At 31.8% G+C, this 144,179-nt stretch overlaps 2 protein-coding genes across 6 annotated transcripts in view; one reads left to right on the top strand and one right to left on the bottom strand.

The window, feature by feature from the left end:
• LOC147070097 (uncharacterized) overlaps positions 1–1,415 on the top strand; it is a 3,215-nt gene extending 1,800 nt beyond the window's left edge. For both annotated transcript variants that reach the window (XM_085949607.1, XM_085949606.1), the window contains one exon: positions 1–1,415. This exon is cut by the window's left edge and continues 1,193 nt beyond it. In XM_085949607.1, coding sequence (XP_085805733.1) covers positions 1–747 — 747 coding nt within the window. In that variant the 3' untranslated portion in view covers positions 748–1,415.
• An 84,352-nt stretch (positions 1,416–85,767) lies between these two features.
• Positions 85,768–141,107, bottom strand: LOC147070096 (ketimine reductase mu-crystallin). Of its 4 annotated transcripts, XM_085949318.1 has the most exons (6): positions 137,399–137,640; positions 131,678–132,073; positions 119,099–119,293; positions 117,553–117,751; positions 98,501–98,689; positions 85,827–86,129 (listed from the first exon to the last, which is right to left on the bottom strand). In XM_085949318.1, exons 2-6 carry the CDS (start codon positions 132,053–132,055, stop codon positions 86,047–86,049), a joined length of 1,044 nt encoding a protein of 347 aa, XP_085805444.1. In that variant the 5' UTR covers positions 132,056–132,073; positions 137,399–137,640; the 3' UTR covers positions 85,827–86,046. The 4 variants fall into 4 exon arrangements, with proteins under 4 accessions (XP_085805445.1, XP_085805444.1, XP_085805442.1 ...); XM_085949319.1 differs by lacking the exon at positions 131,678–132,073 and having other exon boundaries at positions 85,768–86,129; XM_085949316.1 differs by lacking the exons at positions 131,678–132,073; positions 137,399–137,640 and adding an exon at positions 141,039–141,107 and having other exon boundaries at positions 85,831–86,129.
• Between the last annotated feature and the right edge of the window lie 3,072 nt (positions 141,108–144,179).

Below are 144,179 nucleotides of genomic sequence, written 5' to 3'. Positions count from 1 at the left end.
CATGAAGGTGCAGGTACAAAGGGTGCTTCGGAGGTCGCCACGTGCCTGTGGAAGCTCTTGGTTTCAGTAGGCCCCAAAAAAGAAGTAACTCTGTATTCGGATACAGCTTCAGGTCAAAATCGCAACTCAGTTGTATCTACAATGTTATTACGTGCCGTGGAACAGCTGCCCATCAACACAATAAACCAAAAATTTATGGAATCAGGGCACTCCGAAATGGAGTGCGATTCTGTGCACTCCACAATAGAGGCCCGAGGAAGGAAAGTGGACGTATTCACACCAGAAGGATGGTATATGGTCGCCCGTACCGCGAAAACTAGTAACCCCTACCATAAGGTTGTGGAAATGGAATATTCCGACTTCTTCGATTACAAGAAATATTGCAGTCAAGTGATGACCAATAAAACTCTGTCGGAAAATGGAGACAAAATGAAGTGGCTAAAGGTAAAGTGGTTCCAATATCGCAAAGGTGAACCCACGACTATCTTTTATAAATACCAATTGAGCCAGAATAACTTTGAGTCACTACAAATCCAGCGAAGACGGCATCGAAACGTACCTACCCTAGAAGTACCAAGGCTGTACAGTTCCAAACCTAGAATTGACCAAGGTAAACTAAAAGATCTGTCAAAACTATGCCAAAAAGGTAGCATTCCGTCAACCTATCACGACTTCTATAAAAATTTGGAGCCTGAAGATCGTCCAACTCAGAAAAACAGCAGCTCAGAGAGCGATGGAGATGATTAAAATGTGTGTCTAGTTTTATTGTAACTTAATTGTAATTATATATTTTTTTCTTTTATTTTGTTAACTGTCAATTCATGGTGTAACTGCATTGTATTGTTGTTTTAATTTAATAAAACGCAATTTTTTTGTAGTACTTATTCCACTTTTAATCAATAAATTAGGACCGGTTTCGTCCGCCTCATAGGGACATTTTCAACTGAAATGAACAAGTTGAAAATGTCCCTCTGAGGCGGATGAAACCGGTCCTAATTTATTGATTAAAAATGGAATAAGTACTACAAAAAAAGCGTTTGATTAAATTAAAACAACAATGTAATTATATTTTTGAAAAGCTAACTTTTTGTTTAGAGACGACTATGTTCACATACTGAATGAAATCAGGTAGATTCTAGGTTAAGGTGGGCACCATAAAAGGTCAATAATAGACTTTTCTTTAGAGTATATCCACAAAATGTTAGTGCTTTGTCCACAAATTCTCAGTGTTCAACAGGCATAAGAGGCCTAACTCTTTTGACTACCGCACAAGTATGCCAACTGTACATGTCAATATTCAGTGGTCAAGAGATATAACACACATTACTTTTAAAATACAATTTTTTTTAGTTATTCATTCAAAATAATAAAAAGATAATATCACAAAGTATCTACGTTCAAAGTTTCACAATTCTATCTTTAAAAATAAAAAAGTTACAACAAAAACTGTTCCTTTTTTTGTCACACAAAATCTTTGCGCGCCGATTTCTCAGCATTATGATTTTGTGGACTGGCTCCCTTGACATCTACGGCGACGATTTAAGGTAAAGTCTAAAATACGATCGATATGAATTAGATATATTTTAAATAAAGAAACTGTTATATATATTGGCATATTGTTTAAAGGAATATACAATCATTTTGTCTGGTATTAATGTGATTATTTATATTAATTAACTATTTTTTTTATTCAATGAATAATTCACAAGATTTTACAAACGTACCATTCTAATTATTAAACATACATAATTTTGAAAAAAACAATAGAAAAAAAAAGTAAAACACCCGGCAGGAATCAAACCTGCGTCTTTTGGGTATCGCGCCCTGAGGGAAATTTTTCTATTGGCTATATTTTCTCATGAGTGTTTTCAGAATTATGCATGTTCGATTATTCATATATTAATTTGATTGTTATCTTCATTACGTATGCTTCTCCAGTCATTTAAAATTATGTTATGATTATAAACAATAAGTGTGTATGTACAATAATTATAAATAATTGTTTTATTAAAAATAAAATATAAACTATAAAACGTATTTTAATACTGAAAGATCTTTAATAGTCGTGAAACCATTTCAGTATACAATATTCAATAGTGACATTAAACTACTTAAAGTGAAAATAACAGTCTCAATATCTAAAGCTGTTTCTATTATTTCTTAAATGTTACATTTCTCCATTTTCCGTACCTAAGATGGACACATTTTCTTGGTGAAAAAATGTTTTTCCGATACTTTTTCACTATCATTACGGGTAAGATTGATGATATGTCAACGAAACGTATCTATTTACCGAACAAATGTAATTTTCTTATGGTCGTGTTTATTATGACAACAGGATATATTTGAAATTCAATTTATTAAGCATAGGACTTCTAGATAAAAATATATCTACAAAGTCTAGACACTGTTTTCGTTTTTCAATATGTAAGATTTTTCTTTATATATATATAATTATCTCGTTTCGGTTGATCCCTCGTGCCTGACAACCACAATCACTCCTCGTATTCGAAATCCTTTCTGGATTGTAGAAAAAAAACTGCTTCAGACTAAAGACGACCAGAAAGATGCCTGATGACGTAACTGGTAAGCATTGAGAATGAATAACTTCCTTCTAATAATTGCAAATCTCCTATACGAGCTTACTATCTTAAATCTTCTATGCAAATATATCGTATTTCAACCGACTCTAGTGTGGGTATTCCAAATGTGCATAAACCGGGTCTGAAAAAATCTCCAGTAGGATAATATTCAGTCCACATAGCACATTATGGAGTCTTGTAATTTATACATATGCCTTCTGTTTGGCTAATTCTTTGGTTTTGTTTTTATCCATTTTTTATCTTGCTATCGCCATTTGATTATGCAGTCATTTTCTAATTGATCAAGACTCTCTATCTCTCATGGTTCTCAATTTTTAAGATAAAGTAAAAGCTGTCCCGTGTGAGTTTTTTCACTTGGTTATTCTAGAGTATCAATAATCTTCCTTTGATTGATTGACTTTGACTAAAGGCTTATCAGACTCTTTGGTCCGAAATCTAAAATAATATGTCCAAAACAACCGAAAAGTGTGTTCTAAAGAAATAATGTGGGCCATTATTCTTTTATTTCCGTTCTATGTTCTGTGAAAGTAATTCGAATCATTCAGTGCCAGCACAATTTATTTAAAAGCTTTCAATTATAGCATTATATTATTTTGCGGGTGAGGCCCATCGCATTACGCATGCATTAGTCTACCAGTTTAAATCTGCACATTAACGGAACAACCATCGATAGAATTAGCGAGACCAGCGAAAGCATAGGATTTCCCTAACCATTCACATCACAATTGAGGATATTTTAAAACGAAACAATTAGCAATGAAAATTTATGAATACCATCAAACGCAAAATAGTCCGTGTACTTTTGTCGTATTTTCTGCGAATTGAATATTACTTTCGCAACCTCATACTGCAAAAAATGTGGAGAGCAATTAATTAATAGAGAAATAGACAGAAAGGGGGCCTCTCAGGCATTAGTTACACAACTTCCGTATAAGTGACTCAATTTTGTTATAAGATAAGTATATGTACTAACTGTAATTTGGTTAAGATAATAGGATTTTTTTAATTTTTATTATCTTTAATAAAACAAAAAACCGATTTTATCCGTTAAAATATTTTCAATTTATCAATTGACAATATTATTTTAGCTTTCTCAATTAATTCCCTCAGTATGGAAAAACAAAATGAAGTTACAATATATTAGATGATTCGTTTTCAGACCTACATCAGGTGATATAATATTCAAATCAAAACACGTTCTCTTTGCACAATAAGAATAAGTAAATGAATATTCTTCGTAATATAGCTTCAATTATTTTTAATTAAATTAACAGATTTTTTTTCAGTTTTAATATTACAAACTTTTAAATGGGGTTTGCAATATCGGAATTAAAAATTTTGAAATGCCGGGATTAAGTTTTATAGTTTGACAAAAAAAAATACATAATGTAAAGCTAAAAAAGTTTCAACAAAAGAAATTATGTACCGCCTATTTTGTTGAACATACAAAAATATTAGAAAGAAACATAAATATAATATTTGAATGTCATAAAATTTACGAAACTACAGATTCCGTAGTATTATATTATGGTATAAGTATACTAACATATTTTATTATCGAGCTAATTTTCCAGAACTGGCAACTTCCAAAAATTAATACCTACAATAAGTTTTAAGTAATGAACGTTTAATCATTATCTGACTAGGAATTGATTTTTTTCAAAGCAATTTTTTCTCGTGTAAAGCAAGAACATTTTTTTTTTTGAAAACTGATTATTTATATTGGTTACCAAGACTACTTTTTCCCTAAAATTTAATACAAATAGCACGCTTTTTTCTAAAGTGAATCGTTTTGTTCTAGAATGTTTGTTTTTTTTTTAAGTTAACTGTTTCCATGTTTATGAAATATTCATTGTAAAAAAATAACATTGGTGCATTTTTAATTTGGTGAATGACACCCCCTAGTAATCAAGACTATTATTATTTTATGGAAAATAGTCGTGTAGTTAAATCATAAATGCAATTGCAAGATAAAAAGAACTTTTTATATACAACGTTTTTAAATTTTCTGTTGAATCATATAAACTTGACTTGACTAGTGACATGACCCGGCTCACGGCTAGCTCAATAATGCTACCGGGCCGTCACTGAGGAGACTAGTGATGAATTAGGAGAGGTGGATCTCCTTTGTAGTATCACAACTTTTGAATTCCCGAATAAAACTCTCAGCTGGTGTGGTGCCGAATTTATTCAGGTACTAGAGTTCACGGTCACACAATAAGGTTAACTGTCATTGTTCCCGTAATTAAATCTCATTAAAGTATCAGTAAACTATTTATTTGTTCACTATAGGATCTCTGTGAAATCTTTCACAAATTCCCAAAAAAGTCACACCTAATTCGGAGAATGTATACGCAGATATTCTTTGGATATTTTTAATTCATGAAATATTTTCCCATAAGAAAGAAAATATAAATTATTCTTTGGTCACACAGTATTAGGTTTATAAAAGAATAGAATTATTTTATTGTTGTTTATAAAGTTTATTTATGTTCACAGTGTATTTACAAATATTTATTTGTGTTTACAGACTTGTTTACAAAAGGTTTGCTTAATGTTTACAAATTTATTTACTAAAATTTGTTTACTAAAATTTATTTTATAATTATGTTTACTTAATAAAGTTTCAAAAATTTATTTTATAATTATGTTTACTTAATAAAGTTTCAAAAATTTATTTTATAATCCCGAAAAGATTTGTAAAATTTATTATTATAGACTGAGTTTATTAATTTGTTTTTATAAAACAAATTCGATCGCGTAATTTATCTCGATTACGTCACCTCGTATGATGAGTAATGAAAAATAAAATTAATCCGCGGCGCGTCACTATCGACAGATACGTAGTATTCGTGCTACGTTTTGGCGGCCGACGTCACTACCGACAGATACGAGTTATTCGCGCTACGTTTTGCCCGTCGAAGGGGACTTACTGGTACGTATGAATCGCGAATGTACTGAGAACCGTGTCCCACAAGCTCGCAGAGAGGTCTGCTGCTTACTGAAGATCGCCGGTGAGAAGTGTAGAAACTAATAATTTTACGGAAAAAGGATGTCACCTTTTATACCCTCGGGATGGAGGTTTAACAGGAAACAGTCCGTAAGGGATAGCAGATGTATATCTTTCTCTCACGGGATAAATTTACGTATATCTCCCGTTCCTGGTAACTTTCTAATAGAGATATCTTCTAATTAAATCGGGTTAAATTTACTCTACTTTATTTCCGCAAAATTAAGACTTAATAGGGGTGTTTTAAGCACCCTCTAGAACATGTCCCTTAAATACGCCGTAGCGGTGACGTAAGCAAAATAGTTGGTTTTATACGTTTTTTTGTGTTCGAACGAAGGGGAAAGTTTCTAGCTTTCCATCGAGGTATCGGAATAAGTATTCGGGTACTAAATAAGGGAATGGCAGTCTTTAAACTTAAAATGTCAAAACGAAAGGTCGACACCCACGTACTAGTCCTTTCCACCACTCTTGGCCTTTTTAAGCCAATAGAATTTTACTAAGTTTTAATAAAACTATTTGGAGCCGCAGAAAACGTTTCATTCGATATTTACCTTTCGGACGAACATTATTACGTGAAAACACTATAATATTATACTTAATATTTCAACCTAAATATATAAATGCTTAATCCTAACAAGATGTTATTTACAAGCGACTACAAATTTATTTCGTCCTTAATAGTGGCTTTTCCATAGTAATCTAAACGTAACCTTGAATCTATTTTTATCTGGCAACTCAACACAGCCGGGCCGTAAATTCTAGTCGAACAGAATTCAGTTAAGGTTCAAGGTCACGCGCCAGTTTGTGTTTTTTAGTCGCAGTATTTGATTCTTTTATTACTTAGGAGGCAATTAAGATTTATTATTGTTTATGGGTAGAAACCCATCTATACCAGAATCTCAAGTTTTTCCAATTGTTACTTTTACAATATTCATTATAGTCAGCAAGTTATAGCATTAACAAAATCTATAATTATAATTACGCGTCTATAGATATAGATACGCGTTTACAATATTTTTATAACGGTAGTTAACTCCTATCTTGTATTGATAAAATTAGTATTAAAATTCTTTATTTACAATTATACAGTATATAAATTTATAAATATTCAATTTTCTTTTCCAATTTTCATACACTTCCATTATAGCTATAAAAGTTATTGAAGCATGTACCTGCTTAATTTTACGTAAACAATCTCTCCCATAACTTATTTTCTAAGTTTAATGGAGATTTCCCGGAAATTATTTCCGAAATAGATCGATTTGAAATTTCATGGCGTGTCATTTCGAGGTCTGCGGTCACAGCGTTCCAATTACACTTGAACAGTCTCGATTCTCCGAGGCGAAATTTTTTTCGTAAAATTTTATTACATTTTACAAAGAAAAGGTTAACAACATACATTTTACTTCCTAATACTAAACGATTACGCTACTGGTTACCTGTTCATGGTCTTTTTCGACCATTTCTTCTCTGCTTCTTCCATAGTTTAGGACCATGGGACTTATATATTCTGTTTGTACCTCGTCGTGAGGTTGTCGCACGGCTATTTGAGAAGTAGAATTGACTACAAGGCTAGATTTGTATAGTTATGTCGTTAAACCATATTCTGCCATAAACACTAACTGAAGGTCGGCGTTTTTGTTCGTGTCACTAGCTTAAACGATCAAAAAAAATTGTATTTGATAGAAATAATACTAAAATGTCATTTTGACACTCATATTGATTTCCATAATAACGCACGTATATATTAATAATTTCCTAGCAACTAATAATAGTGGATTGGATTACGGATTTCTTCCGAATTAACTTTTCATACAAAACAAAATTAACTGAAAATGAATTTAATTCTACTTAAAGATAGCTAAAAGTATTATAAAAATGCATTGGCATCGTGTTTTGATATATTCTAAAAGTTTCAAATGTCTAGCTAGTCGGAAAGTTAATTAAAAATTGATTGCAAGATTTGTACCGGACAAACAACCACCGGACAAGTAAGAATACGACCTAATAAAAACGTTATAAAATAACAAAATTGTATGAAGCATACAACTTTATAATATCATTATATTTCCTAGAATGAATATAATAAAATATTATAGTGTATTAAAGGTCAAATAATATTCTCCTCAAAAATTCTTTAAAATAGTATTCTGTAATTTACAATCAATTTATTTAATAGACTGGTCATTTTTTAAAGATATTTAATATGTTACTCTACCTATAACAAATTATTATATTTTGAAATACGGTTAATTTTGGTAATAACTTAATCAAAAAAGTATAAAACTAATAAAAACAAAATTTCAAAATTTGTGTGGGCTCCTGATTTTTTTTCATATTACGTATAATTTTGCTTGCTTCTAATTCCGTATTGTAAGGATCGCAATCCCACTTAACAAATAATATAATTCCTACTGCAACATGTACAACCATTATCGCAAATCCGTTCTGACTGCACCGAGTATACAAAATGCAGTCTATTAAAGGATCCGCTGAACAGTTAACTTGCACCCACTCAACAAATTGTATCGCTCGTGTTGCAATTCAATTAAACTAACTTTCCACAGAAATAAAAAAAAAAATCTCATGAATTTTGTTCGTGGAAAATGTTTATTAATAAACTTTATACTAGCTTCACTTAGAGAGTTTCATAACTTGTATGTACACCATCATTTCAGTATTCAGATACTCAACCCACTGCTAGATAAAAGACTCTGCTTGATATCTCCATTTTCTTGGTCCTTCGGTTGCCAAATAAATCCGCTAGACTTGATTATCAAATCGACCCAATTTCATGTTTGGTGACACTGAGAAAAGTGAAATCCTCATCTTTGACGACGTATATTATCATTGTTGTACATTAAACTAATATATATATATATATTAGTGTCTGCGCTTTTCTGTGGACTGTATGAAGGGGGTTGGTGATTTGGATTTTGGTGAGGGACAGCAGAAGTAGTAGTTTGTCCAGGCACTAACGTTTGATGTTAAGCTGGTCCAGACTGCTGACTCTTGGGGTGCTTTTCTGACTCCCGGCTCCTACACTCACATAATTGTTGCTGAATGTCCTTTATAGCACTCTCAATTTCACGTGAATCAACTGGAACTTTTCGGTTCTTTATATGGATTGTGACACTTTGTGGGTAATGAATTTATGATTAGGTGAATTACGGTAATTGACGCAGCGGTTGAACCGTAACTTGTGACTGAATAGGCGGCCACAGACGTACAGTTTTCGTAGCAGGTTGAACATGGCACAGACAATAACTGTTCAATAACTGTACGTTAGTGGACACACCACAGATCAGTTTAACTACCCATTAAAATCTGTCGAACTGTCAACAGACGTGCCCATATACGTACAGCTATTTTCTGTGGCAGAGCAAGTGTCAAAAACTATGGAGATTAGGTTCGCGGAGATATTACACAGGGATATTGTTTCAATTAGTTTTAGGTAGAGTATACTTGAACGATATTGATACACGAATAATTTTACTTTGAATTTTTTATGGTTATAATTGCTTTTATTTGAAACAAATACACATCAAATACACACCTAAGACGTTGGTAAAATAAATCATTATTTCGCTAGTGGATTGTGTATTTTATCGATTCACCGAAACAACATTATACACATTCGTGTAAATATAAAATATAATCTTTTCTTTTGAATAAATTATTCCCTTTAATGGGCAGTATTAATTAAGTAAGAAAACGGTAATATTTATAAAGGTATTGATTTTATATACAATAAATTTAAACATGCCACAAAATTATATTTACACCAATCATCAGTATAATAATTAATTACTATGATATTATTAAAATATAAACTTAAATTTTATTTAGATTTAGCGACATTGTCATTCACAATTAGGTATATTAATTTATGTTTTATAAGTCTTAAATTAATTATTATATTGTATAAAATAATATGTTTACATAAATAACTATTACTTTGTTTTACTCTCGTAAAAATAAATAAAATATAATATTTGCGATCTCCGCGTACATAATATTATTACATTTTTAATAATAAATGAATTTTTATTTTATAACAAGCAACACCAGCCGCAGTTGTATCGCGCGGTATATTCTACTTTACGTTACCAACATCTAACGTCACCCGAAAACTTTCGGCTAGTTGAAATTCCATTTTACAGAAATACAGTTTTACAAAAACACGAGAGTAGGGAGTCGCTGGCAGTTTGAACCTGGCACACATCTGGCAGGTCAAAAAGTGTCCGTCTATGGGCGCAGCAGATTATATACCAAAGATAACTGTATGGCCGCCATTACGTATTAACTGGCATGTTCAACCTGTTACGAAGACTGTACGTATATGGCCAGCAATAGATTGCTGTGGTGACGCGTGGCGGTCTTTATGCAACAAAGTTGAGCTGTCACTTATGAGTCACCCTGTATGCGTTTACGATTAATTCACAAGAGCCGGTATCACGGCTTGCAAGGTGCTCAATCGATGGAGTTCGCAATAAGACTCGCGAATCGAATTACTGCGTTTACGACGATTAAACTATATCAAGTCTAGACTCGCTCGTCGACTTACTGTAACTAATTCTTTATCAATGACGGTCGAGTGTTGACTCCGTAATTGAGTTGAGCGCCTGGAAAGCGACAATAATATAGATTAGAGGTAGAAGTGAAATAGTGTAATGAGAGCGACCATAATTGGCCCAACCAACTAGTTTTAATTTAATTTCTTTTGTAATAGTAATCGTACCTATCGTCTCCATTTCCATACCGATGTATGTAGTATAGGGCAGTAGTCCTCAATCTCCGGTCCGTGGACCAAATGGTACCGGACCGCCCAAGGTACATTAAATTATTTCCATTTTATTTACTCTGGTATATTTCTCACGGGTTTGTGCGACTTTCCATGGACGAGAGGTTGCATGCATTCATATTGCACCAAATAGATTGTAGTATGTTTGTAAGCCTTTTCATATTTTAATAATACACAATCCTTTCAAATATATATGATTTAAATAATTGACCACAACAAACCCACGAACTGGTAAGGAATGGATCCGCGACCCATTTGTCAATAAACAAGGTGAATCTAGTATGTCTGTGCAAGAAGAAGATCAACTGCTGGAGATTTCAAATGACGGCGGCCTTAAAACTACGTTCGAGACAACAACTCTGCCGGTGTTCTGGATTAAGGTCATGGCGGAATACCTTGAGATTTCCACCACATCACTTAAATCCCTATTGCCATTTCCGACATCCTATGTATGAGGCGGGGTTTTCTGCAACGACAGCAATCAAAACAAAACAACGGAATAAACTGGACATAAGCAACACACTTCGGGTGTAATTGTCTCCTATTACCCCCAGATAGAACCGTCTCGTTGCAAAGAAACAAGCTCAGGGTTCCATTGATTTAGCGCTCTAGTGAGTTAAAATATTAATTCACTTTATATTCAATTTTTGGTGAAACTGTATTTTATTTTGACGGCATGTTTAAATACAATTAAATAAAAACAATCTAAAATACAAACAATCAACGTCACCCCCTCAGCGGGCCACGGTAAAATTATCAAACGTTGACCGGTCCGCGGCGATAAAAAGGTTGGGGACCACTGGTGTAGGGGATAGCAGCCTGCAGATATGTACGTCAAAGAGCGGAGAAATTTATAGTTCCACAGATCGCCGCTAAGAATAGTTGCAGCGTGTCGACGCAGATAATACTTGTTTCAAAATGTATCCAAAGTTTTTTTTATCCAACTTGAAATTCAAATTGGAATCAAATAAATCCTGCGTCAACGTTTAGCAACTGCAGTGTATATATCTTAGCCCTAAAACGTACTCTGCAGATTTCTATTTCCTGAATAACGCTTAATAAAAAATGAATTGCATTAAAAATATCACCGTATTGTAGGCTTTATTTAGGGTGAATTGTGTGTGCCATTTTTATGATTTCAATTTTTAATAGCATCTAAAAATCCGCATGTTTAACTGAATCTTATTTTGAAGCGTTTTGAAGTACCTGTACGTTGAGTAACGCTTAAGGAGGCAAATCGAATAATTAATGCAAAATATATTTTACCTAAGGTTACGTAAGTCATAATAATCTGAAATATGACAAATTTTGTTATTAATTTAATAAATCTGATAAATGTGTCGCTAGAATTCAAAATCAGCTAAGTCCATAATGGATGAATAGGAGAAAAACAGCTTTTTGTTTTCTCAAATACATAGTCACAAGGGTAAAAGTTTATATTATTTCGAGTATAGAATATTTAAAATTAATAAATTCCACATTTTCATAATGCAGAAATGTTATAAACCAGTAATTCTTCAGCAATTCACAAAAAAAGTCAAAAATACCTAAAGGTGGACTTGGCTGATTTTGAAATGTTAAGACACAAATATCTTAACGCTATACACTCTCCTACTTAGGTTAATCGCATTATTTAAGTACGAGTATATGAGCTTTTAACTAAGTCGCATGCAACTAAAATAGTTTCACCTGACACTAAGTATTCTTATACTAATCACTTTGACGTTGCTGTGGAAACAAAGCATTAGTCTACCGCTAAAATTTGCTTTTGCGTTCAGTTTACTAAGCATGTGGAAACACGTTTCCCATCATATTAAAATATACTACATTTTATTATTAACGGAAGCCTTGCCGAATGAAAGCCTTATGTAGGTATCTACTAATTTATACAGACATTTATATTCCATGTTAATTATATTAATAAACGGTTCTATTATTACGCTGGAAAATTTTGAAGAACGTACACATTACATTCGTCAAATTTAATTTTCTTGATTTCCCTAATAAGTAATTTGATTTATTTATTCACAGATACTCCGGATTATAACATCACATAAAGAAAAATACAACTAAATAATATAATGAGACTTTTCCACAATATTTTATAGGTCTGTCAAAAAACATATTGAAGGCGTTTACGATATTTCATGACATCATAACAAGCCCACAAAAAAAAAAAAAAAAAAGCATTACGTATTTTAACACTCGTTACAATGGCATACTTTGTCCACACCATGTGACGTCCTGAGAGATATCAACTTCTGCATTTTATAAGTGAAGGGAAGATTTTTGGTAATCAAGGCACTGGTAGAAGAAGAACGTCCTGGCTCAAGAACTTTAGAGACTGGTTTGAGCTCAACACTCCTTAATTATTTAGAGCAGCAGAGTAGGGAGATAATGCTCGAACTCATTATTGACTTCCGATAACGGGTATGGTATAGAAAGAATAAACAAAGATTTTACTCCAAGATATAAATGTGTTTAACTCGAAGTTATTTTTATTTATATTCAATTGAGTTTCCATAAGTCTTTCTGTGACTAAATAGAAGAAGTCTTATCGCTTTACGCTTTAAAAAATTAAACGCAGTTCGATTTTCGAATCCAACGATTACACTAATAATTATTGTGTTTGTATTGGTAACGAATTAATTATTATTTTCTTCTTTTAGCGGCAGCCCCTTAAACAAAATGGTGGCTCGCGTTCTGTTTTGAAGTCTATTTATTTGTTGATATAACGTTCTTAGATGTTTCTCAGTGTTTTATGTGATTATTCATTACATAAAATTGATGAGGAAGTATATAACTAAATATTATATTTGAATATCTGCTTTGATATGGCAATATATGAGATGTATAAAACATCCAATTGAATACAAATTTAATTATACACTATTCAATAGGTACTAATAATAATTTAAGTTTTCTAGGCGTAGTTTGGCAATATTTACATAATATAGAGTCATGTAGATACATATAACTAACTAATGTGTAATAAAATAAATAATGCACCGAAACCATTTAATCGTTTATAATTCGGTTTATAACATTTTTGTTGGATTGGAAATTGTATTTAATTGTATGCTAGACGGAATTAAGACTACCTAATTATTTATTTTTTCAACGAAAAATTCACATGATTCAAGAATGTAACATTGTTTATTGAACATGTATATTTTTTGAAATTGGTACCTTGATTAATATTACAAAAACCGATTGCTAAAAATTTACGCAATTTGCAAAGCATTTCAGATGTATGAATATTAGTTGATTTCATCGTATATATGCTATCAGATACTAGTATACATTATATTATATATCTGAAGTATTTTCAAAAATAGTTTATGCCATATTAATTTTATGTATATTAAACTGTACTTTTGTTGTAATATAATATGTGTTCTTTTCCAAATAATAATATACTCGCAGAAAAATAATTGAATTACGCCTTGCAGGTATTATGTATATTTAGGACTTATATCTAGGTTTTTGATCTTTCATCTGTTAATATAATGAGATTTTACGTCACATCTGCAACATTCCACTTTCATGTATGCGAGATCAAATTAATACATGCAAATTAGATTTCCCTTGTAATATAAATAATTAATCTTTGAGCAAATCGCATTAAATTTCCCTCAGTATAACGTTCTATTGTGGATAAAGTAGGAATTCTAACAAAAATAGACCGAAGCACAATAATGACAATTCCCTAACGTCGTTTCTAAGAAATTTAATGTTTCTCTATATCAAGGAGAAAACATTTAATCCAATTTGCAACAGCGCAGTAAAGAATTTGTTATCCCTTGGTATTTCTACCACACACAATACAATACAACAAAGAAATCAGAAATTATAGATAAACTAGAACTTGCAATATTTTAATGTCCCGAAGACAATTCGGCATACAAGTGATAATGCGATGACAATACATTCGATTAAAATTTGGTAATAGATCTGAAACCTTCATTAATAGATTCATCATGAATGGGTTCTAGATATAAAATGATGTAAAACAATATGAGTATTGTTGATCAAGTTTTCAAAATATTACTACTTATACGTTGCAATTAGGGAATCCAATCCCGAGCCAAAATTCTCATCCCGGGATTTTGGGATTACAATTTGACAATCCCGGGATTGGCATTTTTTTCCATTGTTAACATAAAATTTTTATATTTACAAATAACATTGATAAAATAGGTCAAAAATAAATCTAGTATAATTTATACTATTTAAGACATTTATTGTTAATATTGTATACGTTCAATCTTGGAAATACACAAGTTTAATGGAGTATAAATAATATTGTAATATAAATAATAATGTGAATTTAATATGAGATTGCTGTTTCTGATAGTAAAGACATAAGGAATGGATTAGCGAGATTTAAAATAGTAAAGCAAATAATCATGGCGTACTTATGGCCTTTCCGCATCATTAATCTAATTAGTCAGCCAAATATGAAACTGCCGTAAAACGTATGATATCATGGTAGAATTACTTTGTTAAAAGTGCGAAGCATTGTTTTTTTCCAATCTTTCTCATTTTTAATAATTCATGTGAAAAAATTAAATGAATCGGCAACCTAGACATGGGTATAAATCAAACTTCATTCAAACTCAGTTTATTCATACTTAGTTATTTTTTATTAAAAGTATTTTTTCTGTTTTATTTTCGCATTTATTATATTTTCCATCAAAATTCCGAACCGAAATACCGAAATCCCGGGATTATGTTTATCAATCCCGGGATTCATAGGTATCGAAAATAGCTCGGGATCCCGGGATTGGAATCCCTAGTTGCAATAATATATCATCGAGGCACGCGAGGAGATTTATTATAGTATGTATTGTTATCGGGAATAGTCTAACCAAATTATTATGTTTATATTTTATTTGTGAATTTATTTCGTTCCTCGTTATTTATAGCACCATTTTTGAAAAGTCGACGTTCTCTATTAGATCAGTATTTTCTTTTCAAAATTATCAATGGTTTTGTTGACTCGCCGAACTTACTCCAATGGGTAGGTTTCTATTCTCCATCAAGATTTACACGAAGCCAAGCATTGTACCATATCAGTCGTAGTGATTCTAATTTTACACGAGACCCTTTGATTAGGCGCTATTGTTTAAAATATGATAGTTCATTCAATAATTTACCTGTGAGTCTATTTTATACACAACTCAGCTATCGACTGTAGTTTATCATATTTATGTATTGAGATATTATAATTGTTACAATAATTTAGCCGTTCAAACTCTCAAAACTGTCTATCTCGTTCTAAAAGCTAACGCAGACAAAAGAGGGGATGTTAGAACATAGCATTTTTTTTGACAGTTTAGACGGTTGTCTTATTGTAACAATTAATCGTCACAATACAAAAATATGATAAACTGCCATTGATATACGCCGATAGCCGCCATGTGTATAAAATAGATCCACTGGTTCATTTAAACACATTATTAACATCTCCAAAATTTCGTATAATCGACACTAATAATTTAAACCCATGTGTAGATCTTCTTTCCTCTTCTTTTTTCTTCTCTCTTTTCTCTTTCCTTATAATTTTATTTTTACAACGTTTTTCTTAGCTCATATTCTTATTTGTCCGGTGGTTCTTTGTCCAGTACAAATCTTGCAATCGATTTTTAACTAACTTAACAACTAGCTAGACATTTGAAACTTTTAGAATATATCAGAACACGATGCCAATGCATTTTTTAAATACTTTTAGGCATCTTTAAGTAGAATTGAATTCATTTTCAGTTAATTCTGTTTTGCATGAAAAGTTATTTCAACACGATTATTGGTTGCTAGGGGTCTGGGATCCTAGCAACTAAATTATTGATATATACATGCGTTACTATGGAAATCAATATGACATGTCAAGTACATTTTTTTTGATCGTTTAAGCTAGTCAAGTCAAGTTTATATGGTTCAACAAAATTTAAAAACGTTTATATAAAAAAGTTCTTTTTATCTTGTAATTGTTATTCTTTCTTTTCTCTCTTACATAATAATATGTATACATTTCAATAATACTTAACACATTTAAGTTTATATAAATATATTATAATGTTAATAAAAATGTTACCTTCTCGTTTATAATTATTATTCAATATTCTTTTTCAATTTATCTTCTCTAATTTCTTTCTATTTTATCATTATTGTAATGTAACGTATGCGCCACAATCTATCTTCATTTCTGGCTTCACACATCACTCGCAAGATCTTTCGTTTGAAAATCAGGAGAAAGTTTTCAGACTTGTTGCCGATGAACAAAATTCCGATCCATATAAGAAAACCGTAAGTAAGAGGTTTTTCTCAGTCTGTCTCAGCAGTGTTTTTTATTTATATCTTTATTCCGAGACAGTACTTTGGATATTAGATGTTTATGGATTCCAAAGTAACATATTGTTAAATATTCCATAGCTAATTAAAAAAATAATATTGGGACTACGTTTTTAATACACCATACCTCCCACATTGAGATCTTACTTCATGGCTCTGCCTATCTAAAAGAAGATAAAGAAAAGTTACATGAGTATTATATCCGTACAAATAAAAATCTTATATTCAAAAATAACTTTCATTAAAATGCACATTAAGATGCTTTTATTTTGAACATACCTAAAGCGTGAATTGGGCCTGGCCGATATGATAATTGAAATTAAAAATCTGTAGTTGACTATTTTTTTCAAAATTGTACTTAAGACTCTCTGGCTCTGAGGTTTGCATATTATTATGGCTGTGACCAATGACATTAATATGGACGAATCATCTGGGAAAGAAAATGACACTCACTTTATTATCGGGTCTGCCGAATGGCATAATCTGTTCTAACGCCTGTTCTAATGCCGAATGGTTTGGTTCGAACGGGTTCGCTCAAATGAACATTGACATTAGAAACACTGCTCTAACGCCATTACAATAAAGGTCATATTGCTATAAATTCCCGATGCGTGATATCGCATAATGGAAATTGCGTGTCGTCTACCTATACATGCGAATGTGCGAATTTACTTGCTAGCTACTGTATTGAGTGCGTCATCCATTAATATGTCATTGGCTGTGACATACTGTGTACATCCCGATTTATTATCAAAAGTCACATTTTTATATATCAACCCGACATCGATATAGAAAGTAGATGACTAGTCATCTTTCTCATGCTTTTTTGTGAAAGTTTTCACTCTTTACTTAAGATTTCTCAATTTCAGAATTGAAATCAGATTGAAATTTGCATTTGACAATTTTTTTCTTTGAATCATTTGAATGCAATCGTGCATTCTAATACGTTTGAAACTAACGTATATTCTTTCAAAGGTTTTGAAGAACTTTTTTTCTAGAACAGAAGTCGTCAACCATTTCAGGCGTATGGGTTGCATAGAATTATAAATTTAAAGAATAGTGTTTCAATAGAAGATATAAGTGTAAAACAAATATGTATCTTACTTACTTAAGCTGACACTACAGACCATTTAGGTCGACGGCCAACTGCATAACTATTCTCATGGAATTCCGGGCTCTTTCTCAATACAGTTGGTAACAACCCAATCTCTATGCATCCACCTCTCCTCCAAAGGTTGAATACACACCGGGGTTCTTTTATAAACCATATAAAGAGCTCTAGAACCATCACATTTAATCACGTAACCGGCCCATCTTAGTCTTCGTATCCTCAAGGCATTAACTATATACTCGAAGAGCTCAAAGTTTGTACAGATATGCCACCTTTAGTTATCTTTAACTGCTCCAAGTTTTCTTCTGAACTTATTTTAGAATACTAGTTTCCTATGTTTATCCGTTAAATTCCGGGTTTTATACCTATACTGAATGATTGATCACACGGTCAAGTTGTATATTTAGAATTTTTTCTTTTGAACATTTATAGTTTAGACCAAAATAGACCCCACAGTGCAATGTATAGTGCAATTGTATTTTCGTTGATGTATTAATTTGTATTATTTCAATATTTAATAATTACTAGATAAAAAGAGCTTTTTATATACAATTTCTGTTGAATTATTAATCTCAATATACTCAAACTTGTACTTGATATGAAGTAAATAAAAAACAAACAAATAATATAGAATGCTGAAATGTCATTTCGACATTTCATTTTGATTTTCATAGTAACGCATGTATAATATTAATAATTTAGTTGCTAGGACCACCCCCTTAGCAACCAATAATAGTCTTTTACTTTTTTACGGATTTTTCTGAAATAACTTTCCATGCAAAACAGAATTACTGAAAAATGAATTCAATTCTGCTTAAAGATGGCTAAAAGTATTAAAAGAATGCATTGGCATCGTGTTCTAATATATTCTAAAAGCTTTAAATATCTAGCTAGTCGGGAAGTTAGTTAAAATCGATTGCAAGATTTGTACTGGAGAAACAACCACCGGACAAACAAGATTACGAGATAATAAAAACGTTGTAAAGATAAACATAATTTACAAAAACGAATCCAAGGAAAAATATTATTGAATGAAAACAAAAATAACGGATTTAAAAAAGCTATACATTACTATCTGTGAACCTTCTAAATATAACTTTAAAACCTGGGATATATTATTTAAATTTAAAAAAAAACATGTCAAAGAGTAGATATTTTATAATTTTATTGTATTTTATTATAAAGAAATATTAATTACAAAATTATTATATTAGAGCACGACCATCTTTAGTTTCTTGTTTATTCCATTTTATACAAAATATGATGGAGTTTCAAGTGGACAGTATTTCTTAATCATATTTCACTATTTTAAATCACCAACATTAATCTATTTTATAATAAAAATTTGTTGTTATTGGTTTATACTCTTAGTATGTTAGATAATATATTATTTTGTCATAAACGTAAAATATGATACGAATGTATTCTCGTCACGTAATTTATTTGTGTTTCATACAATTTTATATGTTCTGCAAATAGAACTGGTTATATTTTCAAGATAAGGTTGATTTTTTTCTTCGTTTTCTGAAGGAAATTAGAAATGGAGATTACGTTTGCCATTTCCATTTTACTCCAATATCTAATACAAATAATATACACTCAGCAAAAATACTTTTTAAAAGGAGAAAATAACAAATTGTAAACACTAAACTCGAAAACCAAACAGCCAAGAACGAAATTAACGGGTCAATATCATTATACAAAATTTTAGTGCATTTTTTACAAAATAAAAACTGTGATTAATCCTTGTAAGAATTAACAGTTTTTAAAAGTTTTTTTTAAATAGACCGCCCCTTTTAATACATTAAATTTACTGTGCCAACATTTTTTTACGGCGGGTTCCAGCTCTGTTATCAAATTCGTGGACTTCATATTTAAAACAATAATTGATTCTAAATAATGCATTAATTATACTTTTACGTGGACTTTTATCAAATTTAAATAATCAAAAATAAATTATGATGATTGTAGGATGAAGTATGACGGTTTGAATCTTTGGAGCTAATTATATCAAAACTTTTTCAGTGTTAGATGAAACCATGTTATTCTCAAGGGTCGAGTAGTAGATTCCATGCTCAGTGGAGAGTCACTGCCAAACATTTATTCTGTATGTTAATGCACTCTGCATCGCCACTAACACCAAAAACCCATCAAAGCCTCGGAAATTCATCTATTCTTCAGCCTTTAAGGCTTTTACAAAATACCTATTTGTGATGTTCGCCGTTATTATTGCTCTGCACATATCCTGTTTAGCAAAACTATCCAACCGAGATATGAATTATAGTATTCTTAATTTTCTAGTAATTATAATTCATTACTTTGACATCTAATATTATGTTTTTTTGCTTTCAAGCACTCAAAGCCGCATTAAAGAACTGTCAGAACTAGTATTCTTTATTTCCTATTTTCCTCTGGACGGCAATTCCTGAATGAAGCAGTGCAAAACTCGTCACCGAACTGCTTCAATTGAAGCTCGTAAATTTTTTAGTTTTACAGGAGATATTGGGTGCACAGAGCTTCGCGTGAAACGGGTAAACGGCATATAAGTGCGAGTGAGAAAGCATTCAACATGCTTATACCTCATGTCCATGCGTTAGAGTAAGATAGAAAGTAAACATGTCAAACGGCACTATTGTCAAATTAAATAACATTTTTATCCATTTTGGTAATGACTTCATATTTAATCAGTACTTATCGTTAACGTTGCATGATTAAATCATTCATTGTTGAAGTACGTAACCAATTAATCTTTAAACACGCTAGTTACGTCTCCAATATAACAATATTACAACAAGATTACAACACGGAATTTCCATTGTATTTTGCAAACAAACATGTGTGTTTCTGTATTACAAAATTACAATAAATAGATCCTTAAATGAGAATTGAAACACGAAATAATAATTTTAGCGGTAATATGTGGTAATAAGTGGTACGTACTGGTACTGGTAAGATTACGTACGATACGAAATCTGACGTTTATTATGTCAAACGGAGAGTTGCGAGCGCCCTTACCGTGAAAGCATGTGTACTACCAAAACCTGGCCTAGTGACACCCAGCGGTTGACTTTAAATATGCTACAGTTGAAGCAAGCTGTGTAAAGTTTGCGCAACTGGTCACTTGTGCTTCAGTCGTGAATTGACCTCCTGGGCCGCCTAAATAACTATTGTACGGATGTTTGACTAGCTATGTATTTGTATGAGAATACTTTTTCAGTTGTCAGTACAGTCGCTCTTCGCAGTCACTTCTAAACTGAAAGTTTTTATTTTGAAAAATATTTTTCGTATTTTCTTCGGTCCGCAGGTATAAAAAGGTTTGAAAATACTAGTCTGAGGTGACTCCAAAGAATAAAGATGATATTTTTTTATCTGTGGCACATCTAAAATTCTTTTACGAGTCGAGGAAGTATTAATAGTTCTTACTCCTTATTCCGGATGTCCATGGTTTGTAATAACTTAACTTTTATCGTAACTGCTGTCGTTAAAACTTTAAATTACAGTTTTAATAAACCATTGGCGCCATCCAAGTGGTGGTTTAATGTTATTTAATTAAATACAATTAGCCTTGGGATGAAATTACCCTCTGGTGACTCTGTGAGCTGTAAACTAGAAAAGGGAGGAAGTTATCACTAACTATACAAAAAAAAGAAATTACTCGCAATGTAATATAACATCTATTAATAACATTTTAGGTAAACCCTTGTAAATAATCACGATAGTCGAGCAACTTCCGCCTCGCCTTATAATGTCGTCGGTTCCAGGTTTGAATCCTGGGTCTGGCAAATATATTTTGTTTTTCAATTTGTGTTTGAAGTCAGAGTATGGACCTAATATTTTGAGCAAGTGGCCAACATTCAAGTCTCGTAATAAAAATCTGTTAATGCAAACCTCAAATTTGTGAAGGTCTAGTGATCCTATTAGGATGTCACCATGCTCAAAAGAAAGAAAAAAAGAATCAATAAGAACAGCGTTTTAAAGTATTATTGAACAACATAAAATTTAAGAATGTAATATTTTTATTGACTTAGAACAGCTTCAGTGACATGCAAATTAGAAAAAAAATCTTAAAAAGAGCTTTCGTGACAGAAACGTGATTGGTATAAATTTAAATCCTCAAGACTTATCCAGTAATAATATCATAATATTATCTTTTTAAATGTAATTACATCCAATGGCGAGAAGATAAAACTGCACAATTTAAATAAAATATTATTTTGAAAACCATATGAAATACTCATTCAAACTCACATAATTCACTTTCCAGGTGATTGCTTTCGCCTCTAAGCCACCAATCCTTTTATTAATCATGCCACCTTTTTATATGATTTTTTTCTAATAGGTATGTTTCTGAGGACAATGAAATAAAAAATAATAACCTCGGGTATATTCGGTATTGAATTAAAAAATAATAAACTATCTCGAACATAAATTATATTCACTATTGAAATGTTAATAAAATATTACTCACAAAGTTCAAAGTTATTTGGTTGATGTTTGCGTAAATAATCGGCAATCTTGCTTTGTCAGAAACAATATACTCGTAAAATATTATATCTTATTAATTATTAATTAATATTATATGTTTTTAGGTACTGTGTAATTATTTGATAGCGGTTGTCAAATGTATTAATAATAACGTTATGCATTAGTAGTGTATTTCTAAATTCCCATTATTTATCTGAAAATTGGATTTACTGGTCATAAACCGACATATTCGAATAAGAATTACTATGCATATGGCCCGAACATTTATCATCCGTATTATTTCCTAAAATAATAGTTCATTTTTTAGTATTCTATTCAGCAATTCTAAACATTGCACGCATGCCTCGTAGGGTAGTAATATTGTATGTGACGTGTTTCAAGTAAACTACAAGCTCAAGTTTGCGGTAAATTCATTCGCTTACTTTAGTATAATTTTGTCGTGCTTCTTGCCCAAGTACAACCGACCCTTAAAAGTTTGTTTGAGTCTTGTTCGAAAGTTACTTTGCAACCTCCAAATTTCGATCCCCTTTCTAAACTTCCTTTATTCGAACTATTCAAAGAATTTCATTACAGCTTACTTTAAAAAATGACAATCTTATTAAACTTTTTCAAAAGCGTGTTTATAATAATTTTCAAAGAGTCACATTGTTATATGTTACAACATTTACTCTTTTTTACATACGAATGAGGGTGGAAGAAGATTCCGCAGACAACGTGCAACGTGTCAATAGCATTTAAGTCATAGTTAAAAAACCTAGAAATATGTACATCATATTATAACTAATCTTAAAGTGTATTTCAAACCAAAATTTACAGCAATATAATTTTTACGATCAGTAAACTCGATCGTGCAAACCGACGCATTTACATTTCCCGCAGCCCGAAGGAATGTTTACGTGTCAAATTTCATCTGTTGTATTACAAGAATCTACAAGTAAATGATGCATTTCTGCTACATTGTAGTGAGAAATCCATTATTTAATTGATAATATTTGTGTCATAGTCAAATTTCGCAGACAAATTTCTAAGAAATAATCCACAGTGTGGGAACTTACAACGGTCAGTCAACCCACGCCAATTCTGATATTCCTTTGTCTACATTTGCTATAAGAACAAATGTCGCAATACAACAGTAACTAGTACCTTCAAATCATTCAAACTAACTACACGCTTCTCGCTTCGACGTTAAATAATTTTCATTGCAAATACAATTCTTTGTAAATATTATTTGTAAACTTCTCGTTGTACGAACTGTAATTGAACTTGTATGTTTGTTTGTTAAGGGATAATAAATTTGGGCTACTTTATCATGCAATAAATCCTTCTGTTCATTCGTAACCTACCATCATCACACTCCCTTACAACAAGTATTACATTGCCAATATTATAACAGTCATCGGATTGAGTCAAGCTTTATTCAGTGAAGATCAAATAGATATTCTAGTTTTATAGGAAAACAACTCAAAATATCATGGTTTTGAGTTAATAAAGCCATTCGACGTGTTATACTTTAAAAATATCAAAAATTTCTTCAAAAGGGTCATAAAAACGAAAAAACTTTTCTGGGATTAATCATTACTTCAATTATAAACGGCAATATCCCAGTTGATTATTTGTCAAACTGTAAAATTTTAATGTGCATTTGTAATGTGCATGTGCATTAAATAAAAAAATAAACACATTTACTTTAAAAAAATCATGGCAAAGAATTTTTGCAAAATTTTCAAACATCATTACCATAGATTTTAGAATAAGGAATTTTGAGTAAGTATATAACTATAGAACCTATAGAACATATGAAACTAATGTATCAAAATGTCGTTTGTTATGCTACATTTGTTCATGTATAGCTGTGAGACATGGATTCTTACCAGTCTCCAAATATCTCGACTTTTGAGGTTTAAGAATCGATGTCTACACTAAATCCTATGAGTAAATTTATTATGACTTCGTGAGTGAACATTTCAGGCTTTTGTGAATGAAGTAGTCACGAAGAGATGCTTTACTTGGCTGAGACATGAGTAGCGGAAGCCGCCAGAGAGTGTTATGTAGCACTCCGTACCTTTTATATTTGTACATAATCAAGGATTCCATCACCACCGCCATTGAGAAAGAATTGGGTATCATAATGACATAAATACATTTTCTACATCGTTTACAAAAAAATTGACTTCAATCCTTATAAACTTCAATAAATCTTTCATTTACGATCAATTTTTAAATTAACATTTTCGCTTTTATGCTGAGTATATTATGACAGGTAATAATGATGTTCGTTTCTAGGAGATATTATTTTTACTTTTTAGCCTAACCTATTTTGGTCATTGCTGTGGATGAAACATACATGTAATTTTTACGTTAAATGTTGATTCGAACCGTAATACGTACAGTTTAATAAACAGGGATTTTACCATTGGACACAATTTTATCGAACTTACCCCTTAATAAAAACTACAGGAAGTACCTCTCTTTACGAGAACTTTGTGATAAAGAGAGAAAAAAGGTGTATTAAAAGCTTTTTAGTTTGGAGCTGGCTGATTGTTGAATTCCTTTATTCTCGGCGATCTGGGACTTCACTTTAATTCTATTTTCTTTAGTCGAGAGTTTGATTGTATTATCGGAATCACAGCTGAGAGACTTGGAACAAAGAACAGAGAGAAACCGTTCATGGTTACATTTTTAATAAATTGTTGAAATAATTTTTCACATTAGTCTACGTAATATTTGGCATTATTTATCTTATTAATAATATCTTATTATTAATGATAAGTATAATATTAATTTACCAGAATTTGAAGGATGCTAGTCCGAGTACTGTCCAGTACCACATTGTTTTAATTTTTTTTAATTGTTATATTTATGACGTGTTTCCGAATTATGTAAATTTAATAAATAATATTACATTTGTAATTTTTTTTAATTATTATTGTTTGAATAAAAAAAATAGTTTATTAAACTGTTTGCGAGTGTAAGTACACCAAGACTACAATTTGGAGAGATCCTGACAATGTCTAGGAATTAAGGTAAGTACCTATTATGGTATCTTAATTTAGACCACAAAGGCCAGTCGCCAATATTAGCAAAATCATAAAAACGCTCTAGTTTTGTAATTAGGTAGGATTTACAATTACTAAATTTAAAAAGTACATTAGCCGGAATCCGATACATGCGGGTTCAAGTCCTGTCCGGCATCATATTTTTATCTAGTTTATTTCTGATGAAAAAAATAGGTAGGAATTTACGATTTATGTATGTTGAATAAAGAATGTTACATTCTTAAATCTTTCTTTATACCATGTTTGATCCTAAGAAGATTATATGAAACTCATCCATATAGTGAAGGTTGTAGCAATAGACTTTTGTTTTTTTTACGAGAAATGGGTATCAGCTACATACTCAACCCATTAGGTTTATACTCTAAGTCAAACATACATTGAAAAACGACATTTGAATTTTTGCCAGACCCAGGATTCCTACCTTAGATCCTACGACATTATAGCTTGACACTTAACATTCGTGAACCAATAATTAATAATTCATACATCATAATAATAAGCATACATAATCAAAATTGAATGTAAAATACTTTCGTAAGTATAATATATTTTGAAATATTATTTAATATAATGCTATGCTACAAGTATATTTTATATGGTTATACCAAAACTCTGTCTATTTGCCAAAAAGTAATAAAATTTTATAAAAGAAGCATTTGGATCAGAGTTTAATAGGGTACCTACCTAATTGATTCAGTCTATTTGCCTCACTCTTAACAAATATAGAGGTTTCTCTCGTAAAGGAATATTGGTTTTACCGATTATATATAATAGATTCTCCTACAATACCAAAGCAGACCCCTTAGGAAAACCGAAGTATCTAAGTTTGACCAGGGAAAATAAACAGCGGAGATCGTACGGTAGAGACAAACACGCGAAACCCACAAGAAAGTTAGCGGAAAAAATAGAGTGTGAGAAGGGGAGGGGAAAGGCCACTATGGTTTTCCAGAAAACGAATTCCAAGACGTGAAAATTTCTCGGAAAGGCTCTTCTCACCTTGGTAAGTTTTAACTTTTTATTAACACGTATTTAAAGGGCGGGTTTATTGAATGATGAGCTTTGTTTGCTTTATTCAGAAAGTTTGTTTTAAGAAAGGGTTTATTTCCACAACGCGTCTAGTTGGGTAGCTTTTTTAGTGTACTTAAATACTAGTTTACGTAGTCATACAGCTATTATTATTTATACCTTCCTTTGGGTGCAACTGGAATGCTGAAACATAACAAATAATATTTGTTATGTTTCACTATTATAAAAGAATATTATTCTTTTGATGGTGATAAATGATATTACATTATATAATATGTATTAATATGTAGAGTAAGCACTACTATAATAAAAAATATTGTGTTTTATTTCAACTAAGAAATTCAATTCTATTATATAAAAAATTGAGGGATTTAGTTGAAAAACTGGATAACCCAAAAATGTGTTGGAGATAATCGACATAATAGTTTAAAAAAATTGTCGATATACTGAGTGAAATTTTGCTGAAATCGAAAATGTATAGTACTCGTATTTTCATATAAATAATACATATTCTATAAAATTTTTGTACATTTTTATTATAAATTATTACAGTTTTTAATGTGGCTTATCTAGTTTTTTAAATATGATGTAAGGGAAGTATGGGATGAGGTAGGTAGGTTCCAATGAGTAGAAAGATTTTTGCGTGATAAAGTAGTCCTAGTTTATTTCCCTTAACCACAAAAAGATATAATCGTTAATACAGATTCGTACAATGAGATTAATGAATTTTATAATCATTAATAATTACGTGTGTTGCGAGAAAATTACCAATCGTGAGATCGTGGATGCGACTGTAGGTTAGAACGACGTTACTACTTGTGTTATTTTGATCATTCGTCCCCTTGGTTTCTATAGTGAATCGAGAAAAAGGAAACGCCAAGTTGGCTTGGGACGAATGACCGGTGAGTGCATGTCATTGTTTATCGCATGACTGATGCTCTGTAAACAATTTCGTAGAATTCTGTCTCTGTTTGCATTATGAACACGTTATCAATTAATTTAATAATGTATTTCTTGATACAAAATTGCGTTATTGCATTTTGTAGAATCATTTTAGTAATTCTCTTGCAATAATAATTGACTTTTTGATGCGTTTGCATTGCATAAATTCTTATAAATAGCGAATTTAGCAAGAAATATTATTTAAATGTTTTTGTTAGGCGATTTGCTCAACCGGGTTCACTGACCGCAGAATATATCGATGACAATTGGTTTGAGATTGATTTGAAAGACAACGTAACGTTTACAACGTACTCGTAACATAGCTTTAGGGTATTAAAACAAACTTAAGATGCTTACTTAAAGGTACACTCTGTCTGAAGATCCGTGAAGCACCTACAAATATATTAAAATGTATGGAATTATGTTACATGGTAGTTTTGTTTAATTTATTCATGCTCAGTTATAGTTTCTAACTACGAGTATTATAACATTCCTAATATTCCTTCTAATATTTTATTTTTAATGTTTTGGTTTTTAAAAATCCCCATTAAAAATTAAGCAAACATCGATGGTCCCTACGTGAACATGGACATCTACATCTAGCATTTTTTACTTTTTTTCTGCCAAAACACTTAAAGAAATAAAATTAAAGAAAGAAAAATCTCACTTTATTTCGAAAACAAATGTGATTAATCGTAGAAAAATAGCTTTTTCATTTCTTCGTGTAGGTACAGTCACAAAGATGATTGATTATAGCATTCCAAATATTATAACAAATTATGTAACCTTAATAAGTAATTATTTGCATAGAAATATAGGCCATTTTTTATAATAATGGTCAATTATTGGGTTAAATGGACCTAGTTGAGTGTGTGATGAGAAGTTGGATGGAAGTGGCTGAAAAAAATGCCAAACTTTGACCTTGATTTACTTGTTATAGAATAAGATTTGGACAATTTCGAAAATGAAAAAAGTGTCTGAAAACAGTCAAAAAATCTAAAATGTGGATTTGGCTGAATTTTAAATCTAACGACACAAATACTCTAATCTTATTAAATGAACCGCGGATATGTTAATATGTCCATCTTTACGTTGGGCAACAGGCAGTCGCATAAAGAGATAAAATGCCAGTTGCCTTTATGTACTCCGTGCAAGTAGCCATTAGCAAACGTTAGAGATGTAAGTATATTATTTTGGAAGATTATATTTTTCTAAACAGTTTGAATTATGATGATTTCAATAGTAATAAATAAAATTGCTAATAATTGATATTATGATTTTTTTCTACGTAAAGTGAGATATGATATAGTAGTTGTGTGTGTTTGGTATCTAAAAGAAAAATACTAATTGACTTTAAATATTATTATAACTTTGGTTGTTTTCCTTGTACTCAAATATTATTATTTGACTTACGGAAAGTGGTATATGAAAACAGCGAAGATATCTGACGTTAATGACTCTGCGACCTAATTTCAGACACTTTGATACACAAAACTTACCACCAGGCAGGAAGGTAGCTGAACCCTCTTAAAAAGGTCAGAGACTGAATTAAAATATGCCTCCTTTCTGATAGAGTAGAAAGTAATCACCTGCCATTATCGTGGCATAATAAATAATCGCGCCAAATTTGACTTCATTATTTAAGGCTTGGTTATTTTTGGCCGCGAAATATACTATCATAATACTATAAGTATTTGGTAAAGGCCGTTTAATAAGCGATTACTATTTATTTTTTACATTCAAAACTATTTAAACACGTATAGTTTTATTAAAGCAAATAATAGTTGAGTGCCACATATTGTGCAAATTGATTGTACATTATAATATATTAATATTTTTTCAATTCTTTTCATTTTTGATGAATTATCTCTAAAGTTTATCAAAAAAAAGTGAAAAGTCGGTTTTATTAAAAAAAAAGTTAATTGTTAGAGATTAATTCTTATTTCAAATAGCTCTCTTCTATAATTACGTTTTTACAGATGTCCGAGTTTACTAAGGGACCGTCGATATAATAGTGATAAACTTTAAAACCTACATAAAATATAAGTTGAAGGAACTACTTGCTTCATCAGTGAATTTATCCAATAGGACATTATTTTCATCTTGATTAACAATTTAAACAAAAACTTGAAGTTCACCAGATTGCATTGTCTCAATTTCCTCTACGAAAATCACCTAAATTTCTTCAATATTGAAGTTTGAATTCTTGTAATGCTCTCAATAATCTATAACGGCGACCATCTTGTTGTGGCTTGTCTTGTTTTTCAATGTGAAAGTATTATTGCCATCTACTAATAAATAATATGTTTTAACTACGATTATTGTAGTTTTTAAAGAAAAATCTTCTTTAGACGATAAATAAGTTAACTTAAAATATCACGTGATGTGGGTTATCCTATTTATGTTAAAAAATATATATTTTACCTAAAATAATTTACGAACAATACAAATAGTGATAATATATTGTCATATTTTGAAATTATAATTTACTTTGTCATAATAATATAATATGATGAAATCACTACTTATACCAGATGACATAATACTTTAATATTTATCCGCTGGCTGGAATCATAATTTTTCATTTACGATTTTTTTCCGACCATGTCCGATCCTAATAGGATCATATGGGCCTCCACAAAGTAGAGGTTTGTATTAACAGATTTTGTTTTTTACGAGAAATGGATGTCAGCTACTTGCTCAACATATTAGGTCCATACCTTAACTCACACACAAAACAATATGTGTACTTGCCAGACCCAGGATTCGAACTTGAGACTTACGGCGTGAAAGTCCAACGCTTAAGCCGCGCGGCCAGGGGTTAGGGATTAATTGCCTTTAATTATTATGTGGGCACTAATTATATAAATTTAATCCACGTAATTATTTTGACGAAACGTATCCAGGTCCATTTCATCTTTTTAAGAACTTATTAAACTATATATATCTGCTTTAATTTTTAATAAGCAATAAAGCTTTTTAATGTTTTCAGACGTGTATTAATTTTGTAAAATGAAAGCTATAACTTATAATAAACATACCACATAAGTATGAAGTTCAATAGTTTAAGATCAGTCGGAAATAATAATGGTGTCAATAATTAAAATGTTTCCTAAGTAATTCGTGGGCATTAAAAGAAATCGCAAACTGCCTAATTTATATTGCTAAAATCGATACTCTCACATTATTATAATTAAACTAAAAATGTACCTGTAGCAGAAATTCTGTATAAAATTCCCGTTGAATTATTTCGATAACGCGTTTTTGTAATCGTAGCGGAAAATGTGTTAATTAGTAGAATCCAGCGTGACGTGCGTCATACCGTAAAATTCATAATTAAAACTTTTCCACATGATAACGTTGTGCCCAGCTAAAACCTTTATAACAGACAGCTCGTCAGAACTGCCTTTGTGATAGAAATAGGTGATTGTTACTAACGGTACGAGATTATTAATACACCATTGTTATTAATTATTAATACAAAATTGGAACGTATTTTATCAGCTATTTTTCATACAACAGTTTTAACTTATGACTGACTACTGGTTCACGAAATGATCTTTAATACGACGCAAATTGACGATAATAAGAATTTAACCTATGAATATGAAATTTAAATAATATTTTGATTGTAGTACCTATATTAAAATAAACATACTTTAAATTGTCACTTTCATACTAAGTCAACTAACTATTGATAGTTATGATTTTTTTTATCTTTTATTGTGTTAACTGTCAATTTATTCATGGTGGAAATGCATTGTATTATTAATTTAATTTAATAAAATACAAGTTTTTTAAAGTACTTTTTCCATTTTTAATAAATAAATCTGGACCGGTTTCGTCCGCCGCAGAGGGACATTTTCATTTTTTTTTCATTTTTTCAAAAGAGTAAATATTGCGGCAATTTTTTATATATATTATTATTTTAATAATATTATTATTATTATCTCAGCGACTTATAAGCCATCTATAGACTGTAACCGTGTGTGGTTTTGTACCTTACGCCATACATACTGATACCAAATATCATAATGCCTAAATCCCCCATCAAAAATCCTCCAATCGATAATGTTGGGAATATAATGATATTATTGTAACTGTAAATGTGTCAAGGCTAGACCAGGATTCACAGCGAAACAAACAAAAAGAAAGTTACCGTTATCTGTTTCTGGGCGGACGAAGGATCGAGTGTAAGTACGGGCAGTCGGTAATCTACCCTTGAGCCTTGAACGTCGCCTTTTAATACGATTTGCCACCTTTTTGCGCCAAAGCGTGCGTTTACAAATTTTATTAATAATTAAAAATTGGAAAAGTGTAAATCAACACCCTACGTAAACTATGATGTATGTTGGATGTTGTATGTTGGATGTTGTTTGATGTATGTTGGATGTTGTATGATGTATGTTGTATGTTGGACGATATATATTAGATGTTGGATGTTGTATAATGTCTGTTGCATGTTGGATGTTGTATGTTGGATGTTGGATGTAGTATGTCAGATTTTGGGTGTAGGATTTTATATGTTGTATGATATATATTAGATGCTGGATGTTGTATAATGTCTGTTGTATGTTGGATGTTATATGTTGGATGTTGTATGTAGTATGTCGGATGTTGGATGTAGGATGTTATATGTTGTATGTTGTATGATGTATGTTTGTATTGTATGATGTATGTTTGATGTTGGATGTTGGATGTTGTAAGATGTATGTTGGATGTTGGATGTTAGATTTGGATGTTGGATGTTGGATATTAGATGTTGGATGTTAGATGTTGGATGTTGTATGTTGTATGTTGTATGTTGTATGGTGTATGGTGTATGTTGTATGATGTATGTTGTATGTTGTAAGATGTATGTTGGATGTTTGATGTTGGATGTTGTATGTTGTCTGTTGTCTGTTGTATGATATATGTTGGATGTTGTATGTTGTATGTTGTATGTTGTATGTTGTATGTTGTATGTTGTATGTTGTATGTTGTATGTTGTATGTTGTATGTTGTATGTTGTATGTTGTATGTTGTATGTTGGATGTTGGATGTTGTATGTTGTATGTTGGATGTTGGATGTTGGATGTTGGATGTTGGATGTTGGATGTTTGATGTTGGATGTTAGATGTTGGATGTTGAATGTTAGATGTTGGATATTAGATGTCGGATGTCGGATGTAGGATGTAGGATGTAGGATGTCGGATGTTGGATGTTGGATGATGGATATTGAATGTTGGTTGTTGTGTGTTGGATGATATATTTTGGATGTTGTATATTGTATGGCGTATGTTGTATGATGTATGTTTTATGTTGTTTGTTGAATGTTGGATGTTTTAAGATATATGTTGGATTTTGTATGTTAGATGTTGAATATTGGATGTTGGATGTTGCATATTGTATGATGTATGTTGGATGTTTGATGTTGTATGTTAGATGTTGGATGTTGTATGTTGTAAGATGTATGTTGTATCTTGTATGTTGGATGTTGGATGTTGTATGTAGTATGATGTATGTTGTATAATGTATGTTGGATGTTGGATGTTGGATGTTGGATGTTGGATGTTGGATGTTGGATGTTGGATGTTGTATGATAGATGTTGGATGATATATGTTGTATGTTGTATGTTAATATATGTTGGATATTGTACGTTGTATGCTGTATGTTGTATGTTGTTTGTTGGATGTTGGATGTTGTTTGTTGGATGTTGGATGTTGTTTGTTGGATGATGCATGTTGGATGTTGTATGTTGATATATGTTGGATATTATACGTTTTTTGTTGTATATTAGATGATATATGTTGGATGTTGGATGTTTAACGTTGGATGTTGGATGTTGGATATTGTACGTTATATGTTGTACGTTGGATGTTAGATGTTGGATGTTGGATGTTGGATGTTGGATATTGGATGTTGGATGTTGGATGTTGGATATTGGATGTTGGATGTTGTATGTTTTATGTTGGATGTTGGATTATATATGTTGGATGTTGGATGTCTGATGTTAGATGATGTATGTTGTATGTTGGATGCTGGATTTTGGATGTTGGATGTAGGATGTTGGATGTTGGATGTTAAATATTGGATGTTGGATTATAGATGCTAGATATTGGATGTTAGTTGTCAGATATTAGATGTTATATGTTGAATGTTGGATGATGGATGATGGATGTTGGATGTTGGATGTTGGATGTTGAATGTTGGATGTTGGATGTTGGATGTTGGATGTCGGATGTTGAAGTTGTGAGATGTTATATGTTATATGATATATGTTATAATATGGTACAATATCACATGCGGTTTCATACTATGGATGGCCTCCTAATTTAACAATAACTAAAAACTACAACACGACAGAGTGAGTAAATAAAAACATATAAAACCATATGATATCGCTTTTATTTCGTCAATATTTTGATGTGAAATATAATATTATATTGATAGATCTTTCAAAAGATTCATAGTTTTTTTTATTCATTTCACATTATGCGTGTAATGTGCAAGTGTTTAATAGCCCTTTTTTGCGTTTCACTGAAGTTTCCAGGAAAACTGTTGATAACTAAATAATTTAACCACAAATAACATCAATTACTTCGGTAATGTGAGACTAATATTTCTTCTGTCAATTATTTTTATTTCTTGGAAGGACACCGATACATTTGAATATTCCGAATTACTGGATAAAATAGAAACCATTACTAAATTCAATTGCATTGAAATGTGATATTATTGAAGACAATGATATATAATATTGATCAAATTATACGCACTGTCGATGGAAAATATTTTCAAAACCCCACACTTGGATACTATAAAAAAAGACTTTATCGAACTGCAAATAATATAGGAAGATACTATACATTCCAGTGGTGGAGATGTATTGTTAGTAATAATGATTATAACATGAAAATATGTAAGTACCTACAACAAATAAATCAAATGAATCATTTGTATTATAATAGTATGTATTTATATACAATCCTTTTGGTTCTTTTTATCATTATTTATTGGAATATTCTCAGGGGGTAATTGTATATGAAAAATTATAACTCCAGCTAGCGGATAAATATCAAAGCATTATGTCATTTGATATATGTAGTGATTTCATCGTTTTATATTACTATGAGTATATTATATGATAAAGTAAATTATATTTGAAAATATGACATAAATTATCACTATTTGTATTGTTCGTAAATTATATTAGGTAAATTAATCATTTGTCACACAAAAATATGTAATATTTAATTAGTAATAATTAAATTTTTCTTCAAATTATAACATATTTAAAAAAAATACATACCTACTTAGATCAGTATGTAAATGATTTAAATATTTGTCACTACATTTTACATAGTCAATGAATGGCCTGTCGAACGAACACTCATGTTAGAATCACATTACAACAACATAACAATCTGAACAATAAAAATACTGACAACCCACAAAAATATTATGTCATTAACCCATCATTTGCAGCTAAAGGGAACACAAAATTAATGGGAATTTGCTTACCCTACAGGGTGTGGTATAATAGGCTCAATATCATGACTGTGGAATATGGCATACATTCTCAATAGTTAACAATATGTATTTTACTTTGTCACGTTACTGTAACGTGCTTTCAATCTTTGGGAACAGTTGACGGTGTTTTTTTTACTTGGGTTTTATGGCGGTCAGGCCATAAACCACTCTGCATCAGAACTTTAGTCCATGTTGATGGTTCTTACATTTCCATTTATTAAACTGTTCTGTATCCAGCTTCCTTTAAAACTACTGCATTATAAAAAAATACCTCCATGAAGAATGTGTAAACTTGCAGAAAATGAAAATCTTTTCGTATTCTTGATTTGATCGATTCAGTATGTTGATGTTCTTCCATAATATTCACCTGTACCATTTACACTGGCTTCACTCTCCCTCAGAACTGATGAGGCCATCTTAAACAGTTAGTTGAAAGTTGTTTTTTAGGAACATAAAAAATATTATAAGTATTTTTGAAGTAAAAAATATTTTTTGGCTTTATTTGTTTTGTAGGTATATAATCGGCTATCTCATGCTTGCTCATCAAAACACCTCGTAGCCATAAGATACTGCGATCAGCAGTGGATGCAGTGGAGTACCTGGATCAACAATGATTTGGTATGATTTATTAACCTAGGCAAACAGTGACTTTTGTAGTGTATTGATTTCATTTATATAAATAACGAATTACTATTGGTAAGACTCAATCTCACTTTTCAAGTTTCACTCTTTACACCTGACTCAACCTTCGATCATAGTCACCTGACCACCGTCACTCCGTCATTCGTTCTCAGTATTATCATTAATAGTAGATTGGTAGTCGTCTCAACCAGATTGCGGCTCGGTCTAACTTCAAGTTCACCGTGTTTCCTCTACAGTCTACACTGCTTTCATTCTACTTTAAGCTTTCATTCTACCGTTGTAAACCATTGTAACTCTTCATTATGATAATAAATACTACATCCGTATCCACTACTGATGCCTTTATCTACCCTCATCACCTGCTCCTCACATATCCCTAAATATTATTCCATTGATTAGTATTCATTCTAACTTACAATCAGCGGCGGCTGATCTAACATCATACAAGTGCACTGCACTGCTTGCATTGCTATGAAACATCGTTCAGCATCGTAAATCATTTTTTTTCTTCATGGGTTTTTAATATTATCGCTCACTTATTGGAATACAATTCATAAACCGATATGCCCAAATAGTCAATAGGCGATAATACAGTCACTATGCACCATATACGTCATCCTCACTGAAATCATTTTCACCCGGGCAATATATTTAGTTTACTTAAAATGAACCCAAAGCTTAGTATGAATTAAAGCCATTATAAAACAACTTAAAGCGTGCTAATCGTTTTCGCCATGCGTAAATTCCAGAATATCGTGCGCCGACTGGGTAAAATGACATCATATTGGTCTGAGTAGAGAGCAATTACAGATTTGAATTATGGTTTGTTATTATAGACGCCGTAGCTTACTGTTCACGGTCAAATTATGTTTAGTATCATATTTAGAAATCTCGTATGTAAAATGCCTGTAAAACTAAAAACAATAGAATTCATTATTTTATAAATTTAAAATTATTTCATTATCCTGTGTGTTGACTAAACGCGAAATGATGTCGGTTATTTATAATATAGAAAATTATTAATTCATGAATTCTAGTGATGAGCTAATATCTCTTAATACTATTACACAAAGTGCAGTTTCATAATAATCATTATTCAAACAGTGTACAAATTGCTAAAGATACATAATGTACTAATATAGAATAAGATGGTTTCCATTTAAATTAAGAGGTATTTATCTACTATAAGAGATAAAATCGTTTCTTAAAACTAATCCAATAAAGATTTAAGTAATTCGCATCATGTTTTATTAAAAATATAAAATATACAGGTAATTTCCCAAATGTCAATAACCTTTTGTCAAATCAAAAACAACGTCAAATTGATTTCATTTTTCAATAAGGTAAGTTTCCAGCGCACCCTCAAAAATTACAATCCAAAAAATCACCGGCCGCCACTGCTTACAACAAGTGTCACGTGTTTACAGTGATTAAAGAACTATTCAAAATATTATTTATCAGATTTTTAAAACCCATGGATCCTCTTCAATTTACTGAAAAAAAAGATTCGGTGAACCTAGACTATGTAGAAAAAGAAACAATCTCTAAGCCTACAACTGAACCTATACCTACACCTATACATGAACAAATTAAAGATCTACGTTTGGAAATGTATCCATGTTGGACGGGAAATTTAAATGTTTCATGTGTATAACGGAGACAGTCCAAACTAAATTTTAGTTGATAGTGATATTCTGTGAATAAATAGTGGCATCATTTCTATCTCATTGCATACTTTTGCCTACTTTCTTATCTAATTATTTCTTTAGTAGTATTGCCGCCTTATGTCTAACATGCACCTTCCCATGCCACATTGCACTACCTGCAGAGTTCATATTTTACACGCATGCATAACTAGTAGCCAGCATGGCCAATTTAGCATTTTTCTTACCAGATCTACCATTTTTCGATAGGCATTTAACTTGCGAAAAACGCATCTGGCTTGTGGCGTTATTATTAACATTTTTTAATGCCTCCAACAGCTTTAACTCATTCGCTGCTGACTAGACAATGATTTTTTTAATTACCACCTTTAAAATGCACGTTAATTACACTGATCGGCCACCTCGTCATTACGCGCCAGGTGCGTCTTCAGCGTCCAAAGTATTAAATGTGTTGTAAAAACACGAGGTATTTAATTTATTTATATTCATGCACATCAAATGTTTGACTATCAGATACTTAATGCAGGTAGATCAGTATTTATTTTAGTTAGAAATAAAACATGATGACACAATATCATGCATTATTTAATGTTTTTGTATATTACTTCGAATTCTCTGAGTATATAAAATAATAATTTAACAATAATAATTAATAATTTAAAATGTATGTTATTTAATTATCTATGTCTGTCCAACCAGAAAGAAGCTCTCGTCTTCAAACATGAAGCAAAACTTGAACGCCGTTGACACAATATACGTATTTTTTGTCAATTTTGAAATTATTTCTCTTAAAATGTATGGTTTTTACACGTATCGACATTTTTCGAGTTTTGTACTTTTTCTATAAACAAAAGCAAAGGTTTTGACTTCGTTCTTGGTGGAATAAATTTACTTGCAATTTTATTTTCACAAAATCTGCCAAATAGCTTATTTTGATGCCTCGTCTGGCATGTTTTTGTCAACGACAGTTGGCAACACTGCTAGTAGCACACATTGACTACTTTCCAACTTACGCTTAAGATATAATAGGTGGTCACTTTGACACACAATAAATTCATATGACATAATATATTATTCGTATTTGGTTGGGCCACTGAAATAACTTTATCGTAAATCTGTTCAAATAGAATATATTATACCAAATAAGCAGCTATAACTTGCCCTCAAACATCGTGTCGGCTTGGTTAAATTTATTAGTTTGTTCGCCAAACTCGATTGTGGCTTAGTCCAGATAGTCAGCTTCACCTGTAGGTGCCATTTAAACTATACAAAGGGTAGATAAACGAACACCCAGGGTATAAAAGCAAGGAGGTCTAGCCGTTCGTAATGGTTATTTTCAATGTTGTTGTTTTTCATTAAAATACCTTTATAGCGATTACACCGTAATACATAATCTAGTTATAAAATCAGTTTTATACTAAATGAATACAGTGTACATAATTTAAGTACCTTCTAATGTGTATGTTTTGGCTAAAGGTCGTGTGAATAATTATCTAAATAAAATGTTGTATACCTATTTACTGGAACTTTTATACCACAGTTGGTAATTGACGTTAAGTATACGGTATAATAATATTATGATATAAATTATATTGCCGCCGAGTTGTTAAAATCTCAGTTGTGATTACATTTTACGAGAAAAAAAAATATTTTTTTCTATAATCTATAAGCACAAGCATGCTAGTAGAATTGTGTTATTTAGTAAGTCTGTTAATAACTTAATAATTATATCAGGTAATAAAAGGGCTTATTATCTTAGAGTGATTGTTGTAGCTACGATGTAAATACTTCGTGAATTATAAGTATTAAAGGTAGACTCAGAGGCGGCTCTACCTAAGAGTTCGTAGGGACCAGTGGCGGCCGGTGATTTTTTGGATTGTAATGTTTGAGGGTGCGCTGGAAACTTACCTTATTGAAAAATGAAATCAATTTGGCGTTGTTTTTGATTTGACAAAAGATTATTGACATTTGGGAAATTACCTGTATATTTTATATTTTTAATAAAACATGATGCGAGTTACTTAAATCTTTATTGGAATAGTTTTAAGAAACGATTGTATCTCTTATAGTAGATAAATACTTCTTACTTTTAACGGAAGCCATCTTATTCTATATAAGTACATTAGGTATCTTTAGCAATTTGTACACTGTTTAAATAATGATTATTATGAAACTGCACTTTGTGTAATAGTATTAAGAGATATTAGCTCATCACTAGAATTCATGAATTAATAATTTTCTATATTATAAATAACCGACATCATTTTGCGTTTAGTCAACACACAGGATAATGAAATAATTTTAAATTTATAAAATAATGAATTTTATTGTTTTTAGTTTTACAGGCATTTTACATACGAGATTTCTAAATATGATACTAAACATAATTTGACCGTGAACAGTAAGCTACGGCGTCTATAATAACAAACCATAATTCAAATCTGTAATTGCTCTCTACTCAGACCAATATGATGTCATTTTACCCGGTCGGCGCACGATATTCTGGAATTTACGCATGGCGAAAACGATTAGCACGCTTTAAGTTGTTTTATAATGGCTTTAATTCATACTAAGCTTTGGGTTCATTTTAAGTAAACTAAATATATTGCCCGGGCGCAAATTATTTCAGTGAGGATGACGTATATGGTGCATAGTGACTGTATTATTGCCTATTGACAATTTGGGCACATCGGTTTATGGTTTGCATTCCAATAAGTGAGCGATAATATTAAAAACCTATGAAGAAAAAATATGATTTACGATGTTGAACGATGTTTCATAGCAATGCAAGCAGTGCAGTGCACTTGTATGCTGTTAGATCAGCCGCCGCTGATAGGGACCATCCCCATATCGATATCATATCAAAAATACACGTCCGATATTTTTATCATTGTCATAACATAATATACCTGCTTAATTATTTGATTTAAATGAACTATTTAATTTATTTTATCCATCTAAACGATAATATACTTTTATTATTATTATTATTAAACAAATAAATAAGGCAATGATTGTAAAATTATGTAATGACATAATGATGATTTAGTACGCCGTTTTAGTATGTGGAACATAGAATATTAAGGGGTGCGGTGTACATCTTGTTTCTTGTGTCTCTTAAAGACGTTCGCGATTTTCACATGCCACACTACTTTCTGGTCTAACATACGTATCTCGCACACGGACAAAGACGCATTCCACTCAACTACCGACCCAAATACGAGCCTGGCAGATATTAACTAATAACTACGCTGTCTAAGGTTTTTTTTTTAATTCCATCAACAATGACTACCATTTTTATAATTTATATCAAGTTAATTATATTGTCATCTTCGTTGACTTCATGCGTATAGCAGCATAGGTACCTAATTATTCCTAGTAAAATATCTGCTAACAGAACCTCCACTTTTGGATCCTGGGACTGGCAAATACATAATATTGTTTTTCAATTTGTGTTTGGAGTCATAGTATAGAATAGACCTACTAGGTTGAGTAAATGGCTAACATCAAATTCTTGTAAACACAAAAATCTGTTAATACAAAACTTACACTCTGTGGAGGCATATAATATGATCCTTAGGATCATTAGGATCGGACATGGTCAAAAGAAAAAGTATTGAACATTGTAATTTACTTTTCATACGTTTGGATTATTCCAGGTTTTAATTATTACGTCTCGCTAACACGAATTCAATATTTTTAAAGCTTCATTTTTTAATAAAAGTTGCAGCTATCTTTGTAGCGGCCAACGACCTCGGGGCCCTTGTCAGCATTATTTCGGCAACGTAAGAATTAACGCCAATTAACTATCGCATAACCGGTCCATCTACAGTCAGCATATTCTACACGCGTGGTATTCTTCGATATTGTTTGACTGCCTTGGACTAGGTCATCAAAATGATTGAAGTTGAAATAATGCAGAGGCCAGCAGATTTCTTAATTGAAAACTACATCACATACAAAACTACAATTTGCCGAATATCCATGTATATAAATAGCGAGTCATAGCTGATGGGTTAGTCTAAGTATCAATCTTAATGTCAGACCGATCAGTAATCTTCAGTCAGATCTCAGTTGCAGTATTGCTCCGGAAACCATCTCTTCTACCGAGTCTCGGACCAGTAGCATAACTCTTGTACCGCCATAAACACTCGCTATTTCATTCATCGGAGCAACCAGCAATCTGACTTTCATCTTTACTCCTTGAGATGAGATCGCCTTAATATTAATTAAACTTAAAATTTATTAACAGTTCAATAATTATTAATATTAAATTTATACTCTTGCTGAAATAGTATTTTAATTTTGTAAGTAGTCCTTCTACAAGCATTATTTTATATCAAGATTGATTCAAATCTTTGCAACCGATCTAAGATATAATATATTAAAATATGGTGATTCATATTATTGTATTCTATGATAAGATGAAAGATATCGAATTACAAATAAACTCTTATTATTTCGTGATATTGCTTTCCGATGAAACGAAAAGCAGAAAAGTCAAATAGATACAAAGGCTCTTTCTTCGCCAAGTTAATAATGCCTGATCCATTTAGATCTTAGGCAGCCATTCCTTTTGTTCGGGACCTATTGTGCTAGAATTCAAATGTCTTTCATCCATGGGAGGTAGATGGGCATTATAGATCTGTGTGACAATGATGCATTGTTTAGCACCACTAACAACAGGAAGGAGTAAATAACGGAACCGGTGTCACTTTCACGCTGCTTTCATGACGCGTGTAAGTATTTTCCGCGTGAAAACTGTTTTAAATAGACTTTCTAGGATAGTTTGAAATGTTTATTATTTTTTTATAAAACAGCGCCACAATTAAAAAAAAAAATGTCGGCAAGCATTCTTTTTCAAACGATTTCTGTCAAAATTTTAATCATTGACGTTAATGGTCCCACCAAACCATACCCGTCCCGCACTGCATCCGGTCTTAATTCGTCATTTCGATGTGAAGCATCTTTTTTATGACTGGGAACATCTCAGGAACGGTTACCCAATACTAGGGTCACCATACACTCAAACAAGCTTTGACTGAATTTACGTGAATTTAAGAGTACCCATGGGAGAGAGGAGCACGTAAAGGCAAAATTAAAAATTATAGTAAGTAGTAAGTAAAAAAAATAGTCAGATCCGATACATAGTAAACATTTGACAGCTATCTGAATCATACATTTTTGCATTTTCCGCAACAATAAATAAAAATTACTTCTATCCTGTCCATGCCATGACAAAGGCCGAGCGGTAACGTGTCGTCTTATAATGTCGTAACTCCGGGCTCGAATCCTGAGTTTGGCAATTTCATTTTTTTATTCAATTTGTGCTTGATTGCACTGTATATATATTATTCTTTTTATCACAACAGAAACATTAAACAATATCAGTGAAACAATCACAAATGTTTGGCTTTAAGAAAATCAAGTAAATGTATTGTGATTTCACGGTCATTAAATCCGAAGCCCTAGGATGAAAGGCTAGTATGGACCAAATAGATAAAATCCACTTGTCCTATAAACAAAAATCTGCAAATATAACCTTTGTGGAGGCCCATATTATAGTATAATACTTTTATAGTAGAATATGCTAAAAAAAATGCCATTTGAAATATTTAACAGTCACGTAAGTCAAATCAACTCGGATGAAGTTAATAATTATTCTGCATCGATGTTTAATTCTGTGTAAAACACTTTTATATATTTGGGGTGAAGTGCATTTTGGTGAGCAAGGTGTGTGTGTAGAAAAGAGATTTGGTGATGAAGTCATGGGTGATGCGAATAGCAAAGTATAAAGATCGGTAGTTTCACTTAAGCGCTTATGGTACTTTAAGATGAATAGCAAAAAAGTCGACATGATATAAATTTTAGTGTGCAATGGAAAGTAAGTGATAAGTAATTGAAAATAGGTACTTAATTCACAGTCAAATCCGACCAAAAACATGTATTTCGATATTTTTTAACACATTCTATAAACCACGTATTATATAATATATAAATTATTAATTATAGACGACTATGGAACTAATTTTTACTATATCGAAGGCCATTACAACACGCCACCTTGCCTTAGAAAAAAAACAAGTCTGTAGAAATGATATTTTGAATCGGCTGCTCGCTATCTCGATTGAGGCACAATTAGTTCTCTATGAAGTATTTAGAATGCAAAAGCAACAAAATTAAATTTGGCTATGCTATAACGATTACAATAATATATCACTTTAGACGTCTTACCGATGTATTCTTACAATGTTAACAGTACTAAACTTATAGATTATTATCTTATCTATAAAACTATTTTTCTCTGTATTCATATTTTTCGCTAACAATGAAACATCTTTTTTCCAATCAAAAACTCGTCTCGTTAAGCCCGGCTACATAAATATTCCACGACTCATTGTACCGTTTTTATTTCTAAGTCCACGATAAATCTTCAGTCACCTAACCACTTTCAGTAAAGAAAAGTGTGTATCTAGGGGAAAATAATGCGACCTTGTTAGTGCCAAGTATCTCATTATTTTGTATTATTTTACAACTCGCACAGCGGAAAAACCTCCGTTTTCTTACTGCAGTTAGGCAGTTATAGAATATAGTAAAATAAACTTATAATAAACTAATTTATGTATATAATATGCGGCAATTAGTTTATATTTTTTTTAATGACTGCATATTAAGCATTGTAATATTTAAATAAAATATTAAAACAAAATATGCTAAAATTACATCCAGATGTTTGTCAATAAATGTGATGAATTAAATTAACCAAAATTAATAGATAAGCTTTTTTAAAACAGCCTCAAAAACAAATATATATGGAAAACATGGGTATGTATAATTATATAACTTATGTGTTTATTTAAATGAATCTTTTTACGCAGTGTACCTACATGTAAATTTTCGAGTAAACTTTACTGATCTGTGATGAAAAACTGTCATGACTTACTGTCGAACAAGATATTCTTGATAACGCGTTAAAACTGTGAACTAATAAGCCCTCCTGTTTTTAACCGCACTTCTACTGCAACGTCTTCCGATTATCGACGAGTTTTCCACGTGTTACAACTGTGAATAAACAAGCCCATCCTATTAAGTCAATCACACTTCGACTCCAGAGACTTCCATTTATTGCTTAGATCTTCTTATCGGACAGCAGTTGACAAACAAAATAAAAAATAAACGGTATAGGGATCGGAGCTATTCGGATAGACTTTCCATTTACAATCGTGCAAGCTGCAGGTTGGATTATTTTGGCTATCATATGAATTTTTTACCTGTATAGGAAAGAAAACTATTATTTTAGACGCAAACCAAAAAAGTACACATTTTTAAACGTATTCGTTTGTGATAGTATTAACAGATGGCAATATAAAATTGTAATAATATGCCAATCAAAAATTTTATTCGAGAAACGAATAAAGTCGAAAAATCACAAGCTCTATGCGCTTTTCCATTCTGTTCGCTATTCCATGAAAAATACTCTCATTCGATCAAGCTACAAACAGAAGAAAATATTCAATCAAACCTCTGATAGATATGATTATATTGACTGATGACACCAATATATAAGACAACAACTTTCACAGAATATCGTTCTCAAATGCGTCAGTAGATATTTGGAATAATTGTCCATTAAGATGTAGGTGGATACTTAATAATAAATATACTTAAAAGGGGCGAAACGCAATAGGTACTTAATTCAGGGACGTGTTTGAAGTCCGCATATCGTATGACGGCTCATTCCTCATTCTTTTCGAAAGATAAACATTTCACTTTCCCACACTCACTAAATATAAAGCAGAAGCATCAAAGTCAAGCCAGGGTGAGTTTATTGCCTGAGCAATCTCGTCATGTTTACTGCTTTAAGTCAATACCGCGGCCTAATAATGAGGGTTTCTTTATATATCTCAAAAAACTAGATAATTCCGTTGATCCTAAAAAATACCTTAAATTGTAATACTAATAAATCTAATATAGAACAAGTTGATCCCGATTAATCTAATATATAAAAATCAATATTTGTTTGTTTGTTGGTTTGTTTGTTTGTTTGTTTGTTCGTATTTTATTCGCTGCCATACCGTTCATCCGATTGCGATAAAACTTTGTCAACTTATTGCTTGCACTTGCGCAAAGAGTATAGGCTATATCTTATATATAAAAATGAATGTCTGTCTGTCTGTCCCGTATGCGTTCCTATACCATTCATCCGATTGCGATCAAATTTTGGTAAGTGGTTTTATGCACACCCGCAAAGGTTTTTGAATTAGAAAAACCATCTTCTTCTTCTTTTATTCGTATGCATTCCTATACCATTAATCTGATTGTAATGAAACTTTGGTGAGTTGTTGTGCGCATGCCCACGAAAATTTCTGAACTAGAAAATCATCTTCTTCTTCTATTCGTATGCGTTCCTATACTATTCATCCGATTGCGATGAAACTTTTGTCAGTTGTTGTGCGCACACCTGCAAAGGTTTCTGAATTAGAATTATATAAAATACAAAGTTTGTTGTTTGTTTGTTCCATCCAAATTTTGATTTTTTTTTACTACATATTAATAACATTAATAAAGTTTTCATATTTTGGATCCGATTTTAATTTAGTGTTCTTTTGTTTGACCTTTACTCCTATTAGAATTATTTTCATATTGCCATATTGTATTACACAGATATTTTAATATTAAAAAAATAATTACCTCTTATTATTTTTTAAATATCTAAGATAAATATAACCACGAAGCGACCCTGTGCGAAGCCGGGTACTTCAGCTAGTGATTTATAAAAACATTTCTGTAATAATGTTTTATTTGAAAAATATGCCCTAAGAATAAAATAAAGGTATATTGGCATAACAGTTATTTTCCAATGCCCTAATATGCCCTATAATGCCCTTATACAAAACTATAAACAGTACCTATGAAATGTTAATATTCATGAAGCCTTCCTTACAAGGCGAATTAGTGAGTATTTTGGTTAATGGGAAACCTATTAACATTATATGGTATATAGCCGATGACATAGTACTGATTGCTGATTGGTTAAAGAGTTTGCATCAACTGGTAGAAATGGTTAATGAGGTCAGTAATTCTTATTAACCTCGTGAAAACAAAACTGTTACTAGTATCAAAAATAGCAACACCAAACACCAATTTGTCATCAACAGCAAACCAACTGAACGTGTCACCCATTATAAATATTTAGGTACATGGGTCAATGAGAAATGGGACCAGTCTCATTAAATAAAAACTAGAATTGAGATCGCAAGGAGTGCCTTTCTTAAAATGGGACGCTTCTTTAGCAATCGAGACCTTAACCTAGGTCTGAGACTGCATATGGTAGGTACGTTGTTATGTTCTCTCAATTCTTTTCTATGGTATAGAAGTATGGACGCTAAACCAAGAGATTTCATAGAGAATTGAAGCTTTCGAGATGTGGATATATAGACACATCATCAAAGTTCTTTAGACTGACTGGGTGACAAATGTTAAAGTTCTCCATCTAATGGGAAAGGACCGAGAAGTTCTGCATAGTATCAAAACCAAGAAACTACAGTATCTCGGCCACATTATGAGAGGACATAAGTACAGCATTCCCCAACTTGTCGTTCAAGGAATGATCAATAGTAAGCGTAGCAGAGGAAGACGCCACATTTTGTGGCTTAAAAACCTCCGTGATTGGTATGGGTGCAGGTTTACTGAACTGTTCCGGGTAACAAATGATAAAGATCGTCTTGAGGATGGCCAACCTCCGCTAGGGGGTGGCACAATAAGAAAAAGAATGAAATGAATAAAAATACATACTTAATTAAAGAATTATTAATAATAATAGAAAGTATGTTTTTTTAAGTAAATATTAAAACTAAATAATAAAATCAATTATAAATTGAGTACCTTGTTATCAAAGTGGGACAAACGCCACCTCCCACTAAATTCATGTTTTAATTGATTATGGTAGTGCAAGTGATGTTCTTTTCAAAAAATCCACCAAAAGTATCAAAAACGGTAGTTTTCATAGAGATTTTTGAGTTTAAAGTTGGTATGTTATATGAAACCCGGTCACTTTTCACACACTGTGAGTCTCCTGTAAAATTTTGTAAATGGCTTATGTCCCACTTTGATACCAAGGTACTCAATTGAACTTATTTAAAACATCCACAACTATTATAATATATAGTTATAAAAAATCAACTTGTATGGTGATATCAAATAATAGACTAATCGCCTGATACACAACATCATCTCATCATCTAATCACACTAATAATTTTGCGTGTTCAAAAACGACGTAAACTAAAACATAAAAATACTTCTATTGCATGTGTTTGCCGCGCATACTCATTTTTATTAATACTTATTAAAAAAGATTTTTGTTTTAGGTTTTCTTGTCATTTATATAGGTAGTGATAACGAATGTAATCATTATTTTGTCCTAAATAAATGTTAAGTATTTGTTCAAATTCATAATATGTATTATCTCTACAAAATTGACTTCGAATACAAAAATATATCTATGATGAAAGTAAAGTGAGCCAACGATAAATCAATAAAAAAAATATTGTGTTGTGACTCATATTACTTCAGTGATTTGGCTCTCCTTCCGCCGTATGCCCAAAGTCGTCGAACTCTATTGGATATCTTGAAGGGCTGAGAAAATAAAGAAATTGGATTTATTCCCAGGGGATGATTGGTTTCGGATAGATTTCATCAAGAATAACACTTCAAGAAATCCCGTTTTTCTTCGCATGGAATATCTATCATAAACGTAAAAATTCTCTTCAATTTATCAATGTACTCACTCATATTATTTTTATATTGGCTTCGATATTGCTTTTTGTATCTTTGAAAATAATTTCTACTCAACAGAAGTAAATTACATCTGGACAAATATAATATATAATAATTCTAATAACTTGTAAATAAATCGTAGTAGATGTTAATTTATTGTTCATTTAAATCACTTTTATATTTATTTATTTATTTAAGATAACAAAACATTGTGGACATTACAAATTTAAATTCAAGACGTTCACAGCACGAAATTTACATTATAACAAAAATTACCGTCACAAAAGAGAAGAAGCAAATATAATATATAAAAAAACATACAATTTTATACAGAAAAATAAAATTTCGACAACTAAATACAAAACACGTCACTGAAAATGTCTATGTCTTTGAGCGCATTGCCTAGTCTTGTACCCCTCGGTAATGGTGCCTGATAGGCTTTACACGAGAAAACGGTTCCGACCCAGAATAGATCATGGCTGCGAGCACGTTTTCCTCTGGGTATACTAATGCAATATTATAAAATTGGATTCGACGGGCACATAATATGAGATTAACTATTATTATAAATCGACCAAACGTCACGTACGATTTAAAAGTGTGTGTGAAAAGAGGGTATATCAATTTCTGAATATGATCAACTCAGAGTTCTTTAAAACAACCTAAATTATGTACTATTTACATAAATAAATGTATACAGCATAATTTAGTAGAACTGTTGATGAAAAGAGTGTGATATAAATTTTAATTATAAATAACTTGAAAATGCTGTTTCAAAAAAACACTTTGGTAAAATATTTCAAATCTGAGTTAGAATTAATAGTTCAGCATTCAGTTGACGGATGGTTCTGAGGTATATATGCTAATAAACATTTAATAAATAAGAAATAATACATTCCGAAATATTTTGAATTATCAGTTGAATAAAAAAATGTTAATTAAATTCTTAGCAAGTGCGTTGTCTAAAATTTAACAAAATACAAAAAAGTTGGCGTGTAATTAGGGTAAGTACGTATTATTCGTACCTTGATTCAAGCCACAAAATCCAGCCCATTAACTGCCACGAGTGAGTTTATTAGCTCAAATTTGTATGTAGGTACCGTCTGGCCATCAGCGGGTTAACTCGCGGAATCTTGTCGACGTCGTAGCAAGTTTATGTATATTTTAAAAACAATATTTTTTATTTTTGCGTGAAAATACAAAACGTACGTAAAAATAAATACGTATTTCATATTTTTACGTGATTTATTTTATTCCAAAAATAGGTGACCTAGAGGTACCTATCCACTACCAGTAAAATTTAATTGGCGGTGAAAAAGGTAACGACATTTGAGAAACGTTAATTTCGTCGTAATTAGGTAGGGTGTGTCTAAATTGGTAAAGTACATAGCCGTAATCTGATGGATGCGAGTTCAAGTCCCGTCAGGCATCCTTTATATAATATTTATATACTTAAATATTTGTTTGCGTATTAATTGTACTACACATATATCACTCGATTTGTCATAGTTGTCATTATCAATTTTCGTAGCATAAAGTCAAACAGAATCCACTAAAAACCGTCAAATCACTTGCCACAAAACTGTGTGATTGCTGAAGTTTTTTTAACAAAATAAAAAATAAAGTTATTCTGTTTTTCCAGTCTCGGCGAGACAAATTGCAAAACCAAACTTTGACGAAGAATCCTGATTAATCACAATTGAGCTCAGGTCTAAAACAAAAACTAATTTCGTCTGGGAAAAAAACGTGCACAGGCAAAACAAACAGTTCTATAGACGTCTAAATAATTTGTAAATGCCACAATAAAGCTGGCAGACTCTATACTAGTGACTAGACAAAGAAGACATTGACATGCTATCGATTTGGCACAGTTTTTCTAATGTATTATTATTAATGGAGTATTGAGCACTATTAAGAGCTACGCATTTTTACAGTAACAAAATCTTGATCTGTGACATAATACAATAAAAGAAACTTGCGGCAAACAAAGTGGAGTAGAAACTTTGTTCAAATGGCGCGATTTGACTCGTTCGCATTTGTGGTGCATATAACTCAATGAACCGTCCACATATACTCGTGGCATGTCATTGGTCGCGCGACAAGCGTAAGCACTCGCTAGATTCTCTAGTAAGCGCGTATTACGTGTGAGTCGATGTACTATAGGCGACAATAATTGCCTATATTTGCAACAATTTTTTAATTATTGTTACGTCTCATCTAGTATAATTCTGCCCCCATAAGGAAAAAAGCAGCTTTTCGACAAAAATTACAAATTGAGTTAGTATACAGATAATGTTCTACGTGAAATTCTGAACCATTTGACATAAAGTCAAAAGCGGTATAAAATTTATTTCATTATAATAATCGCCATATTGTTTTTCGTTTTTTTTCCACAAAAACGGTAGTTATTCTAGTCAAAAAGACATTACAACGAGTTTCATAAGCAAAAACACAGCATCGATTGAAAATATACTAGTTTTTTTCTTATACCATATATCAAATGATTCAACCACATTATTTAAAAATTTATTAAGAAAAGTTGAAAAATCGTTAGTCTTATTATTTCAAAATGTGACTTTGGCAAATAGCTGCCTTTTTGCTTATGGGGGGCAGAATAGTAAACACTTATGAAACGCGTTATATGGACGCAGCACACATTTGGTACCAGCGCGTAAAGTGCGGTGAGATACGCGCCACCTGGACAAGGCCTTACGCTTGGTCCTAGCACAGATTATATTTGTCATAAAAAAAATAATAATAAATAACAAATAGAAAAACCGTCTTGACTGGATATAGGTCACAATAAGTCAAAACAGTATTTATAGTGCCTATACACATGCATAGATTTACTGCCACCAATAGTGTGTAAATTAGATTATCACGACCATAACTATTTACACGCAAAAGTGCTGACTATCTCAAGCATGAGCGAGACGCATTGTTATCGTCATGTTGTGCTATGTGGCAGTTTGTGAAAATCGGTAAACGTCAAAATACTCACAGGTTCGCTTCTATTTGGGGGTATCGGGTGAAAATCCGGTAACCGCAAGACTTTTTTGATCCATACATGCAATCTTGCAACTTGTAAGATAATACGTGCTTATATTTTAATTGTATTGCTATAGCCATGGCAATATATACTGCCAACAGTGAATCCATGAACGTATAAACGAGCTATTAGACTACGTAAATTTTCTTGGTTACTATGAAAATGGACGTCACTGAGGATGCTCTAAGCATCCTAGTTTTATCATCATCAGGGGCGCGACAACCCGCTGTGGGTCTTGGCCTCCTCCAACAGCTCCCTCTACCTGTCCCTATTCAGTGTAGCCGCTTTCCAATTCGGTACCCCCAGAATACGGCAGTCACTGGCAGCTCCATCCAACCAGCGAATCTTTGGCCTGTCTCTTCTTCTACGCCCTATTGGATTGCTGGACATCACTCTCATTACCGGTTTATTGTCATTCATACAGTGCACATGACCTAGCCATCGTAGTCTCCCAATCTTAATTGATTGAACTGCGCTGCAATCTTCGTACAGCCCGTAGAGCTCAGCATTATATCTTCTCCTCCAATTGGTGCCGTCCCTAATCGGTCCATATATACAGCGGAGAATTTTTCTTTCAAAAATGTTCAAGGCTCGTTCATTTCGCAGAGTTAATGTCCAGGTTTCCGATGCGTAGCTGAGCACTGGCTTTACAAGTGTCTTGTAAAGAGTGCTTTTAGTTCGGTGAGATAGTATGCAGGACTGTAAATGTCGTAACAGGCCAAAGTAGCATTTATTCGCAGACATGATTCTCTTGTTGATTTCTTATGTAATATTATTACTAGTACTACGTATTACTAGTACTACCTAGTATTACGTATACGTAGAATAAGACTAAGTGATAACTGGGTGTATCCTATATAATATAGCGAAAGACCAATATATGAGAAATTATTGAAAGACTATTCTAATTAAAATTATAATATTTACTCTCTGTAGTTACGTTATCATCCACGAAATTTTTTCAGATATCTACAAATGAGCGTATCCACCCTTGGTCATTTGTTAAAGTTAATTAGGCCTAACATGATATAAATTTGCGTCAGGCTATAACGGTTACTTTTCACACTTACTCCCTTTCAAATTGTTTTTTTTGCTAATTTATTTTAAAGTACTGGCCATTTTCCCACTCCATCGAGTAATTTTACAGTTTCTTCCTCTTCTGTAAACATGGTTTTACAAATAAAGCAGACACAATACGTCTTTTCCCTGCGGACGCTCAGATGATTCAGGCAGTAAAAGCGCTCGACTGTTTTGTTGTAACTCCGTGCCTGGATACATTTCAAAGGGAAGCAGATAGCAGTTAGTCAAACTTATCTATGACATGTCTCGTCGTCAGTGTGCGTATCTCTATCTGTCCGTATTATCTGGATTGGACACACAGACTGTCTAGCTGTAGTATTGACTATATAGAGGCTAACGACACCGATATAGGATTGCACACTAGACCGACTATAGACAAAATCACCAAAATAAGTTTTAGTACTACTCTGCCCTTCTAAGGAAGAAAACAGTAACTGACTCTCACACACTTTCTAGATAAATGACATAATGTGTTTTTTCTCAAACTTTAGTACTGTGAATTAATAAAAAATGGTGGTAATTTTTATTAGTAGGATGTTAAAATTCAAACAAAGTAATAATAAACAAGCAGTTACTGCAATGAATAGGTGCAATTACTGCCTTTTTGATAAAAAATGTATTATTTTATAAGATGTCTATTTTTTTGCTAAGGATTTTAACGGTATTTTAGTGATAATACTGATTTTAAAGTGAACAGAATATATAGCTTTCAAAATCTAGCGGATGGCATTCATAACTAGATTTTACAAATTTTGCCAGTTACTGCCTTCTTCCTTGGGAGGGCAGTACTGTAGTAGAGTATGTACTGTCATTCCAAACTCATTGCACTCCATCTTATGTGGGTCTAGCTAGGGCGATTCGACGCCGAGACAACTGGGCGCCACGCAATCGAATAAAATTTTAAAATAAATGAACGTCCGTGAAGTATAGGTACTTTAAAAATATATACTTAATATTACGAGATTATGTATATCAAAATTATTATAATATTATTTATTACTTGGTAAGAATTTAAATATGAACACCTAAATAATAATTTTATCGTGCATATGTGTAAGTTTCAATGAGTATAGAGATCTTTTATTTTAATATAAAGCCTCATGCATGATAATTTTCAATCCGCAATAAATACAATATATTCAGAGCAAAATGAATAACTGAAAATTCCCCGTCTACTTTATATTATATAAAATCGTAACGAACGTCTATCTATTTCATTCGACAGTGCGGCGCCCAGTTGTCTCGGTGTCCAGTTGTCCTATTCCCTCTTACATGTGGTTGTAAATATAACCGCGTCTTTATACAGTCAACTAGATTCTATCATCCCGTTTACTATAAGATTAAATTGAGAATTGAACTTTTATAAATTTCATTAAATGCGTTCAAGCTCACCGATGTATACTAATTTAATAGGTACCTACATAGTTTAATTTCAAATAAATCCAGATTAATACTTTATAATATTATATTATGTACATACATATAAAATTGTGTAATACTATATATATGAGAGACATATTATATTGTGTAATAGACTTTGATTGAATAATATACCCTGCTCCAATCAGGCAAATTGAACCTCAAATCAAGTTTATCCCATCTAAACGAACGTGGTATGAATATTCATTCAATCAATTATTATAGAATGTGTACTAACCCACTCATTCCAAATTTAATCAATCAATCTCAGACTACCTATCTTACATAATACATAATATATTAATCTTGTATGCCGACAATTTAAACTACAATTAGATTTCATTTAGCATTAATGTTATGTCACGCAACGTATACAGGAAACTGATAAATGTTATGTTATCATTTGCTGTGTATAAATACATGCCAGTTGAGGAATATAATTACTAGTGATTATCTAGCTTCGAAAAATATATTTGTAATTGTGGACAAGCCTGCCTTAAAAGGCCTAGATTTTTTTGAGTGTTTTTGCCAGTTGTGCTATCGAACCAAGCTATCACATTCACTGCTGACCAGTTAATAGTTAATTACCACAACTCTGTCACTGCTAAAGACACGCCTGGCGTGTAGCAATTAGCATGATAATTATATGGTGGTAATTAACTGGTCAGCAGTGAAAGTATAAGTATCTAATGGCCACACGTCAGGCGTATCTTTAGCAGTGAAACATTTTAACAATCTGAGGGTCTTTCCAAATTTTGTCAAGAAACAACTATCATTTTTTGTAATTTAAAGCATTGTAGAGTATACGTTTTATAACTTTGTACTATTTTTGCACTAACTACTACACTGTTACGCCTCTTTTCCTGATTACTTCCCATAAAATTAGATCAAATGATATTCACTTATATTAATATATTATGTGGTGATAACTAAATAAATAAATACTATAATATTATATTAAAAATATATGTTTAGAATATATATCATCATTGTCATCCTAAAGCCGGAGTGCAAAGTTATGAAAGGGCAACTCTACTATCATTATTACCCCTACAGTGCAAAAGAATTGAGTCTGTTGCGATGGGTACCCGAAATGAATTATTCAAATCGTTCACTTAGATAGTTAATTAAAATAATATAAAATGATTTCGAAATAGATTCGAAAGGATAATATGATTTATAATGAATGGCGTCATAAGTTACGCACATAAATATTACCTAATTAGTATATTATGATCACTAGATCGATGCTTTATATATATGTATGTATTGCAAGAAATACTTTTGTATAAAGCAGTTCACACACAGAAAATCGACACAACTTCAACTTTATTGGAACTCAGAAAAGTTAGTTTCGTTATTTCGCACACAGGCGCGATGTATTCCATACAGTTAAAATCTCAATATTATTGACATAACTTTACTGTCGAAATACAAAGCACAAAACCTCACAAAGTATCAACTTTACCGATCAAAAGGTATGCGAAAATATTGGATGCACTATGCATTTATCATTTAAAGATAGCTATATTGAATCACAGTGTGTACACAAATATCGACGAGAGTTTATTTCTTAACCTTTTGAACTGTCAATAATTATTGCGTCTGCCATTGTTTTATAGATTATTTGACACACAAAATATAAGGACATTCAGCAACTGTACCTTAAAATGATTATATACAAGCGGCATCGATAGTAATTTAATTGATAGCACAACGTATTTTGTATTCTTAACATGTTTTTATACATCATGTAAATACAGTTTTTTCATCTTTTTTTTAACACTACAACATACCACAAAGCTTATTACAAAATTGTATTAATAGTGAAACAGTAATGTAATCGTAATAGTGAAAAAATCACAGAAATACACGGACTTGCAAAATTCACAAATGTATATTGTAACCCTACCGAGAATCGAACTTGAAACCCTCTGTATAATTAGCCAGTACGTTATGCACGATCACGATAATTGACGGATTATACTGACTCAAAGTAACAAATATACCATGTCACAAATTTTGTAGTTTCCATTATAAAATTACTTCTTTAAGTACTTGTTTAGTGAATATCAAATATAGATATTGTTGATGAATTGTGCTTGCATTGTGTTCGTATGTGCGAGGCCACCTATATTATGTGAAACACTAAAAAAATAATTATACTTCCACGCATTTCAATTTGATTTTAGTCATAATATAGATTATGGCAGATAAAATTTTCTCTACCCTACGACCTCTATGAAGTATATCTTATGTGGGTTAAGAACCTAAAGCTCTTATTTAATATAACACTAATAATAAACTTCCATACTTAACGACTTGTTTACTCTATCGACATAAAGACGAGTCTTCTCTTCTACGTATGTAAAAATACCTTACCCTTTAGCAGTTAATAAAATGGGCTTACAAAGAGGGTAGTTTTTTTGATAATATACATAAGAACAGCACTAAACCGATAAAACTTTTCGTATAAAACCAAATGCCTCTTAGTGAACTTTACTTTATAAGCAAGCCTTAATACAACCCTTCTTAAACTTTGCTTGATCATTCTCAAGAAGTTTTCTTTAAAAGATCTTATCTGTAGAACATAATTAGCGTATATAGCCTACATATGATAATGCCATTAACCTTTTCACATTCAATTAGCGAAAAAAACCTTTTTAGTGGTACTGAAACCAGGGGTTCTCAATGAACTATCAATAGTGCTACGTAAGTTGGATGTAAAAATAAGCATCATTATTTTATAATAATAATCTATTATGCAAAGCTTTTAACCATTAGCTTTTGGAGCAAAATAATTAAAACATTGTATTCACAAAATAAATGCATGAGGCATCATTTACAAATTTTGACAAGCCCACTTTTGGCAAAATCTAATGAAAATTTTGTGCCAACAATTTTAATCTATCTTATACTCGAAAGCTGAACAAAATATTACAAAAAAAATCACAACTTGATCACTAATGATATAAACCGATAAATTAAAAAAATAACAAACGAATATCGATATGACTATTTTACTTTACTTATATTTTTTTTAATAATTAATGGTTGATAACATTACTCTCGAGGGTCTACGGTCTATTTTTTAAATTCAAAATTGCAATTATTGTAATTGTCACTCTTTTTGTGAAGAAAACGTGTGTTTTAATAGGTCACACTAGACAATCGCACAAAAAAAAATAGTTTATAATCAATAGCGTAGAGGGTCTACGGCATGATATTTTTTTAAAACAAAATTGAAATTATTGTAATTGTTACTCTTTTGTGAAGACAATGTGAGTTTTAATTAATAGGTCACACTAAACAATCGCACAGACAAAATTAATTTATAATCTATGGCGTAGAGGGTCAACAACATGGGTAGTCAACCTTTTTATACCTACCGTCCACATTTGTATCTCTGTTAATAGTAAAATTTTCTAACCGCCCACCGGTTCCACAGCAATGGTGATTTATAAAGTAGAAAAGTAACTGAGTTATAGCAAGTTAAAACATATAATAATAATTACAAGAAAGTCAGACTTTTTTTGATAAAATAAATCTTTATAAAACAACTTACTGTACTTTTTATTTATACTTTGCATACATATAAGTATGAAGTCTGATGATTCTGATGGAATGGGCTTGTCCTTATCATTTGGATGCTGAAAATGTTTTTAAAACCCCTACCACCCACCATGAAAGCTGGAACGCCCACTAGTGGGCGGTAGGGACCAGGTTGACTACCACTGGTGTACAACGTGATATTTTTTAAATACAAAATTGAAATTATTGTAATTGTTACTCTTTTTGACAACTTAATAGAGCCCCCGGACCTCCGAAAAATTGATAGAGCCCCCGGACGCTCGAAAAATTAATAGAGCCCCCGGACCCCCGAAAAAATGATAGACCCCCCGGACCCCCGAAAAATTAATAGGGGGTTTACAGGACTCTAGCCTGGGGGCCCGGTGCGGCAGCCAGCTAAATGATATGAACAGAAAACAAAAAGAGACTCAAAAATATTGACCCATATTTTGTCCAATCAACTAAAATTAATTATTTTATTAGAAACAATACCATTCCTTTTCTTGGCTATATTTACTCATATTGTCTTTTTTATCGATAAACATACAATAAATTAATAAGTAAATCAATTTTGTTTGATTTAAAGCTCAAATCCCAAACAAAAAAAAAGCGTTTCGCGTCAGAAAACGATTACCCGCAGGCAGTGTTTATGACCTTTTTCTGTATGTCGGTTTGCAGATGGTTGTTTTGATAATTATACCGCATTTCAGATAATATATGCAGACAAAGAAAATGAACTGAACGAAAATGTGTAGTAATAAATAATTTCTAATTTCTATCTCCGTCGGTCGGGGTAATAGTGCTTCCATATATATATATATATATATACGCGGATGCAAATTATAGTATAAATAATACTATACCTAACTGTTACTACTACTATATTTTGTATTTGCGTACTATGTATGATATTAAAAAGGAACACCCAAAATACTTTAATGATCGGAAAAAATGGATTTTTATACGAAAGATTTAATTTAGATATTAAAAAATACACTAAATTACTTTAAAGAGGGCTCGTTGTGGTGGTTTAACGAAATAAGTAAGATAACCACACATCAAAAAAATTTCTAATAGTAAAAAAGTAGCCTGTGGCGCTATTTTACTTCGAGTATTAACATTTTAAAATGTGTGATTGTGCGATGCAGTTTTTGATTATTTTGTGTCGATACTCGACAACTTAATAATAAATTATTCAAGTAGGTGTACTATCCAAAAAAATACACTGATTTTATCTCGCGGAACACCATTTGGGAAACGTTGCAATATAGCCTAAGTCTTAGTGATAGGTAGGGGGCCTGCCAACGATCGTGGTCTGGGGGCCATGGTTTAGAGACTAATAATAATGTTCATAAATTATTGTAACATAGATGTACAAAACCATTGAGGAAAACCCCAATGTTTACTTATATCAATCATTTAAGCTTGAAACACTAAAATATTTCCCAAATAATAAAATGTAATCATAATTTCGTTAAATAATTATGTAACTAAACACCGTTGTCAGTGTGCATTTGGCATTGATGAATGGCCATACTGCCTGAAGATATGCGGGTCGCAAAAAAATACTTAAATGGAATATTACAAAGCTTAAATCAATCATAATGTAATTTTATTTTTTTTCAATTTTTATAATATAACTACGGGAAATTTATCTAATACTTAAATAGACATCAGCTGTAACTACGCTTTACTCTCTCCAAACTTAACAGTAAACGACGGTAACCTTTCCAGCTGATCTCTTTACAAAAGTTTTTCTCGCAGCAGCGTGCTACTACATCAGTGAAATTGAGTTATTCGGAAAAACGACGCGGCGAAACTCGATCTGTGAACATTTTTCAAAACTTTTTACTGCAGACTTTGGCTCTTTGCAAACATAGTCAATTTCGCTGAAAGCTGCGATTTCTATAGCATAATGGATTCGACCGGTATTCGGACATCACTTACAATTTACTGTAGTCTTATTTTGACATATTGATACCCTAGTTGGCCTAGTTCTATAGAAAAACAACTGAAAATACCTTGTTCTACGTTAATGGCGTTTGAAAATTTTGCACAAATTCTTATTTCAATGTTAAGGCCTTGATTTTTGAGATAAATGTGTTTATTTGTTTTTAGTTCAAATGAACTTAGCAATGCTGCAATAAAATTGATAAAATTGGTCAAAAATAAATCTAGTATAATTTATACTATTTAAGACATATATTGTTAATATTGTATATCTACGTTCAATCTTGGAAATACATAAGTTTAATGGAATAAATAATATTGTATTATAAATAATAATGTGAATTTAATATGAGATTGCTGTTTCTGATAGTAAAGACTTAATGAATGGATTAGCGAGATTTAAAATAGTAAAGCAAATAATAATGGTGTACTTATGGCCTTTCCGCTTCATAAATCTTAATTAGTCAGGCAAATATGAAACTGCCGTAAAACGTATGAGATCATGGTGGAATTACTTTGTTAAAAGTGCGAAGCATTGTTTTTTCCTATCTTTCTCATTTTTATTAATTTATGTGAAAAAATAAAATGAATCGGCAACTTACACGTGGGTATAAATCAAACTTCATTCAAACTCAGTTTATTTCTAATGTAGTTATTTGTTATTAAAAGTATTTTTTCTGTTATATTTTCGTTTTTATTTTATTTTACTTAAAAATTGATAAAAAAAATCAATCCCGAAAGTTTTGGGATTATGTTTATTAATCCTGGGATTCATATGTATCGAAAATAGCTCGGGATCCCGGGATTGGAATCCCTAATCCTGACCATAATAATGCGTCGGTTTATAAGTATCACTGTCGCAATATCATGATTGTGATAGTACCAATGGTTACATTTAAATTGTACGTAAAACATTTCACCGTGGCACAATGCACCTTGAGCTTTTTATCGGAAAGATATGAGCGTAAACTATACGGTCTCCAATTTTATTAGATTCAATATTAACATTAATTCAATTTTCAAAGCTAATTTTGGCAAAATTCATGAATTCAAAAATGAAAACTAAACCTTACTTTACCTAACAAATAATCCAGTATATCAGCTATTTTCAAATTTTGTTTGCTGCTGTCTTCCTATAAAGTGTAAACTGACAAAAACCATGTTTTATTTAGACATGAATTTTATGTCAGTACTATACGACCCAAAGAGGTTGGATGGTCCTTAATATACGGGCATATTATAATATTTCCAATACAACATTTTACCGTGAAATGCATACGCACAAAATTACGGATGCGTGTACTAATATTGAAATATAACCACAATTTTAATAAGAAAGATAAATATAATATAATATAATATATAGGTATATTCTTCTTTTCTTACGTTATATAAAAATATCCTTAAAATATAAGCTCTATCTTTTATACAGAATATAAAATGTAAAGAAGTATTATTTTCCGTGGATGCTAAAAGATTAGAAAAATACCAATCGTATGATAAAATATTATCTGACATGTCAAATACACTCGGACAGAGGACACATCGTGAGATTAATATCGGAATGGCTCTAGTTTGTTGAAAGGAAACTTTTCCTAACACACTTTAACAAAATTGTCAAAATTTAACGAAATGATTTTTTTTTTAACAACTAGGATGTTTGTAAATAATTAAAATTGATTTTATTACAACGTTTTTATTAGCTCGTATTCTTATTTGTCCGGTGGTTGTTTATCCAGTGCAAATCTTGCAATCGATTTTTAACTAACTTCCCGACTAGCTAGACAATTGAAACTTTTAGAATATATCAGAACACGATGCCAATGCATTATTATAATATTTTTAGCCATCTTTAAGCAGAATTGAATTAATTTTCAGTTAATTCTGTTTTGTATTAAAAGTTATTTCGGAAGAAATCTGTAATCCAATCCACTATTATTGGTTGATAAGTGGGTGGTCCTAGCAACTAAATTATTAATATATACGTGCGTTACTATGGAAATCAAAATGACATTTTAGTATTCTATATTTATTTGTTTGTTTGTTTTTTATTTACTTCATAGGAAGTACAAGTTTGAGCATATTGAGCATAATAATTGAACAGAAAATTTAAAAACGTTGTATATTACTTACTTACTATTACTTACTATCAATGCATACTACATATTATAAACTTAATTAAAATAATAGTTCTTGCAAACAATATTGTGAGTGGTATTTAATTATTACTTTTAATAAATAATTATCAATAATAATTTATTGATACGCTGAGAATTGAACAATTCAAGTGCTCCGGTGACCAAGTTGAGTAAATGTATTTAAAAAATAAACATTCGATTGTAAATTCTAAATAACTATTTTTAAAATTATTTAAACTAAAGCTATGTCTACATTTGATCGCTTCATTTTCCACTTCACTTCAATTTTATAATTTCAGTTTTAACACCGAGTAATTTTGCGCAACCTTTGAGTGGGAAGTGTGTTATGCACCGCATCAACTGTCTACACTGTCAAAAAATTTTCAATTTTTCATGAGAAGCAATATTATCATAATTTTATAATGCTGATAAAACAAAGATGCAGGCGGCTCTCGTGGTGCAGTGGGTAAAGCGCTAGCCTTCCGCTCAAGAGTTCTGGGTTCGATTCCCGGTGAGGACACAATATTTATGTGTTTTTTCTCAAAGCCTGGGAGTTTGTGATTGTTCAAAATTACTAACAACCACCTTGTATGAAAAAGGACATGGTTATTAATAATTCTAAAAAATAAAAAATAAAACAACTTTTGTTGGTACATAAAAGTACGAAAGTATTTTTGGCTTATTATTTGTCATAATATTATAGTATTATCTATTTATTATAAATTTTCGCAAAATCGTTTGGTTGGCAACACTGATGTGATGTTGAGAAGAAGTCCATTAGTGAAGGAACTACGTACGCTAACACTTTCCTTACGAAAGACGGCCATTTTTAAACCAGTTCTAGGTAGGCAATGGGCAGGCTACGCATGCACTGCGATGGATTCATCTAGCAAACGAAAAAATGTCCAAATGTAGACATGGCTTAAGTCTTGTTTTCAATTATTGATCCTATCTATCAAGTGAAGTTGAGTAAATCGGTTAATAAAGGTTAAATAAAATGCTATTCTAAATCCTTTATATTATACAACATTCTGCAAACGAAGTATTATTCTCAAATAATATTTTAGCATTATCCCATGAGAAAAATACTTATATTTTTCGGTGTCTATGAACGTTTCTAGTATTTGAAGGACAAAGTGAAGTATTGCTATATACGGTTGGGGATAAAAATAATAACGACATTAAGTATAATATAGAAAGTCTATTGGATATGCTTTAATATTGGAAATAAAATGCTTATTGCTTCTCATACGAGGCAGTTATATGTTTCAATCGTATTTTACACATAAATAGGTTATGTGGTGATTTGAAAACTATTCACCTAACACATTTCTTAATTATAGGTTTGTCACTTGTATTCTTTTAAGCATTATCACCTCAACTATGTTTTTATTATATTTTGTAAATATGTCATGTAATCATTATTTTTATACACACTATGTATAACCTAATGTGTCTCAAAAATATATGTCCCCCTCACTAAATTCTGTAAGCTCCTTCCATTGCAGTAGCCTCATAAATAAAATATCTTTCAACACAGTTTAACAACCTTGTTTTTCCAAGTCTAATTTTCATTTTCAGTACTTATATTGAAATCAGTATTTTGGACGTGAATTTAACTTCATTCCTTGGATTATACGGCTTGCCCAATAGAATCACCCCATTTTTTACATGCGCGACTGAATATTATAATTGAGATATGGGTTACAAGAATCTGATGACAACCACACGATATGTTTTCATTTGTTAACTTTATGATTATATTTTACTTACTCATATGCCTACATGATGTATTAATTATTGTTAATCTATATAATATTATTTCTAAGTTTTTCTACCAAGAATTGTCAGTTAACTTCTTTAAAGTGACCATATACTCCCAGTCACATTCTCCCTTTATCTCCGTTTTAACATTTATATTATATTTGAAATGTATACAGAGAATAAGAAAACACGTACCTACGATGCAGGTTTCTGAAACCTTGTTTAGCTATTTCGCAAAAATTTTCAACTGCTGGGAAAACTTCTCAACTACATCCCAATGATGAAAAATACCACAGCAAGCATGTAAACACTTATGTTATGTTTGTAATAAAATAAATGAATATTCCCTTTTCACACGAATAAAAAATGTGAAACGCTTTTTGTAATAGTGTTTATTTTATTCTGTCATGTTCCAACCTCCGGGTACAATACAATAATTAGTATAATATGATCACATCATTTTTTCAGCGGTTAAATTATTATCATATTACTGCAGGGTTAGTTACGACTAGAGATTCCAATCCCGGGATCCCGAACTATTTTCAATACCTATGAATCCCGGGATTGGTAAACATAATCCCGAAAGTTTCTGGATTGAGTTTTTTTTATCAATTTTCATGGAAAATAAAATAAAAACGAAAATATATCAGAAAAAATACTTTTAATAATATACAAATACATAAGAAATAAAGCGAGTTTGAATGAAGTTTGATTTATTACCCATGTGTTGCCAATTCATTTTATTTTTTCACATAAATTAATAAAAATGATAAACAATGCTTCGCACTTATAACAAAGTGATTTCACCATGTTTTTAATGCATTTGTCATTTTTTTTATTTTAATGGAACTTGTATTTGTTATCTTTTCATAAATAAATAAAACTGTTTTACTTTCACATTATTATTTAAACATATTACAATATTATTTCATCCATTAAACCTTTGTATCAGGGGCGGCTCTACCTTAAGAGACCGAGGGGACAGCCCCCCCCCATTATTCTTTAATATTCAATTACATATTCATGTTGCACATGCCTGCCACAATACATTGACTTTGTTAAGTATAAATTAATTATATATTTTATTTTTACCGCTTGCCCATCCTTGATTCTTGTTTCTTGGCCCAACCATAATGCTCTATGTGAATTTTGGCTCTACCTACATAGTATAATACAACGATACATCTGGGGTCCAAATTGGGTGGCCCCTTTAAAATCAAAGCAATTTTATATTATGAGATGCTATGTGCGATTGCCAGTTATGATTCTCAAAATTCATAAGGAAGCTGAATATTAAGTACATCTGTAGGCCGCTTTGTACGTGCCATCATCGTGCATGTACCGATGTACCGACATGTACCGATGCTGGACCGGGGACACCGTAGCAGATATCTGGTCCTGCATAAGTGTGAGTAGGCAATAATGGGCGTATTATTATTATAATATATTATGAAGTTATCTTTTCGGTCGGCTGTAAATTCATAACCCATGACCCACCGGTTTAGTTTATTAGTTAGTTTGCCAGTAAGTGATCAAATATGTAATATATCTCCTTAAGTTTTAAAATATATTATTTGTTAATACATACTAAATTTATAATATCTTGAATAATAATAACAAAGGGTATGTGCTATTTCAGTTAATTAAATCAATATTAATTTGTATTACTTAAATATTAATAGTAAATTACCTACTAGTTTTTTTTTTTTTTTATTAACCTACTAGTTATGGATAGTTGAATTTCACGTTAGTAAAATAAGTTTGATAAATAATATTAGGTATTATGATGAATGAGGTGGTTTATTTATTGAAATATAAGTTACAAGTACATTGACATTTGAAGACAAACTAGAAGTGAAACAATTAGGACCTCATCAACCAGTCACCGTCAATAGATTTAGTTATTATGTATGAATTAATCAAAACAAAAAAGCATTTAACTCCGAACGGTTTACCAAAAAAACATGGTTGACGGCGAGTGTATCCTTGAAAAGAGTATTTTGTTTTCCTTGTAGCAATAAGATTCTTTTGAACGCAGGAGGCATATGAAGATGAAGTAATAGGTACAAAAAGATATGTTTTCTACGCTTTGATTAATATTGATAAGGTAGGTACTTATTAGATATTTCACGCCATCTGACCCCACTTACTAAAAGATGCTAGAGCCGCCACTGCTTTGTATTTCCAAGATTGAACGTACACAATATTAACAATAAATGTCTTAAATAGTATAAATTATACGAAAATTATTTTTGACAGATTTTATCAACGTTATTTGTATAATATATTGAAATTTTATATTAACTATTGAAAAAAATGCCAATCCCGGAATCAAGATTTTGGCTTGGGATTGGATTCACGAGTTACGACTAATATTATGTTGGCTCTACTGGTATATCGAAAGTTACCGCAATTTACCAGAGATTGCTTCAAGATGCGGCATATTGTGATTCGTTTATACGTAAAGCCATATTGATATATATATGGGGATGTGGAATAAGGACGAGGGTAGGTAAGATTGTAATAATAAGGCTCAGATAGGGTGCGTATGTTTACGAGAAATACCCGGTTTATTCTCATACATAAAAAATACAAATATTTTTACAATGCAAGGTTACTATGAATAATACAACGACTCAAATTTTGTAGATAAAATTATACTACTGCAAAATAATAGGAAATATATTATTATGATGATGCGAATTTATTTAAATCTTACGTAACAGAGTGATATTAATGTGCTTTAGTTGAAATTCTCGACAAGAGTTATTTTGAAAGTCTATGAGTGCATTATTTATTGACTGAAAATTTGCTGCGTATGTACATTTTTCAATGACAATGAAATGCATGTTTGATTCTTAGCTGCTTGGTCAGGTGTGTGTACATGAGTATTGATATGTTTTGTTTCGTAATTTATTATTTGAATTATCATTGTGACTAAATAATTAAGTAGATTATGCTCAGTAAGTCATGGTGGTACATATTATATCAAATACTGACGCATCTTCTCTACGAAATTAAAATACATCATTCACAACTATGAATGCGCATAACAAACTTATATTCAGTAAAATTTACATCACTTTAACGTTATTGTAATGAAATGTATTAGAATAAAATATATGTTTTTGTTATTTTTTATATTACTTCCTGTTTCATTATAAAATACGTAGAAATTAAGGCGCCATTTGTCTCGCAGTTAGAAACTGCGGATTAAATGTACCAAAGCGGTTGTAGTGATTTATATTGCGTAAAATGGACCATGGACAACATTATTTTTAGGAACTTTCAAGAGTATAATATAAACTCCATGGAAATCGTTAAAGACCAATATGTCTTTACTTATATTTATTATGTAAACTTATCTAGTTATAGGGTGTATTTTAAAATAAACATATTATATATGAAAAAATATGTATATTATATTATTTTTTAATCCGTTTCTCAGCACAAAACATATGTGTACAAAAAACCTCTAAATTGTTATATAATGATTCGTGGCAGAACAAGTAACAAGTTTCATATATATTTACATATATATAATGGTTTTGAAACTTGAAGTTATTTATAGAATAGCTAATAATTCTACTTTATTGGGTTATTTACGTTAATAGCTGTTTCGGGCTATAAATCCATCTGTGGAACGGTATACCTATATAAAATAATATACCTAATATAATATATCAGTAGTGAATGGTGGAGGTGGGCTGTTAAGATCTGACGTAAATAGTGCACACTAAACTTTCACAGTCATACGTATTTGTTTTCATTGAACAAAGAGTACAATGTGGAGACAGTGTTGGTTAACCAAGCCAATTGATTTTTAAAACTAACCAACACTCTCTGCACATTGTAGTCCTAGTTGAATGAAAACAAATACGCGTGACTGAGATTTTTTTTCCACCATGTCGGATCCTAATAGGATCATATGGGCCTCCACAGAGTAGAAGTTTGAATTTTTTGTTTTTTACGAGAAATGAATGTCAGCCACTTGCTCAACCTATTAGGTCTACACCCTGACTCACACACAAATTGAAAAACAATATGTGTACTTGCCAGACCCAGAATTCGAACCTGGAACACACGGCGTTATAGTCCAACGCTTAAGCCGCACTGCCACCGTGGGCCTCAAAATTCGAGGGGGGCGAGAAAATTTAGTGTGCATTATTTATGTTGAATCTTAGCAGCCTACCTCCACCCTTCGCCACTGATATATATATATGTGTGTGTGTATGTACATAAGTGCATATATATAAAAAAACATACTTACACATTCATATATTTTTTCTTGGATTTAAATAGCATTAAGTATTAAAACAGTAAGTTTAAGAAGCTAACTTTTGAATAAGTAAACATTTATATTGATATGGTCATCTTTGGACTTTCATATTTAATAAACTTAAATATAAATCAATATTTTTTCTCGAAATATTAATAAAGGATCATCCACATCATTGGAGTATAATCCCATGAACATGGTGTATAAAATTTGGTCATTATTTTCGTTGCGTCCACATACAATTTGAATGATTTGACTAGACTTTTTCAAACATTAATAAACATAACAGAAATATCAATATTGGAGTAATAATACAAGATTAGAAAAATACCTTGTATATAGAGTGTTTAAAACAGTTAAACAATATTATATAGAATTTCTACCTACCGGGTCTAGTGAAAGTATAACAATATCATCTGCAAAGCGCAGGTGATTGAGGTGCTCCCCATTAATTGGAACACCTTTTTCCTCCCAATCAAGTTTCCTAAATAAGTCCTCAAGAGTAGTGGTGAATAGTTTAGGTGAAATGGTATCACCTTGCCGGACACCTTTGTTAATGGGGAATTTACACAACCGTTTGTATATTAAGCGTAGGGTGCTCGACCAATGTGTTCTACCCGTGCTCACGTATGGCTGCGAGACGTGGACTCTCAACACGAGAGATGTCCAAAGGCTAAGAGTCGCACAGCGAGGCATGGAGAGGTGTATGTTGGGCATCACGCGAAAAGACCGTAAAAGAAACGAATGGGTTAGGAAGCAGACAGGAGTACTCGATGTAATAGACGTTGCCAAACAGCTGAAAAGGAGATGGGCGGGGCACATTGCTCGCCAAAAGAACGGCCGCTGGGTCGCCCTAAAAGTCGCTGGATTGACGAACTGGTAAATTTCGGCGGATATATGTGGCAGCGAACGACACAAGATCGAGAGAGTTGGAAGGAGCTTGGGGAGGTCTTCATCCAGCAGTGGATTGACCCCGGCTGATGATGATGATATAGAATTTAGAATCGGTTAATAATTAACGTTTTTTCCAACGTGTTCATCTTTACTTTTATTAATTTAATCTTCAGAACCACAATTAGTTTAATCCACCAAATTAATATTAGTTATCGTGGAAATGAAAAGCTCATTTGAATTTGTATTGTAATATTGTTATACTTTGTGGTGAAAAATTACGCCATCAAAATATACAAACCATTGTTCGAGGCGAACAAAATATCAAATAATATATTTTCTTCCATCTCGAGTATTTCCCACTTTTGACTTGTATCCGCTTGTCTCTCAAGTACTGATTTATTATCGGCATTTTGCCCGCAATATTTTTTCCTTCTCTTGTATGTAAGACTACAACAATGGAGTTGATTTTGTGATAAATCGTTATACATTATGCAGAAAGAAATGTTACATAATAATTATTATGTTATACATAATTTATGTACGACAGTACAGTAGATCTAAACATGTTTGGATCTTAAAACATTTTTCCCTGCTATCACGTGGTATAGTTTCCAATACCGATATTCGGGAAAATTTGAATTTTTATGAAACTGTCAATAATTACATGCATAGTCGCACCACTAACCATGACCTATTTTGCGTGAAAGCTTTTTCCTCATGTTAGGCTCACAGGTACCAATAGCGAGGGCTATGCTGCTGGTCAATGCACTCTCTAGAGAAGTAGACATTTTTAACGATGCATTATGTATTTTGTTTTTAAAATTCTATTGTATTGTTTAATTTGTATTTTTTATGAATTATTGTTGTTTTTTTTTTAATTTATTTCTTTTCAATAAAATTATTTTTTGCTTTGTTTTTTTCTCTTCCAAGTTTATTTGCCTGTACTTTGTATTCTAAATGTCATGTTGTGAATGTCTTGAATTAATAATTTGGTATGTGCTCAATGTGTCTAAATAAATAAATACATAACGTGTATTTCAATTAGGTACTGATATTCAAAACCATGACATAGAAATTTGGAGCCTAATATTTTACCATAACTCTTTCCCCAAAAATTTATGGTATAATAGTAGTGTAAATATTATATTATATCGGTGGAGAATTCTGAATAATGAGGGAGGACGGTTACACAGGGATTCAATCCAGGCACTAACCTTTAATGTTGAGATGGCTGGCGCACTGGAACTGGTCCAGTGTTCACGCACTCACTCAATAGTGAACTAGTGGTTTGTCACACTTACGGTTACACTTGTGTTTTGGGATGAATGATGATAACAAGTTCAGAATGGATAAGAGACACAATTTTCGCTTAAGCCATATCAGATTTAGCGCAACGAAGTTCGAATAGTTACGTGATGGTTGAGTCACCCTGGCTAACGTGGCTTCGGTCGTATCATATGAGATCGCGGCGTGATGGGGGTCTAAAGAGTACTGGATGGATGATTCACCCTGTTTGCATAGTTTACGGTGAATTCACAAATGCCGATATCGACGGCTTTCCATGTGTTGGATTGACGGAATTTGTAATATAACGAACTGCCATTCATTTATGTACGTGCTTGGTATTGATTGCAGTGCCTGGATGGCGACAATAATTATGATACGTAGGTAGGGAATATTAGATCGGGTTAGAAATAAGATTAAAATCATAATTAAAGAAAAATATAGTATTATATCTAGTTTTCGTATTTTTCATCTATCCTACTTCTGACAATAATTTATGTACACGAAGTACATTATAGCTCTATATTCTGGATATAGTCTGAACGACGATGCCAGCACACTTCAATCAATCTAAATTACAAGACTGCACTGGTTAGATCGTGTGTACAGTATGAGTAATGTCCAGTCACCCAGTGGAGCGTAAAGCAGTCCTCAAACAATCGGCACCTAAATAATATTTTTATATTGTCAATGTGTTCAAAAAATAATATTGAAAACTGCATTTCCTTTGTACGATTATTATGTTTGATTAAAGATACCGATTCGTCTATAGCGCTAGGCTGTTTGAGCTGTTGTCCATTTTTTTTATCAGAGTGTGGCGTAGGGCGAATCCAATATTTATGAATTGTAACTGAAAGCGATGTTTATTTTTTGTAATTGTAGGTATAAACAGCATAGATACAATTTCTCAATGTTTCAAAAAGTCTAGATAAATTAATATAGACATAACAAGCTAAGTCCGCCTCGTTAAAAAACAAAATACAATATAGGTACGGAGCGGTATCTGCAATCTGCCTTGCCGGAACTGGGCAGTCTAGAGCTACACAGTTAGTTCATATTACGATGCTTACTGCTAATTTGTACGCAAAGTGAATAAACATTAATAGGTATTTGATTTTTCTAATAACTTCAGAATATTTATGTTTTCAGCAATGGCGCTGGCTGGTTTTCGGAAGGAGTCTTAAATATACATATTCACACTTATTCAGTTATGCCCTGGCAAAGTGATGATTACTGTTTTTAAATTGAAGTTATCACGAATGTCCCAATTTTATTTTGGTTTATCTTTAATATGCATTACATTATTTTAACATTAGGATTAATCGTTACAACCTAGAATTATATGTATAGTTAAGTATATTTGAATTCAAACTATAATTTTGATGAAATCAAGACTAGTGAATTACATTTATAAGCTGAGATTACAGTTTAGGAATTAATGTATCCTTCAAAATACTCAAATTTTTTATTATTTATTAGATGTTTTCCTCATGAAAAAAGTTTATAAACTTCTCGAGTTTTTAGATTTCAGTGAAGTTTATTCTTTAAATTCTTTTCAAGAAAAATCTGAACAACGGAATATCCCTTTTAGCATCCCAATATCGTATTATAAGTACTCGTTTGATGGGATAATTTTATTTTCACATTACGGTCCGAGATTTACATTTTAACGGGTGCCCACTTTAGCCCTTTTACATTAAACAATACAATAAAACAAGTTGTTCCCTTAATGCACATTAACCCTTGTAATAATGTTCTAGCATTAAAAGTGTTATTTCAGTAATAATAGTTTCGACGGCAATGCCGCAAGTATGTGGTAAAATTGTGTAGTAAAAACGTTGAGACTATAAAGATTTCAGTCAAATATTTTAATTATTTGTTCACAATCTGACGACTCTCGTCTGAATCACGCCTATTACTTCGTACTTCCGTCCTTCCAGCCCAAACTGAGAATTGGCCTTTTTAATAATTCCTCTTATGCCTTACTACAGGGGTTCTTAACCGTTTTGTGGTAGCGGGCGCGTTTTAGATTTGGGATTATAATGGTCGGCGCACATCGGATTTCTGTCGCGTAAATTTTAAAGATATTAAAAATATCTTCGCCTCTTATTTGCTCTTGCATTGGTAGTAACTTAAGTAGTTCTTGTTTTACACTAAAATTACTGAATACCATCCTCATGCATACTGCCAATTGCTCTGTATCAGATATATCTGTCGACTCGTCTAATTGCAGTGAGAACCAATCACATTTTTCCATATCATTTTTCAACTGATTTTGTAAATCAGTTGACATCTTCTGGATTCTCATAGTAATCATGTTATTAGATAAGTACATATCTTGAATTTCCGAAATAATTTCTCACTTATTAAAAAATCCTTCAAAGAGCGTATCGGCACCAGTGAGAAATGCTTTCTTAATTATTTCGCTGTCTAAAAATGATTTTTTACTTTATGCTAACAAATGAGAAATTTCAAAGGAAGAAATGGTAGCATTTTTATTTACATGGTTAGTTCTAAATAGTCCTGATTTTAATTTATCAATTTTCCTTTTTCTCAACTTTGCCGGGGGTGCACAAAAATGGCTCCGCGGGCACGCGGTTAAGAACCCCTGCCTTACTACATGACTAGTGGATATCAGGCACGAGGGTCTCCTTCCTAATTTCGGATTCACTAGACGAGCTACATGGCTTTAGGCTTTCCAAATATATATATTCAATGTTTAGCATTAAAAGTTTCATAGATCACAACCTTTCAATAGCATTAAAATATTATTCTGAATATCAGGCGTAAAAATGTTAAAAAAAATATAATTAAAAAAAACTCTAGAAAAAAATTGGACCAAGTGATCAAAGAGAACAAATTATTTAGTATAGGATGGCAAATATTTTAAATCTGGTTAGCGCCAAACAATTAAGTTATGTAGTATTGTAAGTTATCTTAATTGATCGTAAAGTATATTTCAATCTGAATAGTGTAATTTGAAGTACATAGTAAAAACGTAGTTATATAAAATAATTCGGATAAATAGATGGATCGATAGCTCAGAGGAAAACGCACTCACTGGTAAAGTGAAACATTTGAGCTCGAGTCCCATCTGGTTCAACTCTTCTTCTAACTTGTGTTTTTCAAAATGTTATTTTTTTCAATATTAGGTACTTATCTCTGTTTTAGTATGCTCGTAAACCTGCTCACTCTCTTTTCATAATACATTTTATTTTTGCAGTTATAACAAAAAAGGCTGTGTTGTTTTTGCATATACAATACAGAATCATATACATATACTAATAATACATCAAAGTTAAAACATCTGTTTTAGCCAAGTTGTATTAAATAATAATAAATTATTTGCATATTTTAAATAAAAGGTTAGGTACTGTTCGGTTATACCGGAGCCAGCGGAAAACGCATTTTGAAAATAGCCGATAAACTGGATTATTTGTTAGTTTGGGTTAGTTTAGGTTCGGTTAGGTTGGGTTAGGTTAGGTTAGGTTAGGTTAGGTTTGGTTAGGTTAACCTAACAAATAATACAGTTTATCGGCTATTTTCAAAATGCGTTTTCCGCTGGCTCCGGTATAACCGAACAGTACCAAAGGTTATATCAGCTAAAATAATTTACACCATCCCCGCTCTTCCTCAATGTTTTTACAGTTTTGTGTTTTAATAATAATATTTACTTTCATTAAACAACAAAATATTTACTTTTAAAAGATAATATTATGGAAAGTGTGTTTTTTGGGATATTGCATGATGGCGGCTATGTTCCTATGGCCGGCCATAATATTATGCATAAGTGGGGATTGATACAGTCCCTACGTTGCATGTGTGGTAAGAGTCAGACTATGGAGTACACCGTGGAGTCCTGGAACTTGTATGCTGGTCTATCGATATCGTAACAAATTGTTACAGGTTTACAATTCCAAAACTAACTACCATACAAAAACAAGAAAACTATCGAAAATAGAATAATGACAGAGAAGTTAGTAGCCAAAACATTTTAATACCCGCGAAAAAAAACATTAACATTCAACTTGTCGGTGTGATGTCTGACTTTAACTTTGCGAATCATTCGTAAATTGAATCCCGGTATATATTTTTTACATTCAATGTTTACATTTAATTATATACTAAAACAATGGCAATAAGCAGAGAACTACACACTTTATAAATAAAAAAAATACAACCGTTTGTTAGAAAGCTGGGTTATAAAGCAAACTAAGTCATTACCACGTTTTTATTAGCTCGTATTCTTGTTTGTCCTGTACAATTTTTTTCTTGTTTGTCCAATATAAATCTTGCAATCAATTCTTAAATAACTTCCTGACTAGCTAGATATTTGAAACTTTTAGAATATATCAGAACACGATGACAATGCATTATTTTAATACTTTTAGCCATCTTTAAGCAGAATTGAATTCATTTTCAGTTAATTCTGTTTTGTATGGAAAGTTATTTCGGAAAAAAATCGTAAAAAGTAAAACACTGTTATTGGTTGCTAAGTGGGTCCTAGCAACTAAATTATTAATATATACGGCGTTACTATGGAAATCAATATGAAATGTCAAAATGACATTTCAGTATTCTATATGTATTCAGTATTTCTATCAAGTACAAAAAAAGTATTTATTAATACATATAAAATTGTCAAGTTTATATGATTCAACAGTTCAAAATTTAAAAATGTGGTATATAAAAAGTTCTTTTTATCTTGTAATTATTTTTATTAGGTAAGGGAGTTAAGTAGGAAACTAAGTACACTTAATAACTTTTGCTATTCATTAAGTTATTGTTGTAAAGTAATAGAATATAATATAGGATGTAATATTATTCTCTTTTGAAGGGTGCATAAGTTCTCACAATGTAAAAGCTTTCACCCTGTCATGACGTCTGCAAAGTTTCACATTAAATGGTCTGAATTTACGACGATGCGAAATTGGGTCAAGAAAATCGATACCTCAAATGTTTATCCCAAATAAACGCAACAGTGCTTCCTGTAATATTTTATTACATATACACGAAGCTTGACTTTTGAATGTTGATTTAAAATTAGTATGCAATAATAATTTATCCACATAATTCTTAGGGGACATGCTCAGGATAGGTCAAAATGGAGTTTAATTGTATTTTCAAAGCATGATCCTGGACATTCCTTAAACGTTGAAGATAATCTATTTATATAATTTTGAAGCCTTATTATCCTTTATATATTTTTTAAACATTTGATGACTGCATAAAGTATTTTTGTTACATAAAATATTATTCTTTTAAACCTCTCGCTCTAATGTTTTAGAATATAGTCATATTTCAGTACATGCATGTGCAGTGGTGTTAAGATTTTTTACATTTATTAATTTGTAAACGCATTTATAAAACCATTAGTATAATTTATGTCGACATTATTATAGTGAAATATTTACGATAAAAATCCGCCCTTAAGTTATAGCGGAATAAACATTCTATAGGACTGATATGGGTGCGCAGCAGCGTTTTCGATGTACTAATTTTCGATAAGTATGTTTTGGGACTATTGGCTATATGGATGAGGTTTAAATGCGGTCGCCAAGTGCTACATCGATTTAGACACGAAAATTGTCTCTGCCTTGCTTTCTGTACATAGAGTTTAACGATACGCGACTGGATGTGAAACAGAGTGGGTTTGGTTTGGAAATAAACTTCAAGGATCTCAAAAATGGAAGACACCCACCACCTAAGATAATCGTCTTCAACAGAGCAGAAGACAAAAGGTGGTTCGGAGGATCTAGATTCTAGACTGTGATGGTTAGACAATCATATTAAGCACAAACATCACATATTCGTATATTTAGATTCAATTAAACATTTCTTTTTATTCAACAAATAATTCACAAGATTTGGGAATGTAGTATTCTTTATATTGAGTATTCATAATTTGAAAAAACCTCGAATATATACCTACTGGTACATTTACAACTAACAAGTTATAACTGGGGTGACTTAATTTAATATCAATGATATGAATCTGTAGTGTAGAGCAGCCCATGCTGTGTACATTGCCGAGCCATCTATGACAGTCCAATTTAATGGACTTTACAATGTTCGGGCCCCCGTACAGCATATAGCTCGTAATTGTATCGTCGTCTTCGCACTCAACTGTGTGTCATTGATGGGTCCGAAGATACCATGCAGCACGCTCCACTCAAATGAGCCCAACATTTTTTCCATGCTTTTCCACATCACAACTTTACTGGTCGTATTAGTGTTTTGTACAAGATGCATCTCAACTGTCGATTCAATACCTTAGAATGTATCACCTTCATTAGACCGAAGCGACAATATAAATATAATTAACTAACATATAAAATTTCATTTAAATTATCTCCTATATATTATTATCCTATGATATTTTGGAAAATGCACTAACAGCCCATTTAAGCGACATTTTATTGTTATTTTTACATCTTCACTTCGAAATGTGCGCAACCGATTCATCTACCGATTGAATTGAACACATTTCAAAAATTTTCCATGATTTTACATGTACGTGACGTTTATATCCGATATTTTCTATTCACCGTATACAATCGCCATATTTACTGTTTACGCCTCACAGAATGACGTCTTCGTCGTTAAAGACCTTCTAATCCTTTAATTGACAAACGGATTCGATTATTTTTATTCAAATATCGTAATGTAGGCATTGGCGCACTTTTTTCCGGTGAAAAAAACATAATTTTGGTACAATTCACTACGTATAATATCTTCTGACAGCGGGGTGCGCCTTTGTCCGCCATTTCATAGATAACGTGATTTTCCAAATTTGATTTTTTAAAAAACTTCTTTGTGGCTGTTCACTCAATCATTTTTTATTGAATAATTACCTAGGCTACTAATTTCCATAGATCAGAATATAGTCATATTAAACTAATAAAGTTGCCATTGCAAACAATGAAAGAAATAAATACGAATTGTTATAGTCATCAAAATGTGTCATATTGTATAATATCTACCTATATTTATCATCCCTATCATCATCAATCTTGACCTATCCACTGCTGGATGAAGGCCTCCTCAGCCTTATTCGACTCCTTACTTACACATGAATTGTTATATTTATCAAAATCAGTGATATTATAGTATTATCTACCTATCTATATATAATGCAATTATTATCACGAGCCTCAATAAATCCACTGCTGGATGAAGGCCTCTCTACGTTAATTGTATTTTTGACAGTATTGAATTTCTAATGTTATTTATCTACATATTCATATCGTCATCATAATCATCATCATCATCATCAACCAGGATAAATCCACTGCTGGATGAAGAGTTCCGCAACCTGATTCTACTACTATTGGTTTAACGAATTTGTGATATTATTCATATTTTCATCATCATCATCATCAACCAGGATCAATCCACTGCTTAATAAAGTCCTCCATAGACTGATTCTACTCTTTTTTGTCATATGAATTTCTGTATTTATCAAAATCGGTGATATTATATTTATCTGCATGTTCATATTGTCATCATCATCGTCGACCTGAACCAATCCATTGCTATATAAAGGCCTCCCTACCCTGAGTCAACTCCTTTCTATCATTTGAATTGCTGTATTTATCAAAATCGGTGATATTATATTTATCTACATATTCATAGCGTTATCATCATCATCATCAACTAGAATCAATCCACTGCTGGATGAAGGATTCCGCAACCTGATTCTACTACTAGCGGTTAAACGAAATTGTGATATTATACCTATTTCTATCACCCTTATCAACATCGACCTGAACCAATCCACTGCTGGATAAAGGCCTCCCTAGCCTGATTCTACTCCTTTCTGTCATTTGAATTGTTATATTTATCGGTGACATTATTATCAACCTATCTATATATAATTCCACTAATATCACGAGCCTCAATAAATCCACTGCTGGATGAAGGCCTCTCTACGTTGATTGTATTCTTGACAGTGTTGAATTTCTATATTTATTAAAAATGCTAATGTTATTTATTTAAATATTCATATCGTCATCATAATCATCATCATCATCAACCAGGATCAATCCACTGCTGGATGAAGGGTTCCGCAACCTGATTCTACTACTAGCGGTTAAACTGTTGCTATATTTATCAAAAATATTGCAATTATATTTACCCATTCGTAATATCGTCATTATCATCATCAACCAAGATCAATCCACTGCTGGATGAAGTTTATCCCAACCTAATTCTACTCTACTTGGTCATATAAATTGCTATATTTTTTAAATTTGTGATTTTGTGTACCTACCCATTTGCATCGTCATCAACCTGTATCAATCCACTGGTGGATGAAGGCCTCTTTAAGCTGATTCCACATCTTAAGGTCTTATAAATTTCTATTCTTATCAGAATTGTTCTATTCCTTTCAGATATAATAATATGTATTGCTTCATTATTTATCAACATTTGTCTCGGTATGAATGTCCCGCACCGGGAATTTTAATTCAAATTTTGATTTTACAATATTATTCTATGGTTGCAAGCATTTATTTTTTATAGACAATGAAACAAAATAATGTTTAAATTTATTTTTTACACTGCTAACTTTCTTCTATTATCTCAATGGGACCCGAAGGAGATTAATACCACGTTATATTGGATTGCTATTTATGATAATCACATAATATATTGCTTTATATTCGAATGATTGAGATGTATAATTATTTATCATATTTAACTGCACACATATTGTATTAAAATTAAAATGTCAGTGGTAGCAATCGGCGATTGCCAGCTGTTCTGCAGCCTAAGGTGGTTTAAGACGATATTGTGAAGGCCAGACTCCTGAATAGACTACGAATATGAGCCCAAATTTATATTGGCAGTGACGATTTGCAAATCGTAAAACTGACAAATCAGCAAAATGTCAAACTGCCTGACGTGAATAAAGAACCCATCCCAAAGGAAAACCTATGGCGCCATCTATGCATACTTCACAATTATATTAAAATCCAACACCGCCAAGCCGTCTGCAAGACCTAGCGAGATAGACTGGCGACCACCAGCTGGCTCAGCTAGTCTGTAAATAATATGCTTTAATCGTAATACCCACTAGGCGGTTAATTTGTTATATTTTTGTATTCGATAGTATTATATTCTTGTAAATCTGCCGCCATATCAATATATAAAGGGCATAAACGGTTGGAAACCCTTGTTAAAAAGAGGCTTTTACTTTAATATAGATTTAGATTATTATTTTTTTGACCATGTCCGATCCTGAAAAGATCATAATATGGGCCTCCACAGGGTGAATGTTTGTATTAACAGATTTTTGTTACGACAAATGGATGTTAGTCACTTACTCAACCTATTAGGTATACTCTGACTACAAACACACATTAAAAAACAATATGTACATAATATGTGTATTTGCCAGACCCATGATTCGTACCTGGGACCCCAACATTATAAGCCAACGCTTTAGCCGCTCGGCAATCGTGCACATGGGATACCTATAAATGTTTTATTGACTTACATGGATAGATTTCTCTAACAAACATGTTTTTAAATGTACTTACATATCAACAACATAATATTATTATCCAACTGCATTATTTGTACTATCGCAAGCCAAATGTCTGGAAATATTTTCAGATATCCAAAATAAAACCTCCAGGGAACAAAGACAAGAATAACGTATTTCACAAAGTGACAGTCCACGTACACAAAAAGAAAGAGTATCCAACCATAGAGAAATAAAAAAAAGCTTAACCCTCATGTTAAACACAGAGTGGCCTGTGATAAAATTTACCTGCCATAAAAACAAGGTAAGTTTTTGTTGATATTCTGTGCTCGTAGCACCTTTTTAAGAAAGATTGAAACTAGAGAATGATTTACGAGAATATCTCACTTAAGCATGAAGTTTTTATACTAAAAAGAAATTGTACTTTGTTGTTCCAATAATAAGTTATTTTTAAATAAATTTCATTACATAGCCAGTGGTATCCAAGAGGTACAAAACGTCCACAAGGTAGACCTAGAAGCCGTTTTATCGATGAAATGATAAAGTACTGCGGAAGTACGTGGCAACGCAACGCACAGGACCGAGTTAAGTGGAAGTAGCTTGAAGAGCCCTTCCTCCAGCAGTGGATAGATTCAAGCTGATGATGATGATGATGATGATAACATAGTTGTTAGTTTTAAATTATCTTTTTCTTCTTCTTAGACAATGTCCGCTCAATTACAGCATATGGACACCACACGCCAGTCTTCTTGCATTAGATTAGAGCATCAGAATTCATGCTAGCATCCCGTTATTCTGTCATATGCCTAAACTTTGTTAATGTTATTTAGTGATTTTCCATTATCTTGAAGAATAGGCAAGCTAGGTTGAAATTCTCTTGAAGCATATGCAACACGTGGCCGAACCAAGTTCAACGTCATCTCTGCACCCTTAATTTGATGATAGGCTGCTTGATCTACTCTCTTATTCCTCTTTTACTCCTAAAATTATACCCCCACACACCCAGAATTCGCTGCAAGCATCTGTTCTAGAAACTCAATATAGGGTTGGTATAAGCTTCCATAAGGTAGAAAACCTTCAGAATGCAAGCGTCAAATAGGCGGCATTTGGTTTTTACTGGGTACAGTCCCAGATACTCGGGATCGAATTAAATGTTGCTCCAGCTATTCCCATTCGGATAGCGAGCTCTCTTCGTGAAGTTCCATCTCCCGTAATGTGCTGTCCCAAGTATTTGAAGCTGTCGATACTTTCGATATTTTTCCCGTAGGATCAAGACAGGTGCACTAACGAGATGTAGAGTATGTAAGCTCTTTGGATTATTTTTATATTATTATATATATGTAGTTTATCGTCGCAAGATTATCTTAGACGCTTACCTCTACGTAAAACTGTAGAGGTGATGTGTGAGTGAAAAAACAATGCAAAGACAAAGAATCAAAAATTATGCTAATATCAGATTGGCGCTTTAATGAATGAGCTTTTTGACATTCCATAATTATATATGTAGTCGGGTATCTTGATCTAATAGTAATAAAGTAATACAGAAACATTTAACAGTATTAAATACAAGCTTAAATAATATTTTTTAGCGTGTTTCAATGAAAAGAATACAATATTGTATTGTACTTGTGACTCTCCTCTCCAGGCAGGTGTCATGTTTTTTTTTAATAACTTGGTGGAAGAATTGAAGGGCTCGTCTTTTGTAAGTAGACAAAAGACGTTTTCGATGCCAAGCAGTCAACCTCTTTTGCCAGTACAACAACTCGAATGCATCGATTCTTTTAGTATCGGATTCTCTGAAATACGGATTTGAATTGAAAAGCATTTTAACACGTCTTTTATGATCATTTATAATGATACTCTAATTTTTCTACATCGTGAGATAATTCTTAGCGTTCTTGAACATTGTATTACTTTACTATTATACACATTTTATTATAATAATTAAATGTACATTTATTGAAAAAAACATAATTTTGTGCAATTTAATCACAGGACTACAGATAAATAGTTATATATTCACCAACTAGGTAATGTAATAGACAATACTTAGATAATTTATAGAGTTATTTGACGCTATTAATATCCTTTCAGGGAAAAGTTACGGTTTCTCTATGTTCTGTGGGAAAATTAACGTCCATTTCTTATTGTCAAAAGTGCTGACCTCAGATATCCCTTCTAGCTCTACTTCTCTAAGAACTTATTAGGTATACTTACCTCTCACAGTTATATTAATTGAGTTAGCAGAATTTCATTACATCCAATCAATGGTGTATTCTGTTATATAAAATAGTACTTTTTAAATAGTTATATACTCAGAGACAAATATAGAAAAAATTTTGGACTTCGCTTCCTTGAAAAATCTTTCGCTCGACGATCAAGAGCAATTAATCTACCAAATATTATAATCAATGTTGTACAACTCGACTATGCATAGTTGTGAATCATTCTAGTGATTAAGTAGACTTTTTAAGTTCTCTTGTCTCTTGTAAATATAAATTGTTCCAAAAATATATTCATAACAACTAGATAACTTTATTGCAAGTTTTCTTATATATTATTTTTAAATAAACTATTTATTTAATTCAACGAATAAGACACATGTTTTGAAAATGTAACATTTTATATATTGAATATACATAATTTGAAAACATCTCATGCATAATACTCACGATACCCACCGGGACTTGAACCTGTATCCGCTGACAATATTACTAATTTTGATTTATTATAGATGGTCTCAGAATTATTAGAAATAGTTGTAACGTCCTTCATCATACTTGCAGAAATAATTCATTATTTTTTTATTTGAGACTACATATCGTCGGTAATTTTCTACAAACACGTATTTCAATTTTTGTCAGTTTTGAGTTATTTGACGTAATGAATTCAGAATTTGAAAACGCCTCAAAACATACTTTATAACATGATAGATTTAAGCAATGACAACAAACTCGTATCACAATAAAAGACTTTTATAAATATTATAAACTCGTATCTTGAGTTACGTGCTTGTAAGTATACAGAATACTGAACTCCAACAGATGATTATACTGAAGCACTTTCTTGTAAGTCAAGATACGTGTTTACTGCAGTAATATTGTGGAATGACTCACAGTAAAGTTGCAACGCATTCTCGTATCTCAGATAATATTATGACTGATCGGTCGAATGTATAGTGCGTAAAATTAACGACGATATTCAATATTAAAGAATGCAAGTTTCTTGATTAAAAATATATAACATGGATTAGCAAGATTTATTCAAGTTGTGATAGAATTTATCACTGATTATTTTCAAGAGTTCAACTAATTGCTCTATAAAAAGTGTCGGCTCACGAAATCTACTCTCAAAAGTTATATTACCCACTTTTCTATTATAATTTGCAGCCCCCAAATAACGCACGACTTTCTAACCACATGGGATGCCACTGCAGCTATCCTCATTTCTCTCAGAGTTTAAATTTATGCGGATATGAAGTTGGACTGATCAGTTGCTAAGATAGGTGCTGTTCAAAAACAATTTAATTTATCAGGGAAAGCATTGGAAGTCACAAACCCGTGTAACATTATCAACCGCCATTCCGACTATACATCAGAGCGTTGTATTAAATTGTCTCGTATTATTTTTTTAACCCGCTTATACCACCCTGGGATGCCGGAACGTACTGTTTGGATTCCACTGACTTTCGACCAATCTAGTAACTTTTAAATCTAAGTGTTTAGATGTAGAGGTTTCGTATAACCCTACAACCGACATGTTATTGCATAATATACGGTCATTTATAGACCATAGATAATAACGCAAAACGGAAATGTAAAACAGTTGTCTTTCGGCCTTTCTACAATGTAATCGACACGCCCCATTATCCTGTAGTGTGTCTCGCACCTTATCTAAATTCCAAATCAATGTAAACCTTTCAACTCAAACTAAAATCAATGTAACAGTTATTATGTCTTTGTGCCATGTTTATCCAAAATTTATTACTATAATATATAAACCCATGAAAATACCAACTCCGTGTATTGTTCATTCACTGCCCGAGAATACCATGTTACACACACATCAAGCAACCTTCGTCGATTAAACATAATATCTGGGGTAAGAACAACACTATCTATCAAATAAAATAAACAGCAATAATTTTGCCAAACATTCTTTACGATTTGCTCTTTCATTTTCTAATCTCAATGAAATATTATTCCAATTATTTACTCGCTTACAAAATTTTTACGAATATCTGAAATATTATTCACATTTTCTGTACGAAAAAAAAACGTGAATTCAATCATATTGAGTTATAAAATCGTGCTTTATCCTTCTCGTCTATACGATTTTTCGATTTATCCATCTCATTCGCCCTTTGAATAAATGATTCCGGTCACGCGTCGTATATTTGAGCTCACTTGAAGAAAATGTATCAAAACGAGAGACGCCTTTCGATCAGGAAAAGCTACAAAAAAATTGATATAAGACTATTACTCTCTGACTTATTCAATACAATATAATATTGGCAACTAGAGTCCAACCAACTGGTGATTAAGTATTATCCAACGCATCAACCTGGTTCGGTCATCAAGTAAAATTTCAATGACGATCGTTATTTATTTATTAAATGAATAAGTAAAGTTTTATAGCACGCTTTTTAGCATCACTTTTTACTTCACTGATACACTTTGTGTATATATTCTTCTTCTTTGCGTGATATTCTTATCAGCGTGATGAGAGGCTTCTTGGTGCGTTCTCTTATCTCCTCGTTGTTCCTAAAGTCATACCACCGCACACCCAGTATTCGTCGCAAACATCTGTTTTCGAAACTCAGTATACGGTTGCTCTGAGCCTTCGTAAGGTGCCATGATTTGCTACCGTAAAGCAGCACTGTCAGAATTCGGCGGCATTTGGTTTTGACCGAGTACAGTCGTGAGTCCCAGACGTTTCGCATCGAGTTGAACGTTGCTCCAGCCATTCCCATTCGGATAGCGAGCTCTTTCTGCAAAATGCCATCTCCCGTGATATGTACCCCCAGGTACTTGAAGCTGTGTATATACACAGAGTATAAAATTAGATCAATGTTCCTACCAATATTATTCGTAACTCTGTATAACTAGGTATATAATATTCGTGGGTCTGTTAAATCGGTTGAATTTGTAATTGTTTTTTTATCATTTTACTTCGAGTATATAGTTAATGTCTTGAGGATACGAAGACTTAGATGAGCCGGTTACGTGATTAAATGTGATGGTTCTAGAGCTCTTTATATGGTTTATAAAAGAACCCCAGTGTGTATTCAACCTTTGGAGGAAAGGTGGATGGATAGAGATTAGGTTGTGACCAACTGTATTGAGAAAGAGCCTGGAATTCCATGAGAATAGTTGTGCAGTCGGCCGTCGACCTAAATGGTCTGTAGTGTCAGCTTAAGTAAGTTAGATCGTATCCGGAAATTTGTACGTAAACAGTTCACCGCAGGACACTTATTTGTGTGTCGCAGTACGTGAAACATGAGTTCGTGTAACATTTAATCAAATGACGAGTTCTTCGTTGAACATTTTAGGTTATTGTAGGAACAGGTTAGGTTAGGGTTAATCTAATTGGAACAATACTATTTGCAAACTATCGCCGCATTTTGCAAGATACGTACAAATGTATTTCACGATGAAATGTTCAGCGAAGAACTCGTCATTTGATAAAATAATATACGAACGCATGTTTCACGTACTACGGCGCACGAATAAGTGTCCCACGATGAACTGCATACGTACAATTACTTTCTCTTCTACTGTATATCGGTTGTTATTTGTGTATTGTTATTTGTTTATTGTTATTTGTGTTTCATATAAATCATTTTTATATTTTACATTTATTATGTATTATGGCGCATTGGCCGATCTCTATAGTGCCATAATACTCATGTTTTAAAAAAATAAATAAAACCTAATAAATTATATTCATATAATTATTATGTAGTAATAAATAAATAAAAAGATTAATTATATATTATGAAAAAAAATATTTTTAGAATACCTACATTACATCATTGCCTACTCTTATACACAAAATCCAAGAATGTAACATTCGATATTTGATCATATTATTATACAATTTAGAATACTTTAGAAATTTAACTATTAGAAATAATATTTTTAACACTAATCACGCCGAAATTTACGAAAGACTGTTGATGTCGAGGTGTTATCTCAAATACAGTTAATAATATTAGCGACGATTTTTTGCGATTTTTAATTAAGATATTAGAATATTATGTTTTTGACACTTCATGTTACCTTGATTTTTTTATGATGTCACGATCTCCCCAATTTTTTTTTATTTTGACAACTGTCTATCTGTACATTAAATAAAACTTAATAAACTAAATTTTAAAAATAGACATGACCATAAAATATTATGTAATAATAATATGGTATCGTTTAACGAATTCTTATTGTATAAGGTTTCTTTTTAATTTTAACTTTATCTTTGACTTTCAATAAAAAAAGATTTTTATTTTTATGTTTTAGATACATACCTACATATTTATTAATTAAAATACTTTAAAATATAAACTATCAAAAAATAAATGTCAAATTGCAAGAATCGTATTTTTCCGCTAGGTGGAATATGTGCCTTAAAAAGGTAGCATTCGTTGGAATACCTTATAAACCTTTATTTTTCAAAATTATTTGTGCCAAAGGAAACACAAATCTGCATTCATCAAATTTCAGCTAGTGTGCTTTACCAAATAAGCAAATTAATACTAATCACGTCGAAATTCACTCACAGTTATGCGCCCAATGTATTATCTTAAATTGTGTTATTCAGGGTATTGGCAATAGATAGATACTTACCTGTATTAATAGATGGCTTCAAAATATCTGGACATTTTATTTTATTATAATATTATATAGTGGTGATATTTAAAATAAAATATTTGTTTCAATAACTATATCCGCTATCTCATAAAAGGGGTGTTAATTTCATTGTAAAATATTACATATTTATTAAACTAGCAGATTATAATATTGTTGAACAAATTAAATCTGTCTTTAATTAATGATACATTTCGTGACATTATGAGTAAGTGCTTTGTTCAAGTCATTTCATATTAATCGCAGGTTTCAAATGGTGTGACTCAAATAACACACTAATTTCATTATCCTGAAGTCTGGGAAGCTTTCTTCTTCTTGATCAAATTATACACCATTTTGGCAACTGCTGCATCTTCTACGCCAACACCTTGAAAAGAAAAAAAATACATACGTACATTATAAAATAGCAGGTGACTTAAGATATATATATATTTTTTTATTAATAACCATGCCTTTACTTTTTCGTACAAGGTGGTTGGGTGGGCTAGTTTCAGACTTAATATATTATAAGGAATTAAATTTAAAAAATAAATTAACTCACTAATAACAAACCGATATAATGTTCATAAATTAACTGCTCTGCATTATAAAAGTTATGATTGCCATTTATAAAACCTTCATCTCAAATTTGACTAATTTTAACGGGAAACAATATTACAAAATAAATAACGTTTCTTCGAGAGAAATTTTATAACCTAATTTATATTTGTAATGAAGGTTATATTTTCACAGTTACTTATTGGCGAAAAAATGTGATACTAAATGACAGTTTCATAAAAATATAGATCGACCTATAAGGCCATGACGTCGCCTAAATAAATAGCGTTGAGTCCCAATCGATAATGTTGAGTCAACCCTATTAAGTGACCATACATAATTTGAAAACACCTCAGATATATTGTATATATCTAATAGAAAAATACGACGCCCAGTAGGGCTCAAACCACCATCTACTGTATTAGCGCCAATGTGCTTTACCAATGAAGCCATGTTTGCTTATCTAATTAAGATAAAATTTACTAATAGTTTTTACATGTTGAAGTACTTTAATAAAATGTGTTAATTTTTGGCTATCGGCTTTTGTGTTTTAAATTTACGTATCAATTACCTTAATAATTATTACTAACCAGCATCAAGCGTCCTGTTAAGTGAGTTAATTATGTAGATATAACTATATAGATTACTTTGACTATAGATTTTTATAATAATATGATATAATATATTTAGGGATTATGGTGAAGGTGTATTCGCATCGGGGTCACCACTTTGGAGGTGTATGAGGTGAAGAAAAGATAAATGTCGTAGTTGTTTCGAGAAGAGACTTGACTCGAGTGAATGATGGTTGAATGTGTCGAGTGACCAGACTTGATGTGAGTAGCGAGCCGAGTGATGGACTCGAGTGGAGTGAGTAGTTATGGATTGTCTTTGCTATTTAATCCTATTGATCTTGATTATGATTGAGGAAATGCTGACGATCGTTTCCGTTTCGTTGTTTTGTTTTGACAACAAAACATACATATTAAAGTGTGTCACCCTTGTAATACTGAGTAGTATGATTGCTACAGAGCTCCATCCCTAGAAATTACCAAGTGTAATTTCGATATACATATATAATTATATATTGTAGTTTTTCACGTTATACCACAAGACAGAATTCATTGAAGCGGTAACTTTAAAATTTTGCCTTAGATTTGTTATTTGATTCGTTGTGGTAATAACCAACACGCAAGTTCTGAGTACGAAAATGTTATTGGGATCCCTTTGAAGTCAATGAAAATATTAAAGTTATTATCTCTCTTTCCGGTTCGTAGAGCATACATTGCCAACTTTACTGCAAAGGAAATTCTGATTCTTTACAAGTTTACGACGTGTTGAATTCTCTCGGCATAACGGTGCAATGTAAATTTGAAATCTATCTTTGAACTTTGATTTAGCATGAATGTAATTATTCGGATTCAAATTTACATATATATGTGAGAACATGTAAATTAATAAGAGACTGCTTGTCAAGTACCTACTCAGAATAAAAGTATTATATATGTAATGAAAAAGAATTTAATATTATTTACAAAAAAATGTTTATTATAGGAAATTAAATATAATTTAATATTCTAGTGGTTTCATCGACTCCACAAGATCTACTATCAAAAATTAAATTATTATCATTCATTCGTTAATCTTTAATCCCAAATAACGCATCATTTCATAGTCATATAGAATATCACCTACCTACCCTCATATCTCACCTTGTAAACTTCATAATACTATTTAATATATTAAATATTTTTGAAACCATTTCTTAATATGAGATTGGTGCTATTCAAAAACGATTGTACAGTGTTTGAAGAAGCATTAATAATGGAATCCAGGACACAAAATAATAATGGTAACTGGTTTACACTACCGAATGTGGTAACATTGACTGTTTTCAAATATTAAATTCGCGTTATGTTTACATGACAAACTTGAATGCACAATGCATACTTTAACACGTGTTTACGTAGTGTATTCCATATATTTTCACATTTGAGATCCGTATCTTATTATGCCACACTCGGTGGGGTAAAGTGGTTCCCATTAATTTTGTATTCCCTAATTGTGACTGTAAATCTTCATTTTAAAATGAAAAACATTTAAAAGTGCAATAGGAATTGACAACAATTATAACTATTTATTAATGAGAAGGATGCAATTGATGTTACCATCTGTAGTCGTTCCCGTTTACTTTATTTAATATCCATGGGCTCTGAAAAACCTAATTCGCAAAGATAAGACGATCCAAACATCAATATAAAACATTAATAATATATATATAACATAATAAAACAAACATTAATAGCTGTAGTAGACAGCTAATGCAGGATATTGACTCCAAACCAAAACACAAAATTTTGAGAACTCTAGCACAAAAAATGAGGCGTTGGGCACAGAATTGTTTTTCAACTCTTCCAAACTTTTTCCAATGGTAATGTCCGGTATGTAGAAGAAGAAATGAATTTAAATGATGCAGAGTTTTTTTACAGCTATCTTCTGAAGTTCTCATAATTGTTTTGTTTGAGTGAGTGCCTACAGCTGAGAAGCAATCAAGCTATGAGTTTTTAATTTTTCGGGTCCACAGTTCCAATTTATCTGCAAAATACTTCAATTTGCTTGTAATTGTATGATAATAGGTACGCAATATGGACAAATTCTTAGACTTCTTCTATCGCGGCACACTAGCATATAATACAGTTTGGCAGCACTTGTATATATAATACATTTTTCAAAATAATCATATTATTCTGTTTTATTGCGATATGCGATTATATTTTATCTCGTTAGAACGCATTCTGGACTGCTTTCTCTTTGATAAAATTATGAAATATATGAACGGGAGTCACGTAGAGAGACTTATGCTTATTGAAGGCATACCTAATACGCTTCAACTTATGCTTCTAGAATAATTTAACAATCCTACGTAATAGCCTTGCCTCGACAACTCCCCCTAGATGCAAAATCTTTAATTATAATGGCAAGGTTACCCAATCATAGATTTACATAATTTTAATGAAATACCGATACTCGTTGCCTAGGGAATTAAGTGAATTATAAATTTGGTTTCTTGATGTAATTAATGATCCGTGTATTAATGAAGATACAATATATCTTATTATAAATATTATATCGACTGTAGAAAACAAAAAGGACGTAATCCTTAGTTTTTTCAAGATAGGTTTTATTGGATAACAACGTTATACACAACTAAATACACGTCGTGTCCAAAGTATGTAAGCCGATTTATTATCATAATTTAGCTGCCAATTTAAAAAAAAAAGGAAGTGAAGTGGGAAAAATGACTTAACTATCATATTTGTTGGTTTTTCTTCAATTAACTTACTTTGTATTTTAACTTTGGCCGAAAACCATAAAAAAACGATTTTGTGCCTCCTGTAAAATTTGATTTGTGTGGGTTACATCCTTTTTCTTTTCTACATTCGATTTAATATAAAAATATTATCAATCAATCATTGTTGTTTTTATTTAATAAAACGCAATTTTTTTTATAGTACTTATTCCACTTTAATTAATATATTAGGACCGGTTTCGTCCGCTTCAGTGGGAAATTTTCAAAATGTCCCACTGAGGCGGACGAAACCGGTCCTAATATATTAATTAAAGTGGAATCAGTACTATAAAAAAATTGCGTTTTATTAAATAAAAACAACAATACAATACAGTTCCACCATGAATTGACAGTTAACAAAATAAAAAAAATCAATCAATCGCTTTATATGATGTGTGTTAAATTATTTGTAACGCATGAGAGGAAACGTGAAAATGGGTAAGAGAGGAGACGGAATCGCTACTTCGAAATTTGAAAAGTATAGAAATAAAGGAATCATTTATTCAATCGGGTATTGAAAGAAAACAAATGATATTTAGATATATTCTGACAGATGCTTATAGTGCAATAATATACTACCCAGTACCTATATAGAAAATTTTAAGCGACATTACAATGAATTTGTGACAAATCAACGAAAAGGTATGAAAAAATATAAAGTTTCGTATAAAAAACGCGATTTAGAAAAGATAAATTTCTATACGAATAAACTCGATTCAATTTGAAGAGATTTCGGGGGTTGTATAATTATAATGAGATAACAAGTACTTAACAATCAATAAAATAGCGTTTATATAAAAACTCAGTGCGGTATCCAAGTGATTTAAGGATAGTTATGATGGTACTGCAACGTACTGTTACTTCTAAGCAACATACATAATAATATTCAATCACAAAAAAAATAGAAACATTATGGATGAGAAAGAATCACCAGCTAAGTGTCACCATTCGATAGATTTACGACTTTAAGGCGTATGGGTTGATTTGCAAGAATCAAATTTGACGTAAGCGACAAGCCTTGGAACAAAATAAACATGTTATTGTTATAGGTATATAGAAGCATTATAATATAACATTTCAATCTACAGTGCAATATGAATGTGTCTGTAGTCTGCCGCCGCCAGCGAATTTGAACGAAATCAGGGGTTTTGAAAGTATTATTTAATAAAATAATATTTTTTTCCAAACAAATTTTATAAATTTTTGTAGGTAGTAGGTAGAATAAATTATAAGAATAAAAATAGTAGACCTCCAAATAAGAACGTCATATTATTGATATTCTAAATTTGTGAAGTGATACATTTTCTTGAACCTATCATATTATTATTGTAGGCCCACCAAATTCAGTGCAAATATTTTTCAAAAAAAATCTAATACTTATGTATGTTTCTGAGGTATTTCAAATATGTATAGGTATGTATTATATAATTTTCCCACGGCAAATTCAGTGTGTATGTATAAAAAAACGAAGGTGTGAACAAAATAATTTTATTAATTCTCATCTAACATTACAAATTATACGTTTAACAATTTGTTGCCTGACATAAAAAATAATGAAAAATTTATATATTTTTCGACTGTTTTGTATCAGTATGGCTCCCTAGAGCTAGAGCCCACTCCCACTAGAGCTCACAAACTTTACTTTATACAACCGTTTATAAAAAAAATGTGTGGTGTTTTAAAGTACCGACAGGCAATTTGGACCACTCTTTTTCTGCAAGCATATATATTTTTAGATATAAGTTGAAGGCAAATGTAAGTCATAAAAGAGTAAAAATAAAACTATATTTTAGTTTATTCATAATCACTCGAACAACTACTGGATTCTGGCTCTGGCCTGGCTCTGGATACTGGCTCCCTCCACTCTTCTTGGTGTCTAGTTCTTGGTACATGCACGTGCCGGACGTGGTAGCAAAGAACTAGGGAACCTAGTATAAGCATACATACATGGTATCATGTATGTACTATGTAGTATGATTCGTATCGTATGATGTATATCTCGTGTACATCGAGCGCATGCTCATCGGCCTTTGTGCCTTTCAAAACTCTGAGCCGTAGATCAGTATTGTTTGGATTCATGTCTTTTTTATCAGAATTTTTCAATATTTTGAGAAGATAAGTACTATTATTTTGTCCCAAACTACACCAAAATAATGTCACATTTATCCAAATAACATCGAACAACTGCTATTTGTAAAACGTAAAAAAAAGAATGGTGGCAAATGCCTGACGGAACATTATGGTTCGCTATTTGTATGTTATCATGCTGAATTTATAAATATTATATAACATACTTTTCTAAATATTATATTTTCAAGAATAACAATAAAAAAAAGTACCTAACATAGAATTAAACAAGAGAAACAACACATAATCGAAAAACACCGACAACTTCCTTTTGACAGATGATTTTTGCGAAATCAATGATGCCAATCTACAAAATAATATTAGTTTATGTTTGAAAATATTGCTTTTTATTGTAAGTTGAGAAAAAAAATATTTTACACATAATAGTAGGTATATTATGCTTATTTAAGATGCCGGTAATTTTAAGAAACGTCACTCCACAAAGGGTTAAAACATTCACAAGATGGCATGAAAACATTCTGGTGTTATTGTGTTTTTATTAGATTATAAAAACATGACTTAAAAACAGGACTATGCTTGCACTCAAAAAAGAAAGCAATTCAATGAATATTTTGCGAGGCACGATTTTTAAAAATGTTGTCTAAAAATTAAAACTTAAGAAACCATTAGGTATATCGTGGTAAACAAAATACTACGCGGTGAGCAGTTATAAGCACTGGGTAGTACGTTTTGAACGCTTCGGAGGATTTTGGAACATTAGTGTATAGAAAATTAGTAATTGATTCCTTATGTAATTAGTGTAAGTATAGGCTAAACGGTAAGTAATGTATTAGAATAACAATTATAAATTGTTCTTTTTTACAATTTTATTTTCTTTTCTATTGATAGCATCTAATATATATTGAGGGTTTCTTATATCCATCGACCGTGTTAGTCTAGGATCAACGAGTTCAGGCAATACACAATTCATATAAAATCTTGTCAGTTGGGATTCCATTTTATCTATCGAAAAGCCGTCATCTTTGAAAATATACTCTACTTTAATTTTTTGGTTTTCTCCTGTCCAAATCGCAAGAAGACATTTATCTTTATTTGCAATGTGCAACTGTCCTTGAATTTGGTAATACCAGTCATGGTTTGTATTTACCCCGATTATTTTATTTTCTTTATGTCTCCAAAATGTTATTTTGTTCTGTTTTATGGCATCGTCAACTTCCATATTAGAGGCTGATGATGGACACTTTATTTCAATAATAAAACTCCCATCGTTATAAAGTCCATCTGGCGAGGCACCTAAGTATGTTTTGTCTGCATCAATAAATAGTCCGCATGGCACAATGTCTATTTTTTCTTGGTCACTTAATTGCTTTATCGCATTCTTTTCATTGTCTTTGCCATATTTAATAGATGGTATATTACAAAGTGACGAACCGTAAAGCATTTCTTTAATTAATCTCACGCAACTTGTTTTCTCTCGTCGCTTACAGATCCTACCAAACCACGAGGCAGTTATGCGTGATCTTCTCATTTCTAGCCACTTACCACAGCCAGCTTGCAAAACGGTTTCAGATTGGATTATTTGGATATCCTCATTACTGACAGCCATTTTCATTAAAAACGATTCTTTTGCCATATTAAATGTTTCATTATCCATGTTTGGTTGCTGTGCAGATTCACCATAATTGGGGTTTTTAGACATATAATTTAATAAATTCTTCTTCTTTGGCCTATACGCAATTAGCCTACTTTTTTTGCGTGAAAGTTCCATAATTTTTGTATACTTTCCAGGACTTTTATTAAACAGCTTTTTATGAAGCGCGGTCAAAGGAAGAGCAGTATTGTGTGCGACAGCTGCAGCTTCACATCTGCCTTGATAGGATTGCCTTAGACTGAAATTTATTCGTTTGCCTCCAACATACTTAGCAAGTATGCTATTAAACCTTTCAGCAACATTGTTATCTACATCATAGATTAAACTTCTAGACCTCACAGCGAGAAAAGAAACAATGTTTTCAATTTTGATGTAAATGTTGCATTTTTTTAATTCTTCGATTACTGTCATATCGGAATGACTATTTTTGCAAAAATATTTAGCGCATTCTTTGTGGTCACCAAAAACATGCTTAGGGCTATTTGAGATATCATGAAATAAATCTTTTATTCTTATACCTGGCGTGGTAGTTTCGCTCTTACGGTATTTAATTACAGAACTAATGGCTATTCGTAATCGAAGAATATTTGCTGTCACTTTTCTTCTTACATTCAGTGGATATCTGGTATCTCCAGAGAGTAATCTTAGTTTATTACAAAAATTGCGGAGTAAGTGGTTACGGCACTCAATTTTTTCAACAGTAATATTTTTATACGGCCGTGCTTCCAAAATTTTTTTATAAGTGCTACTATCTCCGTCAGAAATTAGTTTTGAATAAATAATTCCATATGCATTCAAAGATTGTTTGAAACCTTCTACCAATATATCCGACTCCATACTGGGAGAGCTACCAGTAAAATTTTTGTAACATTTGTGATCGGGGACTTGACAATCGTTATTTTTTTGTAATGCACGATCACATATCGAGCAATATTTATTCCTAATACCTAAAAATAATACTTTGCCGGTATGCACACCAATAATTGCCGCTGCGCCGGACAGCGCTGAATAATTGTTTTTATACGAACGTTTTGACCAGCACCCATCCGCTACCACTGTAATCATGGGATTACCATTTCCATCTACACTTTTTATGGATTTTGCGTACTCTGCTTCACAACGTGCCGCTTCTTCCATACTATTTAAAGCACTTTTTTGCCAAGCTTCACAGCAATCTGCGTGAATTTTAGCGTAAAACTTAGACGACATGCATGGAATATTTATGGCAGACATCATTTCAACCAATCCTGAATATCCACAGCCAGTGCTCATAACGCCCGATACAATTTCATGGTTTAATTGCTTCGCTTTTGGTTCATCCGTACAGAGAGTAAAAGATAAATCACACATATTACACTTAATTACAAAATCAGATACAAACCCTCTTCTAACTTCGGACAATATGTATAAATTCGCCATAGTACACGAAAAAACATTTGAATGACTCGATATTTCAATGAGGCGTTTAAAAAAATAATTAAAATTTACAATGCGGCGTCCATCCAAATCTTGAAGCGGTTTCCCAATAGACGCACGTTTCTGAAATAAATAAAGTATACAATTAATAATACAATATAATATAACACTAGCTGAAGTACTCGGCATCGCACATGGTCGCTTCGTAGATACATTTATCTAATATATCTGTGTAATACAATATGGCAATATGAAAATAATTCTAATAGGAGTAAAGGTCAAACAAAAGAACACTAAATTAAAATCGAATCCAAAATATGCAAACGTTATAAATAGTATTAATATGTAGTAAAAAAAATCAAAATTGGATGGAACAAACAAACAAACTTTGTATTTTGTATAATACTAATTCAGAAACCTTTGGGGGCATGCGCACAACAACTTACCAAAGTTTCATTGCAATCGGATGAATGCTATAGGAACCATACGAATAAAAGAAGATAGAATTAAGAAGAAAAAGAAGATGGTTTTTTTAATTCAGAAACCTTCGCGGGTATGCACATAACAACTCACTAAAGTTTCATCGCAATCGGATGAATGGTATAGAAACCGACACGACGTTACAAACATACAAACATCCAAATACATTTTCGAAATTATAGTATAGATAATAAATAAAAACGGGAAGTGAAAGGTGTGTTATATTATTGAAACAATACACGTATAAAAAATTAAATCAATGCAAAAACTGTTTATATCCAAATTAAGAAACTATTTAATCTATATGATTATAATTATTGATAACACCTGGCCGGCCTATATAATAATGATGACAAGCCGATAATATCGAAACGGTATATGCAAATTAATATGGCTTGCCAATGTCGACTTTCGCTACATCACTAGTAGGTCTCATATTTCCATGAGTTGTAATGTGCATATAATTCATATAGTTTTGGCAGCAGCTAACTACACAATTCATTACATTGGACGAGGGTTGTCCACTGAATTTTTTTTTTAAATGTTTGATTTCTTACATTTAAATAATAAGTATCCATAATATTGCGTTTGCGGCTAGATAACTAACTCGTTGGTACCGGGGAGCGTGGAATACGCATTATGCGCAATTAATTTGTAAATGGCAAATATCACGTTAATTACTACATTAATTAAAATGCTCCGGTGGCAACAAACTATGTTAGAGCTTTTCTTACCATTGGTTCGACCGTCGTACTAGGTGAAATCGGCTCCTTTAGTAAACGTTCCCATTTTGCACTGTCATCGGGGGTTTGTAGTTTGCTTTTTTTTGGCTGAAAAATAAAAATATATGATTTAACAAATTAGAGGTTAGTATCTAATATAATAAAGTAAGTAATATACATTAAGTACTCAGCGGAGCTGGAGGCTAATACTATCGGACTTTTTATGAAGAATGGTAGTTAATATGGATTAAACACACATTGCAAAAACATGTAATTTTGCCAGAGGTGAGATTCGAACCCACACCCACTGCGCTACGCCAACTACTCCACTGTGGGATAGTAAAAAATAATATTCTTTTCAACTATGTCCGATCCTAATAGGATCATATGGGCCTGCACAGGGTGGAGGTTTGTATTGACAGATTTTTGTTTTTACGAGAAATGTATGTCAGCCACTTTTTAACATATAAAGTCCATACTCTGACTTAAACACAAATTGAAAAACAATATGTGTACTTGCTAGACCCAGGATTCGAACCTGGGACCCACGACGCAATAAGCCAACGCTTAAGCCGCGATGCCATCGTGAGTGTATTATAAAAATAATTATAAAAATAATACATAATAAATAATAATTATCATAAAATAAATTGCTAACCGAAAGGCATGATTATCTGAGGATACAAAAAATATTTGACGTACCGTTGGGCAATCATTTGAGATGTTTTTCCATTTCGACGGCGACCAGCGCTTGGTTTGGCAAATGTACCGCTCATGATTTTCCCGTGTATAATACGAAGCAACCTTCAAAGAATATAGTTTGGTAAATTATATTTTAAATTAACGTGCACAAAAATTTAATAATAATATTTTTGATTTCAAGAAATTAACGCAACCTACCTTATAAAACTCGTGGCAACCCTGTGACAGCCTTACGTTTTATGAACACTGTTGTTATATAATAAATATTACGCGAATTAAAATAATATTCCGCAACGAACTAAATTTTGGAAAACAAACAAACGTCTTCACCTGGTCCCAGTTGGTTGCCGACTAACTAATTAATATCGAAATAATGGAAAAACTGTATGGATCAATCAATCAAATTGTCTTTTTTTAATAATTTTGCAAAATAATTATATTTCTAAAACGTATGAAAACAGGATAAATACATGAAAACGTACGACGTGTTTTGGTAATATAGCGTCACTAATTGTACCGAATTTATAGGGTTTTATTTATTTTTTCATTGTTAATTATTATTTATAGTATTACGGAAATGTTATATTATAATAAAAAAATATTTTTATTGTGCAGTATATATTATTTTGTGAGAAAAAGTCATTCAAAATTGGCTGATGTATACTCAAACTAAAATGGCTTTAAAATCTTTATTTTTCTGAAATTAAAAAAAGTACGTGAGTTAATCAATGAAATGTATTGTTTTACCCATTTCTTTCATACAATATATACCTGCAAAACTATTATTAAGTTCAAAAATTCACTGTGGCGTGACAGTCGTTTTGGCCAATTTCGAAAACAGGACCGACTATTTGTCATTTATTTTAAAAAGTAAAGCGAATCAGAAAATTTTAATGACACAAAAAGTGTTATTTGAATATTATTTATCAGATTTTAAATAAATAAAGTGTTTATTATGTGTCAATTCGTGTTAAACGTCCTTGCCATTTCCACGATTCTGAGAAGACAGGAAAAAACGGGTCCAATGGCCTTAATGATGGCGTGCTCGGTAAAGTCAGGAGACTCTACAAAGACTCCGCCAGGCTGAGGCAGCAGCTCTCAGACAAATAATTGAGTCTGAAATACCAGAACAAAGGACAGTAAGACAGAACACAATGTTATAACTACTAGGAATAAAAAAGGAAACCAAAGATAATAAAGTAAAACCTTTTCTCTATTCAAATGTGAAGCAATTATATAAATAAAAGTAAGCTTTAAAAAACGTTCTTAGCTCTAATTACATAATCAGTAAAGTTGTAACTGCAGTAACGTATTTATAAATATTCTATGCAAAAATTACGCAAAGGCTCCCCCTTTTTATTTCTAAAAATGCCATGTCATATTTTTTTCTCAAATATTGAAATATGTAGCATGAAAAATTTACCAGGTGGCAGTGCCACCGGTCAACATTTTTGTCGACGTACTCAATGCGCAGACAGATATATAGTTTGTATATGTGTGTGCTGTGTTGTCTTGCGCTACGTTACAGATAAATCAAGACAAATATGTTATAATATAATTAATTTTATTAATCATATTATACGGTGTTATGAGTATATTAAGAGAAAATAAAGTTTAACAAAACTATTGATTATAAAATATTTTTCTTTTTCTTCACTTAGATTATGGATTCATGATACCAATTTAACCCAAAGATTGTAACATTTTTTTTCCATCCCATAATTTTGAACTCTTGACTTCAGCTGGTATTCCGAGATTGCAACTCATAACCAGAAGGTATATTAATTGGTACATACCAAGAGACTGGAAGATGGTAGTGGTGCCAAGCTGGGGAGGATCAATTATCCCCAGTGAAATTTGCCCAAGTGCCCCAATGATATTTCTGGTTAGCAATTCTTTTTGTCCTATCTCCATGCTTTCTACATACACGGACGCTCGTTTGTAGATTTCATCGGAGATTTCTTGTCCGACCCCAACACCGACACCTGCAAACAAAAACAAATATATTTTATTATCACCATTTTCGTCTACCATGTAGGCTCATATACTCCTTCACATTAAGTTTTTAAATATACGATTAGGTATGCAATTTTAAATAGAATTAGGTATGAAGACATCTCTACAAAAATCCAGCTGTAATAAAAAAAAAAACGAAAACCAATGACGAGAGAAACTTACAGACAGCATCGCATTTATTCGATCATTCTAACCTTTACCATGCACAAATTATGATATTTTTGGATCTTCGACAATGTCTTCTTATTTTAAAGGTTGCCTTTGGACGGCATCCATTCAAGTACAGTTTATCACAAACTACACTTACAAAACTTAGAGTCGGGTTAAATTGAAAAATGATGGACAGCTTCAATCACCTACCGTTTAAGCATATTCATTTTACCATGATTAAATAACTTAAGTGTTTCTGAAAATTAAGAAAGAAGTCTTTTTCTATTAACCATGTCTTTATATTTTGTATCGCATATACGATTATATTTCACTTGTAAAAAATATTCATGATAGTATCTAAATTATTACAGTGTTTTCATTTAACAAACTGCATAACTAACATGTTTTACACACTACTTAGAGGAAAGCATATGGCGCTCATATATTTAAACACATACCTACAATTATATTTATTATTATTATTTTATTTCTACTGCTATATATAATATGTAATACTTTACTGTTAGTCAAATCGACGTGACAGCGCGATTTCACTTCTTGATATCATTAAGGGTCTATATTCTAATCTTTATTTTACCACTGTATCACTTTTTCAACTGTTAAAAACTATTTCAACTTTTGTAATACGACAAATCTCTCCTTAGGAATGATAATTACTTTCACTTTTGGTTGATTGTGTATTATCTTCTTTTCTTCAGTCAATTTTTACTCTTTTAGTGAAATATAATATACTGTTCACATTGTGTGCCCAGAATTCTGATCCATACGTTAATACTCGGCGCAGGAGTGTGTTATATAAGGTTGTTTCGATTTTCCTTGAGAATGCCGTGTTCGTCAGAAGTTTTTGGAGGAAAAATAGCACCCATTTATTTTGTCGCGTCCTTGTAGTTTATAATAATCTAGCTTTTAAATAATTGTGTATTGAAAATTATCAAAACCTTTAACGTGGTATTTTGTTGTTTAATGAAATGCATTTTACTCTTTTTTATTTTGAATAAAATGAAATTAACAAGGAGAGGTTACGCTATCCTATTTACAACTTTTGTTTACAGTTTATTATTATTTATAAAAAGCTTTTATAATACTAATTCTACTATAAATATGAGTTTTAAAATATAATAACATCAACCTAATCACAAGTCTGCTTCTATAGATTTCAGATGAAATACAATATAGAACTTTGTTTCTCTGAACCACTATGTTTTAATGCGACTCATGCGTAGTGCAGTGTAATATAACACTAAGTATTCTGTTTCAGTGTTATTTATGCAGAGTTTCACGATTACCAAGATCTAGAATATTGGAAGCTGATTCTAACAGCTATAAGTCAGCACTATCTAGTTTCTTCGGGGAATTTAGCATTTGATTGTAATTTACAACATTTACCCTTTACTCTGCTACTATAATAGATAAACAAAGAGATTAAATGATAATAGAGATACAAAGTAAATTAATTGAAGATACATGGATCTATTAATTACAATGTAGGTAGACGATTAATAAAATAATGAATTACTTAAACTCAGGTAGAAAGTATATTTAATAATATATTATGTAATTGTAGAGGTATATTTCATTATTATATCATAGTTATTAAAAAAAAATAGGGTAAGTATAGATTAAATCTAAACCTAGTCCAGTAAATTGTGAGTGAACAGTGATACGTATACATTATGGTCGTGTAAATTTGTTCAAATAGCAAATGGCACAATAGAATTTTGGAAATGATGATGATGATGAGGTGGACGAGATAAAGCATTGTTGGTTGGATTTTTAAAGAGGACAGTTTATTTATTGATACGAAAATAAATAAATACAATAATAAAGATAACAGCGTGAGGATATAATGTATAGATGTACAGGTGAGATCGATATGATCGTGAGATTGAGTATATTAATGAACTAAGAGACTGGACTAGAGTGAAATAACGGTTAACTATATCGAGTGAAGGACTCGTGATGATAGTAGTGCATCGCGCGACGGACTCGATGAGTGCGTGAGGATTCATGGATTGTCCTTCTTATTTATACAAATGTAATCCATAAATTACAAGAGACATTGTCGCAATTAAGAAATCATAACAGATCCTACTGATGTAGCTATGATTGAGGATATGCTGACGCTTATTTTTGCTCTATTGTTTTGTTTTGACAACAAAACATACATACTAAAATGTGTCACACATTTGATGCTGAGTGTTATAATTGCTATAGCATTGAGACCGTATAACTCCAATCTCTTTGGTATAACACGTTCTTCGTCCAGCATTTCACCGAATGTCAATTTGTACGATTTAAAAAATATTTGCCATTTATTTATGATGTGACACTTATTTATAGACAGCAATGTTTCAATTAGATATAATTAGACTATTCGACACTTAAATATATCAAATATTTGATAAAAATGATTTCTATAGGTACTTGCGAGTTTTTAATCATTCAGAGTTTCTCCTGTATTTGTATAAGATATCCATATTGATTTTTGTTAATTAAATATTGAAACTGTATAATATGTGTATATTAGTGGCAAGGGGTGGAGGTAGACTGTTAAGATCCGACATACAGTGCACACTAAACTTTGTCAGTTATACATATTTGTTTCCATTAAACTCAGAACACAATTTGCAGATGGTGCAGGTTAGTTTTTAAAAATCAATTAAGCCCTGCCTAAACTAAACTATAATAGTTTTGGTATGCTATGGGCGATCCGACAAAATAGTACACACTTTTTCCGCCATGATTATTATTTGTTTTCGTTGAATTAAGAATACATATTATAACAGGTGGTCTTGGTTAGTTTTTTTCAAATTCATTAAGACCTGCCTAACCAAACCATAGTGGGTAAAAAATATGAATAGACGAATATTTTTTGACTATTATAATAAATCACTGCTTGATTTACGCAGAGTTTGATTGAATTTTAAAAACTATACAACACTATCTATAATTTTTTTAGTCTTAGTTAAATAAAAAAAAATACGTGTGACTGAAGATTAGTGCGGACCACCCTTCGCCACTGCTATATATATATATATATATATATATATTATTGTATTGTAGTATTATAATATTACGTTTAATTTTCATGGCACCAGATTAAACAGCCAAACTTCTCGGTTAAAATCGATGAGTAAATTTAAAAAAGTGATGTTTACTCTCCACCCATCGCGGTGGCGTAACTGACGTTAGGCACCCTTCAATGTTATGCTGAGAGTGTCCCAGGAACAACTTTCCAAGACCTTACTTGTTTTTCATACAACACTAGAGTGTGCATTATTCATATTTTGATATAATATAGGTATTACGGTCAATTCACGATGAGGAAAGACTTTCTCGCTCGCCATAAAACGGTGCAAACTTTTTGAAAGCTGAGAAATTTCTTCTCATAGATACCAAGTCGCAATGGCCAACCGGACTAATGGATATATAACACTATCATTTTGTCTTTACTACTATCATTGCAAAAATACAGCTTTTTTACATCAAAATGTACGTCGGATAAGTTGTAAATAAAAAAAAACATCAGAAACATAAATATTTTAGAAAATATCATCCCCAATTTCATATTGTCTGTTTTGTATATAATTCCTAATAAATACCTTGTCTGAAACGTTCAGGATCCATTACCATAATGTAAAAATATATTTTTAAAGAAATAAATACCTTACCTAATTAAAATGCGAGCAACATAAACTGAATACATTAAATAATCATTCAATAAACACGAATGTTCCAACTGATAGGAATTAATCAAAAGGGAATATAAAAAATAATATTTTGATACGTTTGATAAAGGAGGGTGGTCCTGGCAAATCATAATAATTAATATTTGGAAAGAAACGCAACGCTTTTTTAATATCTAAATAACATAAAGGCACGCCAGACTTAAGCCCATTAAATTTATTGGAATGAATAGAAAAAAATACACCAAAGATATTTTTATTTCTCTTTCATCTCTAATAGTGGGATTAATTTTTGTGTTTTATATTTCGAAGGTTTTTTATATGGTTTTTTATGAATGTTCTGTTTTTTGTTTTACTAATATGATTAGATTATTATGAAAATTGTCTGTCATTTTGTGATACTTATATTCAAATTTGTACATTAAATTAACATTTTTGATAGCGATTACAAATAAAATAAGATAATAATCTTTACCGGACAGTTGATATTTTCAAGATTATCTAAAAATAAATACAAGATAAAAATAACTTTTTATATACCTCGTTTTTCAAGTCTGTTGAATCATATAAACTTGACAATTCTATGTATTAATAATTGAGGACAAATAAGGCAATTGTCAACAAATCATTTTTTTGCTATTTTGCAACAAACAAATATAGAATACTGAAATGTCATTTTGATTTCCATAGTAACGCACGTATATATTAATAATTTAGTTGCTAGGACCACCCCGTTAGCAACCAATAATAGTGGATTGGATTACGGATTTCTGCCGAAATAACTTTTCATACAAAACAAAATTAACTGAAAATGAATTCAATTCTACTTAAATATGGCTAAAAGTATTTAAAAAAAATGCATTGGCATCGTGTTCTGATACATTCTAAAAGTTTCAAATGTCTAGCTAATCGGAAAGTTAGTTAAAAATCGATTGCAAGATTTATACTGGATAAACAACCACCGGACAAACAAGAATATGAGCTAAGAAAAACGTAGTAAAAAAAACGTTGTAAAAAATAACCTCAATTTCTCACATTAATTTAAGTATTTACATCATTTTGAAAAACGTCAACTAGAAAAAACAAGTAGAACCGTGCAAGATTTGAACTCACATTTGTCACTGCCCGGGTGAGTGTTATTGTCCATTAAGCTACCGGCCCGTCTATACGATCCGTGGCTTTGTCAATATCTGTCAAATGGTCAAATCATCCAGGGTACAATCCTCAGGTCACGACGAAAAAGAAGAAGTTTTAGTTAATTCTAAAACGTATTATTATTATGTTACTTCAATTAAATTTGGCTTTAAATATTCATTGTCACAATAAATGTAATTTTAAAAATATGTACAATGTCATTATAATAAATCCGATAATCCTTCACAGAATCCATGAGCGCCTCGTCGTGTGTTCGTAAAGTAATATTTTCGATGTATAATAAAGCAATAAATTTATATTGTGGCTCATTCAAAGTTTGCTGCAAACATAAAATGAAAATGATGAAGGGAGGGGTGAGTCAAGATTTAAATAAATAACATCGAGTCTCGATTCTCATTCAAATATGCTTTGAAAATTGTCAATAACAAACAAATATAGAATAGCTGGTATAAATTATGATATTTTTTATATTGATTTTTTTTTAAATAAATCATTCTATAAGTATTAAATGATATTTGATTTTGAGAAGATGTCAGTATTATAAGTGTTACTACTTTAATAATCGATCACGTATTATTTTTTTTTGATTTATTCGTTGTGTAAATGAGAACTCTATCATCAAGGCCGGTTTTAATTGAGTAGAGGGCGCTATTAAGTAACATGGAAACCTATTTTATTTTAACTCTTTATTAGATAATTTGATTATATATAATAAAAAAATTACATGTTTGGTAAAAATAATAATTTTTCTATTAATACCAGGTAAAATTGCAAAACGTCAAAACGCTTTCATTGAAATTAAACTTCACAATACATTAGTATTGTGAAATTTAATTTCAATGAATGAGTTTGAATGAGTTTTCTTGAATCCACATAAGAAACACGTTAAAGATGTTTTTAAATATTAGGGTTGAATTTTCCGACAATATTATACGATTCTTTTGGACAATTCTCTATATTTATTGTTTTATCCATCAGACGGTCGACTAACACATATTATGCTGATTTGAATAATAATATTACTACCTATGTATTTTAATTATTATTTTTTTCTAAACGTCAAAGTTCGCATTGATTTATTACGGGAAGACACGTGGAATAATCAATAGCCGTCGTTCGATCTGTGCTTAACTATCTGGCCAGATCCGTTTGGGATCAGTTATCCGTTTTGCCAAATTCTTAACCATGTGACATTTAAATATTTGAAAATGTAACTTCGCAGATTTTCGTTGTATCTTAAACTAGTGGAGAAATGTTGCCACCTTCCTTGCCAATATTTCGTAATTAAGTGTACTGTAATGATAAAAACATAAAATTAATAAATTTCATCTTGGCGACCCGACTATATAATAATATATTACATAAATAATTGAATACAATTATCCTTTAATTTATCACTCAATGCCTTGTTAGGAAATTTAGCTCTCTGCTCTAAATTTTAAAGTAACCCATAGTCCCAAAAGTATTAGGTACCTACTATGCATACGGCCCGATAACGCAAAAATTTTGTACAAAACAATCGTGTTCAGAATTTTTTACATATTATGCAGTTGGTCATATTATCATAGTTTACTGTAACATAAATTAACGTATATAGGTGCCCGTATAGTATTGAGGTAAAATGAATGTCTAAATATGTCTTATCAAAATAAAAACCACCGGAATACAAGGAAAATACAGATGAAAATAGGTATAATAGGTAAATTAGACTAACAATCATATTGTATAATATTATATTTATATCAAATTTTGGTAGGTGCTCGTACGTAACAAGTTGTATCAATTATCTGATAATACTGAAAGCATTATTATCAGATATTCGTTACCAAACAAAATAAAATCAATCAAAATAATATGAATCAAATAATATTGGAATTTTACTATCTACATTCTACAATAATGCGATATTATTACCACGTTTCTTTAGCTCGTATTCTTGTTTGTCCAGTACAAATTTTTTCTTGTTTGTCCAAGATTTTTATTGGACGATTGAAGATTTTTAACTAACTTCCCGACTAGCTAGACATTTGAAACTTTTAGAATATATCAGAACACGATGACAATGCATTCTTTTAATACTTTTAGCCATCTTTAAGTAGAATTGAATTCATTTTCAGGTAATTCTGTATTGTATGAAAAGTTATTTCGGAAGAAATCCGTAATCCAATCCACTATTATTAGTTGCTAAGTGGGTGGTCCTAGCAACTAAATAATTAATATATACGTGCGTTACTATGGAAATCAAAATGACATTTCAGTATTCTATATTTGTTTGTTTTTTTTTGTTTTTTATTTACTTCATATCAAGTGCAAGTTTGAGCATATTGAGCATAAAATTGAACAGAAAATTTGAAAATGTTGTAAGTATATAAAAAGTTCTTTTTATCTTGTAATTATTTCAGTTTCTTTCAGTAAAGATAGTTCACAGTATCTACAATTTGCATGTATGCAAAAGCAATGTGGAGTGTAGGTATATAATATCCTTATGATCGTGACAGTTAGTAGAAAACTTTCATAATAAATAATTTAAATCATTCACAGTACGTTTAACACCACCGCAACATTAAACAAAAGAGTCCCGATAAAGTTTCGATTTTGTTTTTTGTTTTTTTTTATATATCTCCTGATTTACGACCCGTGAAAGTTTGAAAGTTTTACAATTAGCTACGCTTTGAATATTGCAATAATTCGCAAACTTCAGTGATTACTGTATCCTGGCTAATTTTTTAAACTATCATTACTACACATTGAAATATAATTATTCAAAAAATAAAGTTATTACTTTTAAATTAATGTATGTGGTACTAATTAAAGTGATAGCCAGAACAAGACTAAATATTCCCACAGTGAGGGCGTGGAAAAACATCCTTTTTTAAACTGTGGATTACGGATTTGACTCCCAAGACTGGATTTAATTTACTTGTTGTTCCTTCCGTATGTATTTAGGTTCAAAGCAAAGATCAAAATAATGATCTTAAATTAGCACATTGACTGCTGACTAGATAATTGAATGGCCACCTGATCGTTACGCGCTAGGTGCATCTTTAGCGTCCAATGACTTAATGGTTAACAATCGAATTCAGCAAAGGGCTAAACGGAATACAGCACAGGCGCCTAAATTGATAAGGGCCCCGTATATACAGATTGTGTGAATAAATCTTAAAGCAGACAAAGTAGTTGCCCCCGCAATAATGATTTGGTCTAAACTCTGTGATATCGACGAAAGTAGATAACTACTTTCGATAGAATATTCTTTTATTAACAATACACTGTAAAACCCGAGTTTACTATACTTACAAAAATGTGTATACCAGAAGCCGCCGTTGCTTTCAGGTGTTATGACTGGTAGACATCATCAATTCTGTATGCATCCAAATCCGGAATAAATTCGGACCTGCGTCCAATCATTCATCTAGTCCAGGGATGACGAACATATGAAGAGTGGCACGCGGACCATTTTTGTGTGTCACGCGGGTAAAGTTCTAAATTTGAATTAGATGTTTATAAAATCTAAGATCTAAAATCTTAAATTGATTACGCAACAATTTAAAAAATATTATGTTTTATCAATATACCCTGAGTATCTGAATAAAAAGGTAATGCAGAATGTGAATAAAACACATTGTCCGATACGTTTAATCGAAAGTGAGTAGGTTAAAAGTAAAATGGCTTCTCCCCATTACTTATTTACACATTTAGATTTATACATATAAAAATAATGACACAGTTTCGAAAGGTTTTTAGGTAAACTATTTTAATTTTTATTATTTACTAGCTGAAGTACCCGGCTTCGCACAGGGTCGCTTCGTGGTTATATTTATCTTAGATATTTACAAAATAGTAAGAGGTAATTATTTTTTTAATATTAAAATATCTGTGTTATACTATATGGCAATATGAAAATAGTTCTAATAGTAGTAAAGGTCAAACAAAAGACCACTTAATTAAAATCGAATCCAAAATATGCAAACGTTATTAATGTTATTAATATGTAGTAAAAAAAATCAAAATTGCATGGATCAAACAAACAATAAACGTTGTATTTTATATAATACTAATTTAGAAACCTTCGCAGGTGCGCGCACAACAACTGACAAAAGTTTCATCGCAATCGGATGAATATTATAGGAACGCATACAAATAGAAGAAGATGATGATTTTCTAATTCAGAAATCTTCGTGGGCATGCGCACGACAACTCACCAAATTTTCATTGCGAATAGAAGAAGATAAAATAGAAGAAGAAGGAGATGGTTATTCTAATTCAGAAACCTTTGCGTGTTTTGGCACAATTATTGACGAAAGTTTTATTGCAATCGGATGAATGGAATAGAAACGCATACGAATAGAAGAATATAAAATAAAAAAAGAAGATGGTTGTACTAATTCAGAAACCTTTGCGGGTGTTACCACAACAACTGACGAAGGTTTCATCGCAATCGGATGATTAGTATAGGAACCATACGAATAAAAGAAGATATAATGAAGAAAAAGATGGTTGTACTAATTCAGAAACCTTTGCAGGTGTTGGCACAACCACTGACGAAAGATTCATTGCAATCGGATGAATGGTATAGGGACCATACAAATAAAAGAAGATAGAATGATAAAGAAGAAGAAGAATAATAAGAAGATGGTTGTACTTATTCTGAAACCTTTGCGGGTGTTATCACAACAACTGACGAAGGTTTCGTCGCAATCGGATGAATGGTATAGGAACCATACGAATAATGTGTAAAGTATAAAGAATAATGTATAAAGTATAGGAACCATAAGATATAATGAAGAAAAAGAAGATGGTTGTACTAATTCAGAAACCTTCGCAGGTGTTTGGCACAACCACTAACGAAAGTGTCATCGCAATCGGATGAATGGTATAGGGACCATACAAATATAAGAAGATAGAATGATGAAGAAGGAGAAGAAGAAGAAGATAATTGTACTTATTCAGAAACCTTTTCGGGTGTTACCACAATAACTGACAAAGGTTTCATCGCAATCGGATGAATGGTACAGGAACCATACGAATAAAAGAAGATATAATGAAGAAGAAGTAGAGAAAGATAGTTTTTCTAATTTAGAAACCTTTGCGGGTGTGTGTACAATAACTGACGAAAGTTTTGTCGCAATCGAATGAATGGTATAGGAACCATACGAATAAAAGAAAATAGAATGATGAAGAAGAAGAAGATGATGATTTTTCTAATTCAGAAACCTTTGCGGGTGTGCATACAACCACTTACCAAAATTTCATCGCAATCGGATGAATAATATAGGAACGCATACGGGACAGACAGAAAGACAGACAGAGAAACAGGCATACAGACAGACATACATTCATTTTTATATATATGATATAGCCTATACTCTTCACGAAAGTGCAAGCAATAAGTTAACAAAGTTTTATCGCAATCGGATGAACGGTATGGCAGCGCATTCAATACGAACAAACAAACAAACACACAAACAAACAAATATTATTTTTTATATATTAGATTATAGTTAACTATTCTTTAAATTAAAAATAATAAAGTTATTTTTTCAAACGTGAATATTTCAATGAGTGACTGTTGTGCATTTCAAAAATGGAGAGAACCCGCTTTTTACTTACTTCTTTTACTCAGGTAAAACATCGCCGGTTTGACTTAAACATGGCGTGTAAAAAATATGGGATTCTCATTTGCACGGCGTTTTCAATATACTTATTCTAAAAGTCTTCAATTTTAATCCGCAAATAAATAAAATGACATCAAAAAAACAATACACAATCCTTGCTTAATTACAAAAATAATCATGTAATAGTGCAGTGTCATACGGAAACTTTTGAGATCGAGCTTAGTTTTTATAATACTAAGTGGTTTTATCAATCAAATAAACAAATTATAATATACGTCATAGATAGGTATAGTGAAATAGTAATTTGTATTTTTTTTTAAATTTTATATTCTAATGGATTTTAGTTTGTTTATTTTTTATATTTTGATCCTTTACTTGGTAGATAAGTAATAAGGTTTTTACATGCTTTATTGTAGTATATAATATAGTTAAGCAAAAATTTACTGTATTCGTTGTCAGTGTGCATTTACCATTGATGAGTACACACAAGGGCTGAAGATTCCGAAAGATGAAACCCGGGTCACAAAAAACGACTCAAATGGAATATTATAAAACATAAATTCATTAAGATTTTAAATTCTATTATATAGTATTAATATTTATTTTTTGTATAGTATTATTATAATAATGCACCATATACCATCTTAGAACCGCACGCCACTAATAAAGTGTGTAAATAAAAAAACGTATATTATGGTATATTTTAATATTTTTTTTGTATATTTACAACAAATTTAATCATTGTGTGAAGTGACGTGAGAATTTTGTTTTATTTATCTGACACGCAGCTGCTTTTAAAACAGATTTTTGCATATAATTTAAAATACTCGATGAAAAAGATTCACAATCCCTGACCTAGTCCATGTAGGACATTGCCGACTCAAGTAGAAAGTCACTTCACAACAAGCAAATTCACAACGACTGGTCCTATTTTTTCCGCCCCTCCTGTTGTTGTCGATGAATGACATGTCATTGTTCTATAGAGTGCTCATACTGACGCGTATGTCGTGTTCACTCAGGGAATGGTTTGATTTGGATAGATGAGTTATTTGATAAATAATACACTAGGATTAACACACCTTCTAAAAATGTAATGCATAGGTCAATGCTACATATTTTTTGGAAATCGATATTACCACCGGTTTTTGTGTGAAGGATTAGTCTGACTTTGACAGCTGATGAATAACAGGAATGTATATTATTTATAAATAACACTGATAGTTAATAATTATATTTGATTTGAGAATTTTTTATAACGCAATTTGAAACAAGAAAGGGCGAATCAATATGTCATGCAATCTGGGATCTGATTTTGACAGATGAATAGTGGACCACTCGTTGCTTGTGCAAAAAGATATGCTCAGGCTTTATTAATCTAAAAATGGCACTGTGTAGGCGCATACAATTCGCTTTGGAAGAAAAATAAATTAATTAATTTATTAATACTTATTATTCCGCACGTTTCAAAAGAGACCTTTTTTATGAATAGCTAAAAATATTATCATATTATTATACAACGCATCTTTTAGAGGCAAATCCCTAAAATGTTTCCATTAACATTATTTGCGGCCGTGCACAAGGGGTTCGTGGAAATAATTTGAACATTCCGAAAAATTTCTCGGACAAATTTTTGTGGTGGATTATAATTTTTTACCCTGCGCTTTGTGTAAATGACTAAGCATCCCACAATTACTTTTATGAATACATTACACGAGGGCTTATCTCTAGAATTTAATTCAGTGTGAGTCAGTCAGGAGGTTTTCTTTTAATGAAAACGTGACAAAATTTAAATATTATGAAGCACATAATTTACTGCGGTGGAACGGCACATAATAGGTTTGTTTCCGCTTAAACTTAAATAGGCACAAGTGACAACCACTTTTTGTGCATATGCGGGAGTTCAAAATAGTTTATAGATAGTAATATAGTAAGACCATAGATAATAGACAACAATTTTATCGAAAATACATAGTGCCAACCGCTAAAAACAAAAAATCGTGATTTTTACATGACATTTGGAAAGTGTAGGCATGCGGAATATGATAAAAACGTTCAAAACGTCATGCAGGTGTCGATGCAGTGCATTTCAACGTGAGGTAACCTCATTGTTGTTTTAGTGATTACGACAGATTTTGCCAACTGACAATATTTGTTTAAAAGTTCAAAATGTGCTACGGGATGGGAGCATCAGTCTGATAACATTTTAAACACCAAGAACGACGACATTTTACAGTTTTTTCGCGGCAGCCCATGGCAGTAGGTGACATGCACCTCAATTTGGGTCGCGCTTAATTGTTTTAGTGCAATACTACACTTGATTACATAAATTGATTTAATTTAAATATGGCAGCAAATTTAAGGTGGCTTTTATAATGTAAGATACAATGTTCATTTTTTACGAATATTTATATATATATATATATATATATATATATATATTTATATAATAATACCTAATATATAAATACTTTATAAAAATATCTAATTACTTTCTAATTGTGTTCGAAAACTTTTACAGCCATTTTCTTGTAACAGGTATTTGGCAAATAGTGTATCCTTGTGCTGAGACAGTGGTGTGGCTATAGTTATTGCAAACCATGAGCAATTATTAGATGTAGTTCCAAATACAAATGTGAATTTAGCTGGATTGAATATTTGGCACTAGCCCATATTATTTATATATTTTATCATAGGTATACACTAACGCTATAATAAAATATATAAATAATATATTACTTGTGCGATTTTATTTAGCGAAGCCTTCAGTAGCATCACCGGATATCCGGATACACAGTAACATTTTGTTCATGTTAACAAGATAGCACGGGATAAGTGTAAAGGCTATAAATAAACCTGATACAGCGGATTTAACCGCTTCGTTTGTGAGGCGAGCTGCACAAATCCCAGCTCAAGATTGCAACAATAAAAACAAATCCGATGTTATCATTACTATCATAGAAAACAGCTGATATCGCAGAGAGACGCGATCCTTATATTGCATTATTTTAAAACATAAAGCAATAATGTCAAAACTTCACAGACATAAACAAACTCGCTCTCACCACATACGTCTGATATAATTACTTATTTTTCTGCATGAACCATAATAAAGTAAGGGTCGTGAACGATTTGGCGCCATTGACTGGACGTCAGGCCAACTTAAAGACAACTAAGCAACATGCATCTAAGCGCCACACAGCATAATTAAATGCACAAAAAAATGTACCGACATTTTATAGTAACATCTAGCAGCTGAAAACAAAACTAGGACTTTGTCCAGATAACAGAAACCTCATTGAATCGTCCATATCCACTCGGGGTGCGTCATCTCCCACGTGACAAGCGCGAGCACTCGCCAGACTCTCGAGTACGTGCGTGTTGTACCTCAAGGAGCCTGTGATGTCGACCACCTTGTTTTTTATGCTCATTCAAAAATAAATTACGTCACTTAGCTTGTACACTGCCGAGAATATATCTTGCCAGTATATCGCGACATATTATAAATCTCAAAGGAGCTGTGTATCACAATTGAGTTGTCAGCCTTTTTTCTCACACTCGCGCTAGGGTTTTATGCCCAATCAAAAATGAATTACATTACCTAGGTTCTACACTGCCAAATGAATCGCGTTATATGGGTGCAGCACATAATATTCGGTGCATGCGCATAAAGTGAGATAAGCACACGCCATCTGGACAAGGTCTAATTATTTCGGTCGATAATAATGCTTCATTTATTCGATAAATGTTTTCAAATGATATAGTCCGAACTCTTTACTATCGACTAATTATCTACATATTAAAACAACTTTTTTTCTTCTTTTTAACACTACAATAGACCATGAGGTCCAATGACAGTATATATACACAGTCGACAGTAGAGAAACAATCACAAACACCTATGCTTTGATAAAATCATATAAATATATTATGACCTCACAGGGTAAATGCTCAAACACGCGCGTTACTATGTTCTTACTCCCTACTTTATTTATCGTTTGTCAATTTATGGCTACGGCCGTATGTTGTAGCTTAGCCACTGGGGAATGCCATTAGAAATGGAGTATTACAAAAAAATACTACCCTATTCTTAGGTCAATAATTATTAATTATGTCAAACATTATTCGTAGGATTTTTATCACATTTGAATGGGCAAAGACATAGCTTATAATCAGTATCTTTAAATGTGCAAATGTTGCCCATTTTTTGAATAATAAAATGCCTAATTCTTGTCAAATTTGGGATCACAGAGATTATCAATATACTTTGTATTGTAAATATTTCACTATAATAATGTCAACATAAATTTTACTAATAGTTTTATAAATGCTTTTAAAAATTTATAAATACAAAAAATCTTAACACCACTTCACATGGACGTACTGAAATATGACTCTATTCTAAAATATTAGAGCGAGAGGTTTAAAATAATACTATTTTATGTAATAAAATACTTTATGCAGTCACTAAATGTTTAAAATAAATATAAAGGATAATAAGGCTTCAAATTTATATAAATAGATTATCTACAACGTTTAAGGAATATCCAGGATCATGCTTTGAAAACAGCATAAAAGTTCCATTTTGACGTACGCTGAGCATGTACGTAAATTGTTTAGCAATCATAATATGCATATTCTGATACAATAGTTTTATTTTCTGTAGCGATTTTCTATTAACTGAGTTTTTTCGTGGCCCAGAATTTATTTTATTCCATATCAGATTATGCAGGTCCCACAATGGCATGACATCGTGTAAAACTCTTTATTCGCATGAGCAGGCAGTAAAAATGACTGCGATGAAAGGATACCCTGAAGGGATGCGGGGTCTTTACTGGCTCGACCGGAAAATGTAAACAAATGAGAGAGGAATATTCTCTCTTTTCTCTAAAACAAATTGCCCCAGGAAATGGATTTAAATTTATTCATATCTTTGTAACAAGTTTTCCTTTTGTTTCTCACTCGAAAGAAGTAATAAATCACTATTCATAATATTTTCTTTCTATGGAACAGTTTCCTAAACAGTATTGTAACAATCCTCTTTGATTATATCGTTCATTATGACAAAAAATAAACAAGTAATTAATCACGCGATAGTACTGGAAAAATCAAAGTTATCAATTTACTCCTTCATATTATATTATATCATAAAAATTAGTAAATTCACTATTATTGTTTAACTATCAGCGCATCTATTCTATACATAAGGCTACGATCGGCGGCTATCGAAAGTAGTTTGTCATATTTATGTATTCAAGCGGTTAATTGTTACAATAAGTTAACCGCCTGAACTTTCAAAAAGTGTTCTAACGGCTTCTTTCTTGGTAGTGTTAACTTTTTGAGCGAGATAGACAATTTTGACAATTTAGACGGCTAGCTTATTGCATCAATTATAATACCTCAATGTATAACTACCGTCTATAGCTACCGATGGCAGCATTGTGTATAGAATAGATGCGTAGGACCAGTTCCGTCCAATTAAATGGATCTTTTTACTCACTTAACTAACTTAGTCAAAAAGTTTAAAAATGTCTATTTTAATTCATCGAAAGATAAAATCAGGATCTCAGAATTTATAAAAATAAGAATAAAGATACAAATAACACTCTAGTTACTTCAACATAAATAGGACTTTTCCATTGATTTCTTTGGTGCGAAGGTTGCTTCTTTTGTCATCGCATCAATAATATTATTTACACTATTTCTTTTAAGACACCAATAAAACTTATATTATATACATATTATATTATACCACACGTCAAATAAAAGTGGTTTTTATAATAATTTTCATAATATTATTTTTGTGTCTAAAGCCTAGTACCCACGCACGTTCTTGCTCGACGGTTTTGCTCGATCGAACATGTTGACTCGGAAGCATGCTCGTCGTTGCGTCCACTCAGTCGAGCAACTCGATACAAGACGCTGTGAGGCCACCGTCGTACCGCCACGACTTCGACCACGAGTGAGAGCGAGGCCACACTAGCCTTGACGGTGCGTCCTCACTCCCTCACTCAATTTACATCGCGCATGAATTACAGACCTTCAATCTTTTTTGGATAGCGCAATTTGTTCGATGTCGAACAAAAAACCATCGAGCAAGATGGTACACACGTTGAGACATGTTGAAATCAGCGTAAAACCATCGAGCAAGAACGTGCGTGTGTACTTACTATGAGAATATCGGTTCTATATAATTTATTAATGCATGTGTGGGCAAAAAAACTAAATATCATGCAAAGATATTGTGTAGTAATAAATACCATTGAAAATAAATAATGTGTACCTACCATTTTATTTTTTAATTCACAAATTTCATTTAGGTTGTTGACTCGATTGAGCAATCAATATTATTTCTCGTGGTTGCTTCCTTTAAAAGCACGTCAAGGCTGAATATATTCAGGCCAGAAACAAAGCTGTCATTTTTCAAAAGTAGTTCTATTCTTCGAATGCAATATTTGTAGTAAATGATGACTGTTGATGTTGTTTAATGAAATATTCAATCGAACATATTTCTTTACTGCAAAAAAGTTATCGCATTGCGTTCGACGATAACCAATAACTAGCACTACCATGTTAATTCTCAATTCAGCGCCCCAGCCTTACTATAATGCATGCTCACTGATTAATCCTGGTTCAGATTATGCCAGTAATTTAGTCGAGTGGTAATTTAGTAACTAAATCTGTATGGACAGATAAATTTAGTCGAGTAGTTTAGTAAAATCGTTTAGTCGAGTCAATCCATTTCGTTCTAATTTTTTGGTCGAGTTACGACCCCCCACCGACATAATATACCAAATAAGCCGCGAGATCAGTGTAAGTATGTTATCTTAGTGAAATTCATTAGTAGGTATTGTCCCAAAAATGTCATTTCGTTGTAACAAAGATACAACATTAAAATTTTTTTCTGAATATTTAAACCATGAGTGCTTTTGGAATTTAAAGTCTCCACTCCATATAAATAAACAAGCTCATAATGCATATACTTCGTTGTTCCATTTTCTTTTCTCTCATTAATTTATTTTTCTGTTTCTTTTAATGTAGCCATTACAAATAATGTTTTTTTTTTCTTTATTTTGTACATTATCATTGCCGACTGAAGAGGAAAGCCGATACATTTCACGACTGGTCCTACCTTTCCGCCTACCTTCTATGGATGACCTGTTATTGCCTGTCATTATTAATAAATATTATGGAAGTGGACCACTCATTGCTTGTGAAAAAAGCTACGATCAGGCTTTATTAATCTAAAGATGGCGGTGAGTCTATTCATCTTAACAATTGCAACTCACTAACTTACTGTGTTCGGACACTTTTCAGCAGGGCTTCAAGCTTCTCAGGTTTTCCTCCGTCAAAAATAACGGTTTTGCCGGTTTTCGGTTCAGCCCTAAGTGATTACTTTTTAAATGTTTTTATTTGGTTTAAAAAAATAATCTTTACCATAGTTGCAACATTTTATAGTACGAGTATAAATAATTCGGTGCCACGCTCCGAAACCAATGATTATGCAGCACTGCATGGCCGTATCAATAAATTTAAAAATAATATATTGTAAATTATGAGAATTATGTCGAGATGCGTCACACGATCATAAATTATTTCTTTACGCCTTGAATTTCACACACATATTATTGCAGATGAAAAACTACAGCATATTTAATTTGTATACATAATATTATGTATTATTTTTGTCAAATTAATGTTTGACAACTGAACGACAACTGAAGTGTGAGTAAGATCATGTTAACGCGCGTGTTTGAGCATCGTGTACTGAACTGAAGAAACCGATAATTTTTTCCGGTTCGGTTCCCGTTTTCGTTCCACAAAAATAACGGTTTTTCCGGCTTACGATTTTCAGTTTAGTTCCGGTTCGAAGCCCTGCTTTTCAGTTCCTAAAACATTTAGTGGTAAGAAAATCACTTAAGATTTAAGTAAAATACTAGAATATTATGAACTAGGGCCTAGGCTTTCGTATGAGTATTGGTCGATAATAGTTTAGTCTGATTAGACAGAGATATTTAAAATATATATATATTAATAATACCACCATGAGTCAATGTGTTAAAAAATAATGTTTTTAGAAAGATTACACTAGTTCTAAACACAGATAATTGGATCAAATTTTACCCCATTGTAATTTCATGTATTATAAAGACAGCTGCTTAACACTTTAACAAATAACTTAGAAATATTTAAAAGTGTTTGGCTCACCATTAATATGCGCTCCCGCCTTTATCCAGTCATCCTGAAGAAGCGTCACCATAGCCGACGTAGCAGTAACAATGACGTCAGCGCCCTGCGCGCAAATCTCTCGCGATTGGCGGAATAATATCTTGGCCCCAAGATTCATGCCCTGAAGTTCGGTAACCAATGCTTGAGCACGAGATGGCGTTCTGTTCCAGATGCGTATCTAATAACATAGATGTACCACATCTGAATCACATGCATTTCAATTTGTAACTATTAGTAAGCTGTGATCTACTACAAACTGACAGTACGGTTGTCAAAATTCAAAACCCAGTAAAATGTTCAGGAAAGCCAAAATGTTTTTATGAATCCCAATGCTATAATTATTATCGTAAAATTATATAATTACTATGTATTATAATACATACTATTAAATTTCTTATCGATATATAAAATTTAAAAAAATAGTTTTCAACGTTTACACTGCTTTATGACATTTACTAATAATTATCAATATAGTATGCAATGTAATAATATATATGAATGAATCTATTCTAAAATTGAAATCACAGTGTGTACACAAATTAGATTCTAAACCACCATGGTATTATTAAAATTTGGTACTGTTCGGTTATACGGAATACAGTGGAAAACGTATTTTGAAAATAGCCGATAAACTGGATTATTTGTTAGGTTATCCTAACTAAACCTAACCTAACCTAACCTTACCTAACTCAACCTAACCTAACCTAAACTAACCCAAACTAACAAATTATCCAGTTTATCGGCTATTTTTAAAATGCGTTTTCCGCTGTATTCCGTATAATCGAACAGTACCTAAAATTTTAGTGATGTCACATTTATTGGGAAGATGTCATTAGTAATATTGTTTAATTTAACCATAAATTTCCAAGAACTGCGTAACTATTGAAGGGAAATAAAAAAATCCAATAAATATGCCTCTTTAATCTGGAATTCTTCTCCCATAATTAATTCTTCTTCTTCGGTCATACCCGCCCCTCAATTGGAGCATAATATGGACACCACGCGACGCCTCCAAGAATCCCTGTCGCTCGCCAGTCATCTTGCTTCGTTCAAGGTCAAACCAGCTCCGCTGTATACATTCTATAGATAGTATTTAGCGACTTTCCAGGACGCCGGAATCCGGTCGGCTTGAAGAACAGGCAAGCCAGGTTGAGGTTCTCTTCTAGCATTTGCAGTATGTGGCCCAGCTAGGTCCAACGTCGCTTTTTCACTCTCATCATGATGAGAAGCTGCTTGGTGCGTTCTTTTATCTCTTCGTTGCCCCTAAAGTCATACCACCCGCACACCTAGTATCCGTCGCAAACATCTGTTTTCGAAACTCAGTATACGGTTACTCTGAGCCTTCGTAAGGTACCATGATTCGCTACCGTAAAGCAGCACCGTCAGAATGCAAGCGTCAAATCGCGACGCGACATGTGGATGAGGCCTTATTTATACTGGTTTTGTCTATGGTACCAGCATTTTTATTTGAAGGCTAATAGTATATACCCGAAATAAAACGATTTTATTGAAAAGTGATATTAACCTCATCGAATCCGAATTGCTTTTGCATAGCAATTGCGTGTATACGTCCCTGCTTGCCAGCTCCAAAAATGGCCAAAACTTTCGCAGGGTTCTTCGCACCAGCGTCGCCACCCATTCTTCCAGCCCACAAAAGACTTGTTGCCACGCACGTCACTGCTGCAGTACGCCATTGAGTTATTGCGCCAGCGTCCATTAACTAAAAATATACAATACAATATTTTTGCTTTAACATTATTTCTTATGTGGTACAGTTTTTTTTTCAGTAGAAGCGTTTTTACAAAATGCGAATGAAAACATTTTTTATTCAGTAACCACATAATGGAACAACTTTACCTTGAATTTGCGCAGATTGCAATTTCTTCAACTGCGCACGAATTACAGGGGGTCGGGTAACTTTAAATACCTATTGTTACCATTAATATTTTCTAAAACTCTTTCTTTAAGCACTAAGGTGCATGGTTGCTACATCAGTCCCGTGCAACACCGGGCAAGGAAGTGTGGCACTAAAATCTTTTCATTCTGACACGTTTAAGGCGTCATAGAAGGCGGCCGTGCACAAACCGCAGCTGCAATACATAGCGGGTGGAGATGGGGCAACTCAAATCATTGCTCTTACGTGAAGCCTATTGCACCATTTTCTCTCACTCGGCGTCACTGTAACTACGTCATATTTCTATAAAAACTATGCAACTCCACGCTTATCTGGTATGTTTATAATTTATAATAATATTATAAGTCATCCAGTATTACGACATTCCAAAAAATATTATTTTTAAAAATATCAAGTCTGGCTAGTGTATTTTTCCACCCTTCTTTTCAGAAATAGATAACTTGAACTTATTTATAATATAACATTTTCCAACAACGTTCAACTTATGTGCTTTACACAAATGTAAAGAATCTTATTGACTTGTTGAATCATCAATTAAACGAAAAAAATCGGTTTACACCCCGGCCATCAATTTATTCCTTTATCTATTCACGTTCACAAAATAAATGATCATAAAGACCAACGGTAATGTATCATAGTAATAATATATCCGAAAGGCTAAATTTGGAAAATAATTATTGCTCCAAATACTGTGGGTATTTTCAGATTTGATATCGATTACTGTGGGTCTATTCCAGTGGCGAAGGGTGGAGGTAGGCTGTTAAGATGTGCCATAAATAGTGCACATTAATCTTTGTCAGTCATAATTATTAGTCTTCATTGAAATATTACTACAATTTACAGACGGTGTTGGTTAACATTTAAAATTCAATTAAACCTTGCGAAAACCAAGTTAACCACGAACCGTTAACCAAGAACCAAGTTAACCGTTAACCAAGAAAACCATTAGAAAATAGTCAAAAAATACTCGTATATCTATAAAATATCTTAAATTATGCAATTAAATCATAGGTGTATAACTTTGGATATTTTATAGATAGAATAATATATCAGATATAGTTTGGTTTAGGCAGGGCTTAATGACTTTTAAAAAACGAACCAACAATATGTGTAATATGTATTCCTAACTCGACTAAAACAAATAAGTATGAATGAAAAAGTATGTACAATTTTGTCGGATCGCCTAAAGTATACCAAAACATGATTTGGTTTAGGTAGGGTTTAATTGATTTTTAAAAACTAACTAACACTATCTATAAATAATTGTAGTCTTAGTTCAATGCAAACAATTACCTATGACTAACAAAGTTTAACGTGCACTATTTATGTCAGATCTTAACAGCCTACCTCTATCCTTCGCCACTGGTCTATTCTACACTTACTTATCGATCGCTAAAGTGATAAAGTGATAAATATTATCAAACTTAGGGTAGGTTTTAGGTAGGTAGGAGATAGACAGTTTTGACTGTTTAGACGGCTAACTTATTGTAACAATTATAATACCTCAATGCAAATATGTAATAAATACTACCACTTTAGCAGTCGATAGTCGCCTTGTGTATAGAATAGACCTGCTGGATTACTAAATTATTGGTTATCCAATAAACTCAAAATAAATGTCATTAAGAATGGAACCGTAGACACAATATAATATAGCCTTTTTAAAAACTACTCTTCTTCTTGACTATAAATATTTCTTATAAACTAAATATATTATTTCTATTCTATTTCTATTTTTGATGAAAACTCATCTTCTTGACTATATTTTTTCTAGTTTATAGTACTAATTCAATAGAGTTTTATCTCAGTCACCCAAAATATTTCGGAAAACATTTCAAAAATAACACACTGTCACGACCTCGGACTTCGGGTCTTATACCTAGAGTACCTTTTAGGGGTGTAGAGTGGCCTGAACACGCCCTTGGCCTCATAGTCAAATAAACTGCACCGAGCCACACCGTTGATCACCCAGAGGGACGTTTCTTTCCATAAATAAGTCCCACGGCCCGTGTCTTTGAGGCTGAGGACACGGTTCGTGGAAGACCAGGTGTGAATAAGTAAGAAAGTATGCGAGACGACGAATGCAATTGGGCTTCGCCACTTAAACAGTATAAAAAGTGACCAACTGTCGCTAACAATAATGTATGAAACATGTCAGTAGAATGTATAGAAAAAGCTCATAAAAATTGTAATAACTTTATTGTGACTGAGAGAGAGGAATGTTAGATAGTGCAAGGAGAAGAAAAAGAGTTGTTATAAAATAATTAAATAATGTTAAATATCTGCCGGCAACATTGTCTTAATCGCGTTGGAGAAAAATACGAATGGCAACGCCGCATTTTTGTGCGGCTCTCAAGTGACCGTTGGTTTTAGCGAGAGAAGCTTCTTTGACAGCCACGTAGTAAGCATGTGTATAAAAATGTAACCTCTAGAACATTTATTAACGTAAATACATCTCGTCGTTTCCGTGACATTCCGGTGTGTTAATTGCCCATCTCCACATCCCAATCCAGACAAAAAAAAAACCCTACAAAAACACAAAGTGACAGTTTGCTAGTACAAAAAGAACAATTATGATACCCACCTTCAAAAAAAACTGAAACTGAGCTAGACCAGAAGTGTGGTGGTTTATCAATACCTACTTACAAAAATTTATCAAGAGTATGCAAAGTGGTCAGATAGTAAGATGAAGATAGAAAGGTGAGGGTGCAGGTGGATGTGTGCACGGATATATCCAACCATTGTTGAACCAACAAATGATTTGAAAAAATTCAAATCTTATCAGTCTTTTTTAAATCTACATACTTATCTACTTTTTATTTCCGTATTTCATGCAGATAAAGTCTTAAAAAAATATTTAATCACAATTAATAATATGACATTGTGGCATATAAAAACCTATACATTACAACCATTTGCTGTTTTAATTAAATTCTATATGACGATAGAACGACAAAAATCGTGATTTGAGAACGTGGCATTAGATTGTAACGTCTTTTCGGTTACATCCATCCAACAGGCAGCATTCGCCTCTGGTGCACGTATTAGGTAGACTTGTCGTCCAAACAAAATGTCACACACAAAGCCCAACAACATACGCGCAACTTTTTTTTGATCGATAAAGTTTATTTCCCTTTTTGACCGTAAAGAAGATTGCATCTTGGAAAGAAAAATCCAATTTCACCTTAGCCTGAGGCATTTCCAATTTTCTATTATGATTATAAAAAAAATCTCAAACGGCATGTATATTATGAACAAAACTTTGACATACTTATATAAGCTACATTGTATCGCATACTAAAAGTATGTATGCATTGAACGACAAAAGCATAAAACCAAAGTCTGGACGGTATTAGATTCAATCCCCAAAAATGGCCAATTAAATCATTATAATTCTATACACGAGAGCCATTGTATTTTAGGTCCAAAAAGAACATTTTCGGGAAAACTTTATTAATTAATATCTAGATGGTGATTCCCAGCCGGGTTCCATGGAACCCAGGAATTCCGCGAGAATTTGTAAAACTTTTCGCAGTGTAATTTAACGTGATTTATCAGTTGTCATTACAGACTGACCGCCTACTACGCACCCTCATTTTACGTAAGTCAAAACTTTTTTAAAATTTGAATGTTAACGTTAAGATACGTATAGCAAAGCATTGGTGTGCTATTGCTTATTGATGATTTATCGGATGAAATCGGTTTCCCAAGCTTTTCCTGCGACTGAACACTTCGCAAATCCTGAAATTTTAATGGAACTCTTTGTTTATTTTGTAGGGAAAGTACCTTAATAATTCAAAATTAATACATTTAAAAAAAATGAGAAAAAAGTTATAAATATTTATTTAATTAGTACCTAATTATTTTTAGCACAACACTTAATGACTTTGATGATTTTGGCTCCTTAAATTATAAATTTTCTTGATATCAAGAACAGTATTGGGAATTTGAATTCTTATATCTGTTGTGGCTTCGAGCCTTTCCTGGACTTTGACTTCTTTACAGAATATTAAGAAAATCCTCCTTCGCATAAATATTATGTTGTAGTAAACGAACGTAAAACAATAATAGATTGTTTTGATACATTGGGTACTCTTTTAATAAATTCGCGGCACACCTATTCACACTGGTGTTCTGCGGAACATAGTTTGGGAAACCCTGAAAACTTTTTCATGCTTTGCTTCAGGGAGACATTTCGGAGCAGATTCCGTGCTGATGACTATTTTTCCACCTGAGGCGCTATGCAATGTCTTTCTTTCGACCATGTCCGATCCTAATAGGATCATATGGGCCTCCACAGAGTGAAGGTTTGTATTAACAGATTTTATTTTTACGAGAAATGGATGTCAGCTACTTGCTCAACCTATTAAGTCCATACTCGTACTCATACACAAATTGAAAAACAATATGTGTACTTGCCAGACCCAGGATTCTGACCTCGACTCTATAGGCCGGCATTTAAGCCACGCGGCCATTGTGAGTGTTGTGCATTGTTAGTAAGTTAATTATTTTTGGTAAGGTATGAATTGTGACTAAATATAGTAAGAGGTGGCATATTTATATTTCTGGACCAGTTATCTAGATAAGAGTTCCGCGAGATTGTACAAAATGCTTCAAGAGTTTCGCCATATAAAAAAATGCAATCACTGCGTTAGGCACCTTTTTTAAATCTTGAAGACACTACCTCTGAGATGCAGATATATTACTTTAACAGTGATTTTATAACTGTGACAGTATGTGGGTAATAATTATAATAAATAATTTAGTTCAAGATAAAAATAACTTTTTATATACAATGTTATTAAGTTTTCTGTCGAATCATATAAACTTGACTTGACTAGCTTAAGCGATCAAAAAAAATTGTATTTGATAGAAATAATACTGAAATGTCATTTTGACATTTCATATTGATTTACATAATAACGCACGTATATATTAATAATTTAGTTGCCAGGACCCCAGACCCCTATCAACCAATAATGGTGTCGAAATAACCTTTCATACAAAACATAATTAACTAAAAATGAATTCAATTCTACTTAAAGATGGCTAAAAGTATTAAAAAATGCATTGGCATCGTGTTCTGAAGTCTGATACATTCTAAAAGTTTCAAATGTCTAGCTAGTCGGGAAGTTAGTCAAAAATCGATTGCAGGATTTGTACCGGATAGACAACCACCGGACAAATAAGAATACTACCTAATAAAAACGTTGTAAAATATAATATGAAGTTTCAATAGGGGGACGATATCTTTAACAGTCGATTCAGGTAATAAATCTAAAACTTTTTCCATCGTTTTCTAACAGTCACATTTCATTGCCAGAAAGCAACAGTAAAATGAAGTAAAAAAATTAAAAGTTCAGATAAGCATGCTAATCGTTTGCTGAAAGCTAGGTATACCTAGACTAGAGATAAAAGAAAAAAATGCCCCTGTAGCATTTATTAAAACTGTCCTGTAACTTTAAATTGATAGTAAGATAACTGAAATAACGCAATTTTAATAATGCTATACACAAAATCTTACCACTATCATCTATTAATAATAATTATAAACCCCAGAAAAAACAAAATAAACATTTAGATAACTATTAATTTTAATTCATTTGTATGACATAACACCGGTCAATTATCTTGAAACTAGTATATTTCACTTATGCTTTGCTTTCAGGTACTTACTTTGTTATTTTCCAATGTTTTTGAGAAATTTAATCATTAAATAAAATCTGTGTTAAATATTTAAGGTTTACGGTCAGTATAAGTAATAGTCTTCTTATGGAATACACAATTCGTCAAAAAGTAGTGAACAAATCTGAAACCGCAAGATCTACGTGATAATGGATCATCCCATTGCCGACTCGAGTAGAAAGCCGATACATTCACAACGACTGGTCCTACTTTTTCCGCCCCTCCAGTTGTTGTCTGTATAAACTGTCATTGCCTGTCATTGTTCTATAGAATGCTCATACTGACGCGTCTGTCGTGTTCACATATGGAATGGTTTGATTTGAATAAATAAGTTAGATGATTAATAATACACTAGCATTAACACACCTTACAATAATATAATGCATAGATCAATGCTACCTACATATTTTTTGTAAATCGATATTACCACCGGTTTTTCTGTGAAGGACTAGTCTGACTTTGACAGCTGATGAATAACAGGAATGTATATTATTTATTAATAACACTGATAGTTAATATATTTGATTTGAGATTTTTTATAACTCAATTTGAAACGAGAAAGGGTGAATCAATATGTTAAGCAATCTGGGATCTGATTTTGACAGCTGAAAAGTGGACCACTCGTTGCTTGTGCAAAAAGTTATCCTCAGGCTTTATTAATTTAAAAATGGCGGTGATAATCCACATTCTCTGCGACCATTGCATTCTGAAAAGGTGACCGTCAGGTGCGTATTTTAGTCTGGCGTGATATCATTGGGCCCCTTTTCTTGTTGTTGCATTACTCTTTAATCGTTTCACATAAAGGTGTAAACTTCTCAGTGTATTAATACTTTGGACGCTGAAGACGCACCTGGCGCGTAATGACCAGGCGGCCGATCGTTGTTATTAACGTGAATTTTAAAGGTGGTAATTAAAAAATCATTATCTAGTCAGCACTGAATGAGTTAAATTGCAAATTATTAATTTTATACGTAAGTGCAAATCTGATGTTCTTACCGCATCGACGGTCCCTGTTTTATCGTCAAACATCAAAATGCATCCATTAAGCGTCGGCAGTGGTGGAGTTCTCGTGGCGTTTCCATTAAAAACCGTTATCAATTTACAAGCTAGAGAAGAATGGGTTTGAGCCCCGGTTCCATCAACGTCCAATCCTCCAATAAATCCTGGCATGGAAATCAAAAATCCACTCTTATCTGGTAGATGTGTGAAGGTTCTTGGAGACTGGACTGCTTTCAAATCTTTATAACGTGTACTGCCATCTGTTGGCTGCGTGTTTGATATCGCTATCAAAGACTGTTTTACCACAGGTATCAAAATATTCCAATCTAATACGTCCTTCACCTCTGAATCTGATATTTGGAGTACGTTATCCATTTCAATGTCACTTTATTTATTTATTATTATGAATTTAATTATTTTTAACAAAGACACTTGGTATATTTCCACTGAAGCTATATTAATTGTAGATTATTTAGTTAAGAATATTAAACAATAATATTATAAAATGCTTCCAACTGATGGAAATCGCAGTGAGAAAACAAGACGTAACTGTCGATATAGGTATTGTATCTTCTCGTATCCAAATAAAAACCGTATCTCGCAAACAATCACGTATTGGTTATACGTAGCCGAACTACCAACTGTCCACTTTTTATAGAAATAATAATTTAGGTCAACTTTGTTATGTAAATACTGTAACCGTAAAAGATATTATTACTTTTTTGTATTATTAACATTAAAGTACACCGCAATCTTAATATTTAAGTGAAAATATTATTCTTTAGATAGGTACTGTTATCGATTTTAAGATAATTTTATGATAAAGATAAAACATACGTAAAAACACAATCAGCCGTATTAAATATTTAACCTCGTAAAACTTATTAAATAATATGTAGGACTTACGTAGGTACATTATTATTTTCATAAAATCTAAAAAATGGGGGACGTGCACCGCGTAGGTTAAAATGGAGATTGTATGGTATTTTCAAAGCATGATCCTGGACATTTCTTTTTACCATTTAAAAAAAAGATTTTTTTTTCGGTTAGAAACATTTTCAAACACGCGCGTTAACATAATATTACTCCCTACTTCAGTTATAGTTTGTCAATTTATGGCTACGGCCGTATGTTGTAGCTTAACCACTGGGTAATGCCAATAGAAATGGCGTATTTCAAAAAAAATACTACCTTATTCTTAGTTAAATAATTATTATAAAACTATCATTATTCGTAGAATGTATATCATACTTGAATGGTCAAAGACATAGCTTATAGTCAGTATATTCAAATGTGTTAATTGCGCCCATTTTTTGAATAATAAAATGCCAAAGTCTTGTCAAATTTGGGATCACAGAGATTATAAATATATTTTTTTTTCGTAAATATTTCACTATATAATGTCAACATAAATTTTACTAACGGTTTTATAAATGAGTAAAAAATAATAAATCTAAAAAATCTTAACACCACTGCACATGGATGTACTGAAATATGACTATATTCTAAAACATTAAATCGAGAGGTTTAAAAGAATATTTTTTTATGTAATAAAAATACTTTATGCAGTCATCAAATGTTTACAATAAAAATAAAAAGGATTTGAAGTTATACACATTTATATTTTTTATAAAAATCGATGTTTTTTAAAATAGATACAAGTACTTAAAAATATTCAAACTATGAATTAGTCAAAAATCTCTTAAGTGATGCTTAGAAAACTTAATAAACTAAATTTTATTAATAAATATGACAATAAAACATACGTAATAATAGGGTGCGGTCCGATTCAACAAATTCACATTTTTTACAATTGTAAGTTTATCTCTGACTTAAAATAAAAAATATTTTTCTTTTTAATGTTTTCAGATACATATTTATTCATTAATACAGTTGAAATTGTAAATTATCAAAAAAATGTCTCAAATTGCAAGCTTCGTATTTTTCCGCTAGGCGCCTCTTTAAAAAAGGCTCAGTGAAGACTTCGCCTTAAGCAGGTATATCATGTTAATTTGCGTTATGTTCAACATGCATCTTTCCATGCCATGTTGTGTTACTCCATTAATAATTATTGTGATTTAGTTTTATATCACGTGCAAACATTCGAGACTTTAAAAAAAATAGCCTCTTGGTTCATGAATAAAATTATTAGATTATTTTTTATAAAGTTTATAATGAACCAAATATGAAGTAAGTATGGTAAAAAAATATATTGATGATATGTAAACCGCTGTTTTTTCAATCAATAATGAGATTTTGTTTTGTTTTGCTACAAACATTGAAAATGATAGTACTAAATTATTATCAATAAAACATTAGTTTAGTTCATAACAATGAAATCCCGTGCAAAATTACATTGAAAGATAGAGAAAAGAAGCATACAATTTTTCAGGGTATATTTCATAAAAAAAAAACTATATATTATTATTTTAGTATGACGCTGAAAAACGTTGCCTGGCCAGACCTCAAGTACATAATATTATGCAGACCGCTATGTCCGTCTAAAATAGATAGGTATGAGTATGATAAAAAAACGAGCACACTGTAATATTTTCGGAAAATTATCGATCACTGCGGTTAGTGAAAATTTCTATTTAAAGAGCTGTTTTATAGCATTTTAAATAACGTATGTAGGTACCTACATACTAGAGGAGTTTTTGGATTCAAAAAAATATCCCATTCTAAACAAATTTAATGTACACAGTCACAGAACAGATACTTATTTCTGAGTTCCCTGTACACAGTATTAGATGATGAAGGGCAAAAGGATTATGGGTTCGCCAAAATATATTTTGCCCGGTTACAAGCCCCGGCCCTGATTAAATTATCACAATGAATTATTATGTTTTTATTAACATAATATTATATTCAATACCTACCTTATTTGTTCAATTTCGCAAAAACTGTATTAACTTGGATAATTCGAGTGCTTAAAGTCAGACAACGTTATCTACAAAAAAGTTTTTTTTTTTTTTTTGAGATAACGTTATTTTACATTTATGGCTACATGATAGTCAAACAACGTTATGTCAATCTTTCTAATTTCTTATAAAATCGTCAGTAAAGTTTAACGCTAACTACATAAGTTACCCTTGTTTTCATATTTTTTAAAAACTATCCCTATAAATTTTAACATCATCATAAGCAAGATAAATGTACAATACACAATAAATTATAAAATATTAACATTAGATTTTAAATAAACATTTCCCTTGTTGAGTTACAAGAATCTAAAATAATGATTTTTGGCTCTCCTGTAAAGTTGCACTTTTGTAGATAGTGTTGTTTGACACTAAGCCCTCGAATTTATACTACTCTTCTGCAACATCTTCTTGGCTACGCTTCTAGGCGCCGTTGTCTACTAAATGGGAGGAGCTTGTTAGTTACAATGGAAGTGCGGTTAAAAATGGGCGGAGCATGTTAGTTCACAGTTTTAACACGTAGCCAAGAAGATGTTGCTGATGAGTAGGTACTACTATTATAATACTTGTAAAATATTTAAAAATCTAACCGTGAGTTTATAAACTCTGGAAACTATTATTATCATTAAATTAGTTTTTCATATCATTATATTGGTTGGACCTTTTATATAACAATATTTTGTAAAAATATATTAATATGTAAATAATAAATACATTTTAATTTAAAAACATCGTGTTTTTCTTGAAAATAAAAATGTGTATGCAATGAGTGTGAACACAATCATCTCTTCTATTCTCTCGCTGCATATTATTTGAGCAAAATATTAAATTTCTTATTTTATCTTGTCCAATTATTATCATTTTATATTTGAACAATGATAAATAAAATAATATTATTTGAAATAAACATTTTTATTTTTAGTGACATCTCTTGTGATAAGGACAAGATAGTTTACACTAAATGTTTGTATTTTCGAAGAATTTCTACTAGTTTACTATCCATCGGAAAAAATATAAACTAACTTTAGTCGTAATAATTGAGAAATAATAATAATATTCTATTCTAACTTATTATTATTCGTGCTGAAAACGAAAAAGACTAGTTTTAATCGATGAAATATCTTGCAAAAGTATTGTGGGAAAATACATAATATTATGTATTATCCAATTTTTAACTTTCTTGTTTATCCATTTGGATTTCCGTTTACCTCCCAATATAATATTATGAGCATGACCGTTATCTTATCATATTTTGTAATGGCAACTTTACTAATATATTTTAGCAGTGACGTCCCTAGACGAAATGCCGCCCTTGGGCAGGGCCATAATGCAGACCCATTTTTTTATATTTTTTTTTATTATCCGTGCTCGTATCATTTCTGGTCACCAAGGACGTCGAAGGGCAACGGTAATTAATACATTTTGTTTCCAACCAGTGAGTTGAGTTTTTTAAAGGAAAGATTTCTTCGTCATTAAGTAGATACTCACCTTAGGTAGCCATTTCTATATTATATACCTAACGATTCTCCTCGATTTGCCGCCCTCCGAGTAACTGCCACCCCCAAGCGTCGCTCAATCTGCCTACCACTACAGGACGCTACTGTATTTTAGACTCAAACCAGTTGAGAAGTTTTATTTTACCCTTTTCACCAATTGACTTTATTATTTAAAACTTAGTGTCATAGTATCTATGCTTAGTGTAAGATCTCAGTGGCAGCGGTTTGAGGAGCGGGCGTGCAGTGTACAATATATTAAACAAATGCACACAATATTCCACGGAGGCTTAATGCTAAAAATAGAATATAATTTATTCTATTTTTAGTTGTAGTTGTATATTATACATAATATACATCAAAATGTATGGTTTTAGACTTTATTCATATCAGGTGTCCACACAAGAAGGGTGGTTTTGGATTCGGACAGAATAATATAAAAATCTTATTTACGAATAATAATTCTAGTCTCCCTCTGGAAAAAAAAATGATGACGCAACCAATTTATCAGAACATTTTAAAGGGCCATCTATACAGTTTAAACCTCTCATAAGATTATTAAAAGAGATGTGTACATATTTCTCATAAAATTAATAGTAAAATATTACCCAGCATAACAAAATTCCTAAATAAATAAAAAGGATTTCGAGTTATACACATTTATATTTTTATAAAAATCGTTGTTTTTTAAAATAAATATAAGTACTTAAAAAATATTCAAACTATGAATTAGTCAAAAATCTTTTAGGCGATGCTTAGAAAACTTAATAAACTAAATTTTAATAACAAATATGACCATAAAATAAATGTAGGTAATAATAATATGGGGTCCGATTCAACAAATTCACATGTTATTACTTTTTTTGCAATAAAACTGTAAGTTTATCTTTGACTTAAAATAAAAAATATTTTTCTTTTTAATGTTTTCAGATACATTTATGTATTAAATAACACAGTTGAATTTTTAAATTATCAAAAAAACGTCTCAAATCGCAAGCTTCGTATTTTTCCACTAGGTGCCTCTGCTAGGTAAAGACATCGCCTCAAAAACAAAAAATCCAATCTACCTATTACAAAGAAAATATTCTTACCGCATTGACGGCCCCTGTTTTATCATCAAACATCAAAATGCACCCATTCATTGCCGGCAGAGGCGGATTTCTTGTGTTGTTTCCATTAAACTCAGTTATCAATGTACACGCGAATGAAGATTGGGTTTGTGTCGCAATTCCCCCAACGTCCAATCCTTCAATAAATTCTGGCATCCATAACAAAAACCCACTGTTATCCGGTAGATGTGTGTAGGTTTTTGGAGACTGGACTGCTTTCAAATCTTTATAACGTGTACTGCCATCTGTTGACTGCGTGTTTGATATCGCTATCAAAGACTGTTTTATCACCGGTATAAGTACACTCCAATCTAATACCTCCTTCACTTCCGAGTCCGATATTTTCATTACCTTATCCATTTCTACGCCACTTTATTACTATTTATTTAAAAAAAAATATGTATTAATAATGATAATATATTTCTACTGAAGATATTGTGTACTATTTTAGCTATGAAAATTAAAAGGATGCCCAGTAAGGACTTGTCCAGATGTACATATTGTGAGCCGGAGCAAGTATTAGGTCCCGGAGCCGGAGCTGGAGCGGAGCAACTCAAAGGTCGGCTCAAGCTCTGGTTTTAAGTGTTTTTGTATACGAGATAATTGAAAAAATCTCCATAAAAATAATTTTGTATTTCTTAAAACAATAAATATAAATCTTCGAACATTTTATTATAATTCATTACTGAATGTTATGAATAGGGACCGGATTTATATGCTAGTGCATGTTTTGTTAGGGTGTATGCACAGTTTAGAGAGTTGCACAGAAATCCGTTTTGAGACACGTAGAATCAAAAAATAAAATTCTATTGTGCATATAAATGCATATTTGAGACATTAGTGCATATTTCACAAATAAATGCATATTTATAGACGCTTGTACTTATTTATGAAACATCGTAGATTTCCCAACGATAGCTGCGATCGAAACTCATTTTTTTAAAACCAAAGTATAACAAAAAACTGGAGGAGATATGAGGATTTCATTCAACTGTCACTGTACGTGGTGGAAGATGTTAAAAAATATTGTCTTCCATCCCAGATGTGATGGGAGACAAATACTAAAAATTCTTTAATATTTTATCCAGATTTAGAGAATCGTTAATAAAAATGATGTTTACATAACTGAACAGGTGTCGATTTATCAGAAAAGTGAAAACTGATGCACCTTTATTTAAATTATCCCTTATCATCTCTGTGGACATTGAGAGGTCATTTTCCGCATATACACAAATACTGGCAGATATGCAGAAAATTTTACTGCAAAAACACATTAAAAAAAATATTGTAACTTTTTGTTTAGGACAAAAAAACCAGTAAATAGTATTTAAAAATAGTTAAGTGTCTCGATTATGTTGAGGTTCCTTATATTGTATTTCTTATTCAATTATTTGCACTTATAAAAACACAATTTTGAAAATGGCAATGTGACTTTATTGATCATTTAAATTTATGTTTTCATTTGTTATTGTATTATAATGATTGAAATATTAATTCGTTTTCCGATTTTTCTCACTTTTTTCAACTCAATTTTTAAATGCATATTTTTTTCGTTTTTCTTTCATATAAATCCGCTCTCTAGTTATGACGATAATTTTTTAGTGACAATAATCAACACTTTCATTAAAATATTATTCTTACTGACATACGTCTTACGTCACTACGTCAGTCCAGCGAGAAAAAATATGTAAACTTCCTCAATTAAGTGAACAAAAACATTATTTAGCTATTCACATACATACTTAGATATAATTTAACTAATAACTATGTGTAACTGGTTATAAAAAATATATGCGATTGCCGTTTTAATTTCTCCGCAACAAGATCTAAATAATTATTAAGGTTGACATGCATTTTTAAACATACTTATTTGAAAACTTTATGACTAAATCTAAACTTATCAAATTTTTCTTCTTGTATGAAAATAACATTATAGTATTTAGATACTTGCCCCTTTCCCTATAAATCAAAATATACTATGTACAATGATGCAAGAATGACAGCCTTTTGTTGGTAACACACAACCGAACTACCAACTGTATACTATTTAAAGAAATATTAATTTACATAAACTTTGTTATGTAGGTACTCACTGTAAAATAGTTTTAGTTTTCTTTGTATTTCTAAACATTTATTACAAAAATAAATTATATCGCAATCTTGATAATGGAAAAACGATATATTTTTATTACCTAGGTACGTTATTATCGATTTACTATAATTTTAAGTAGAAATAACAATATTTTTTTTATCAAATAAAAGTAATATATCTTTACAAAACATAAAGCTTGCATAATACTTGCTTTTAGACACAAACGTTTTATGAGATAATATAAAGCACCTGACGATAATTCTTTCATCCGGCGACAAATCCTAATTATCCACCCCCTCCCCCTAAATAACTATTTAAAAAATCAATATCGGCACGTATTCCACCCAAATAAATTAAACGTGCTCATGAGACACTGTGGGTTTATGTCAGGGCTCAAAATGGACCGGAGCGCACCGGAGCGCCGTTCCTGTTCGTGAAATCTGTAAAATTATCGTTCCGTCTCGTGGAAAAAATAATTTGACCGTCTGAGCTAGATAGGTCATATAATAGAAAATCTAATACATATACTATTTGATAACTATTTAAATATCTTCAGAAAACTTACTATCGAGCGCTCCGGTTCGTAAACTTTTCGATTTCGAGCGCTGGTTTATGTATATTAATAAACATACAATCCCTGTAATACTAAATGTAATATTACTTAGGCACATGTTAAATGCACACATAAGTACTTATAAACAAATAAAATCGTTAAAATAGCAGTTATCTAGTAATTACGTGCATTTATTACAATATATTATTTTAATCTACCTGTATAATATGTGTGCAAACCATTCAAATTCACATTGATTTTATAAATAAAATAATATTATTTTAATGTGTAATTGAATAACAATTTATTATTACTGTTTTTCGGCATAATAATAAAATTAATATTAGTATTCCAATAATTATTAATAGTGACATCTCTTGAAAAAAGCGCAAAACACTTTTTATTTTATTAATAAAATAAATGAGTTTCGTTACTATGTACCTAGTTACGTTTAATCTGTGGAAAAAATATTTAGTGCCTAGAGCAGCGGTTTCCAACCTGGGAGGCGCGCCTCCCAGGGGAGGCGCGATCTATTGCCAGGGGAGGCGCCAAAATTTTTTAATAAATTAATTTTTATACCATAATATCTACAAATAAAATATTTGGAGCGGAGAAATTTAAAAATGGCGCTTTTGCAAACGCTCTGTTTCGGTAATGCACAAAACGACCGCTGGTTGCATGAAAACAATAACCTCAAATTTAAATGTCACTCGTAGCTAAAGTGTCAACTGAAGCGTGTAGGCAGGGTGTGATATTGTTTTTTTAAATTGTTTTTGACGTGATTTCTTTAATATAATATAACAATAATACATGTCTTCACTTTTAAATGATTTCTACGCCAGATATATTGAAGCAAACAAAAATCTATTTCCTGAGTTCTTGGTTAGTTTGCTAATGCATTTTTCATATTATTTTATTAATAGTAAAAAAGTCGCCTGCGGCGCTGCTTTGTTTCAGGGCTATTAAATATTTTAAATATATGGGTGAAAGATCCTGGCCTGTGGGCCCTATTCAGTATGTGGAGCTCATGATAGAATCCATTAATTTTTGTCAATGAACGATGATGAATTTGGTTGACTTCTATTAAAATTGATTGTGGTAATAAACAAGCTCATTCGTCGCATGAAAAAAAAATTAATTAAAAAATGAATTTAATATAAGTAAGTAGTAAAAACTTGTGTGTTAAAAAAGTGTCTGTATTATTTAATGAAATAAAGGGGGGGAGGCGCCAAGATTAGATTTTTTTAAAGGGAGGCGTAGTAACATAAAGGTTGGAGACCACTGGCCTAGAGAGAGTATTATACCCACCTATTTAGTTATTTTACTATTATCTCTTGTTGATTATAACATTTCTACGAAATTAGCCAAACAAGCAGATAGTTTCCATAAACGTAGTAAAGGATACAAATAATGTAATTTAAAAACACTGCAGGATCTGTTATTTGCCTATGATAATATTATTGCTTATAGAATTACTATAATTATTATTGTCAAAAGATATCGTAGGTGTTTACTGTTGTAATAGAAATGAAACTGTTTACAATTAGTCAGTGTTTGCATAGTAATAATATAAAATAGCGCTGATTAAGAAATTGATGAATGACCGAGCAAATATAGTTTAACGAAAATCATTGTAAATGCAATATAATTATTATAGTATACCTAGTATGCAATAACTCAATGCGCTATTGAAACATTGAAAAGCAAACTCGTATGTTGTAGGTAATATGGTCAAAAAACTCTCACTCGAGTGGAGTATAATAATTGATAAAGATGAATGACATAATATTATGTGGAAAACGAATAGCAAAAAACATTTTGAAAGGGCACTATAATGCATCAGTATTAATTGCGAAATCATCGTCAATCCGGCAGTAAAAATATCTTAAATCTTGCTTTTTGTCTTAATTTATTCGTACTGTTATTATAAATGTGTTATGTGTATGTATTTTGATGCAGAAACAAAATCATTGATAGATTTTTATTATTTTTTTAGTACAAGTTGTTAAGTATATTTTTTACAACGTTTTTCTTAGCTCGTATTCTTATTTGTCCGGTGGTTCTTTGTCCGGTACAAATCTTGCAATCGATTTTTAACTAACTTCCCGACTAGCTAGACATTTGAAACTTTTAGAATATATCAGAACATGATGCCAATGCATTCTTTTAGTATTTAATACTTTTAGCCATCTTTAAGTAGAATTGAATTCATTTTCAGTTAATTCTGTTTTGTATGAAAAGTTATTTCGACACCATTATTGGTTTCTAGAGGTCTGGGGTCCTAGCAACTAAATTATTAATGTATTCGTGCGTTACTATGGAAATCAATATGCCATGTCAAAATGACATTTCAGCATTACTTCATTAAGCTAGTCAATTCGGGTTTATATGATTCAACAGAAAATTTAAAAACGTTCTAAGTATATAAAAAGTTATTTTTATCTTGTAATTATTACTAATTGTAATTATGTTATAAAAAGCACAACAGTGGGCCTATTCTATACTTATCGACCGCTAAAGTGATAAATACGACGGCTAACTAGGGTAGGTTTGTATCAAAGTATTAACACTTATTGTCATTGTTACAATTAGTGCTAATACTTTGATACAAACCTACCCTAAGTTTGATAATATTTATCACTTTATCACTTTAGCGGTCGATAAGTATAGAATAGGCCCACACATACGTTAAAATGTGTGCTGTAAACAAAATTACCGTGATGTAATTTTGTCAGGCGTAGCTTTTGTAAATAAATATAAATAGTTCCGAAATGTACAATAATTAATATCTTAGCGATCTAATTTCTGAGTTTCTAAAATAAATTTTATGAATAATTTTATAATATTACATATGATAACATCTAAGCAGAAATAAACATGTATACCTTCAATATTTTGACGCAATCTTTTGAAATGTTATTTGACTTTTGAAAAACTAAACGACACACTCAAGTATATCTTTTCTGAACCACAAAATGTTTTATAAGATTCATATTTAATTTAAGCCAATAATCATTTACTGGGTATGCGAAACCGTGATACAAAACCATATACTTACATTTTTTTTGTATTTTCACTCAAGTTTTCGTTACTTCATTGATCTTTCCAATATGCCTTCGAACCGAGCGGAAAACCAAAAGAAAAACAGAGATTATACACATTTAAAATTTATTCCATCTCCATTCAGATGGCTATTCGAAATATGACATATTTGCTATCTTCTAGTTTTTTGGAGTTATAGCACACAAAGTGGGTGATACTATTAGGAAAACTCGTGATATTTGGCACTACGTTTGATGTGAAGCATCTGTACAGTTGTTTACACCTGGTAATGTCTAAGGCATGGCCCCCACAAAGGGGGGGCTGACAGAGATCTAGCCTGGAGGCCCGGGCTCACCAAGGGCCTGGCGTGTCGAGTCGACTAGATAAGTGATATAAACACACATCAAAAATTCTCTCTAATAGTAAAAAAGTCGCCTTCGGCGGTATTTTCCTTCAATACTGTTATTATTTTAAATCATGTGGTTGTGGTTGTACGATATAATTTTAATTGTATATTGATACTCGACATCCACGGCTGTATAGACACGGTGGGTGGTGGAGGGTGTAAGAAAACTCCTTAATTCAAATGGATGTATGTATTAAAATATACAAAAAAAACTAAATATACACATTAATTTCACCACGTACCTACACCATTTGATTTGCACACTGCCTTTATCTATAGCGATAGGTAGGGGGCTGCCAAAAATCCTTGCCTGGGGGTCCGCTTTAGGATGCCCCCACGCCATGGTCTAAGGAGTAGATATCCAAACTGAGGTCGCCACGCTTTCACTGAGTTTACTGATTTTACTATAATGCAAAATGCCTAGGGAGAGAAAAGGCACAGAGAATTAACAAAAATAAAATGAATAAAACAAACCGAAGCTAATCATACGGACAGCTAAAAGCTCGCTCCCGCCTTTGTAGCGACCAGGTCGGACGGCCCAATGATCCAAACAACTATTAGGAATGACTTGAGCATCTCATCTCTTTCGGACCACATTCTTGGACATTCCCAGAGGATATGCAAGTCCAAGCTCAAAGAGTTTGCCAGCTAACCCACCATGGCCTGTCAAAAATCCAGACAGACAGAGTAAAACTTAAATGTCACGGTATTTTTACTGTTACTCATGTCATTTGTAGGCCATATGTGAAGCCGACAGATGCAGGAGGCTAGATGATGGCTAAATTATGGCTCTTGTAAAATTCCTAAAGATGACAAAGCATCTGTTTAATTAGAATACTTACTTATCGATAAAAAATGCAGTATTGAATCCAGCCGTGTTGTCAATGATTAGTTGTTGATTAAGTAAAATAATAAAATGTGTAATTATTTAAACAAATTAGTAAATAATCTATTGAATTAGTTACACAGCTGTTTCAATACACGTAATACTATGTTGCAATAAATAAATATTTCGTACGTTCCATGTAATTTTGATGGGAATAAAAAAACCTTAATCATAAAAATAATCACTTCTATCTGTTGATAAAAAATATTCGACCATGTCTGATCCTAATAAGATCATAATGGGCCTCCACAGAGTGGCTTGTATTAACAGATTTTGTTTTTACGAGAATGGATGTCGCCACTTGCCTAACCTATTAGGCAGTGGCAAAGACTCTATACTAGGCGATTATTTAAAGCCTACCTTCTTAAGAAAAATATTTTTTAATTTTATATTGACATATTAAATAATATAATCACGTAATAATATGCCCAACGACATCTCTCGTATAATTGTCATAATAATTTTACGATCTTTTCCACTATTTCAATAAGCACCATTTATGGCATGTCTCGAAGGTTTTAAAAAATAAGCGACATCTCGTTTCGCTTCACATATTGTATGGATTACGTTCGCATGAATTGAAAACTTTTTTTATATGAAGTTTGTTTCTCATAATTTCAAGACGTCTGCGGCGGCCCATATAAATTGGTAAGCTATTTAAGGAGCGCTTACATTTTACGTAAGTGCACATTTATTCAAAATAATTTCTAGGAATTCAATCACATATAAATATTGATTGTTGTTAAAAATAATAAATAATTTATCTCGTGATTTTTATTTGTCAGTTAGTTTATTCATAGACTAAGACAATTTATTCAGCCAATTATGTAAGTTTAAATCTGATATTGTATCTAATTCTGTGTTTTAAATATAGAAGTATTTTTAAATGTCGAGTTTACGGGTTAAATTATAAATTGTTATGGAACAGATTCACAACAACGGATATTCAGTGAGCTTTTTAAATTTCATCGGTTTTTGTGTACTTACCTATTCATCAGTAGTTATGTCAGATTATCTTCTTATTTCCCGTAAATACATCTAACAAGTGTGCTTTCTCCACTGCCTACCTGTTTCCAAAAGTCACCTTTCGCCACTGCTATTAGGTCCATACTCTGACTCATATAAACATTGAAAAACAATGTGCGTATTTGCCAGACAAAGATTCGAACCTGGAACCTACGACATAATAGGTTGCCATCGAAAATATACTTACATAAATAAAATGTAGGTATTATTCTTGTAAAACTTGGATCAGTGCAAATTGATAATATTGAAAATAAGAGCGTACATAAGTAAAACGGCAAATAATTTTCATCTATAGGTGCGACGAAATTATGGACTCGCTGGCAATTGGAGAGTGAAAGTCGAGATGTGAACACGTCAATTTGTTTCGTGATGGCGACGGGGCATTAATTCTTAAATCGTGTAAAGTACAAGTACAAAGTAAGTAAAGAACTAAAAAACGTTACCCATTTACTTGAAAAATAAAACATGACAATGAATATATTATTATTGTTACTAATAGAACAGTAAACAGAACATTAAATGGACGCATATTGAATTTTTATGACAAATTATGTTTTGTTCTGCAGGCGTCGTTTGCACAATCTTCTCGTCGCGTAGTCACGATCTTTTTAGACCGTGCCCCAGCTGATGTATAGCCTTAATGCAAGCTACAACGACGTTAACCAAGCATGTCTTGTAAATAATAAATACCATTTAAGGGTAAACCAAAAATCGTCACATGGTTTTCGGTATTTACCTCTCTCCCATCCCCCCACGCATAAACAACATTGTCACAATTGTCTAGACGTGGCAGCAAAAGTGGAATGCCTCCACCAAAGACAGGCACATACATTAAATGTGTTCTTTCTTAATGTCAAATGGCGATTAGAGTTAACCAATTGGTCAATTTTTGAATGGCCAAGGTGGATTCGCTGCCAAGCTATTTGAGATTGGACTTTTTACCCGACTCACATGTCCTTGTGGTGGAGAACTACAGGATGCAAACCACATCCACAAATGTGCAGCGAAAGGGTAGAGTTGCTCAAATTAGCCCAACCAGCTGTTGGACCCATCGAGCCGTCCAACCTGGTTGCCACAACGACGGACTTTGTTACGTTTAAGAAATTTGCGGTGTCTTTTTGCGGACGTGAAGATCTCTTCACATAGTTTTGAATGTACGTACTATTTTACTTCGTCTTAAATATTATATATTTAATTAATTACTGTACTCATATTTTTTTTAATAGTTAATAACCATGGACTTGCTTTTTCGTACAAGGTGGTTGTTAGTAATTTTGAACAATCACAAACACCCAGGCTTTGAGAAAATTACATAAAATAAATATAGTGTGTCCTCACCGGGGATCAAGCCCAGAGATCCCGGATAGAAGGCCAGCACCTTACGCACTGCACTTTGAGAGCCCCCGAATTCTAATGATTTGTGTGTATTAGTTCTCCATGCTCGTCTCTCGCATGGGCACTTTTTTGTTAAATTAGGTCACTGTAAACTCAGTCAAACCACACTTGAATGCGTGGTGACCTCAGACTTGGGTATGTGCTCCTGAGACATTCCCATGCGTAAAAAAACTGCGGATACTTCAAAGCCAACCGTGGGGCTTCGTGGTACGCTCGATTAAAACCGAGTGTGTTCGTTTAACAATAATTTTGTTAAAAATAAAGACTTCATGTATTAGTCTGAATTTTAAGTTTCAACATGGAAGATAAGACGTATTGAATATTAGTAACAGGAAGCATTCAAATAATGTATCTAAGTGCACTCAAGTGGTAATGGAAATGAAATTACACAATAAAAAACGATTAAATAATTATTTTAATAGTCATCAATCATTTCATTTTTTAAATATTTTATAGCTATATAATTAATAGCAGTAGGTAATAAATTATTTTAGATTACAAGGGTATTACATCTTATCACATTTTTATACATTCAGTTTTTATCGAATAAATTTGATTTTGATTCAATTTAAACTGCAGTTTCCTTCCTTATCGAATGATTAGTTTTATATTATACATGTCTAGCATTCGGTTTATTTAGTATTATTTTCAAATACATAATACGTATAATAAATATTTTATTTTATCAACAATATTGTTAGGTTGGTAACTATCTAGGAGAAAAAGTTATTAGATGTCATCGGTTATAATTTGGAAATATGCTGTAAGTAAAATTGTCAGTTTCTTATATAATTTTATTTAACTGTGTCCCCTATCAATTATCTGACTTTATCATCTCAGCCTGTCTTTTACTATGGACATGTATTATATGAATATTGTGGATGTGAAAAAGTACATAATTATTGTAACCTAACTGTAATCAGCTTTTTGTGAGAATGTAACAATCTTGTTAGTTAGGGTTGCCAATCACCCCGTGTTGACTAAAACTGTCCCGGAATAATAATAAGTTCTTTTCCAGTATTCTGTTCGAATCATACTGACATATTCTTTTAAAATTTCTGTCTACCAAATATAATATGAAACGAGTTTACGGGATAGTACAATTATTGTGCAATTGTATTGTTTGTATAAAAATCAACTGCCTATTTTATGAATAAGATATAATTTTATCGAATTATAAAGTGTATTATTTCACATTTCTGTACATTTATTAATCTCAGAGAGACCGGTAGTTATGTGATCGTCAGTTGTTTTTTTAGTGTAAAATATAATTAATCATATTAATAAATACTACATTTTTTCAGGTCACATTATCCTGGAATTATTTGATAAATCGTTGGCAACCCTAACATAAATATGTGAAGTTTTTCTCGCTGATTTTTTGTGATTAACACTAGGATATTAATCAGTAGGTATCCATGAAAGCGTGTCCGGAAATTTATATGTATGCAGTTCGCCGTATCACACTTCACCGTGAAATGTTGTATCGGAAATTATGGCCGTATATTAAATACCATCCAACCTCTTTGGGTGGTATAGTACTGAGATAAAATTCATGTCTAAACAAAACACAGTTCTTGTCGGTTTACAGGAAGCCAGCGGCAAACAAATTTTGTAAATAGCCGATATACTGGATTATCTGTTAGGTTAGGTTAAGATATGTTAAGTTAGGTTAGATTAAGTTTTCATTCTTGAATTTTGCCAAAATCAGTTATGAAAATTGAATTAATGTAATGTATGAACATATGTTGAATTATTGTAATTAAATCTAATAAAATTGGAGACTGTATAGTATAATATGGTTATCTGTTTCCGATATAAAGCCCACGGCGAAATGTGCTACAATGAAATTTAATGTTGTACGTACAATTGATATATTATTATAACCCCATGAAAGGTAAATATTTTTGGAGATACTGAGGGACATCTTAGTGTATCTTCATTTTTATTCGATAAGTTTTGATCAATTTTATCTAAGTAACGGATCTACATATTATTACCAAGTAGTAAGTATGTGACTTTACACGTGATACAATTAATTATAAACCATCTTGCGGAAGCTATTATCATTGCATCGTGCAGGTCAATTAAATGCAGATACTATATTCACTATTTAACAATAATTGCTGTGTGTTGTTGAGACGTATCATCTAGCTAGATTGTTTAATCCTCGTCAAATATTTGTCATTCATTTTCATCTTCCTTCCAGTAATATTCTTGTATTATAATTTAATAGTCTCCATGGTGTAATAATTGAATTTCTCTGCATTTAAACTCATCTTGTACTGGAGTGTTTCAGCAATCCAAAATACTGAAACAAAAATACATACAATAATTATTAATTATAAGTATTACACAACTACAAATGAAGGGTTATAAAATTAGTACTATAAATTTATCAAACGTCAGCAGCTATTTTTTCTGATTCCCGCCAAAATTGACATTTGTGTTATGTATTATTTGGCAAATCACCATGGAAAGATACAATAATGTATCTATTCGAGCTACGTTTCGAGCATTACGTTAAATTTATGATCAAAATAGCTTAATTTTGTAATTTAACTGGAATTTTCGAGTCAAATTCTAATGTTTGTGATATTAATAATCAGATAGTGGAAGCGTAAACGTACTGCTGAAAATGTCGATGTGTGAATCAAAGTGTGGATGAAAATTCAGTACAATAAATAATTGCACGTCGTTCTCAAGATCTTGGAGTTTCTTATCATTTGAAGGCGTATAAAATACAATTGACACAAGGACTTGAACCGAATGACCATTTGGTGCGTCGAAATTTTGATAATTGGGCTATAGATCAATTTGAAACTCATTATTATTATACTTTGACTCATTATTTTATGAAAAAATCATCCTCAGCGATGAAACTCATTTTAGGTTAAATGGTAAATAAGCACAATTGTCACACTCGGAGTAATTAAAACCCACATGTTATTCTTCAAATACATATAACAAACAATAATAAACATATAATAAACACATAATAAACATCCATAAAAATTAACAATTTGGTGTAGTTTATGGTCTAGAGATGTAATTGGACAGTATTTTCTTTAAAAATCAAAATGG

Source organism: Rhyacophila brunnea, unplaced genomic scaffold (genome assembly GCF_057557595.1).
Source record: "Rhyacophila brunnea isolate RB1 unplaced genomic scaffold, BYU_Rbru_1.0 scaffold_22, whole genome shotgun sequence".
In the NCBI taxonomy this organism is placed as follows: domain Eukaryota; kingdom Metazoa; phylum Arthropoda; class Insecta; order Trichoptera; family Rhyacophilidae; genus Rhyacophila; species Rhyacophila brunnea.
Note: the sequence above shows the minus strand (reverse complement) of the source record. Positions and strands in the feature narration are given on the sequence as shown.

Excerpts from the sequence above, each read along its gene's own strand:
- LOC147070096 (XM_085949318.1), bottom strand. The coding sequence starts at position 132,055 with ATGGATAAGGTAATGAAAATATCGGACTCGGAAGTGAAGGAGGTATTA. Across the intron at positions 117,752-119,098 it reads AGCAATTCGGATTCGATGAG|ATACGCATCTGGAACAGAAC; the intron begins GTTAATATCACT and ends CTATGTTATTAG. Across the intron at positions 86,130-98,500 it reads TACCATCTTCCAGTCTCTTG|GTGTTGGCGTAGAAGATGCA; the intron begins GTATGTACCAAT and ends TTTCTTTTCAAG.